Here is a 122,162-nt window from a genome sequence, read left to right on the forward strand (position 1 = left end):
AATGAATGGCTGATTTGGTAATGAACGATGCTGTTTGAATAGAAATGAATCTGAAGTTTACTCTGGCAATATTTTCGTTTATTGTTAAAAAGGCCACCGCGTAGTCAAATAATAAATCCAAAAATATTCAATCCCCGATGTTCTTTGAATATCGAAAAGCATGCTGAAATATGTTTTTATATTATTGAAATATTTCAGGAGCTCTCTCCGTCTGCTCTTAATACTGAGTTTTTAAGGCTAAGTAGATCTGCTGTTCTTTTGGGGATGATTTCGTTTGTTTACTAACTTTAGAGTTCTTTAAGTTTGGGTTTTATTTCAATTATTGTATTGGATATTTTCGTTGCTCACATTACATTTATATGTATTTTATAAAAACTTGCATAAATTCTGAATTTCTTATCTTTTATTTTCCAATAAAAAATATATAAATAAATAAAAATAAAAATGAAGAAATACAACTTTGTTTTCTTAAACAAATTACCATTAAAAAAATGTACTGAGGGGGTGCTTTCGTTTTGGCCGACACTGTATGTACTTGCATACGTGCCTATGCTAAAGAGTCAGAATATACCTAGCATCAAAAGGCGTTAGCCCGGTGTCACATCATAATTAACATCTATTTACATCCACATATACCATGATTTTCTGTAAGCTTTCCTTCTTACACTTCAGTGAAATTTTACGCCACTTTAGGTTGTTCAAAGCGGAATTCATCAATACCACCACCATGTGGGCTATCCGTAAATAAATGTCCAAACTCCATGGAGTTATTGTTTAGATTTGTTATTCTTTTTCTTGACATTGGGAAAAGACCTTCGTGTTCGAAGCTAGCTAAATTGGAGAGTGGCCTTTAAACGTTGCTATTAATCATGTTGTTGTTGTTGTTTTTAATAACTGAACAAACATGACCCTATTGGGGAAAGAGTCTGCTAGTTGGGTTTTACCACACACAGACCAACGTGGCTTGGCCATGAATAATCAGACAGACTGTTGCATTCGTCTGTCTACATGATGTCCATGTGTCACATAGCCATCAGTGTGCGTGCATGTGTGAAAATACATACATACATACATATTTATACATGCTCCAAGTGAAGTTTACCAACGCTTAAACACCACATTTGTCATCCATTACCGTTTTCATTTATTTTTCCAACAAAAGATGCTTTCAGTGCTTGGTGCGTGACAATATTAACGGATCTGGCTGTAAATCTGGTCCCAGATTTACTCGCCTTCATTGGAAACGAGGCTTTTGTTGTTTTTGCACACATTTTTTACAATAACAAAAAGCTTTCCCTTTCAGCGTTTAATAATCAGCGCTTAAGATGCAAAAAACAATGACAAAGCGTGAGTTATTGAAATGAAATGTAAACGGCCTTTATAAATGGCATTTAATTCGTAATATTGCAAAAATTATGATTTTGTATTTTGTTTTTTTTTTTGCGTTAAAACCTAGAGGTGTGAAATTTGGTTGGAGTCGTGTCAATTATTAAGAATTGATACAGGTCAATGTCAGACACAAATACGCTCCTCAATAAAGCAATCTTTTGAAACTGTCTATTGTTTCGAATTCTTTCGGGGGAAAACACATCTAGGTCATTTCAGATAACTTGAAATCTATTTTGAAAAGTCCGTATGCCATTTAGCCTGGGTCGAATGGAATGGTGTTCCGTATTGGTCCTAAGCTGTGATTTAGTATTATTTCTCTAAACAAAGATATAATATCGGGGTTTCAATCAGGAATTTTTTGGCCAAAACTATTTTCTTGAAGTTTCAAAATTTTGATTTGTTTTTGCGTAGAATAATAATAAACACTTCAAATCATCCGAAACTAATTAGTTTTTGTAAATACCGTTTTCTGTATAAAAATAAAACAGATTTGTACTGTAAAATATATATTTTTTGATATGTTGTGTTCTTTCATAAATATACAGAAACTAGCAAAGTGCCCGCTACTTCGTTAGCGGAAAATTTACATCAATAACAAGTAAGAACGGCGTTAAGTTCAGCCGGGCCGAACTTGTTATACCCTCCACCACAAATTGTATTGAAGTAAAATGGAATAATTAGTTTCCTTTCGTGTATGAAGAAGACTTAATACTAAATTTCAGCAATTTCGGTAAAACAATGTGAGGCACCATTCTACGGGGGCTATTTCAAAACGTCGATCTATACCGACAAATTTCTGACGGAAAGTTTTTAGGCTCAAAGAAGACTAAATACCAAATTTCCTATATTTCGGTAAGACAATGTGGCTAAAACTAAAAAAATACCGAAAATCAAGAAGTAAGTTTCTATGGGGATATAGGAAGACGTGGACCTATACTGATAATACTCTTCTGGAATATTTTATAACTCTTGGAAGACGAAATAACGAATTTCAGCCATTTCGGTTGGATATTGACGTCACAATCTTCAGTATTACGAAAATCCGGAGGTACCGTTCTATGGGGGCTATATCGAAACGTGGACCTATACCGACGAATTTTAGTCAGAAATGGGGCAATATGAAAGCGTGGATCTGTACAGACATTTTTCTGGCCAAATTTAAGCCATTTTTGTGGAATATTGAAGACACAACCTTCAAAATACGAAAAATCGGGAGGTTCTTTTCCATGGGGCTATATGAAGGCGTGGACCTACACCGACAAATTTAAAGGGGAAGTTTGAGTACCCCCAACGAAGTCTAAATACCAAGCCATTTCGGTGGAATATTGAGACCACAACTGTCAAAATACCGAAAATCGGGAGGTACCGTTCTATGGGGGCTATATGAAGGTGTGGACCGATACCGACAAAATTCTGGGGGAAAGTTTTATACCCCTAAAGAAGACTACGTACCAAATTTCAGCCATTTTGGTAGGATAATGAAGCTAAAACCTTAAAAATACCGAAAAAAGGGAGGTACCGTTCTATGGGGGCTATATGAAGGTGTGGACCGATACCGACAAAATTCTGGGGGAAAGTTTTATGCCCCTAAAGAAGACTACGTACCAAATTTCAGCCATTTCGGTGGGATAATGAAGCTAAAACCTTAAAAATACCGAAAATAGGGAGGTACCGTTCTATGGGGGCTATATGAAGGTGTGGACCGATACCGAAAAAATTATGGGGGAAAGTTTTATACCCCTAAAGAAGACTACGTACCAAATTTTAGCAATTTTGGTAGGATAATGAAGCTAAAACTCTAAAAATACCGAAAATCCGGAGGTACCGTTCTATGGGGGCTATATGAAGGTGTGGACCGATACCGCCAAAATTTGGGGGGAAAGTTTTATACCCCTAAAGAAGACTACGTACCAAATTTCAGCCATTTTGGTAGGATAATGAAGCTAAAACCTTAAAAATACCGAAAATAGGGAGGTACCGTTCTATGGGGGCTATATGAAGGTGTGGACCGATACCGCCAAAATTTGGGGGGAAAGTTTTATACCCCTAAAGAAGACTACGTACCAAATTTCAGCCATTTTGGTAGGATAATGAAGCTAAAACCTTAAAAATACCGAAAATAGGGAGGTACCGTTCTATGGGGCTATATCAAAACGTGGACAGATATATCCCATTTTCAATACCAACCATCCTGCAAGTAATAAAAACTTCTGTACCAAATTTTGACTCTCTATCTTTAAAATTGCGAGCTGTATCTTGATTTCAACAGACAGACAGACGGACGGACTGACGGACGGACAGACGGACATGGTCAAATCGACATAGAATTTTATGCTGATCAATAATATATATACTTTATAGGGTCTCCGACGAATATTTCGATGTGTTACAAACGGAATGACAAATTTAATTATACCCTCCATATGGTGGAGGGTATAAAAAGGTAATTAATTGCCAAAATAAAAATGGTTGGGTGTGTGTGACTTCGCTAGAATTCACCTTTTCAATACAAACTTCCAAGGTCATGTTAGCTCGATTAATGTGGTTAATTAGAAATCTTTTGTGTATATTTTATGTGTTAAATATTCTTTTTTTCATAATAAAGGTTACAATAGTTAATATAACATGAACAAAAAATTTAAAAGCGTCATCTCATCTGCTTTTCGCACCCTTGTAGGACGAATTTCCAAAAACCTAGCCTTATCGAGCACCTTCGCCCCAAAACTAACCCTCACACAAAATTTCAGGTTTCTAGCTTCAGCCGTTTCGTCTGGGCGTTGATTATTAGGCGGTCAGCCACACAAATGTGACCATTTTTAGTACATTTTAATGCTTTTCGCACCCTTGTAGGAAGAATTTCCAAAAACCCAGCCTTATCGAGCACCTTCGCCCCAAGACTAATCTTCACCCAAAATTTGGGAATTCTAGCTTCAGCCGTTTCGTCTGGGCGTTGATTCTTAGTCGACCCCCCACACAAATGGTATCATTTTTAGTACATTTTAGTACTTTTCGTACCCTTCTAGGACGAATTTCCAAAAACCCAGCCTTATCGAGCACCTTCGCCCCAAGACTAATCCTCACCCAAAATTTGGGAATTCTAGCTTCAGCCGTTTCGTCTGGGCTTTGTAGATCGGTCAGTCATCACTTTACTCTTATATATATATAGATGTCCATATCGTCATCTGAAGTGCCCAAAGACGTAACCCTCAAAGGTTTACGTTGAGGGTTATTTATTTGGGCATTTCTGGTGACGATATACAGAAGTGAGGCCAAAGTTATTATGAATCGGAAAGCTGATAGTGAGTACTTTTATAATATTTATACAAGTAAGAATGTATCAGTCAGCTGTTGACGAAGATATATCCTCAGCCACTGACTAAAAAAAACACGAATTTGCTTTCAAATACGTGGAATCTGTGGGTAACGTAGTGTGGGGCAATGCCAAATCATCGTCGTTTACAAACAATTTTTAGTAAGCAAACTTCTGGTTCATAGATAACTCGAATTAATATTAAATTACGTAAAACTAAGTTTGGAAGAAATTTTTGAAAAAGTTTTAGAGTTATCTTGCACAATAACCATTTTAGAATGTGTTGGCAGGGTTTTTGGAGTTTTTGGGCCATTATCCCAGGAAGTATGGACTTACTCCGGAAAATATTGTACCGTTGTAAGTGGGGTCAATATGACAACCTACTAAAACAAGTAAAAAAGTGTCAGTCGGCTTTGCTGACAGATATATACCCTCAGCCAATGTGAAGCGAAACTTTTACCTCCGGACAGACGGAATGTATTTAAGGTCTCTTCAGAATTTGGACCTTTTTGCACATTTAAACTTGCCGACAACAATGTGCAATAGGAATTAACTGCACTAAGACACAAATGTTGAACTTTTGTAGGGCAGGTACTCTTAGGGAGGACCGATATGGTCCATTTTAGAAGTTAAACTAAATTTTGATAAAATTTTAGGAGATCCAAAGTGATATTTTTTTAAATATTGGGGAGAAGTACCGAATGTTGTGGACCGGTATTGCCCATGTGACTAAGTTTGGATATAATATGACGAAGACCAAATGTTGGACCAAATCGGTTAAACAGTTCGAGAGTTATCGTGTTCTCCGACCGCCACATATGGTGACATAGGTGTTTTTTACACCTTTCGGGCTGTTTTCGCAAGAAATATGGACTTGCCCCTGAAAACACTTTTACCGTCGTAATGGAGGTAGCGAATGCAAATCGCTTCAACAAAAATCAAAGTGATTCGAGAGCAGATCTTAAAGTGGACTTATCCGAAATTTTGTGTGAGTGGTACCAGAAGGAGTAGACAAATTTAGTCCATATTCGAACCTGATCTATATAGATATATTAGGATGTGCAAAGTATGGATTACATCGGCCACTCCCTTCAAGAGTTATCGTGCGCAAAATTTTTTCGAACATTTCTGAAGTTTTGTGAGGGAGGTACCTGAAGGAGTGGACCGATATAGCCCATCTTCGAATTTAAACTATGTTTTGATAAAATATTACGAAGGCCAAATTTTGGACCGAATCGACAGATCTGTTCGAGAGTTATCGTGCGCTCCAGCCAGCCAGACAGACAGACAGATGGACTTGCCCCTGATGAAACTTCTACCGTCGTATGGGGGCAGTGAATACAAGTTGCTAAAACAAAAATCAAAGCGATTCGAGAGTTAGCTCTAAACTGAACTTTTCCGAAATTTTGTGTGGGAAGTACCCGAAGGAGTGGACCGATTGAGTCCATATTGAAACCTTATCTATGTCTGGTACACATTTCACGATGGGAAAAGTATGGACCAAATCGGTTACTCCCTTCAAGAGTTATCGTGGGCACAAATTTTCCAAACATTTGCTAGCTTTTTTGGGGGAGGTACCGGAAGGAGTGGACCGATATAGCCCATCTTCGAACTTAAACTATGTTTAGACTTAAGAGAACCGATGAGTCCAAGTGGCGTTGGACGAAACTAGTCTTCTTTGCCATCCCCTAAAGTAATCCAATTTTTACATTGAGTACCACATTTCGACGTATCCTTTATATAACTGAACCGCACAATGTCTTTTCTATATATTTAACCAGTAAGGAAAAGATCAAACTCGGGCGGGGCCGACTATATGATACCCTACACCACTGTGAATAGGTAAAATATATATGGGAGCTAAATCTAAATGTGAACAGATTACGATATAATTTGGCACATGTATTTCTAGACCAAACACCGTCACACATTCCAAATTTCATTAAAATTAGACATACATAGCGTCTTTGGTGCATCAAATATCTTAAATCGGGCGAAAATACATATGGGAGCTATATCCAAATCCGAACCGATTTCGATAAAATTTGGCACTCCTATTTCTAAACCAAATTCCGTCACACATTCCATATTTCATTGAAATCGGAAACATCCAAATCTGAACCGATTTTGATATAATTTGGCACACTTATTTCTAGACCAAATTCCGTCACATTTTCCAAATTTCATCAAAATTGGACAGATACAGCGTGTTTGGTGCATCAAATACCTCAAATCGGCCGAAAATATATATGGGAGCTATATCCAAATCTGAACCGATTTTCACCAAAAGCACTAGCTTTCTTCATTAGGCTAAAAAAAATGATCTTCCCCATTTTTCAGCAAGGTCGAACAATAAATGCGACCTGTACGTTGCGAACGGTCGGACGGACATGCATAAATCGACTCAGAAAGTGATTCTATGCATATCCCTAGAAGGAACTATGGGTATATCTCTTTTCCTTAGTCATGTTACATACAAATGCACTAACACATAATACCCTTACCACAGGGTGGTGTAGGGTATAAAAAGCTGAAATGTATTGAAAAAAATAACAAAACACCCTGAAAGGTATCCTTAGTATTTTGGAACTTGTTCCAAAGATGCAGCTGATATTTTGAAAACAGAATCATTCGACTACTACTAATCTTATAAAAAAATTTGGTTGGGGGGAAAGATGGGGAACATAGCTAAAACTTTAAATGAAAATTAATTATACTGAATAAATGATATTACAAAAGTCCTTCAGTCAACACACATATTCAATAATGAATCCAAAAAATTAACAATCACAAAACTGCATAAAAATTACGTTAATGCCTTGTTTTTCATTATTCCAATTAAGTTTGATCAACATTCAGTTCAATTAATTTGATACTAATATTTTACTTCAAACTAGCTTTTGCACTGAATTCACCTCGAAATCCAACCTGTTAAATTTTCTCTTTTTTGATGTTATTCTCAAAGAAAACAGTAATAAGTAATCCATAACAAATTTATTTTAGGTAAATTTAACATGTTAGGAGTAGATATGAACACATTTGGTACCAAAAATTAGACTTTAATTTTTTTAATTTTGGCCAATGGCAGCGACCACTCTGCATAGTGCACTTCTTCGGATAGACCTCTATGGCGTAGTATTTGTAAGTTATCACATTTTTGCCGACAATTTAGAGTTGCTTTCACTACATTTGGGGCATCTCCGTTAAAAACTAAGAAATTTAAAAAAAAAAAAAACAGTTCTGCGATTAGTTCTTGCCTCTTTTAATTCTGAAATCGGAGATCGTACCTTAATAAATAGCACTAAAGTTACAAAGTATAGGTCCGAAATTAAATTAAATTGATGTGAACTTTTTTGGAATATCGATACAGTGGTGAAATTGGAGGCTTCATGATGTGCTCTATTGAAGGAACCCTACGAGGGCCCCTTTTAACACTCTAACAGCATCTTCTGGCGACGAAAACCATGTGTGCCAAGCCAGGGCTGTACGACGGATGATCCATTAAAACCGCGTTTTGGTCAGTCAAAAAGACTTTGAGCTAATTTGTCAGAACTCGCATTGTCATGTTGCACAATGATTCGGTTTCTCTTGTTCGTTTTTCGAATTATTACATAGGCTTTAGGCAAACAAATTTTGGTATACTACTCAGAATTGACCGCCTTATTTTGCTCAAGCGGAATAGTCCCCACATGACCAGTTTTTCGAATAAAGAGGCTACCATTTGCGACCAAATGCCTCCTCAAAGAACAAATTTCGTTGGATTTGACTCGTCTTAGAAGACCCACATGCTCGATTGCTGTTTTATTCCGGGCTCATACGCATAGATCCATGATTCGTCACCTGTGACGATATTATAAACGTCTTTTGAAGCGACGCGATCGCATTTTTTAATATCTTTTCTAATCGTTCCAACGAGAACAAACTTTTTTGTCCGCCAGGTGTTCATGTAGAAGAAATGCCCAAGGATGCCTCTATATCGCAGTAGATATGTAACATGGCGATCTTGCCTATTTCCTAAACTTATCTGGTAGCACTCGTACAATTTTTAATTGAAAATTAGTAGAAAATCCATAATATGACCATTTTGGGCTATAATTTAAACGATTGACGCTAAACATTGCTCACTAATGCATGAGTTTGAGTCCATCTCATCCCGATAGCCCATCGTAGCAAAATTAAAAGTTACGTTATGTTAAAAAAGTTACGTTGACGTCGTGAGCAGAAACAAAGGATCAAGTAGAAGGGGATGACAAAGATATTATTAGGAACCTCAAGAGGAGGAGGTAACTTCAAAAAATGGAGTTTTGACTGGTGCCAATGGTTCGGCTTCAACAAGAAATGTTTTGATAAAGTCACCTAAATAGGCATAAATAAACTATCGATGATATTAATGGTAATGACAATATATCAATACTCTTGATAGTGTTATCGATTGTCAGATTTTCATTTCAAACTCCACCATTTGATGTAGAAAACTGAAGTTCCGCACATATTCTCCATACTTTGGGAATAGAAGAACAATTAGATAAACTACCTCTCCGTTATTTGGTTGCTCTTCATTTCGGGCGTTTACTTTAACCTTGAATTATTATTATGTAATTTCAATTGTCATCCTTAACAAATTAATGTTGAATACCCATCAACAAACAATTAACTTAATTGTTCTTAACAATGTTTGCAACTTCAATTAACAAATTATTGTTATTTAAACACACAACGACAACTCAGCACTAACGCATTGCTTGCCGAGTGTTTTTAAGAGTTATTTTGCGGATAGACGATGTTGCCTCATACTAACCATTACGATTGCGGCAAAGTGCCAAATTGTCTCTTTAAATTTGAGTGATTGACTGAAATTACATTGCCACGCATCCATCGTCTTGAAAATTGGTAACTTCCCCATTTATCGTTGTTGTTGTTTGTTTGTTTCTGTATTTTACAAATAATGGGCACATATAATTCGAATAATAACCGCCATTGTCTTTGGTGTGGTTTGAACAAACTTAACGAAGACGGGTAGGTAGGTAGGTAGTCTGAAGTCTTGTGACCTCAACGTTTGTTTTTGTTTACAGTTTGGTTGCAGTCAGCATTGCAACAAAAACAGCTACCATCAATGTGACAACTGTGACAATATTTAATGCAACCTTGATGAAGAATTCCATTCGGGGAGGTTTTAAACTGAATTTCTTTGACAAGATATCACACGACACGCTGAGAGAAATCGCCAGCAGCAGGGATGCTTTCCATTATAAAAGGTATTAGCGCCTTGTAAGCTGAGTGGTTGGATGGCTGGTTGTCATGCATATGATCAAATCAGTCAGTTGTCGTATAATGATGTGACTTAACGTGGCCATATGCCGGGCTTGTTTAGTTCATTTAGTTCAAAGAGCTGCAATAAAAGTGCATCCAGAAATTTCTTCCAATAAATTGTTTTTAATTTTAATGTTATGTGCGACTCTGAAATTTGTTTAACATATAAAACTAAACTTTAGTAATCGACATATTTAGATTTAGGTTTAAACTAAGGTGGTATTTAAGGATTATACACATAATTTAGTCAAAATACACTTCATTTTTTAAATATGCGCTACAACTTTGACCTAAGTCTGAATAATAAAAATGTGGCCAAACCATCTCCGTTTCCTACGTTTAATCTGCTTTAGTATGGGTTCCTGGTCGGTAAGTTCCACAGCTCTATGTTACTTGTGTTGTCATTGTTAACACCATGTTATTGTCGAGAGCTCCATGCAAATTTTCATTCGATCATGCCACGGTCGAATACGTGTATTATACAATAACAAACGGGACATTGTTATCGTACGACTATGTCTATCAAATACAAACAACATCAGTTAATATAATTAATAACTTCTCCACACACACACATTTACGAAACCAGAGTTGCTCCTAGATCTTCAAATCTATCTTACAATATATCAATGCATTTTGTATCTCGGTGTCACAAGGCAGTATCTTTTACCCGCATACCGTAAATATGAAAATTGACTCCCTTTTCTTCAAGTCATCTTCGCTCTTCGTCCATCCATAAAATCCGAATGAACAATAACAAAACCAGTTAAGTTTTTCATAATGGGAATGGCAGGAATGAGGAACGAGGGAGGAATATAACAAAACTTTCGCATTAAAGAGTAGAAAAAGAAACAAAATCTGGAATGCATTCACACGTTAAGAAGTGCACAATCAAGTTGAGAATTTGTAGGAAACTAAATTAGGTCACGCACTGCACACCGTACACCAAAACCACATTGCCAATAATTTGGTTTACAAATACATGTGAATATCTTGTTCACCACGATAAACTACGGTTGTTCACATTCAGTTCGTGTGTCTGTGGTTGGTGCGATTGGCGATTAGTTGGGAACTGTATGGCCGGCCAGCCACTAGCCACATGATGAGGGATTATAAACATGGCAATAAACTGTAATTTAGCACGCTTTTACCAAAAAAAACGTATTTTTTTAATTCGACTGGACTTTAGGTACATAGCTGCAGAAATAAGGTATGGTAAAGCAAACCAAAACAACAGAGCAACACAAAAACATACACAAACGAAGGACTATTAACAGCAGATATTAAAGAAGGTATAAGAAATAAAATCAAAGTCAACGTTAATTATTACAACTTCTTATTATCACCTTACAAAATTTTACACAGAATTTTGATCAGCAGAAATTCCATGTCTATAAGATGTGGCGAAAGTTGTATGGTAGTTTTTTGTTCAATGAAATCAGTTTGGGAGATACATACATCTTAATAGTTTGACAACAAATAATACTGGGCAATAATAATAAAATTTAAAAAAAAATATTTTATAGAAAATATAGTAAAAATTCTATAAATTATCACTAGAAGAAAACAAAAAACAATTTCTGAAAAAAGGCTAAGTACACACCTACTCAAAATAATAGATACATCTTATACTGTTCTTTTGACCTACGGCATAACTGTCCTTCCGGGTTCATAATATTAACTTCATCCACTTTCATCGGCAAAAAGAGTATTTCACCCACCAAGCTTTGATCTTTTTATTTACGCGCAGTGATATTTTTCCTTAAAAACGGTTCAAGAATACGGGTTTTTTGTTTTAGCACCGAACTCAGGTAAGATGCTGTCAAAAAATTTATTTTCCCTGATTGGCAATTTTATTAGATTTCGAATGGTATACATATAACCTTAATCGGTTACTTAAAATCGGTAAAAAATCCGGGTTTTATATCCCTATATCCGGTTTAAAATATTAGATAACCGGATCTATTCTCCAAGAAAATTTGTCATTAACGTGTTCAGCATGTCGGGAGCTATATATGGTAAATATTTCAGATACATCCCAGATGTCAATATAAGCGATAACCATTGGGTATGTCTACCTACCAATACATAACAAATAACGAATATACAGAAAAACAAAACATAGGTTTTTTCTGAACAAAAATCGGGTAAATGTCAAAAAAGACAATGAAAACGTGACAATATCGATTAGTTGTCAATGAGAACCATACCTAAATTTCTCTGAGCAACATTTTTGTGGAATATTTGGATGCTGTAAAATCTCATCTTGTGGTACTTTTACTACGGTTCAAGAAAGAAAGGACGAAAATGACATGAAAGGAATTGAGTTAGAAGAATGAAATGTTCTACAAAAAGATTCGCCATTCGATTTGACTGAAGACATGTAATCTCAGAATGAAGCTACAATAACGGCAAACAGAGATATAAAGCTATTTTCTCAAGCATCACAGGCGAAAATTCAAAAAATTCATCGCGCGATATCTCAGAAACTTGACCTATGGGGAAAATTTCCTTTTGGGTTCTTAATATACTCACTGAGGGCTTTCATCTCCAAAAGGAATTTTCCACCGCACAGACCTTGAGTTCCAATTTGTGGCACAGTGTTATTATAACTCAATGTCATAATATTAAAACAATCAACAACCATCGTACAGTGTCGGCCAAAACTAAAGCACCCCCTTAGTAAATTTTTTTAAAATGGTAATTTTTTTTAGGAAAACAAAGTTGTTATTTTTTTGCACTTTTCTTTTTATTTATTTATATCTTTATTATTGGAAAATACAAACATAAGGAATTCAGAAATTAATAAAAAAAAAATTAAAATTCAAAAAAACATTTTAGGTCGCAAACATAAGCGGACAAAACTAAAGCACAACAAAAACTATTGAAATCAATATTTCGTGACGTTTCCTTTATTCTGGATAACATTTGCACATATTCTATGCATAGAGGATATTAAAGCATTAATTATTGCAGGCTATATTGCTTCCCAGGCCATTTTTGCGGCTTCAAATAAATTTTCTTTTTGGTTGATTTTTGGGTTAACGATCTCCCAGTACCCAGTCGAGAGCTAAGATCAGGGGATTGGACGGCCCAATTGAGAACTTCTGTCGAATTGTTTTGGAATCACTTCTTAACCGTTTTCGATACATGTTGTCTTCGTTATCGTTATCTTCCTGGAATGTCCATCTAAGTGGCATATCTTCTTCAGCATAAGGCAACATCACGTATTTTAATGCATTACAATACTTGAAACGATCGATAATTCCATTTATTTTATGAACTGGTCCAATCATGTTTTACAGTGCCCTTACAATATTTAGGATTTAACCGTTGCCAATTTAATGTCATCCGAATCCTTTAAAATCAACTTAGATTCATCAGAAAACAGTATAGTCCTCCATTTTTGGATACCCCTGTTCAGATGGGCGAATTCAAGTCTCGCTTTTTAATTTTTTTAAGATATGAATTTTTTTGTTGCTTGTCGTCGACTGAATAAGCCGTCCTCTACCGCTCTTCTGTGAATCGTTCTTTCCGTTCCTATTTTTTAAATCTAATCGACTTTGTATTTAGCCAGAAGATGATGTAGCATCATTTTTGGATGAATATGAACAATATCGGCTAATGTTTTGATATAGCCCCTTTATAGCGGTACCTCCTGATTTTCGGTAATTTGATGATTTAAGCAAAATTTTCATACTAAAATAGGTGTAATTTTGTACTTAGGGTTATAAAACTTTTCTAACAAAAATTGTGGACCTGGGTCAACGTTGGGTATAGCCCCCATATAACGGTTCCTCCCGATTTTCTGTATTTTAATGATTTAAGCTAAATTTTCCGAAAATTCATTATTTCGCCTGAAATGTTTCAATAATTTAATATCCTGTATGCCTAAAAGATGCTCGTGTGTCATCCAGATTAAAGGATACGCAACGTAATAATGATTTCAATAGTTTTTATTATACCTCGAAATGGGGGTGCTTTAGTTTTGTCCGCTTATACAGTCTGTCGCAAAAGTTAGTATACACTGTTGAAACCAAAATGTATTAGGGATAAATATCACTATAACTTATTGAAAACATCAAACAATTAGTTTTATTTGATAGACAAGAAGGTTGTCTTCCGTAATAACAATTAAAAGTGCGCAATATTTGCATACATTACCAAATGTAGGGTTCGAATCCAAAAAAGACCAAAATGTATGTCGCAAAAGTTAGTATACAACGGAGAATTCTCGTGGAACTGTGTAAAAAATTCTGGATATTTTTGAACAAAATGAAACTAAATCTGTACTTAAGATCATAAAGAGTGTATTAACTGGTTTAAATGTCAGATATAGTGCTTATAGTGACAAGTCCAACGTACACTGGATCGTAAAATCCAAAAAATTGGTCATCTACAAATACAACAACTGTAGCGACAAAATTCCGGGTGTTATGTCCTGTTTATAGATTCTAAAGCCATGAAATGCTCAGAAAAGCTCTAAAGCTTCAATATGGGTGATCTTGGTCGAGTTTCGGCTTGTCCTGTTGTTGTATTTGTAGATGACCATTTTTTGTGGATTTTACGATCCAGTGTACGTTGGACTTGTCACTATAAGTACTATAACTGCCATTAAAACCAATTAATATACTCTTTATGATCTTAAGTACAGATTTAGTTTCATTTTGTTCAAAAATATCAAGAATTTTTTACACAGTTCCACGAGGATTCTCCGTTGTATACTAACTTTTGCGACATAAATTTTGGTCTTTTTGGGATTCGAACCGTACATTTGGTAATGTATGCAAATATTGCGCACTTTTAATTGTTATCACGTAAGACAACCTTCTTGTCTATCAAATAAAACTAATTGTTTGTTGTTTTCAATAAGTTATAGTGATATTTATCCCTAATACATTTTGGTTTCAACCGTGTATACTAACTTTTGCGACAGACTGTATTTGCGACCTAAAATGTTTTTTTGAATTTTAATTTTTTTTATTAAATTCTGAATTGCTTATTTTTATATTTTCCAATAATAAAGATATAAATAAATAAAAAGAAAAATACAAAAAAAATACAACTTGTTATACCCTCAGGATTTATGCTAACGAGGGTATATCACCAATATTTTTGAAAATTTAACATAGCTGAAGCCAAGGTTTACCCTTTTAGAATACGCGACTTGTGGTTCTATATTATACAAATTAATAATTTTTGGATAAAATGAAATGTTGTTGGACTTGGCAAAAAATATTGGCCTTAAAAGATAATTTGTGTGGAAGCTGTGGCTATATTTATGTTAAAAAATGGGTAGAAATGGGTTGAAGCCACCATGTCTTTTTTTTGTTTTCTCTCGATTTGTGAGTAAACCACACTTCTCTCGATTTTCCTGTCAAAGTAAAAGTAGAAGCAAACTAAATAAGGATCATCTCACTAATGTATTACTTTTCAAAATTTGAACTGCTTCTACCATTAAATGATGCTGGCATTTTGAAGCCAGTTTTACAGTGTTTTTTGACATTTTCTTCTAATTTCATTCCGCAAACAGGTTTTACAAAAAATCGTATATAGGATTGTAGAACTCGCGATTCTGAGTTATTTGATATATGTGTCGTGAATGTAGTTTACACAGCTTCATAGAAATCTGCATCCAAATACGGAAATTTTGTGCGAACATTTTTCTAAAAATCATATTTTTCGGGCCTAATTTTTACAATTGTCATTCGATTTCCTCGTACTTGATTGCACATTTTAGTTTTTTACGTTCCGGATCTAACATGTCATTCCCCGTGAAAATCCATCCACTAAAACGCGAGTAACAAGAAAGTCCAAAGTAGAAAAATCACCTAAAATTGTTTTTGGAAATATCGCGTATTTTATCGCGTTTTCTGCGGTTCGTTTCCACTGCAATGAAACAACTAATACAGCATCTTCGTTTTAGCGGAAACAGAGTTTTGAAAACTTCACTGATAAGGGAGCTACATTCATTTTATCCCAAAAAATAGTGTGTGATGCTACATCCACGGTTCTTAATTGATCGTCTTGAAATAGATATATATCGATGTAGATTTTCATGGTGGACATTGAAATCGGATGCGGACAAAAATTGTATGCACTTTGCGCAAATTAGCGATATTTTATAGGTATTTTAATGTTAAGATGCAGCTGATGCTACATCTTAGCCTCCAAATTAAATTTCGAAAAATATATACAAATTAACAGATATGGTCTTGCTGTACATGAAAATCACAAGCGGACAAAACGATTTTGATAATTACGCGATTTACACGTATTTTAAAATGCATATAAATAAAAATGCGTTATTTGTCCTCTATTTCCATTTCAGAAGCTTTGACATATATCCTCATCAACCCAATTAGCTTCCGTAATGGGAAAGCTTTAATATGAATGTCAATAAAGCAAAATCGGTCTATTTTGTTAGGATATTTAAGCAAAATGAAGGAAGTATTCCTATAAATTTTTACAATATTTTCTACTACATAATGCATGTGAAAAAAATATTTTTTTAAACAAAAAATAAATTTTTGACAAAAATATGTGCTTATTTTGGCTGTAACATCCAAACTATAACACCAATCTGTATGATTGCAGTCTCATTTGATACGCCGTGAAGTTTGGATCCACAACAATTTTATATGTAATTATATGACCACTACATAGGCTTTAATTTTGAAAAAAGTACACTTATATTCAATAATTTAGCAATTTTATGTACATTCCGCGAATTCTGTGTAACATTTTGCAGGTATTATGCAATCTACTCGCTTAAGTCACTTCGAGAGAACTTTTTTGTAACAATTGTGCTCATTAAAATAATTAGCGTTTTTATAATATTTTCTTTCTTAATAAGCGAAATAAAAGCGCCATAAATTTTGTCCGCAACAACCAAAAATTGGCTCGCGACTAGATTCGTACTGGGAATCTTTTTCTTAACCTACATATCAATAATCGTTGATGTAGCGCGAAAAAAATTTATCCTTCTTTTTTTGAAATAGAATATGAAATAATTGACAATATTCCTGATATACACTTTCATACGGGCAAAATGTGCCTCATCGAAATAATGGTTTTAGACCCCAAGTATGTTTGGACGAAATGTGTTTCAGACAATTTGGAGTCGATTGAGCAATGTCCGTCCGTCCGTCTGTCTGTCTTTCTGGCTGGCTGGAGCGCACGATAACTCTCGAACGGATCAACCGATTCGGTCCAAAATTTAGCTTTCGTAATATTTTTTTCCAAACTTAGTTTAAGTTCGAAGATGGGTTATATCGGTCCCCCACAAAAGTTCAAAAATTTTCGGAAAATTTATACGTACGATAACTCTTGAAGGGAGTAACCGATTTGGTCCATACTTTGCAAATCGTGAAATGTCTATCAGACTGAGATGAGTTTCCAATATGGACTCAATCTGTCCACTCCTTCGGGTACCTCCCACACAAAATTTGAGATAAGTTCAGTTTAGGACCTGCTCTCGAATCGCTTTGATTTTTGTCTAAGCAACTTCTATTCACTGCCCCCTATACGACGGTACAAGTTTCATCAGGGGCAAGTCCTTGCTGAGAAAATAGCCCCAAAGTTGAAAAAAAGCCCTATGACACCGTGTGAGGTGGTTGGAGCGCAAGATAACTCTAGAGCGGATCTGACGATTCGGTCCAAAATTTGGCCTTAGTAATATTTTGTCCAAACACAGTTTACGTTTGAAGATATGCCATATCGGTCCACTCCTTCAGGTACCTCCCCAACAAAAGTTCAGAAATTTTCGGAAAATGTGTTCATACGGTAACTCTTGAAGAGAGTGGCCGAATTGATCCATACTTTACACATCCTAATATATCTACTTGATCGGGTTCAAATATGGACTATATTTGTCCACTCCATCCGGTACTTCCCACTCAAAATTTCGGATATGTTCACTTTCAGGCCTGCTATCGAATCACTTTGATTTTTGTTGCAGCAACTTGCATTCGCTGCCTCAATTACGATGGTAAACGTTTTTTCAAGGGCAAGTCCATACCCAAACATCTCGAAGGGTGTAAAAACCCCCTATGGCACCATTCCTTTTAGTATCTCCTCCGCAAAACTTTTGATCTCTAATCCTAATGAACATTTTTGTCGGTTCAAATTCCCAAAATTTTTAAAAACATCTAAATACATACGTTTTTTGGGAAAAAAATGTTTCAATATATATAGGCTGAGGGTATATCTCTGTCGGCAAAGCCGACTGATACTTTTTTACTTGTTGAGTATTATATTTAGTAAAATGTAGTACTTATCATAAAGAAAATATTTCTAAAAGCACCTTCTAATATCCATGCTACGTCTGAAACTTGATTTTCCTTCCAAATTTCAAAATTTTAGTTCAAAATAATAAATATTACCAACTTTTTGTAATTTTCTTTTAGACATTTATAGTTCATTTCAAAATTCAGAATTCTAGCTCTATCCCAAAACAAACTCCTGGTATCTTTATTTTTTTTATTTAAAAGCTATGCTCAGCCTTACGACCTAAGTCCATATTTATATTAGGCAATTTTCCTTGCGGCAATTTTCAGTTTGTAGATGAGAGAAGGTGCTGAGAGGCAAAGGGGTCCCATATACCTCGCCTCTCTCTTCACCGAACTGACAGTTGCCGCAAGGAAAATTGCCTAATGTAAATATGGACTTTGGGCTGTAAACTACAGTTCGAGTATATATAACTACTCAAACAAACATACATTAATATAATAGTATTGTTGTAAATTTTTTTAGATATTAAAAGTTTGAAACCAACCATGAATTGGACCCGAAGATAAAAATTAGGTTCCATCGATACCATTGAGCTCATATGGATCGGGGTGCACTCATTAATGCTAGATAAGTCTCTCCTGTCCCTTCTGGGATGTTAGTAACAAATGTATGCATCAATAGAAAACGTTATGAAGTTTTTTGGGTGGATTTTGAATTTCATCACCAGTGAGTATGAATGTTATTAATTAAAAATATTATAATAACAATTATACGCACTAGGATGCCAACGTTAAGGAAATACAAAATATTAAAAGAAACACAAAAAGTTAAAACACAAAAATTGCACAACTTACTATTTTTTACCCACTTTTGATATTTTCCCCCTTTTCGTAAGATTCCCTTTTCGTTGCAATAAATAACACTGTGATACAAAAGTTGATAAACATTTTTTGCAGGAGTTCTGATGCATAAATTCGGTTTTGTAGGAGTCCATGGAAGACGAAAATACCATTGATTTCTTTGGGTCACTTATATTGTCTTTCGAACAAGCCATAGTTTTTTTTAAATCGATGGCTAAGTTATAGTGGTTTAAGTGTGACAAAAACGCAATAAAAACAGGAAAAGGATTTTTCTTGTGCTCTAGGTTGCGTTGAAGATACCAAACAGCGTAATTATTTACATTTATCAATTTACCCAGCAAAAGTCCTCATTACAAACCTCCTTTCCCACCCATTATTTTAACAAGGGCATGTCGCGCGAAATATCTGGTTATTTTGTAACCACTGAAATAAGTAGATACTGAGTAGATTCTGACTACTTATTTCAGTGGTTACAAAATAACCAGATATTTCGCGCGACATGCCCTTGTTAAAATAATAATAATAATCGATCGTGGATGTAGCATCTGACACTATTTTTGGGATAAATCGGATACAGCTCGCATGCCACTAAATTTTTTAAATCGCTGTTTTCGCACAAACGCGACTGATGTGTCAGTTTCTTCATTTAAAGGGAAACGATCCACAGAAAACATGAGCAAATCCGCGATATTTTCAAAAACACTTTTCGCACATTTTTCTGTTTTTGCATTAGCCTTTTCAGCCGTTCTAGTGGATGGATTTTCACGATCTATGATTTATATGATCCGGACCGCGAAAAAACTAAAATATCTTGGGGTCACAATCAAAACGATATTGTAAATACTGTACCAAAAAAATAGGTTTTTTAGAAAAAATATCGCACAAATTTTTGGACTTTGTCAGTAGATTACAGTGATGATGTATAGACTACATAGTCAATATACACAACAAATTATGCGTAATCGCGAGTTCTTTAATTCTACTATTGGCCTTTTAAAATAACTGAATGCGCGCCGCATTTAGATCAAAAATACAAAAAACACCTAAAATCTGGTTTCAAAATGTCAGCATCCATAAAAGGTGGATGGAGTGGAGATTTTGAAAAGTGATACATTAAAAGTGTAATCTTCATTTTGTATTTTTCTACTTTTTCTTTGGGCAGATAGCAGTTACTTAAACGGTTTAACCAGCAATCGAAAAACAACGTGGTACAGTATAATATTTTGCGTATTATGATAGTGCAAACCTTGGCTTCGTCAATATATTTTTTTTTTTACTTTTACTCATATACACTTTCATACGGGCAAAATGTGCCTTATCGAAATAATGGTTTTAGACCTCAAGTATGTTTGGACGAAATCCGTTTTAGACAATATGGAGTTGATTTAGCCATGTCCGTCCGTCTGTCTGTCTAGCTGGCTGGAGCGCACAATAACTCTGGAGCGGATCACCCGATTCGGTCCAAAATTTGGCTTTCGTAATATTTTGTCCAAACTTAGTTTAAGTTCGAAGATGGGATATATCGGCCCACTCCTTCCGGTACCTTGCCCACAAAAGTTCGAAAATTTGTGCGCACGATAACTTTTGAAGGGAGTAACCGATTTGGTCCATACTTTGCAAATCGTGAAATTTCTACCAGACTTAGATGAGGTTCCAATATGGACTCAGTCGATCCACTCCTTCGGCTATCTCCCACACAAAATTTCGGAAAAGTTCTGTTTATGACCTGCTCTCGAATCGCTTTGATTTTTGTTGTGATAGTTTGTATTCACCGCCCCCTATACAATGGTACAAACTTCATCAGGGGGAAGTCCATACTTCCTGATAAAATAGCCTGATTGCACATTGGGCCCAATGGCAGGTTTCTGAGGCAAAAAGTCTAGTTTTGAAGTCATATATTTGTATAAATTAGTAACGGGATTAGATTCTTAACACTTTGAGCCACTTAGAAACAAAATCATTTCAACCTGGCAACTCTTCGTGGTCACATACCGAGCTGTCAAAGATATTGCATGTTACTTTGTAAAATTTTATAAAAATTTATCCATCGAAGAAAAAAATTTGTTTCGCTCGGCAATTAAAAACCGCTGATTTAATAAACAGTTTTTTTAATGGATAAAACGTGTAAAGGTATATAAATTAATATTCTGATTAAGAAATAAAAGAAGTTAGATTTGATAAGGAATATTTGAAGTAGACTTGTGGTGTATTTTTTGTGTAGTTCATATTGTAGTTTAAATAGTTTTTGGAATAAAACTCGCGGTATTGCGACGTATTGTCGAAACTATATATATCTGATAGAAGGTAATAGTGACTACTATATGTGTAAAAAAATTTCATGTCCGTATGGATCCGAATACTTATAGAAAATTACTTACAGATAGCGTGACACTTAAAAATGTGGATATTTTAATTTATTAGACTGGGTTGGGACTGGACGATGCTCAATATGACACAAGTCGCCAAATTTTATAGTAATCTTATCCGAGTTACACCAAGCATTGAAATCTTCAATATTCTAGATCTTTAAATTTAATAACTGGTACTACAAACACCTACTAAATTTCAAGATCTTAACCTGTAATTATAAAGTTTTCAAATAACGGACGCGATCGCGGTTTTCTACTTCCAAAACATAAATTAATGATAGAGGTCACAATTACTATTGTTTTGTATACCAATGCGTCTAATAATCTCTGAGATTTCGCGTTTGGCTAAAACTTGTTGTGGGGGAGGTCCCCCATCCCCTCCATTTTTCGGTATAAAAAGTACCTTACGATCTATTCTCAGACCTTATGAATCTACAAACAAAATTTTATCAAATTCGGTCCAGCCATTTCAGAAGATTTATATTTCGAACATCATGGTATACCTGAAAAGGTTTCTATATATATGTAGATATATATCTGAACCGATCAGAGCCAAATTTTCAGGACCTGATTCTAACCTGAACAGGATTTACCATATCAAATTTTAAGGCGATCGGATGCAAATTGTGACCTTTGTGGGGCTTAAAAATAAAATCGGATTAAATCGGATGAAACATATACATGAAAACTATATCTATATCTGAACCGATTCTTACCAAATTTTGCAGAAGTACTTTTATGCCCATTAAAAACATTGGAACGAAATTTGGTAGCTCTAGCTGCTTCCAGTGACTTGTTGCCTCAAAAACCTGTCATTGGGCCCAATGTGGATTGGTGCAAAAAACCCCTATGGCACCGTGTGTAGTGGTTGGAGCGCAAGATAACTCTTGAACGGATCTTCCGATTGGATCCAAAATTTGGCCTTAGTAATATCTTGTCCAAACTTGGTTTAAGTTCGAAGATAAGGTATATCCGGGCAACTTTTTCAGGTGCCCCCCCCTATAAAAGTTTAAATTTTTTGGAAAAATTTTACGCACGATATCTCTTGATGGGAGTGGCCGATTTGTTCCATACTTTACACATCCTAATATATCTACCAGATATAGATCAAGTTCGAATGTGGACTGTATTTGTCTACTCCTTCGGGTACTTCCCACACAAAATTTCGGATATGTTTTCTTTGACCTGGTCTCGGATCACTTCGATTTTTGTTGAAGCAACTTGCATTCGCTGCCTCATTTACGACGGTAAAAGTTGTTTCAAGGGGGAGTCCATACTTCTTGAGAAAACAGCCCGAAAGGTGTAAAAACCCCTATGGCAACATATGTAGTGGCTGGAGAGCACGATAACTCTCTAACTGATCAACCGATTTGGTCCAAAATTTGGCCTTCGTCATATTTTGTCCAAACTTCCGGCACTTCCCCCCCAATATTTAAAAAGTGTCACTAAAATGACAAAAGTTCAACATTTGTGTCTAAGTACAGTTTAGGGTATGCGCGAATATTCTTTGGAAATGTATACTGATGCTCTTCGTTGTGGTCCTGTTTAGGGCGATATTATGTTTTCCGTAGACAAGTCCATGATTCCTGGCATATCGGTCCAATAGTTATACGATGACCCACTGAAATGACTAGGGATACGCAGTGAATTGTAATAATCGGTTTTTCGATTATTCGGTTTTCGTGAAAAACTTAAAACTCGATTTTCGGTTAGTCGATTATTTGAGAGTGTTCTAAAAGTCGACTTTCGATTAATCGTTAACCGCCGAAAACCGATTATAATCGAATATAATCGACCATTTTCGTTGATGCGATCCATGATGGTTATATGTATAAAAAAAGTACCGTCAATTATGCGGTTTTAGCACACCCAATAGTCGACCGCGATTAATAGCCGACTACGAATAATAATAGACTACGTCTAATGGTTGAATACGAATAATAGTTGAGTCCGTCTTCCGAAAGTCGACTAAGAATAATCGATTATTCGGTGTTCACACAGTCAATAGTCGACTACGACTTTTGGAAATTTTATGGTTAATAATCGATTAACCGAAATCGATTTTACGTATACCTAGAAATGACTAGTGGGCGCGATATCTATCGATAATATATAATTCTCAAAATAAGATCCACTTCCATAATGGACGAAGTTGGTAAATTCCTTTAAGTACCTGCTCCGCTACACTTTTGACTTTAATCCTAATCCACATTTTTTCGGCAAGCTCTAATGTCCAAAATATATACATATATAATTGTCCCACAAACATCCAAGATGGGACAAGGGAGACTTCTCTCATATCAATGAGTGCACCCCGATTCATATTAGCTCAATGATAAGTTACCTAGTGTTTATTGCCGAGTCCGAACGGCGTATCCTAAGACACCAATTGTAGGGAAGTTTTACATGGCTGAAATGCTCAGGAAATGTCGCCCACATCACTGAGGGGTATTTTGCCACCGTTGAAAATTTGATGTTGCCTGGCCTGGGAATCGAACTCATGACCTTTAGAGTGCAAGGCGGGTGTGCATACCATTTCACCACGGTGGCACCCAAATCTTCAAAAAGGGCCAAAAATTCAGAAAAGATCCGAGATTCATTCGATCTTTCCGTAGATGAAAGTTTAAATACACACAAAGCCGACTGATACTTTTTTACTTGTTCAGACTTCAACTAATATAACACAGGCCTTTGTTAAACGATTTTAAAAATATTTTCCTTGTTTGAAAGAAAGAAATCCGTTTTGAAAAAAGAAGTTATGGCCGTTTATGTTTGAAAATCTAAGAAACCCCGTTTTTCTCTACATTCATTTTAGGAAGCGACCTACAGTCTGTCGCAAAAGTTAGTATACACCGTGGAAACCAAAATGTATTAGGGATAAATATCACCATAACTTATTGAAAACAACAAACAATTCATTTTATTTGATAGACAAGAAGGTTTTCTTCCGTAATAACAATTAAAAGTGCGCAATATTTGCATACATTACCAAACTGTAGCGACAAAATTCCGGGTGTTATGTCCTGTTTATGGATTCTAAAGCCATGGAATGCTCATAAAAGCTCTAAAGTTTCAATACGGGGTGATCTTCATCGAGTTTCGGCTTGTCCTGTTTGAAAAAACGGGAATTTCTTGAAGGAAACCCATACTTTTGAGGCCATTGTCCTTTTGAAACATGTAATAATCCTTAATCCTTACACATAAGGACTTTCCTTTTGAGTTAATTTTCTCACAAATGTTGACCCTTTTCATATTCCCACCAAAAGTAAATAGTAGGAGAACCTCAAGGTCCGTTGTAAGCCCTACAGTTAAACTGTCCTACTGGCCTTTTAGCAGTATCGAACATGCTTCTCGTGTCCCCAGTCTAATGTACGACTAATGTCTAATGAACTACTTCTAACTGATCCATTTAGTTGTATTTTGGTCCTAAGTGAAGCGAACACAGCTTTTCAGAACGTTGTTGCACAATCCATGCGTAATAACAGCAGAGAAAGCTCTGTATTAAAATTTTTAATGAGCTATCATATCCTTCTGTGGTGGTGGAGTATCACTGTAGAACTTACACCCGAACTTGAGGTTCTCCTACTATTTATTTTTGGTGAGAATGTGAAAAGGGACATAATTTGTGAGAAAATTAACTGAAAAGGAAAGTCCTTATGTTTAAGGATTAAGGATTATTACATGTTTCAAAAGGACAACGGCCTCAAAAGTATGGTTTTCCTTCAAGAAATTCCCGTTTTTTCAAACAGGACAAGCCGAAACTCAATCAAGATCACCCCATATTGAAATTTTAGAGATTTTCTGAGCATTTCATGGCTGTAGAATCCATATACAGGACATAACACCCGGAATTTTGTCGCTACAGTTGTTGTATTTGTAGATGACCAATTTTTTTGGATTTTACGATCCAGTGTACGTTGGACTTGTCACTAAAAGTACTATAGCTGCCATTAAAACCAATTAATACACTCTTTATGATCTTAAGTACAGATTTAGTTTCATTTTGTTCAAAAATATCCAGAATTTTTTACACAGTTCTAGGAGGATTCTCCGTTGTATACTAACTTTTGCGACATAAATTTTGGTCCTTTTGGGATACGAACCGTACATTTGCTAATGTATGCAAATATTGCGCACTTTTAATTGTTATTACGGAAGACAACCTTCTTGTCTATCAAATAAAACTAATTGTTTGTTGTTTTCAATAAATTATAGTGATATTTATCCCTAATACATTTTGGTTTCAACAGTGTATACTAACTTTTGCGACAGACTGTATAAACAATGGTATTATCGTCTTATATGGACTCCAACAAAACCGAATTAGTACATCAGAATCCCTGCATAATTATTTTTATGTTTTGTATGATAGTGTTATAGAGAGAAAATAAAAATGTGGCTAGTATTTTGCTGAGCTTGAACCACATCAGAAAAAAGTGATGATCTCGTCATAAGCAATGTTTTGATGCGAACCACGCACAGGTAGGATTCATGGTCGTCCTCGTCCCAACTATAGCCTTTGCTTACAGACTATACATTAATGACCTTCAAAGAAAAACTGCTTAATACGTATCAAAAATATATGGGGTTCATCAAATATACCAACTACAAAATGTGCCGTTACTACTGGACTTAAAGCTATTTTCAAATATATTTATTAGTCATTAATTTGCTTTTGTTCCTGCTGTGAAGTGTGTGTCTATTTTAGTTTACAACTGACAATAGTAGGTCACTGATACAAAACGCCAAATGGAATAGAATCAAATAGAAGCCGCCCGCCCGTCCAACTCAGAATTACTTAAATGTTGGAATTGGACATGGTTGGCGAAATTATGCTTTAAACCATAACATCTGGTATTGCTTATTATTAATTCTATGTTTGCATGTGTCTTCAATGTACAGTGCACAAAAAAAGTCTATGTCTATGAATATGCATATAGATAAAGAATGAAAACATGATATAATAAAAATATACAAACATCATATTTAAGACATTAACTAAGATGTTGAAACAAACATACATATGTATATTTAAATGATCCTCTACTTATTTTGCCAATAACATACATATATGGAAAATTGCTAACCGGACAACATTCGAAAACAAATTGTAGTTAATTGCTGTGACTCAAAACAATTCGTCTGTAGTTATTAATTTAATTAAACATTGACATTATTAGTACGTTTATATATAACGGGATTTAACAAAACCCCTGGGTTTCAAATGTCAATTCCATTGCTTATATTTCAAATAAATCCTCTTAAAGAAGGTTAACCCTGCAAAAGGCTATAATATAAAAATTACTGCCTATGTAAAACCGCACAATTCGAGAGGTGTATGTAGACTTTATTCGTACAATGTACAAACATAAGTATGTATATGCATTTAGATGGTGTAGTACTTGCATCAATGGCGACCGGCTGAGTGTATTTAGCAACTTCTTCCCGACACGCAATATCGGCGCCGGAAAAGATAAACGGATAAGGTTTTCTTTTTTCGCAAAATTGTATTTTTTCTGGCCTGTTTTCGTTTTCGGACTTGTTTCATATTTTGGCAGTAAACTATTTGCAATTACGGTAAATGCCCAAGGCAAAAGCACTGACCAACAATTATTGCAAATAACAGAAAAATTCAATATAGAAAAATATTTATCTAAATATATGTTTAATTAAAATAAAGGTCGAAGTAAATAAGTTAAAATCAGAAACAGCAAAAATTTTTTTTAGAATATAATCCAGACTTAAGCAATCGAATTTAATTACATTAAGTTCCCTATAGACATGATTTATACTTACAAAATTTAATAAAAAAGGTGAACGTCAACAATTATCAATATAAAGACCCCAAAGCTCCAAAAAGCCGATTATTTTTTCATCAATTTCATACTTCCCTAAACGCCACAAAAACCCCCTAAAGAAAATTTTGTTGAAATTTCGATATATACATTAGGGTTATGATTTTTTTGTTTTTGAGTTTCTAACTAAGATTAAATAACATTTTCATTATAAAGTGTAAATAAATGATTCACGTACTAAACCATTTGAACACTTTTATTTCTGAGCATTTGTACACAAGCTTTGGAGCCACATATACATACGTAACATTACATAGAATCATCAAACACACAACGAAGTTAAATATCACTGTCCGACAGCCAAAATTACACTTGAACCGGACTATATACGTTTAAAAATATAGGCAAAATGGAGTAAAATGGCATTTTTAATTTTTCGTTTTCTCATCTTTTTGACCTTTTAGAGGTCAAAAAAATTTCAAAGGTCAACATTTTTCAAAAAAATATTTTAAATACTTGTACTCGTCGTACGATGCTGGTATTGGTGTCATATTAAAGAGGAGAGTATAGGCTTTATATAATAATTATAAATTATTGCATTCCAGGATAAAAAGGACATCAAAAATATCCTTGAAAAATTAAGTCAAAAGTGAGCATTTTGGCAGGCGCATATCTTCTAAACCGCGAAGAATTTTAATTTATTCATGGAGGCAAAGTTGTAGCTCTTGTCATAAAGAATATAAATTCTAGACACATGAAATCCACCAAACCTCATCTTCATCATCTTCTATAACTTTTTCGGTTTAGGAGATATGCGCCTACCAAAATGCTCAATTTTGACTTAATTTTTCAATGATATTTTTGATGTTCTTTTTATCCTGGAATACAATAATTTATAATTATTATATAAAGCCTATACTCTCCTCTTTAATACAACACCAATACAAGCATCGTACGACGATTACAAGTATTTAAAATATTTTTTTGAAAAATGTTGACCTTTGAAATTTATTTGACCTCTAAAAGGTCAAAACGATGAGAAAACGAAAAATTAAAAATACCATTATACTCCATTTTGCCTATATTTTCAAACGTATATAGTCCGGTTCAAGTGTAACAAAATGTTTTGAAAATTTTCGGACGGTGTATTCATTAGAACCTGACTACTAATGGTGACAACATTGCAGATGTTTGGGATCTGCTTTTACCTTACAAAAGCGATGCCACTTCTCTCAGAGAAGAGTCGGAAGACACGAGTGAGGTAGAAGAGAAACTTCATGACGTCTCTGCTTAATCAAAGTTTTGCCATTGCTGAAGGGGATTTCAATTGATCATAAATGCTCATCAAATCCTGCATAAAGAAGTACTCGATATTTGGCGATTTAGTTGACCCATGGATTTCTTTTTCCATGACAAAGCGAAAAAAGTCGTCCAACACATGGTACTGACAACTGATGATCATATTTTGGAAGTATTCACGCTTTTTGTATTCGCAACAATCATCACTATCGTTCCCCGGAGATTGAACTCATCCAATACATTCTGGAGGCCTTTTGCGACTGAGCTTACTTATCTTTCGCCTTAATCTCTTTAGATTCATTTTTGAGGACCACGACGTGTCATTCAAAGCTCTCAAGGTGTTTGCCGTAAAAGTGCATGCTAAACTTTTTCACATAAAGTAGTCCTTCAACCGAGCAGCTTCCTTGTATATAGCCTTGACGATTTCTGACTAGCATGGGGTTGGGATTTCAATGCCTTCAGCGGAAAGTTGTTTTATTAGATGACAGCTTTGAGCCATGTCTGTTGGGTTAAGCTTCCTTTTGCTCATTGATGCTGCATAGTCACCCCCAACGATAAACTGTTCTCCTGTCGAATGAGTCCGAGCTACTTTCGGAACAAGTATCGCTGAGCTGGTATCGCCTTCTATTGTCAGCAGCAGCAGGTTTACCACCGCAATAACCAACGCGGCCTTTGCGCTGAATGTTCAGTTTGTAGAAGTTCTCACCCTCTTGACACACCCATTCGCATTCTACATAGTACAGCTCCTTAATTAAATCAACGTTTCGTTTTTTCTGCAGCGCTCGTAGTCTTCCATAAGTTTAGATACTTTTGCCTGAATTGCTTGGTCCGATATATTAAGGGCGTTCAATATTTTACTCCACAGGGCTTTAAGCTCTATAGCAGTTAGAACTATCGTCTCTGTCCGTTCTTTGGTATTGGACAGATGTGTATCCTCGTGAACATGAGACTCCGTTTACACAGTGGTGCATCAACAATTGCCACGTTGCCTCTTCTTGATGGCAGGACTAGGTTTCCTTGTTCTTCTACGAGTTAGAAGCGCTATTCTTCAATGAAAAATTGTGCTTTCGGCACAAATCACAAAAAAACACAAATCGTCCAATGAAAACCAATTATTTTTTTTCAGAAATGCGAACAATAGTCATAGTTGTTCTTGTCGTATGGATATATGCTATAGGTTACACAACACACACACATTTTTGTTAATTGTTGGCCAGTGTAATCAGAACACTAAGTTTGTTAACTAATCCGCTCCAGTAAACTTAGAATTCTAAATGCATTTCAAGTTTTTTTTTCGGCAAAAAATAATTCCTAATGACTAAAGGCCACTAATTCAGGAATATATTGCAAATGCTAGCAAAAGCCAAATCTGCAGTGTGCAATAACCGCTGCATGACCATCAACAGAAAAAGAGGATAATCACCTTTTAATGAATGTTTGAGTGACGTCAGTGGTTGTTAATGATTCGAAGTTAGCTAAGGTGGTAATCAGATTGCATGATCTTCATAAACTATCCAATTTTATTATCTTTATTTATTATTTGGCTAACGTTTACATAAATAATTCATTTACTTGGATTTAATGGTGGTGATCTGTAACAAATCCATGAAATAATAATAAATAATACAATGGATTGGGTCTTTTGCCATTCATCCATCCATCTGCCATGGAGGATGGATACAGTCATATATGTTTTTTCATATGCTTGCTACTCATTGGATATATAATTTTAGATGCGGGCGTATATTCTGAATTGGAGAAAAATCTTACAAATGCATAAAAAAGCAGCTTAAATATTGGCGACATGCTCTGAAATTATGGATATAATATTTTTAAAATTATTAGCATAACGTATATGGAGACGGTCGTTCTAATTGCTATAGAGCTTAAAGCCTTATGGAGTAAAATATTGTACTTTGATTTAATGAAGGAACAGTACTATGTAAAATGCGAATGGATGTGCAAAGAGAATGAGGACCTCTACAAACTGATAATTGAGAGCTTTGGATATTCCGGTGGCAAACATGATTGTTTCAATACCATCTACCCTTCCAAGCGAAGGAGGGCAATAGAAGCGACTGTGTCCACACTTATCAGCTCAGCGATACTTAATTGTTCCGGAAGCAGTTTGGACTTATTCAACAGCATTACATATAATACTTGGGGGATGACAATACAGCATCAACGAGCAAACGCCAATTTAACCCAAAAGGCATGGCAAGCTCAAAGCTGACGTCCAATAAAGCAGGTTTCCGTTGAAGGCATTGAAATCACAACCCCATGCCAGTCAGGAATCTACAAGGCTAGATACAAGGAAGCACGCAATTTCGTCTTAGGATCGAAAATCTCAATGGTTTGCCTGTTATATGCAAAATTATCCAAAAACGTGGATAGAAAACTTCAAGTCAAAATCGGGAGGCTCGATTTTCACCGTAGACATAGGTTCTGTTGTTGTTGTTGTAACAGTGTTTATTATTATGTTTGTATGTTCGTTCTTCTGTTCAATCTGGCTCTGGGTCTATCTCCAGTTCCAGGAAAGTGGCTGCTTCGATGGGATGTAACCACAGATTCAATGGAATTAGAATTAGGGCAGTTGAAAAGGTGTTTTGTGTCGTGCGGGCCCATGCCACATACTGGAAGATATCTTGCACGGCGCGGTCGATTTCCGCCCAATAAGAATTTAGGCGACTGCAATATCCCGATCGTAGTTGAGCCAAAACTACTCTAGTTTTTCGCTCCTCAGCTGCAATAGATGGGGGATGTATTTCGAGGACTTTATGTACACTATATTTGCTTATGGCCTTAGCAACTGCATCCGTGTGAATACTATTTAAACCTGCTTGATATGTCTGTTGATCTAGGGGTTCTCTCCTATATTGTTGGACCTCCGTCTCTACAAACACACAAAAAAAACAAAACATTGTTCCACAACATCCCATACGGGACAAGGGAGACTTCTCTCATATCAATGAGTGCACCCCGATTCATATTTAGCTCAGTGATATGGGACCTACTGTTTATCGCCGAGTCCGAACGGCGTGTCCTAAGACACCACTTGTGGAGAAGTTTTTTCAAGGCTGAAATACTCAGGAAATGTCGCCAACATTACTGAGGGGTATTTTGCCACCGTTGAAAAATGTTTGATGTTGCCTGGCCGGGGAATCGAACCCCCGACCTTCTGCGTGCAAGGCGGGCGTGCATACCATTGCACCACGGTGGCACCCTCCGTCTCTAGAGTATTAATATCCTTCCTGAAATACCTGAATGTGTCGGGCCTAGCCAGCAGATGGTGATTGGGATGGCTCTCACGGTAACACCCAAGCAACTACTGCAACGAAAGCATCTCATTGTGTTGCTTTACTGAAAGAATCTTTGCCTCCTCATGTAGATGGTCCACTGAAGACTTGAGGAGTCACCATGTTGCTGTTCTCAGGGCGGCATTGACAGTTTTGAATCTTTTTCCAATTCGTATCACATAATCCCGGGGACCAAACTGGCGCCGCATAGCTTCCCACAGACCGACCTATTGCGTTATATGTAGTCAACAAGGTTTCTTTATCTGCACCCCAAGTGCTGCCGGCTAGGGACTTGAGGACCTTGTTCCTACTTTTCAGTTTGTCGCAGATAGCTGTGGCGTGCGAGCACGACCTGAAAGTAGTGTCGAATGTGACCGCCGTTTGGCGCAGTTTGTAGTCGGACTTCTGCTACCGTCGACCACGACATTCAATTCTCTTCCAAACTGCGCTGTCCATGTGGTGAACAGAGTGGCTGTTGATTTTGTGGCGGAAATCTGCATATTCTTCGAATGGAAAAAGGTTAAATAGTTGTTCAGTCTCGCACAGATGTCATCAGGATAGGATAGATATATATGTCATACGTTACGATCTCGACGCAGTCTGGAGGGGCCGGAATACAGGAGAGGTAGAGGTTAAACAGTTCCGGAGATATCACCCCACCTTGGGGAACTCCCTGTTTCACTCTACGGTGTTTGGACTTCTTGTTCCTGAATTCCACGTACGACTGGCGTCCACACATATACTTGACTATCCAACGTTTCGAGCTTGGCCGGAGGGTTGTCCGCTAAATGTCCTCAAACAGCGAGGAGTGCCTGACTGTAACAAAGGCGTTTGATAAGTCAAGCGCCACCATCACTGTTCTACAGCACGGCCGTCTCTGGTTGAGTCCTTGACAATTATGTGGGGTAATGGCGTGCAGCCCAGTTGTCGTGCTATGCTGCTTACGGAATCCATGCTGGTGATCGGCAACTGTATAGCTATTTCTGATACTGAGGAGGACTTAGGCCTCAAGGGTCTTTGCTACTGGCGACAAAAGCGAAATCGGTCTGTAAGATTCACTTTTGCTGGCATCCTTGTCTGGCTTCCGTAGTGGGACCACCCTGCCCATTTTCCAGACTTCGGGAACAATGAGGGTGGATAACGACAAATTGAGAACTTTAGTGAGATACTCCACTCTCGGCTCATCCAGCTGCATCAGCATTACCATGGAGATTCCATCAGGGCCCAACGCTTTGGATGATTTAGCGTTCCTGATGGCATTGGCAACATCATCCATTGTAAACTGTGGTGGTTTCTCCTCGGCAGGAGGAGATCTGATGCGACTTAATACTCTTCTCTTCGCCCTGTCACTCTCGGGGTGCTCGTTAAACTGTCGATTGAAATAACTTGCGCACCTCTTCGGGTCAGTCAACGTAACGTCGCCAAACGTGACTGAGGCCCTATCTTCCCTTCTTCCAGGATTCGAGAGTGACTTAACCGTTGCCCACAATTCACCTATACCGGCTCCAATGTTGCAACTCTTCAGATGATTTAACCACTTGTTCCGCTTATGCTCGCCGACCAGCCTGTTAACTTCCAGTGTCAGCTCCCTGACCGAAACCCGGCCAATCAGCTTTCTTATGATTGACGAATGTGCGGCGTTCAGAGGTATTAAAATCAAGTGGTCTGCTAATGGAGACAATTATGGGGAGATGGTCTGATCCAAGGGGAATGACGGGTTGCCATGTAACGTCATTTGTCAGACAAGGTGACACGATGGTTATGTCTGGCGAGCTGTTACACTCTCCTCTAATTCTGGTCAATGAGGACGCCCCTACCTCATTGACCGTGCAAAACGTAGAGCTGTCAATCTGCTCAGCCAGCGCTGTACCTCTCTGGTCGTTTCCGAGGGCCGAATGCCACATCTCATGATGCGCATTAAATTCCCCCAATACCAGGCGATTATGACCTTCGAAAAGCGGGCTAATTTTAGGCACCTTATCTGAGATACAGCTATTTCTCGGCGGGATGTATACGTTCAGCAACTCTATCTCGGCAGTTTCACACCTGATTGCTACCTCCAGAAATTCCATTCCCGTAGGTCATTAGAGACAGGCTCAAGCGAGATAGGTCTGTATTGGACAGACTGGTGCAATATATGTTTGTACATATGTTCTAGTAGAATTTTGTGCTCAGTACAACCCCAGGTATCAAAAATACGTGTTGTAAAAGTTATGATGCAAAATACCGCTGAAACAACATGAAATAGCCGATACTGACCAGAACTTCAGCAATTATGTAAAATATTCTATATTTTATAGATTTTGATGCCCTAGATGAAGTTTTCCTTATGTGGTCTGTTCAAAAGATAAGTTCTACTATTTAGGGGTAACAATATTGCCAAAGGCAACAAAGCCATATTCCTAATCGTTTCTGAGATAAATCCCCTATAAATGCAAAAACTGTTGTTAAAGCCCGGTTTAGATGAGACCATAAAATTCGAACTGGATCTAACAGGACAAACCCCTACTACGGTTTTTGTAGTTTCCATATATACTTTCAAAAAAATTCATACTAGAATTTGTTTGTATTTTCAGTGTTGCATTGTGTAATGGTTGTCATTTGGTATTTGCTGCCCCAGTCACAAGCAACAATTTAGATAAATAGATTTGGGCAATTGAACGACCTAGTTCACTATCCTATTTCAAAAACGTATAAGTAACATCATACAAACTAACGTGAGATATTAAGTATACGCATTTCGTTCATACACATGACCGGTGTCCATTGAACTAGATTGAGAACTAGGTCGTTCAATTGCCCAACTCTAGTGATAAACCTGTGGTGGGGGCTGTACGAGTACATATTAGATTACTTCATGTAGGAGTATCATCATTACTTTGAAGCTAAAATGACTGCATTAAAAACAGTACTACCTGTTTTCTAAGTTCGAAGTACATTCCAAAAAACTATGCCAATGTAGCGTATACATATGTCGGCCACCTGAACTTTTTTCTTCTTACTTTTTTCTATGTCTTCGTTTGCATTTCTTTGATTTGAGATAATTAATTACGAAATTGCATGAGAATGCGATTAGATTATTTGATGATGGTGGAGAAAATAGTTAATATGTGCAATGTATGATTACACCTGTGAAACATATACATATGTATGTATGTAGATACATATGTACATACACACAAATACATAGACGTAAGTAACACTAATGTAAGATCCAATGTTGGTCATCAATCATCAATGTCTCAGAATGTACAATCAAATCAGTTGATCTTTGTTAAGCATCGGGAATTGTGCTAAGGCATCGCAAGGGACAATGTTTTGGAGCTTGACATTCATTGTGTTAAAAATCGAAACAGTAGCAGTTGTAACTGTCACACATGGTAAACAACAACAGATGGGTGAATTCGATATTTACGGTTCCATCATTCAGTTCAACGATTATCGCAATTCTTTATCTCGATGTATGTATGTATGTATTATAAGTGCGTTTCCATGAGATTTGCACACACACACACACACATAGAGACTCTCACATACGCATGTTGTTACTTATACACTATCAAGTGGCCTAGACAAGATCGTATATGGCGTTATTGGCGGCATGATAGGTAGAGCGTGGTAGGATTTTTCGTACTCTTCAATGTTGCTTACTCTCTTGCTTCGAGCTTTGGCAAAGAAGTTGTTTGTTTTGTTGGTGGACTTACTTGCTACATTGAAACTCCAGTTCATGCTTTCAGTTGTGAGCTGTTGTTGCACAGTTGATGTAAGTTGCAACCTGTTGCAGCACATTTTCATTTGATTGTTTTCTATTTTTCCTTTGCTGTGTTACGTTTCGCTGGACTGCGTTTGCACAAATAAACGGCTAGTGGTGGTATGGACGGGCATTGGTGATGATCATCATTGTCATTACGAGGTTGTAGATGATGTTCATTTAGGTGGTATGCCTGCATATGTTCATGTGTATGTTTCTCAGCTCGTTGCATGGTGATGTTCAGTGTAAATGGATGTCTGTTGTGTATATGTTTGTATGTATATCTGTCCGTCCGTCTGTCTGTCCAATACATGTTAGTCTTTAAATACTAGGCATGCGAGTTTATTTTATTGTTGTTGCTGTTGTACAATGGCTTAGTCCATGGTCCGGTATTCAGTTGAAATGCTCGCGAATGCTGCTAATCAAGTCAGTTTGGTGGAGAACGCGTCTAAGAAAAGTGCAATTATAAGTGTTTAATAAACGAGTGGCTAAACGTATGGTTAATATTCGGTATCCCAATAAATTTCCCAGGAGAAAATAAATACCTTATCATTTAAACGCCAGAACATCATACGTTCGATATCTATCTATCTGGGAAGTGTTCATCACAAAAAAAAAATATACACAAAAAGCAAACGAATTAAAAGAAAATTCATTATTTTTGCCAGTTGTTGCAACATCTTTGTTGTTGTTATTATTTTGTTTATCTCATCTCTAATGTAAACATGGATAATATCCTTTTCCTGTGTGTGCATAGTGAAGTTTCAGTTTTCCAAACATTATTTGGTGAGTTGATGAGTTATACCACAATTAGATCTAAGAAAATTTACATCGAAAAATACGGTTGCTGTGTGTGGATAATTTGTTGGTAAAATAACTCCATTTCACACCAATATCCAGAAAGGGACAAGGGGAGATTCGTTTCAATCAGTATCCAATGGTATGAGATCTATTTCTAGGCGCCTTGTCAAAAATTCGGAAAATTGTACGATACAAATTATAGAAATGTTTAACAGCAGATGTAATAGGGTTGTCCTTGTACTCGATAATTTTTACTAAAAGTTGCTGAAACACTTTTTTAGCAGCGTTTCCATTATACAACTGTCAAAATTCGAAACTTTTGTAATATTTATTAAAAATTATCGAGTACACGGACAGGCATAATGTTTCCGTCTTTTATACACAAACTATTTACTTCTATAGCTAAATGAAACTTAAAACGATGAAGCTTTCTCAACAGAATTATATATTTTATTTTTTCTAAGTCAGTTTTGAAACATCTATTGCAGATCTTTTTTAAATAAAAAATTTTTTTTTTTGAAAAGGCGGCCTTGCCTGGCCTGTCGCAAATTTAATTTTTATAATTGTTTGAGGACTCCAAGTTGAACCAAATGTTTTCTCTGTTTCAATGAAAACCCCAAAAAATTGTTGATCAGCTTGAATTGAAATTATTCGATTTTTAAATTTTTTGTTCATGTTTATTTTTTTCCGCCTGAAATTAAAAAGAAAACTCTTTCCAAATTGCAATCTATCATAAATGCCTAAACAACAAATTGAACATTCACGGTCAAGGGACAACAAAAGCAAGCCTGTTTGCTTTGAAGTAGGAAAACAATCGAATGCTGTTGTCTGTGGTGATTGAAATTGAAGAATCGACCAGACCCCAAAAGTAATGCTGTTGTTTGAAAAAAGTTTTCAATTTTTTTTTCTAAATGTGAAAATGTGTGATCGTATATCAAATATTCCAAGCCTACATACATATTGGTACATACATACATACATATCTATTGCACCAGTCGATGTTGTTTGCTGTTCGTTTTTATTGTTATTGATGGTGACGGTGGTTTCATAACAATCATCTCCAATGCATGTCTCTTCTATTTGAGAGTCTATGTATATGGCCTATCTATTTAAGTTTGTCTGGAAGATTTATTTGTTCGAGTTTTAGAGGACGGATGGATGACTGCCTGGTTGGCTGTTTAAATAGATTGATTGCTTTTTTACTAGTCGGTTGGCTGGCTGGTTGTCTGACTGACTGGCTGTATGTCTGTAGCCATGTTTAACGTACATACATAAATGGATGTATGGATAAAGTGATACGACTGTTCTAGGTTTCGATATTTGTTGGTCTTTTGCCAGAGACATGGACTGTCATATAAGGAAGCCGAAAAACATATGAGAGCAATATGAGTGTGTGTTTTTGTGAGAGGTAAAGACATACACAAATACAAATGAAATGGATTTCAAAATAAAATATATATTAAACTTGATATATACTCCCTTTTCCAATAATCTGTTGATAAAAGAGAAACAAATCTAGTTTTCTTTTCAGGATACCCTAATGTGCATACGTTTGTTATTGTTAAACATTAACATCAATCAGATCATACAAATATACACAAATAGTTGAACTGAATAAATTCTTGCAGACAACAGACAAACGCATAGTCGCGTTACGTATGAAAACAGACAGCGAACTTTGGGATAACTGCGTAAACAATATACATATACACATATACATATATGTTTTAGATATATGTACATATTTGTATGTTGGGAAAATGTGCTTTGGTTCTTTTGTTTTGATTTTGTTTGTTGCTGTTGGTTGTTTTTATTGCCACCACCTAGGAAGTTGATGCAAAGAATATTTATATTGTGTTGTGTGGTTGATTTTCCATAAAAAAAAACAAAAACAAACAATATTACAACGTTACGATGTTACGTTATAACCACGTCTTCGCCGCTGTTTGATGGCCCAAGATCGCTAACAAAATTCCTGGGACTCTCATCACTCAAGGCAAACTGCATAAATTAGCAAAGAAAAGAAAGAATGAAAGAATTAAGTCAAGTTAAGGCAATAATAACGACTACAACAACAACAATAAGAAGCAAGTTTTCATGATATTTTTGTAGAGATAATGAATACCCCACATACAAGCCGCATATCAACCATTTAATGTTGAACTTGAAATAAATCAAAGGCATTAACAACTCGTAGACACACACACACACACACATTGTGTACTTAACACACAAAATAAATGGAATCATTGCTAAAATTGTTTTATCTTGTAATTGTTTCTTAATAATACAAGGAGAAGAATGAAAAATGATTGCCAATAAAAAGAAACTGTAAAAAATATTTTTTTCGAATTTCGAAAGTTCCAAATTCATACCGAATTCAAGTTTGTGCCTTAAGTCTTTTGTTTATAACTAAGAAATCTCTGTGTTTTTCGGAAAGAATAACATAAGACGACTTATGTCAACGTTGAGATAACGTAGTATTACTTTTTAAGAGTTTTCCTTGCGAAAAATCCGTTTTGGGAAAAGTGGAACATAACTGAGATTATTTTTTGGTTGCACTATGCAACACTGAAAATGCAAACAACTTCTAGTATAGATTTTTTGAAAGTATTGGCTAAACTATTGGGAGTTGAACCAAGTAACCTTTTGCAAAAATCTTCCAAATAAAGTTCTCAACAATTCTTTATAACATTCTGAAACTGTAAAATGCGTACTTCATGTTGTTTCAGCGGTATTTTGCATCATATATTTTACAACACGTATTTCAAACACAGTTCACACCAACAGTTTATTCTCGCATTTCGGATTTCACTACATTATTGACATTTTGATTAAATCGTCGTTGAAAAATGTACTGAAAACGACAGCATAGAGGCATTTACAACAATGACATGTTAACATTGTGTACTACATTCCAGGGAATATTTTTCCAAAAGAAAATATTCAGAAAAAATTAACGGTTTTGGAGATACGGTGTGAAATTTATAAAAATTGTGGAATTTTTGCATATATTTTGAAATTTGAGGCAATAAATGTAGTTTTTCGAGTTGATTATTTCTCCAAATATTTTATTCTTGTCCTTATCTACAAATTTGCTTCAGAGGTCAGAAGAAGATTCGCATTGGTTTCAGAGATATAGCCCCGAATTTCTTTAAAAACTCAATATTTAACCATGTTTGGATGGGGCCATAATATCCGAGCTGGATCTAACACAACAAAACCCAACTAGGGTTTCTTGTCGTTTGGGTATGTACTTTCAAAAAATCCTCAGTTCGAATTGTTTGCACAAGATCACCTTAAAAATGTTGCACAGTGTTATATGCGACTTATCGGTGACCTGATCATAGACTGCATAGAGTCGGCGATTGTTTCGTTATACCCTTTGAAGAGGATATATCAAACAAGAATAAGGGATCTGAAGAGCATGTGTGACGACGTTCTAGTAGATCCAAGTAGTTTCTGACGGTTTTTTTGCCTTTTTTGTGATCTTGTTCCCAAAATTCTAAGGACACCTTCCAAGGTGTTTTTGTAATTTTGTTTTTTTTTTCGAATGTGCAGGCAATAGTTGTCAGCTTTTTAAGCATATTGTAGAGAAATCGTGCGGTACTATGTACATTTTCGATAATTCAGTTAGTTTGATTAAATAATATGGCTAGAACCTTCAGAATACTGAAATTCGGATGGTACCGTTTTATGGGGACAATATAAAAGTGTGGAATTACACTGGTCAACACGACTTTTGTTTCAACCGAAGTTGCGGTTGTTTCTAGATGAAATCGGCGAGTTATTTTCAAATCCGGTCCCGGTTTTTCTCCATCAGCTCTTGTTTTTGAGATATAGCTCAAAATCGGTTTTTACGAGTTTAACCCAGACTTTCGTTATTTTCGGATACAAACAAATATTTTTTGTGGGTTTTTCGACATTAATATATTAAGGAGATGTTGTACGCTCGATACAAATCGTTTTTCGGCCGATTCGGCCATAACCTAAAAATCGCCATGAAGACTGCTAAAGGGAAATCATTTACCAGTGATATCATTACCACATAAGCCATTTACTTTCCAGTGGCATTCTTCATGATGGTTTTTAGGTTATGGCGGAATCATGGGCGCTATGAACTTTATATTATACATTTGAATACTGGATTATATAGTAAACACCCTAAGCATATCCGGAGTACCATATAAAGATCCTATGACTTCCCCTGATGACGTAATTACAGCTTAACGTACTCAAAATATGCAATTTTTACAAGGTCCGTCGTATATTTTCTATATTTTTTGATATATACTCACCATAATAATTTCAAAAAGGATTTGTATCGAGCGTAAAACATCTCCTTAATATATATATGTCGAAAAACCCACAAAAAATATTTGTTTGTATCCGAAAATAACGAAAGTCTGGGTAAAACTCGTAAAAACCGATTTTGAGCTATATCTCAAAAACAAGAGCTGATGGAGAAACCCCGGGACCGGATTTGAAAATAACTCGCCGATTTCATCTAGAAACAACTGCAACTTTGTCTGACACATTCAACTTTTTCAATTTTGTTGAGCAGTGTTATATATATTGAAAAAAAAAATTGGAACCTTAAAACTCCGAAAATTGGGTAATACATTTCTATGGGGACCCTATAAAAACGTGGACACATATAGAACATTTTTGCTGGGCTATACGAGTAACCGTGCTCACTATTTTTGCGAAAAAATAATTCCTTTTTGTGGGGAGGTACCCGAGTTTGTGGACCCATATGCTTCATCTTCGAACTTTATTTATGTTTGGACAGAATATTACGAGGTCCAAATTTTGGGCCGAATCGATTGATCCGATGAATATCATTTTCTTTAGATGTGTGACTCTTTATTGACAGTTCGCTCTTTGGTCATATATTTTTCCCTATTCGGACATAAACTGGCAATGTCTTATGTGAAAAATCGTCAATTTTGTACTATGTGTAAAATCGCCATTTATAAAATCGAATCGTCACTTTTGCATTTTTGGTCCAAAAACCGTCAAAATTACGATATATCTTCAAATTCGGCAGCATCGATTGTAATTCGTTTATTCCTTATAACTGTCCCTTTCTCCACAAGTCTGTACATAAGATTGATAATTCGATCAAATGTCCCTACAAAAACAGACTTAGACGTATGGGGGAATATATGTATGTTGATATGTTGTTGACAACCTTATAGACAGTAAATGTGTTGAAAATATAAAATCCACATTCTCGCCGGAAATGCCCTTCGGTGGGGCATTTGGGCCTAATACGGGCAGAATAACGCATGATTTTTTGGCAAACTATTTTTTTTTAAATTATTACCTAGGCCAAATATTACCCAGAAATTTATAGAATTTCAGATAAGTCCTTCACTTGAAAATGATTTGAGCAGCACTGTATGTTTCATGGCGTTTTAAAGAAAAACTTGCAGCCCTATTACAAAGACATGATTGATATTCCAGAAATACACTGTGTCCTCAGTCAAAATGTGGCCAAATGCTTCCAGCTTCTTTGGCTGTCTAATTTAACCTTATTCCATGACGACATTAATTCAAGTTTCACAACATCTGCGCCTATTTGCTTTGCCTCTGAGCCTGTGACATTATCAAATAAATGTTCTTGATGGTTATTTGGGAGAAACCAGTACAACAGAAAATGGGCAGATATGTAGGTTCGCAGCTAGATTAACAACTTCCAAGTGGACAGAGAGAGCCCCGTTCTCATTGGAAAACAAGTTGCTATGCAACTTTGAATTATGTAAAATAAAAACTAAACAAAAAACTTGAAGGAATGGTAATTCATAAAAATTTAGATGTGTTTATTAGGGTGTATGGCAAAAATAACAAACTAATTTCATATGCCATGCGACATCCATTACAAGTCTTAAAACAGAATTTGATTAGACTTCTAGTTTTTTATATATAAATGTTATTTATAGGTGAAGGTTTTTCAGAAAGAGCAAGCTCAAGACTAAATGTTGGATACATTTCTGGGTACTTTCGCTGTGATATCATACTATATGCATTACCTTGTCTTGACTCTCCGTTTACTACTATTGGGCTGCTAATCATTTAAAATTTCAATTTGTTCTTCCATTCTATCCCTTAGAATGCATGCCCAATCAGAATATCCAACAACTTCTATGAACACAAATCAAGTTAATGCAAATCTGACTTGTAAGATTTCTTAAAGTCAGCTACAAACACGGTCAATTTCTTTTCCCAAACCATACATAAACTGTTGCTAATACACACACTTGTATGTATGTATGTTATTGTATGTGTATACAGGTTGTGCGAAATTGAATTGTGGATGAAATGCGAAGAAATGGCCCCAACAGCAGAAGTTGCAGTAAAAACTATTTGTTTAGACAGTCTACAGCCTAACTGACAGACTGACTGACTTTTCAACATTTGCAACAACATATTCAAGAAGTATGTGCCGCACTTAAGCAGCGACATGTGACCACATCCACAACAGCCATCCAAACGACCACAAAGTGAGATAACTGCACTTGTATTTAACGCACTTGACTTAATGCGGTTTCGTGCTCCAGCTTTGCCATTCAAAGAACACAAAACAAAAAAAAAAGAAAAACTTGCAAATGAAGTTACGTGGTTTACAAATAACAGAAAAAAGAACACACAAATAAAGAAGAAACAACCATTTTTCCAAAACACATTCAAAGTGGTTGTCCTCCGCACCCATGAATCTCCATGGAATCCGTTAAACTTGTACAGAATTACTACAAACTTAAGAGGGAATATTATCGCATAGTCGTAAGAGGATTTTTGTGTTACTATGTGTATGTGTATATGTATGTGTTAGTGCTGGCTATTCTAATTATATGAATAACAACAAAATGTTAGGAGTAACACTGCTAAAGTAAATAGAACAACGCTGACTGACCTGAGGGAAGATGATGTGATTCTTTAGAACATACTTAGGTATTCACTCAAATTGCACACTCCTACAATCTACTTGGTTGCTTAGGTAGAGCATTTGTGTTGTAGCCGAAATGGGATATACATCTAAGACTATCGGCAACTTGTGCCACTCCAACTGATGCCAAGTTCGGTGATGTTCTTGTTTATTTCACTGTACCGTGATTTTTTTAACCGAAGGACCTTGCACTTTCTATATCATGACGTAACCAACATGTTTTATTGATGTCGGTTCCCAGGAAGATAAAATCGATCGCTACCCTAAATTTTGTGTTTGCTATCTCCACTTTCTGTTTGATCCTGATTGGAGTTTTCGCCGTTTAAAGCATAGGTGAGTAAGCTAATTCTTATATAGAAAACACCTCTTTAGGTAAGAACTGGTATAGATTACGATATATATTCAATATTCCCGAATAATGGACTATTTTTTCTGCAGTGTTATCCGTGCAAAGTATTCATTATATATGTAGTAGTTCCCACGAACATCTCCTAAGAGAAGAGGAGAAAATATGGGTCCTTCTTTTTATCGCAGAGGTAAGGATACGGATCAAATTCGACTAAAATCGATGTTTGATTATATTTAGAGATTTAATACAATTTGTTGTTAAGTGATTACGCTTAGGTCCTGATTACAACGATATATATTTTTTGTTGTGGAAGTCCATACTACCCCTAATTTAATTTTTTGCTAAGAAAGCCAACCAAGGCTATATTGGTAAAGCTTGTAAGGACTAGATTCAAGTTTTCGTGGATGTTCCGCCTTGGACCGGGATTTTCAGAGTATTACCTATGGACAGAGTCCAACAACGGCTACACGATAAACTTTCCAAAAACACATTATGATGTTTAGAATTTTGTCTTCACATCTTTCCAAATACATAAATTTTGCTTGGGTTGGCTTTCGAGGCAAAATGTGAAATTAGAGGTATGAACATTGAAATCACGGCAGTAAAGGGCTACCAGCAGTACATATGACAAGGTGATCTGCGAGAAGGCCTTAAGCCAAAAATCTACTAATCGAATAATAAAAAGTCGATTTACCTATCCTACCCTGAATGTTGCACTTGTATGGAAAGAGTACCCAAAAATGCTTCCATTGCAGAAATCAATACGAAAATTTCAGTAGTCGTTAGTGCAGCAGTACAAATAATTAAAAAAATACATAGAAGGTAGGTCTAACTTTAGGTACGAGGGCGATTCGGAAACTTCTTAGCCTATCAATGAAAGAGAATAGTTAGTTTTTCAAAAATATTGTTATTTTTCAATATAATCTCCTGAAACTTCAATACACTTAGTCCAAAGCTTTTCTAGCAATTCTATCCCTTGATTAAAATAGTTTTCGTCAAGGTCTTCAAAATAGTGGTTTACAACTGTAATTGCATCTTCATTTGAGGTAAAACGCTTGCCAGCAAGGAATTTTTTTAGATTTGGGAACAAGTAAAAGTCACTGGGAGCTAAATCAGGAGAATAAGGTGGGTGGTCAAGCAACTCGTACTTTAATTCGTTGATTTTAGCCATTGTTAAAACACTCTTGTGCGCTGGTGCGTTGTCTTGATGAAAAATGATTTTTTTGTATTGTAAGCCAGGACGTTTTTCTCGAATTTGTACATTTAATTGATCCAAAAGGTTGCAATAGTACTCTGAATTTATTATTTTACCCTTTTGCAGATAGTCAATCAATAAAATACGTTTGAAGTCCCAAAAAACCGTTGCCATAACCTTACCAGCCGATTGAATTGTTTTTGCCTTCTTTTGGGGCACTTCCTCCAGCTTCAGTCCATTGTTTGGATTGTTCTTTTGTCTCTGGAGTATAGTGGTGGATCCATGTCTCATCAACAGTTATGAAACGACGCTTAAAATCCATTTTATTTCGCTTAAAACGATCCAAACAAGCTTGAGAAATGTTCATTCTTATGCGTTTTTGATCGACTGTTAACAAATGCGGCACCCATCTTGCAGAAAGCTTTTTCATCTGTAGAATATCAATCACTACTAAAATATTGCGCACGGTTACTATAAAAAATTTTAAGAACAATTTTCGGAAAGTGTAGTTTAAGAATTGCTCTAGAATCGTTATATAGAAAAATAAAAAATAAAATGAAAAAATTTCGTAGATGGTGCTTATCTGTCCAATCCGTCCGGTAATACTAGAACCACTTAATCGCATATGACTAATGTGTGCGGTATTTGTTTATTTAACATGTTGTTTATTTATCATAAGTCATAACCACTCACTGATATTTTTAAATATTGGAAAAAAATCAAAACTGTAAATTTACCCAGAAATATGAAATATGTTTTGAGCAACAGTGTAAATGTTCAAGGACAGCTTTATAATAGTAGAGTTGTGCCAAAGGAACTATATGGAACTATCAAGTTCACTTCGCAGTTTAAAAGTCTCACATTTTTTCTTTGAACAAACTGCGTATACTTACTATCACACGTTATATTTCATGATGTTACTCATACGTTTTGGAACTAGTACAAGGATCTAGGAACTAGATTACCCCAACTCTATACAACAGCACCATTGCGATCTCTTTTTGAATTTACGAATCGATGCCCCGATGCGTATGATTGTTATTAATTAGAAAAATTGTGAAATGAATTATACGCATTAGGGTTCCAATGTTAGAAATCACAAAATATTAGCATTCATCAATTTTTTAATCGATTTTATTTTTTTGCCCTTTTTGGAAAACTTAATTTCCTTTTTCGTAATAATAACCACCTATATTATTTGGTATCTTCTTAGCTTCTTAAAGCCCGAAGAAGGACATTTTTTGTTTTTTAATGTAACCGATTTTAAAAATATTTGGTTTGTTTTTAGATTGACTTTGGCAGTTTTGTTGAGATGTGTATTACTTTATTACACTATGCAACATTTTTAAGGTAATCTTGTGCAAACAGTTTGAGCTGAGGATTTTTTGAAAGTACAGACCTAAACGACAAAAACCCTAGTTGGGTTTTGTTGTGTCAGATCCAGGATGGATTTTATGGTCCCATCTATTTATTTATTGAATTTATCATATATTGAATATATAATAAATATGGAAAACAATTATAGCATTAGCAGCTAAGGCCATCAGCTATAGGGCCCCCATCTAAACATGGTTAAATATTGAATTTTTAAAGCAATGTGAATTTTCATCTCACCCCTGACGAATATTTGTAGATATGAGCAAGAATAAAAAATATATGTAGAAATAATGAACTCGAAAAACTACATTTATTGCCTCAAATTTAGTGGCTCAAATTTTAAAAAAATATCAAAAAATTCCATAATTTTATATACATTTATTTCAGACCATATCTCCAAAATCGTTATTTTTTTCGTTAACGTTTTCTTTTGGAAAAATATTTGCTGGAATGTAAAACACACCTCTTCGGAACATGCCATTGTTGTAAAATGCGCCTATCACGTTGTTTTCAGTAAATTTTTAAACGACGATTTAAAAAATATGTCAATAATGTGGTGAAATCCGAAATGTGAGAATAAATTGTTGGTATGAACTGTGTTTGAAATACGTCTTGTGAGAGATATGATGCAAAAATACCGCTGAAACAACATGAAGCAATTTAGAGTTTCAGAATGTTCTGAAGAATTGCTGAGAACTTCATTTGGAAGATTTTCGCAAAGGGTTACTTCCCAGCAAAAATTTTTAGGCACATGTCATTACTTTCTGCATTACCAGGTAATGCGTACTCATTACCCTCCGCATTATCAGACAGTACATATATAACAGGTAACATATAACTAGTTACATCCTTACTTATTACTTACCTACAAAGGAATAAGTACGGTGGCACAGGGCTAGTGTGTCTGACTACAAATCATAAGTTTGTGTGTTCAAAGCTCACCGTCAGCATGGGAGTTTTTTGTTGACAAAATTACGAAGAAATGTTGACGTAAATGGATGTTTTTAAACAACCCTTACTATTTGTACGAGTGGCCTAGTGTGTAGTGTGTTTGGCTAGAAATCAGAAGTTCATGTGTTCGACACCGGCAGGAAGCGGAATAAAAGAAAAAAGAGAAATAAAAACAAAAAATAATTGGAATGTTGAATTTGAATATAATTTCACCACATTTGTTCTAAAAATAGAACATATGCTTTTTAGCTTTTTATTTGACTACTGGTAAGTGGTTAAATATGTACTTAAAACACACATTTAAGGAAGTACTTCCTCCCTATGACATCCCCATGTTAAAATAATGACTTTTACGGTCATTTAGTAAGTAGTTACAACTGCAAAAATTTACTGAATAAAGTCATTATTTGGTAATGACATTTTTTGCTGGGTTGGTTCTAATCCCAATAGTTTAGTTGATACTGACCACAAGTTCAGCAAGAATGTAAAATCTTCTATATTTTATGGATTTTGATGCCCTAGATGGAGTTTTTCTTATGTGTTCTTTCCAAAATATAAGTTCTACTAGTTTAGGGCTACAATATTGCCAAAGACAGCAAGGCTAAATTCCTGTTCGTTTCTGAGATAAAGGCCCGATAAATGCAAGAAACTGTAGTTTAAGCCCGGTTTGTATTGAGACAAAGAACTCTTTCCCAATTTTATGACTAATGAGAATTGCACAGAAAACATTTAAAAACTCTTGTGGCCGCTGTTATGCGTCTAAGGTTTGTTTGAAAGATAATATTCGGCCCTTCAAAAGAAATATATCCGTTTTGAAAAAATGCCCGTTTAAAGTTGGAAATCGAAGAAAACTCTCTACATTTACCGTTATAAAAAGACTTTATGAGGTAAAAAGCCAAAGGTATTTTCGTATTCCATGGACCCCAACAAAACCGAGTTGGTACATCAGAACCCCTGCATAATTTTTTTGATGTTTTGTATGATAGTGTAATTCAAAAGATTAAATTGTTTCCTCATACATAGTGACTTCTTTTACTTTTCTTACAATCGGCCAATTCGTGTCAATAATAATCTGGGCAAAAATAAATAAATGATCTTTTTATTCATTCACAACAAGTCGACCGAATAGCCCAAAATAGCAGATAATAATCTGTGGGCGTTAGAATATTGAAAAGAGTAAAACAACTATTTTTCAAAATTTTATGAATCTTCATTTGCCGTTGCAATGGCCACTTATGGCACACAAGTTTTGACAGCCAGGAATGTCACGCACCGTTTATGACATAGACTTGTTAGCGATTACCCTGGTCTTAAACTGATGCTTACATTGCGGCTTCTGCTACTAATGAAGTGGCGGACGAGTTGCAAGTCAAAGTATCCTCAAGTGAGCATGGACACTTTTGACATTCGTTGCGAGCCAACCAACTTAGCTACATAGCCATCCAACCAGCCGGTCGGTCGCTCGGTCGAGGTAAACAAAGCAAGAATTTGACATCCACATGGTCATTGAATGAGCGGAGAAGGTAGGGTGGGGGAGCTGTGAACAACAAATCAACAAGGGGACATCATTTGGTGTTTGTTTTTTTTGTTTGCTGTTTTTTGGTTTCGCAATGCGATTGCTTCATCTTGGCTCCCAATCCGCAGTTTGTACCATTCCATTCCGTACTGGATATCTTGGTGGACTTGTTTAGATGATGATTTCGTGTTCATTTAGGCCCAGTTACGTGATACAACACAAGTAACGGTGAAAAATGCCAGTTTTTCCTCTTTTTACTCCAAGATTCTACTTTTGATAGCGGCTATGATCCGGCTGATGTTGATGTTGTGGTTGCTTCTGCGTTTCTTTCTAAAGAGAAGATGCTTAGGTTTGCCTTGACTCGATGCTCAGCGAAATCCATATGGATACTTGTTTCGTTTGTTCGTCCGTTCGTTCGTTTGTTTGTCTGTCTGTATGTCTGATCGCTTTGTTTTGTTTGCTTCTGATGCACTTCTCATGAGAATTGTAGCAAAACATGTGTACCATTATTATTGTTGTTGTTGTTTACTTTGTTTAAATCTTATTACAAATGGCCAATTCGGAAACGGGTTGCAGAAAATGAAAATAATTCCTTACTGGTTTTTCTAGTGGCTTTTTTTCTTTTTCTGTTACTGTTATATGTGTGAATACACATTAGTATATACATATGTATGTATGTATATGCACGCATGTGTGTTCATGCGTGTATGTACTGCGCGACACCATTATTAAAAGTTAATGGATTTTCATTATCAAATTGAATTGAACAAATTTTAGTGTGACCAGCAACGGCAGCAGCAGCAACACCCATCGACACCAACAACCTCCAGCACACATCATTTTCCTTTTCATTAAGAGTGTTAATAGATAAACTCTACATGAGACCATCCATATGTGCCGATTACATACAAAGCGACAAAACCCAACAACAATCCACCAGCTAGTCAGCCAGCCATCGTAGCCGGTGCAATTGCATGCAAATTGTGGCGTTTTACCTCCATCGTCATACAAGTGGGATGTACCTGCAGTCAGCGAACAAACAAAGTACGAAATAACATATCTTCAGTTTGCACACATTCATCTCCCTCACCCTCCTCCATCAACAGACGAACCATGATCCATTACCGAGTTTTTGTTGTGACCAACAATGTTTATGTTGGTCATCTACTGTTATTGCTTTTGCCTGTATGTTGGTTGCTCTGGTGCTTTTGCGCAACAACACCACCATGCCGCCGCTAAGGCAACAAACACACCACTCGTGCCGAAAACGTGACCCAGCCAATATCAACTTCAACCGTGTACACTTGCACCTTTACATTGGCTGCCTACTCAGCCAGTCAGCCAGCCAGTCACACTGGCATCCATTGAATCCATCGTTTTAGGCTATTTGCCACTGCGACCAGCGAGCGCATGATACCATGGCCACCATATCACCGCCACCCGCGTTTTAAGGCTTTCGTGTGAAGGTTACAACCATTACATGGTGTAGAGGTAGAGTGATGTGTACACACACATGCACGCTAGCTATAAAACGTGTAGCAGTGGGCCTATGGGGATTTCTGCTCCGCCACAACTATTTACCAACTTTTGCAAATTGTTTATTTAAATACATCCTGACTGTAGGTTACAATGTTTTCATGTTGATGTTAATGTTATTCTACCCGTTGTTGTTGGCTGGCTTTCGTTGTTATTTGTGGCCTCCAGAGTGATAAATTGAGATTACAGCCGGCGTGTTAAGCGATGCGGGAGGAATCGATGTTACTACTGCTGTAACTGCTGTTGTTATTTCTCACTTAGTTAATGTAACCGAATTAATCTCAATTTGGTCATGCTTGTCTTTGCTGCAGGCAATCGTGTCCAATGCATATGAATATGTTACCATGTGGACGAGTGGCAGGAAACGAAATATCAGCGGAGAGAGAGAGTGGAGGGGAATTGTGGAATATTTTAAATATTTCGTATATTGATTGTTGGCAACAAAATGATTCTCTTTTCTGTGTCGTTTTGGGGAAGTTGAATTTATTGGATTTTGAGTTTTATAAGGCCTTTGGTAATATCATTATTTGGAAAGAAATTGTAATCGGTTCAAATGTAACAAACAACGACGCACAATTATTCAGAATTTGATTTTACTGACCAATACCTCCACTTCCTGTCATCACCGATTCCTAAGTGTGATTTTTAGTATAGTCCCCATATAACGCTACCACCCGATGTTACGATTTTTTTAATTTAGTGATACTTTTCAAGAAAAAGCTCCCCAAACTTAGCCCCATGTATGAGGGTTGATTTTTAAATGCTAACACTTAATTTTAAGGTATGGCAAAAGCCTTCAAAATACCTGAAATTGGCAAGTGCCATGATATACATATGTATGTAATTACCAATATTAAATGCGATTTCTACATCGACCAATAAAATATTTCCATTCACCTTTTTGATTCAATTATAAAATGTATTGGACATTTAATTTACTTAAAAGCACAATTTCTTTAAGAAAATACAAAACACTGATTTATTCTCTCACTTTACCGTTTTACTCAACGATGTTCACTACAACACTGATGAAAAAAGACCAACATAACCCTGTCGGACTTTTATAAAACAGTTGATAAAATGTTTGATAATAAATCGATTATTTGTAGACTGACTATAAAGTGGTTGAAAAGTCATCAGGAGATCAACCACTTTGAACACAGAGAACAGAGAGAGATAAAGAGAGGGAGAGAGAATATGAAAAGGCAAAGTTAAACAAGTGAGCAAAGGCTACAGTCGGGACGGGGCCGACCATGTGATACCCTACACCACTACCCCATGTGCATAAGCTTTTCACTGGTAAACATTTCTTTTAGGGAATATAAACCGACTACCACCAAAAATAATAGGCCTCTTTGTCTCTGGGACCCCCATAAGCAACCAAAATTTCGTGACCATCCAATCAAAATTACGACCTGCAGCTTGATTGCAAAAAATGGAAGAATTGGATACATTACCTACTATTGTGGTATCTCCCTTGTTTGACCACCTTCGCCAACCTGCTTTACACCAATGTAAAAGTAATATTTTCTTCTTCCATTGACAGGCTTTGCCGTTGGAATACCCCTACTAGAAGCCGATATATTCACAAAGGATAAAACTTTGAATTTGTCTCCAAATGAGTTTTTCCCCATTCCGACCCCTACATATTATCCGACTATCACCAAAATCAATAGGCTTCTTCCTCTGTGGGGCCCCCATCTACCGCCAAAAATTTCGTCACTATCCGATCAAAATTCCAACTTGTAACGTGATTACAAAAAATGGAAATATTTTGTATATTACTGAATTTTGCAATATCTCGGTTTGCTCACATACGCCAACATACTTTGCATCAATATAAACGAGATCTTTTCTTCTTCCATTGACGGGTATTCCTTTTGGAATACTCCAACCAGAAGCGGAGATATTCGCATAAAAAAACGTTGACTTTTCTCCACATAAGCTTTTCGCTTAGTCCGACTCCTGAATATTATCCGACCATCACCAAACTAAATAGGCTTCTTCCTGTGCGCGACCCGCATCAACTCTCAAAAAATTCGTGACGATCCGATCAAACTTGCGACCTGTAGCGTGATTAAAAAAAATCGGAAAATGGGATGCATTATCTACTATTGCCATATCTCTGCTATTTGACCACCTACGACAACCTGTTGTAAAGGTGATATTTTCTACTTTCCTTGCCAGGTTTTGCTTTAGATATACCTCTTAAAGAAACAGAGATATTGGCTTTGAAATAAAACGTTGACCTTTCCCCAAATAAGTGTTTGCCCATTCAGACCCCTGAATATTATCCGACCATCATCAAAATCAATAGGCTTCTTTCGCTTTGGGACCCCAGTTAACCCCCAAAATTTCGTGACGATCCGATCAAAATTGCGACCTGTAGCGTGATTACAAAAAAATCGGAAAATGGGATGCATTATCGACTATTGCCATATCTCTGCTATTTGACCACCTGCGACAACCTACTTTACATCGTTGTAAAGGTGATATTTTCTACTTTCCTTGCCAGGTCTTGCTTTTGATGTACCTCTTAAAGAAACAGAGATATTGGCTTTAAAATAAAATGTTGACTTTTCTCCAAATAAGTGTTTGCCCAGTCCGACCCCTAATAATTATCCGACCATCACCAAAATCAATAGGCTTCTTCATCTATGAGACCTCCATTAACCCTCAAACTTTCGTGACGATTCGATCAAAATTGCGACCTGTAGCGTGATTTCCAAAAAAATTGAAAAATGGGATGTATTACCGACTATTGCGATAACTGCGTTATTTGGTTACCTACACCTACGGAAAGTCCCCAACCAAAGCTGTGATATTCGTCAATATAATTAAAATCGCAAAAATGAAAATTGGGGTTTTATTTGCTACTATTGTAATATCTTCGTTGTTTGATCACCTACGAGCACCTGCTTTACATCATTAGAAAGGTGATATTTTCTACTTTCATTTTCGGGGTTTGCTTTTGGTATACCCCATATAGAAGCTGAGATATTCGCTTTGGAAAAAAACGTTGTCATTTTATCCACCTAAGTTTTTTGCCCTTTCCGACCCCTAAATATTATCCGACCATCACCAAAATCAATAGGCTTCTTCCCCTCCGGGACCCCCATCAACATGCAAAATTTCGTGACGATCCAATCAAAATTGCGACCTGTAGCGTGATTACAAGGTTTAGATGGACAGACGGACAGACGGACGGACGGACTGACGGACGGACACACATAGCCAGATCGACTCAGCTCGTCGAGACATTCATTTTGGTATATATAAGTATGGGTCTGCGACCATTATTTCGATGCGTTACAAACTTTTTGGCCAAAACCAACTTATAATACCCTCCCCACTTAGTGGTGTAGGGTATAAAAACACACAAAAACAAAAATTGTGTATTTTCACATTATTATTTAAACTGACTACAAATAGGCAAAAAAGTTAGTTTATAATCAGTCGAAAAGTAATCTAGCGATGGACAATACTGACTACTTAGGCGCTCATCGCCTTGTAAAAGTAGTCAGTTGGCATAAGGGAAAATAATCGATAAAAATTCACTTATGTTTACAAAAAAAGCTAGTTTTAAGTTAACATTAAATCAGCGTCAGTCCCTACAGGGAATTGATACCATTTTTTGTTCTTTTCCTCTTCGCTTGCTACGTTGGTTAATAACAACAAAGCATGAAGCACACGTGTTTTACGCATACACATCACAAAAGGTCTGTGTCTACTATTACACCAGGCACACAGCTCTATTATAAACCAGCATGTTGGTACCCAAACATATAAAATTGAGATATGATACAAAATGTTGCAAACATATATTTGTTTGGACACAAACAAATTATGTTTTGCATTCAGTCTCAATCAGATATTTGTTTTGATTCAAACATATTTCTATCATATATTTTTCTGCGTGTACCTAAAAATTGTATTATTAGAATATGATAGAGGTTACCATATATCTATAATATATATTATTCTTCCAAAATATAGTGGCATGAATCATATTTTTTCTCTGCGTGTAGAATTTTAAAAACACCAAAACGGGTGGTACATTTATTCAGAAGCCAATATCCTAGGAGTAATAAAAACTTCTGTGCCAAATTATAAACCTCCATCTTCAATATTGCGAGCTGCATCTTGATTTCGAAAGACAGACGGACATCGTTATATCGATTTAAAATCTTATGCTGATCAAGAATATGTATCGTCTGCTCGCAGGAAAAGGGCATATGTCCATTTTTTTAACAATTTTTCAGGAAGAAAAAGTATCATTACGGTGCATTCTGCTTTAAATATGTTATTGTGGTATCCTTCGTTTATTTATTCCGCATCAATACCTGTAATTTGTTTGATTAAATTCAATCTCGTTTGGGAAATAATTGGATGTTTTTAGACTTACGATATTTTCCTTCAATGAGGACTTTTTAAAATAAAATATTTATATAATAAACTAGCGGACCCGGCGAACTTCGTCTCGCTATTAAGGAATAAAATTTCATACAAAAACTCAATTTTCGATTTTTCCAATCTTCCGACTTTTCCAGAGAGATTTTCCAAAATTTTCTTCCGTAAAGACCTTCTCCTCGAAAATACGAATAACTGACAAAAAATTTTCCAGAAATCGGCCTAGCCGTTCTCATTTTATGAATTACTATACATTTTTTACACCATTTTTATATATATAGATAATTATACATAGAGACAGGAAAATTGCAGCCAAAACATATTTCGAAATATAATGACAAAAATTAGAGAATCATTAAATTTTTCAACTTTACCACCATTTTATTCCTGATGATCTCTTTGCAATGATTGCTTTAATCGAAAAAAATATTGTTTTTCAAAATAGTCAGGCTTAATCCCATAGTCGTTGTTTTAATATTTTATTAAAACAACTTTAATTTATAATTTAATTTAATTTAATAAAATATTAAAACAACGACTATGGGATTAAGCCTGACTATTTTGAAAAACAAAATAGAAGTCGTCATCCCAAACAAAAAACTCCAACCCTCCGAAAAAAATATTTTCATATTTGTACGGGTGTATATATTTTTTGTTTGCAACAACATGTACCTTTATTATTATTCAGTGAAAACGGCACATGGAACCTGTGTCATCAATCACAATTAGTTTGAGCTACCTACGAAACCTGCCATAACAAGGAAAGGCGGAAACATATCGATAGTGATATGTTAACCGATGAACGAGTAACACGCCTTTAAAGTTTCATCAATTACATAGTTGGAACGGTTGCAAGATAAACAACTACACAGGGCGCACAGTGGCGCGAGAGTTTAAAATGAAGATTATGCAGCAAAGTACCAAATATCGGTTAATTTCAAATTGAAGTTAGAACTATTTAAATCATTAGTATCAATCATTTATCATTTTCCCCTCGTAATCTTTCCAGCGAGTTTCCATGGATCAGATTTGATGAAACACATTTAGACATACTAACACGCCCATATAGTCAGGCCAGTCTGTTGACATATTGAAACAATTCGTTAATGATTTGTTCGATAAAAAAGAAGTCGGTGGTGGTGGGCATACTTTCGGATGAAGCAGGGACATGGTCACAGCTGGTTAAGTCCACCATTCGTTGATGTTTGCTTGGATTTGTACACGGTTCCAGCTAGTGGATTGTGGCATATCCGCTCTAGTTAATATGGTCTAAACGAGACGCATTGCGTATTGCAATTTCACACAGAGGTTTTCCAGCTGGTATTTTGTTGCTTTGCCACAAATGATCGGCCTGAGCCAAACAACATCATTGGCATCGACGACGACAACGACTGCATCAACGTACATTAATGTCATGCCTTAGATAGACAAAATACACAGTACTGAACAAGTCTTACTTTGGACACAGAGCAGACTCATTGATGGTTTGGTATGTTAAGGCCAAGATTCTTCGACCACCGCCATAGAATATGCCACCCCACATCAACAACAATAACAACAACAACAACAAACCGACGTATGAAAAATATGTAACAGGGGGGGCATATTTAGGCATCGCCGAACACTGGCCTAAACGGAAAAAAGAAAGTTTTTTATTATTCGCATTATCAAGTGGTGATACTCGTATTAAGGCGATTAATTTTATGCAATTTATCTAAAGTTAATGCAACAGAGCCCAAACTAGAGCTCATGCAGCTCCACTTGTCCATTGCCACACACAAGCACAGAAACTAACTCATACATTCATCCAACCAGCTATCCAACAAAACAATCGTCCATCCTTCGATATGTCTGTACCTAGCAGCCACCACGTATGTGGACGAACGGACCAACAGATCGTCCGACAGACAGCCAGACCTGAACATTACTTAACTCGAATTCTCCAAGAGCAGCAACAAACTAAACAAAAAACCCAAGACGAAGTGCAAGGCAAAACAGGTTCAATACCTCCTCCTTTGGGACAAGAGTGGCTGGAGGAGAGAAGACAGACGACAGCAAACTTTTAAATGTAATTAAATTGATTGCATTGAAAAGCCTTAGGTGGTGGCATTTGTCATCGCCATGCAAAAACTAAAATCTCTTTTTAAGGCCGGTCCCGTCCACTGCAATGAGGTTGCAGGTTGCGCTAAGCTACACAATGTGTGAGTGACGAATTGCGATGTTGTTGTTGCTGTTGTTCGACTGACTCTTGACTGCGCGAGTTCAAGTGGTACTTTACACTATTAGCCGGTAATTCGTCTTGTCGTTCCTTCTCTTGTGTTGTTTGTGGTGCCCCAATAAAAGGTAAATTTTCACTTATCAACATTTTCTGGAAAATATCTTTACAGCGGCCGGCAGATTAATAAACCATTTCTGTAACTGTTTATCTCGGCCGTTCATATTCTAAATTGGAATGAAATTAAACTTTTAGGAACACATAAAGTTATGGCAGTTTTCTCTTTTTTCCAGTCATTGACCTACTCCAGCGTCGGCCACAGGAGTATCGAACATAAATGGCCATAAATCTTCGTTTTTTTCGCTTCTTATTTTCGTTTCATTTCAACATTTCAACTTAATTGTTATCTGCAGTGATTGCATGCCTGAAATCGCTGTAATTACTTGTCCAACACACGCACACAGCCAACAAATAAACCAACACACATCCACACATACGAAGTGGACGATGACCACTTTTTGAGATGGCCTCATTTTGGCTGTGAAGGAATTTTCCCTTTCCACTCTCGAATTCCAAAGGTAACTGTTAAATTGCAAAGGATTAACAAAATGGATTGGATTCAAGAATAAAAAGAAATCAGTTTTCCAAAATGTTGAGACAAAATAACAGCAACAACAACAATTTGTGACGGACATCAGGTCACTCACCCAAACCATCCATCAACGTGAAACACCTACCATTCCAGATGATAAAATCATAATTGTAGTCATAACATTAATACGACGACGACGACGATGTGTACTGCCGAAGTAATGGATATTCGCTAACTTTGCCCCCACACACAACCGTACATTATTCATAAATACTAGTAATAATTACATAAGAGAACATACGCGTGATGTTTTTTTTTGTTGTTTTTTGTAAAATCACAAGAATTAGGATTTGGCTTGTCAAACAAGCATGAAATAAAACGTCTTTAAATATTTCACACAAACCTGCTGTGCTGATACGTATGTATGTATGTATTATATTTTTTGTCTAACATATACAGTAAAGTACAAAAATATGGGTACTTGGTAGCGCCTTGGCTCATTCTTAGGACACTGTGATCTTGAACCAACTTTAAATGAAATGAGCTTACGCCTGGGAAGTTTTTGCGGATTCCGAAACTATAAAGTTTATAGGTGAGAAAAATAAAAAAATAAAAAAATCGCCGGAGCGCTTTTTAAATAAATCGCGGTCAAAGTTCAAATTTTTAGGGGTTTTTTAGGTTTTCACGATTTTGGTTGGAAACCGCAAGCCCTATCAAAATGGAACTAAAGAAAGTGTTGTAGCAGTGAAAATTCTCTACAAGATTGGCCTTTCCAATAATTTACAATCGTATTTTCATGAGCTCATTTGAACATATTCCTCATGGTTCCCTAGAACCAACTTTAAATGAAAGGAGTTTACACAAGGGAAGTTTTTGCGGATTCTGAAACTACAATGTTCATAGATGAGAAAAATCAAAAAACAAATGAATAGTATAAAATGAATGGATGATTTACTAGATGACATTCCAGATCACTTGCACTAGATGACATTCCAGATCACCTTGGCGTGGAATATATTGTTGATAAAGTTTATTGTGATTAGGTTTCACCCAAGCCAGGATTAGGGTGGTTTTATAAAATCGATGTGGGTTTTTTTATGCGGACCCCCACTAAAGTGTTTAGTTTTGTTAGATTTTAAGATTCTTAGCGGTGGGAAATTACCCCTCAGTGTAATGTTGGCGACATTTCCTAAGTATTTCAGCCATGTTAAAGTTCTCTACAAGTGGTGTCTTAAGACACGCCGTTCGGACTCGGCGATAAACAGTTGGTCCCATATCTTAGAGCTAATATGAATCGAGGTGCACTCATATGATGGAAGTCTCATTAGTCTTTTGTAGACAAAATCCCTACAAAAAATAATCCATATATGTCCAGGTTTTGTTATAGCCCCATACAATGGCACCGTCCGATTTTATGTTTTTCAAGGGGTATTCTCATTTTCGGGCCGAAATTGCTGTAGTGGTGGAAAACATCGATGTCACATTGATACTTTTTTTTTTTTTTTAAATAAATTACGAACCAAACAATTGAACTTCTGATGCCTATTGGAATATAATATAATATTTAAATGTAAGCTTTAATAAGAATTTTACAGACAAACACGTCTATAATGAACGCTGGATATAACGAACAGACTTTGTTGTTCCTACCCACTATTCTTTATACCCTCAGCATTTATGCTAACGAGGGTATATACACTTTCATACGAGCAAAATGTGCCTCATCGAAATAATGGTGTTAGACCCCAAGTATGTTTGGACCAAATGTGTTTCAGACAATTTGGAGTCGGTCCGTCTGTCTGTCCGGCTGGCTGAAACGCACGATAACTCTCCAACGGATCAACCGATTCGATCCAAAATTTGGCTTTCGTAATATTTTGTCCAAACTTAGTTTAAGTTCGAAGATGGGCTATATCGGTCCACTACTTCCGGTACCTCACTCACAAAAGTTCGAAAATGTTATGAAAATTTGTGTGCACGATAACTCTTGAGGGAAGTAACCGATTTCACCTATACTTTTCATTTGGCCCTTCAAAATTTTCGACATTTTTAAAATCCAGGAAAACTGTACGTTTTAGAGAAAAAAGTTATATCACTTTCAAACAAAATTTTAAGTTTTCTCGCAAACAAATTCTCGATGCTAAGTTTGTTAAAGGCTTCTCTTTCATACGATGAATATTTCCCTCTGGGTTCTTAAAATTGCCTACAAGGAGTGTTTTCAGTCCATAATTTGACATCTGGAGTTTTATTTGATAATAATATGAGCTATTTTGCCTGTTACTATATCTACAGCACATATTTGCCTCAGTTGTACATACATACGTACATATGTTTGTTAGAAGTATTCGTGTTTTTTGTCTTTTTTTTTTTTTTTTGCTTTTAAAGAGAATGACAACAACTGTAAATGGCAATGTAATAAAGAACAAATTAAATTAGTTTAGTTAATCTCCTCTAACAAAAGTACACAACAGCCAGCCATCCATCCAGTAAGCCACACTACACCATTACCATTAACAACAGCAGCACCCATCAACCGCCAACAGCTGTGTGTGGCGGCACACGAACACGAAAAGAACGGTGAACCTAAAGCAGCGAAGCGAAGCTTTAGTCAAGTAGCTATCAACTAGGAGCAACTTAGTAGGTAGGTAGGCAACATAAAGGTGTCTTTAGTCTGTCACACTATGGGAATATTTGTAGAAAACCTTTGTGGCAATGTTGTGATCCACAAACTAATGGGGTGGGGAGAGAGACAATCGGTAGAATATACTCCAGCCGGTATAAATACACACATAACTAATGTTCTTTCCAGGCAATAACGCCAAAAGTGATTTAATAACTTGGTAACTAAGTAAGTACATACATACATATACACAGACCAAGGTAGGTAAGGTAAGCTAAGGTAAGTAGTGGTAGTACAAGTAGTAATTTCTTTAGCTGCTGTTCTTGTTGCTGTATTTACCTTAGAACATTGACAAGGAAACCAAAGCCACATCGGAGCATGTGGCTTTAACCATATGTGTGTGTGTGTGACGGGAGCTAACATGGCCTTCATGGTGGCACAGCTCAGCGTACTGAAAATCTATGTCTGGAGGATGGAAATATGTTTTGTGTTTGTTTGTATGTTCATATCGGGGAAACTCAAATATATGTACATACATATACATATGTGTACTATATTGACACATGAAAGTTTGCATGCAAAAAGCAATACAGGTTCGTCACTGCTTGCTGCTTGTTTTGGTAAAACACAACAAACAACAACAAAAGCTACACTTAACAGTTGATTATGTAATTTCTATGAATACATTAGAAGTTGCGATGGAATGAGTGTGACATAATGTGGAACTAATAGTACAAACATTTTAATTTTTAATCCACAACATCAATGTTAGCAAACATCTATTCCATGCTGATATGCTGTCCCGCAGCAAGTTGTTTTAGGGATTACTGTGGTCAGAAAGAACTAAAGGATATTTTTATCTTCTTATAAACTCTCATCATTTGAATATTAACATAAACGAAAAAAAAATCGCAGCCCGGTTTAGTTTACAGAGTTTTTTTTTTTTGGAATTTCTCATGAATAATAGCAATAGCTCTACACTAAACGCCTACTTAGCCAGCATCAGCTGAAAGGGAAAGATGAATCAGACCAAATGAAGCAACTGATCCACAATCGAAACATAACAACAAACACCCATTGCGTTGCTATTGAGGCTGTAATATTCGATTGAAATGCCATTACTCATTGATTAGCATGATGTTTGGCGGCAGAATAACTAGTCGCGCACACCGAGGGCAATCTGCCAAAGAGAAATATCGTCTTCTCTTAGACCAGACCATGCACATCTCTTTTTTTTTTTGGCATCAGCTGACGGCTAATTCCCTCATTGATCGAAAGAGGTGATTTGATACAAACTAAAGTTAATTAAGTTCAGCAACACTGCAACACCTGTACTCAAGTAACTATGCTCTGCTCTGGTTTGGTTTGCTTTGCCGGTGGCTAAATGAGCGCGTGCGCAGCATCTTCATACACAAAGCTCTCTTTGGTTCGATTATGTGCACACACATATCATCCAACTGCTCTCGCTCGGTACGTATGTTTGGCTAATGCGCTCCACACAACCATGACGTACGGTATGTTATGGCTGTTTTGTCGGCCTGCTGATGGGTTCGTTTTTAGAGGTTTTGTGCTGGAGTTAAACACAATTACTGCACAGTTCCGTCATAAGCCTCCATTAGAGCAGTTCGTCGGCGCGGCTGGATAAGTGATTCGTTAACAAAAGACACGGTCGTTTGCTCATTCCCAACCAAACAAAACCAAAATATTTGCTTATCTTCAAGAAATAACTAAATAAGTGAGTGAATGACTGAATGCGGTTAGTTTGAACAAGTAACGGAAGAAAACAAATCCCATCCCCCCTCCGGTAATAAGACCAAGTACTCGATTCGATTAGTGCTTCCACTTGTGTGTCTGTCGAATAAAAGCCGCCACAACAACAAAAAATGAATTGCAAATTGACACCGAGGGCCTATCAATAACAGATCAGTGAAATATCAATTTAAAAATAGACATAAAAGTTGGTCGAAATTAAGAAAATAATAAAAGAAACCCAATTAACCTGACTAAATTCCTTTAGTGTGCGGATTTTGTGTTGAAAACAAAAAAAGAAAGAAAACAAAATAAATAAACAAAAGAAATCACAATTGTCGGACAAAGTGACAAGGTAATTTATTGATACTCAGCAAATTGTTATTATTGCATACATATCAGAGCGAGGGTGGGGGCGGGAGATGTTTCATAAGTGGCCTACGCTTGCCAAAATAGCCATGAGGGAAAAATGCGTGATAAAAATCTTCCCAACCACCAACACCGTTTTACTATCCCAGCAACACTTGATGCTGCGACTGAGTGACTGACTGTTGCCTATGGATATTGTGTTTGTGTCAACAACAATGCCCAGAGCCGCTTTTTGCAAATGAACATCTTTGCCACCTCTGTGTTTGGTATTCCAATGGGCGGGTTTCTTTCGAAAGTGAGAGTTTTTGTGTCCATATATTGATGCTTTTCATTTTCATTATGATCGATGGATGGATGTCTGTCTGTGTGGATTGATGGCTGGATTGATGGTCTCAACTCGGGACATTTGTGTACAACTCTGGGTGCGGGTGAGTGGAGTTTTGCAAAATACAAACATATTATTGGTGCTGCGGCGACCTCAATGGCATTGACGGCGTACGGATAAAGTACCAATTAAAATCTAAGGCACGTAAAATCTATTACAAAATCCTCAAGAAATTGCGGCAGCAATAACAGCCATCGAACCCTCTAATAGTGGCAGACCATCCATCCAATCGTACGTACGACCGACCAGGCCGATACGCGTAAAGGCAGACGACCGAACGAACGTCCAAGACAGCACATAGGCTTTTAAGTACGTCCATTAGTTTTTGTACAAGTGCAGCGTTAAGCAATCGCTTCATTGTTACTGTCGTCTGTCTGTCCATTCTCAACCACTTCACACATCTATCTGCTCGGCTGCTTTGGCTTGAAGAAGCCGCATTGGCAGCTCTTAATATGCGTGTCACGCAGTCGTGTATCAAGTTCAAACTACAGTGCACTGTCAACGCGAAATGCAGCAGTGTGCTCCCGTACTTATCATCCCATCCATTAAACCAAAATGGTATCACAAATAAGACGGACGGACGGATGGACGAGGAATACAATAAGTGCAAGATGTTGGCAATGGCTAACGATGTTAGTGATGTAGTTGTTTTTGGGACAGCTGCTGTCGGTGAGGAAGACGACGACAAAGATGATGATGGGATGGCATATTTTTGCAAGAATCTCAAAACCTTTATTTTTCCAACGACAAGTAAACTTCAGTCTGTATGTATGTGTGTATGAATGTGTTGGAAAATTGTAGCAGCAAATATGCAGATTTGGACCAGGTGAGCTGGCAGGACATTTAAGTTTATAGCATGACATTAAGTTGAAGTATTGAATTTGCTGCAATGGAAACCAGTGTTGAAACATTTAAATTAACACCCAGAGCCGCCACTTTAGAAAATTAAGCAATAAATAATAATACCGAGGGCCATTATTCCATGTTGCATTGGTTGCATTTTAACAGAGAAATTCACCGTTTAACTTATTAATCGTCAAGATAAAATCCAACCAATAACAAAAGATAATTTTCAATAAAGATCATCAATGTTTGTCGTGTTCAGAAAGGTTAAATATTTTCTAGGAATTTCCAGATCCGAATTCGAATTTGGGATAGATGATATTTCGATTTGGAGTCGAAGTCGACAGATTATATGTGCATATATTCGTATGTCAGAATTTGTCAAAGACCAGCAGTGCGATTCTCTAAAGGGGAGTACACACTATCATTCAAAACTGACAGTCAACGTACTTTTAGGACGATTTTCCGGCAAATAAAAACTTTTATTTGGGTAAAAACGTTTGAAATACAATATTTACGGTATTATTTAGAGATTACAAAAGACATTTTTCAGTTAGGCTTTGATATTCACGAAATGGACCTCGATGACTGTCAGTTTTGCTTGTCAATGTGTACTATACTTAACTCATTTGTTGAGTTACCGACAATTATCGGTAAAATTTAAACGCAAAATTATGAATGAAAAATTCAAATTAAAGTTGACAATACTCTCGCTATCGGTAGAACTTTGTCCATATTTACATTAGGCGATTTTTCTTGCGGCAATTGTCAGTTTGTGTGTAAGAGAGGGTGTTGAGAGGGAAAGGGTTCCCATATGCCTCACCTCTCTCTCCTACAAATTGACAATTGCCGCAAGGAAAATTGCCTAATGTAAATATGGACTTTACGACTGCTTTTTATTCGTCGCTATCTTACCGAAAAACATCGGTAATTACTGAAATTTTAAGCATTTTAATTTTACCGACAATTGTCGGTAACTCAAAGCATGAGTTAGAGAATCGCACTACAGGGGCTCAATTCTGTTTCTATATCCATATTTAGATTAGGCAATTTTCTTTGCGGCAATTGTAAGTTTGTCGGTGAGAGAGGGTGTTGAGAGGCAAAGGGTTACCATATACCTCACCTCTCTCTCCAAGAAACTGACAGTTGCCGCAAGGAAAATTGCCTAATGTAAATATGGACTATGAAAATGTGAAATAAAAACTTTTATAAAGGAAAAAACTGTCAAATGAAAAAATATATAAAGGAAATATTTTTCATTCAAAATTTTCATAGAACAAGAATCCAGTGACAGCTCTTATGGTTCTAATCCGGTATAAATTTTGCCAACTGGAAGACGATACAATTCATACAGGGAAAAAATCGATTGTATGAGTATAAGTGTACGTATAGAAAATGATTCTAGAAGACAGACACTAGCTTGACATGATTGAAACAAATTTTGAAATATTATTTATTTACTTCATTGTATGAAATTTAAGCCTATGGGCCGTTAGTTAGTTAGTCAGTAAGTTCATTTTAGAAAATTGAATACTCTCTGTGCTCTCTTGTTTTCTTATGCTTCCTTCTCATCATAATGTTTGTTTGAAATGTCCTTGGAGTGGATGTTAGACATAGTATGTCAAACGCCTGGAATATTTTGGTTATACAGCATTTCAGGTTTTGGTATAGAGAATAAAAGTTACAAAATAAATTAAATAATATTATACCTAGAAAGCTTGTGCCGCATAAGTTAGGAGTGCCAGACTTTATGCTTTCGGTTTTAATTGTAAACCTATGTACACAGAAACATATACTGATTGGCGTCTAAACGTCGGGTGTCAGTATTGAAATATTTCAATTAACACCCATCTGCTACCTCAGTTAATGAAGCCGTAATACAATGATTTTCCGGCGTGCACCACCGACTCATAAAGCAGGCGTTGGTGTGGTGCCCTTTTTTATTCCACTGGAACAAATGAAATTAAGTCATCTGACACTCACACACCAACATACATGCATTGGACTGGGTGACTGAATAGTTCAATTTAACAAAATGGTAACACAAATAATCTTCAATCTTTGATCGGCTTCGTCAACATCAAAAACAAAAGCAACAGAAAATCTGAAAAGAACAAAAACAAAAATACTCTTTCATGTCTTTGTGGCATCGCGCAAATGTCAGAAAGCAAAAACTCTGCATACTTTGGAGCCATGTATGGATCCAAAGATAACAATAAAAGTGCTTTCAGTTCAAGTCAAACATTGCCGCATTGCAATGCTGCAATTCTAACAGCTCTTCCACCACTTGAAAGGCTCGAATATCAGCACACACACTCTTTGCCCCCGATTGATGGTGGCCAGCGAACTTTGCGCAAACATTGGCAAAGGAAAAATTAATTAAACGGCACATGTGTTTGCCCCAACCAGCACACACACCGATGAGATGAGAGCTGGGCCCCGAGTAACCAAATCGCAGTCACCAGCAACCACCATCATCATCATTTTAGCCTCGACAACTTGAAAGCTATTATCGCATTGGCTGAACGAACGGCACACAAACGCTCGCTTATGAAAATAAAATGGCAAAAAGAATGTGGCTTGAAAACCTACCTAGTTTCCAACCCTCCCAGCCGCCTAATATATAAAATATTTATATCTGCTGAAGAAATTCTACACATACACACATACATATGTATATATGTATGTGGTTCACCATTTCCTTTTTGGTATATTGGCCGCTATAATGCATTCCATAGGAGATGGACATTGTTCATTTTAAGTTCTGGCCACTTGTAATGACACTTGAACGTACCTCCTGACAATTACCTTTGAAATGCATTTCAAACATGCCTTAAGACAAATGTGGTTCTGTTTAAAGGCTAAAGAATTAAAGGTAACCTTTAAACAAATTATAAAAAATTCAGAATTTTTGTTTTGAATATTATCAGAATCCTTTCACTTTTACTTCAGTTTGTCTAACAAATATTCCATGACAAAACATTTTTTGTTTTTGTAGTCCTAAATTCTGGCTCCAAAACCTAATTGTCCTAAAATGCAACGTAAAGAGTTTGGCATACTAAATGGCCGCATTACTATTATATGAGAAAATCCTATATACATTTATTTTGATTGCTCACTGTTATCAGGCTAAGACGAAGGAGTTTCTATTAGTCCTCGACTTCTTCGTATTTGATATTCTCAGCTCTGGAGTCAAACGTACAATGTATGCATTCTGAAAGGTGACTTTGCTATGGCTTTGTTCTTAAGAAGACATTTTGTATAATATTGGGATGGATTTTTTGTTTAGAGAATCGGGACAGTCTTCGATGGAGTTAAGAATTTTCAGTGTTTTCCATGGGAAACTGTGTAGTTAGTGAAGCATGTGAATGTCCCTGCTGCTGGCTCAATGCTTTTGAAGACTTTTCTTGTTATTGTTGTTTTTCTTTTTTTTCATGCTGAAAACGACAGAGATTCCATAGGCGAAAATTACTTATTGTCTGAACATGGAATCGTTCGGCAGTTGTTGTTCATTCGTTATTTGTGTTGTTGCAATACTGTGGCGATTTTCTTTTTGTCGTTGTTTTTGTTGGTGTTGCTTTCTTTCTTTCTCCTTCAAAATGTTTGATAACTGGCTGGCTGGTTGGTTGGTGGGGAACATGCTTTAAATGTCGACTAATTAGTATACGTGTTTTGTTACAGTTATCATCTGCAGCAATGAGCAACAGTTGCAGTTGCAGCAGCAACAGTAACAAACATCAACCCAAACCGAGGACCGTAATATGCAGTCTTGTCGGCTGCAGTTTCGCTGGGTATGCCTTGACGGCGGTACTGGTCTTAGAAAACGACAAATATCGACAGCTTTGTTTTAACAACAGTAGTGGCAACAGCAGCAGCAGCAGCGGAATCAGCATCTGCCGTATTGGCTTAAAGAATAAACAAATAAAATTGAGAAGAAAAAAAACACAAAAAGACAATTTTATGCCATTTGTCTATTACATTTACCAGCGAATGCGGAAATTGTTTTCCTATGTGTCGTTGCTAGAGCAGAGCTAAAGCTCCACTGTATCCAAAAGCAACACCAACACACTCATAAAAGTTGATTGTAGCTTTATGCTGCTTTTTGCTCGCTAGTTCTAATTAATAAAGTAATTGTTTTTATTTACTTTATTCTTAAATGAATTGAATATGTCACGGTTTTTTGAGAGAGAGAGAGAGAGAGAGACCGAGTGAGAGAGACACGAAAACAAACTAATAAATTTGTATGTGCATATGTAAGGTTACATATCAAAACGTTTGTGTCTTAAGTCTTTTGTTTTGTTACATACCGGGCTCTTTCGTTTGTGAAAAATTTTCTATGCAAGGCAGAAAGTATTTTCCTGGAAAACTTTCAGATATCACATTAAAGCTTGCCTTTTGATAGTATGTGGAAAAGGCTAGCATAAAGGACCATCATTTTAAATTTTCCTATGAAGATAGAATCGACTTTTTTTTAAATGGAGCAACTGACATTTGTCATGCACCTGAATGGACCAAAACAATATAATTTATATGATATGACCGTCTTAATGGTTGCTAATTGTTTCTGAATGCTTGCGGTACTAAAATATTTTCACGAGTGCAAGTGACATCACTTTTCTTTATGTGTGTGTGACCCACATTGATATGCAATGGCCTTTTGGACATTTACAAAAATTATACCCCTAGTGTATTGCAGACAATGTAATTCCGGTGGGAAATATAATTTCGGATGGTCTTCGTAATGAAATTAACAAGTAAAAAAGTATCAGTCGGCTTTGCCGACAGAGATATACCCTCAGCCTGTGTGGAGAGAAATACTTTTTTTCCAAAAAAAAAAAAACTTATGTATTTAGGGGGGTTTTCAAAAATTTTGGCCGTATGCACCGACAAAAGTATATATAGGATAAAAGATAAAAGATTTTTTATCACACTAGCCTGCGAAAAACATAATACAGCTATATTCGGTTCGAGCCCTCCAGCCACTACATATGGTTCCGTAGGGGTTTTTTAAAACGTTCGGGCCGTTTTCTCAAGAAGTATGGACTTCCCCCTGAAAAACTTTTACTGCCGTAATTGAGGCAGCGAATGCAAGTTGCTTCAACAAAAATCAAAGTGATTCGAGAGGAGGTCTTAAAGTGAACATATCCGAAATTTGTGTGGGAGGTATCCGAATCCTATATATATATATATATATATATATATATATTAGGATGTGTAAAGTATGGACCAAGTCGGTCACTCCCTTCAAGAGTTATCGTGTGCACAACATTTTGGAACTTTTGTGGGATATGTACATAAAGGAGTGGACCGATATGGCTTATCTTCGAACTCAAACTATGTTCGTCCAAATTTTAGACCCAGTCGGCAGATCCGTTCGAGTGTTATCATAGGGCTTTTTTGCACCTTTCAGGCTATTTTATCAGGAAGTATGGTTTTCTTCCTGAAGAAATTTGTACCGTTGTATGGGGGCAGTGAATACAAGTTGTTACAACAAAAATCAAAGCGATTCGAGAGCAGGTCCTAAACTGAAGTTTTCCGAAATTTTGTGAGAGAGGTACACGAAGGAGTGGACCGATTGAGTCCATATTAAAACCTTATTTAAGTCTGGTACACATTTCACGATGGGCAAAGTATGGACTAAATCGGTTACTCCCTTTAAGAGTTATCGTGCGCACAAATTTTCCGAACATTTCCGAACTTTTGTGGGGGAGGTACCGGAAGGAGCGGACGATACAACCAATCTTCGAACTTAAACTTAGTTTTGACAAAATATTGCGAAAGCCAAATTTTGGACCAAATCGGTACATCCCACTGTGGGCGAAATCCAAATCTAGCGGGGAAAGATTAATAACTCCAAAACTAATTGAGAGGTAAGCGGTTATAATTTGGTACAGATGTTACTTATTTGTGTAGGTATGATTACACTGAGTATGGCGAATATAGCTCACCGTTAAAGCATATCGTCCTCGTAACGGTACCTCCGCATATAAGGTATTTTGGGTATGTGGACCACATTTCACTGTTAATTTTGTTGTATTTTGGTATTTAGGATCCTCAGGGGGTATACAACATTAGTTCTAATGGTGGGGGTCTTAGGTCCACGTTTTGGTCTATCCCTGCGATTTTCGTTATTTTGAATATACTCTTCACATTTTCCAATCAAATTGACTGTACTTTGGTATTTCGGGTTCTAAGTACACACAAAACCTCCGTACCAAAAATGTTCGACCTAGATCAACGTTTTGATATAGTGCCCATATATAGGTATGTATCTCCCGATATCCAGAATTAAGAAGGTTTTAGCAACATTTTCCAACGGAAATGGCTGCAAATTTTGTTTTCGGGTTTTTAATAGACAAAACATCTATACACCAAACATTATTCACTTAGGTTCACGTTTTGGTATATCCCCCATACAAATGTCCTACTTTCTATTACGTATTTTCATGTAAAAATGGGTTTATAAAATTGTTGATAACATGAAAAAAGGCAAAAAAAGGCAGACGAAATTTTGGGAGTAGATACCTCGGAGTATGTAATTTAATATTAAAAAAGTCCTGTAGTGTTTCCGTGTGTTTCTGATAAGTTGCACTTTACTCAAAATGGTCTAAGTAGAAAAAATCTCATACAAATGTTTAACGATTTTTTTTCAAAATATTTACAACATCAAATAATGCTACAATTATTTTTTTAATAAGCACTACTTCCAAACTATATGAAAAAATTAAATTACGGTCATATTTATTTTTATTTGTCCATATTACTTGTCAATATACAAGTCATCAAATAAAGTCGATTTTATCACTTGCAACAAAACTCCTAGTAAATGTACCGTTATAACGGCCAATAACCATTAAATGCAATACTGATTGTTATTTTTAGGTCTACCAGTATGTTTGAAAAAATACTGCATTAATGATTTTTACCTAGCTCTAGGTCAGTTTTCGGACTTTTTCCCCGCTAGATTTGAATTTCGCCCACAGTGCATCCGTTCGAGAGTTATCGTGTGCACCAGCCAGCCAGCCAGACAGACGGACGGACATTGCTAAATCGACTCCAAATTGTCTGAAACACATTTCGTCCAAACATACTTGGGGTCTAAAACCATTATTTCGATGAGGCACATTTTGCTCGTTAGCATAAATGCTGAGGGTATAAAAATGCATATTTGAATGAACATTTGTTTATTGTTATCAGTTATTGTGGACTTTAATGCATAAATCTAGCGGATATGATGTCGTACTGCAGTCGTTCAGTGGATCTGTCAGTAACTTACAACATAGTATAGTTGTGCTATTGGTATATATGGTCTCATCTAAACATGGCTAAATATTAATTTTTTAGATCCTATCGGGGCTGTATCTTTGAAACCATTTCGAATCATGTGTTTACATCTGCAGCAAACTTTTAGATACAAATATTTGAAGAAATAATCAACACGGAAATTTGCATTTTTTGCCTCAAAAGTCCCCAATTTAAGACTAGAAGACTAACTTTTTCACGATTCCGAAAACAAAATGAATAGGATGTTGGGTTTTTGTAATGTGTGAAAGAAATGACACAAGCCTCCATTGCACATTTGTATACATTGTATACCCTCCCCGTGAGGCAACCTTTGATACATTTAAAACTATAAAAACTTGGAAATATTGGCAATTTTCTTCAAAGACGTTCTTTGCCCATTAGGAAACCATTGGACTGGATAAAAATTCTTTGCCAAATTTCAAAGTACTTCCTTAAAGCTCTATCTTGATTTCAACAGACAATGTGAAATGACTAAATCGACATAGAAATTAGTACATCCCCCATCACCACCTCCATGATGAAAGAACATTTTCCTTCCCTGCACTATACCCTCAGCCTTTAGGCTATCGACGATATAAACACTTTCATGCGATAAGAATGTGCCTCATTAATGTTGAAAGCTTTCTGACAAAAGACGCTTTAATAGTCCTCCAAAATTCCTGTATAGGAATTCGTTAACTTTTATCGATTGAAAAGTTGTTTAAAAGTCTTTGTTTTTTTTAACAATTACAAAACAAACAAATGGAATTAAAAAATTAGTGAATACGCCCCCTGATCTCGACCAATACCTTTTTTCATAGTATACGAATAGGGTTTCTCATATAGAAGACGCTAGCTTTTCTCATAGAAATTCAGCACGAAGTCCAGAAGGTTTCCTCAAAACAGATCAATATCACTTATATAAAAGACCAGTTGGACTTCTTATTAAAGGTCAGTAGGATTGATATTAAAACACCACAAGGTATTTCATTGAAATCCAATAGGTTTTGTCATAGAAGACAGAAATGACCCCCTATGAGAAATGTTTAGGTGACGGAGGGGAAATCCATAGGTTAGACAAACCATAGCTAAAGTTTACCGATTGATGAGCAGTGGAGGGAGAAATGTACAAGAAAATAAAACACAAACAGTATCAGTTTATAATATTAAATGATATGTTGATTTATTGGTGTATTTTCTTTTCTTACAACAACAAAGATTTACTTGTAATCTTGGATGACGACAGAGGCCTGTTAGTAATAACGCGTAGACGTTATGGCGCGACAAGTTAGCTCTTTAAATGTTGATCGACAAATGTGTAATGAACGCAGAAGTTCATTTGGATCGCTATGAAAGGGCCGGGAGCAAGTTCGATTTAAACATATTTACACATTTTATTATGTGCTACACAAATTGTTATATAAGTCTGAAACTGATTATTTGCAACAAGTATTGTTATTAAATCAACACATAATAGGTTTAAGTTATCTTTATATATTGTACTTATTCAAACTTCGTATGATTTTAAAATGAAGACTCAATAAATTTTGAATTAAATTGAAAAAATTCATTTGGATCGCAGAGGATCTTCTTTAATTCATACTACTACATTTACATATTCCAATGAGAGCAAATGTAAAGCAATTAGAGCAAACTCAATAACCGTCGCTCGTTTGGCATTTGCGTTCTATGGTGTCCGCAGAAAGAACGTGCAGAGGAGATGCCCGATCGTAATCGACTGAGCTCTGGAAGCTGAGTTAAAACTATCAAACTTCAACAATTCTTCTTGTTCATTCTAAGAGAAGACTAGTAGGCATATTAAGAGATTTTTGACATGAATATGTGGAATCTGAAACTATGATTCTAAAGTGTTATCTAAACAGTCAATTCGATCAACAATGTTTTCGATAATCATTTAGTAATCAAAACAGAGATTAAAATGGTAGTGTTTGGCATAAATACAGTCCTTTAAGTGATTTAAAGAGTAATATAGAATTTGCTTACATGGTTTCTTATAGTTTTCTTATCACACATTTACTACCAAAATTTTATATTCATATTAAGTTTGACAACAAATGTATTGCAAATACCAAAATTGTAAACAAATTAATAATAATTGTTCGTTTATGGCAACAAATTATGTAAAAACGAAACGGTTTATTTATTCATTTTTCAATAGAAATTCCTTAGGCCATGTTAGCTCTATTAATTCAATTAATTAATTAAAAACTTTCACAAAGAATGGCCTTCGTCCTAAAAAGACAATAATAAATAAGAACTCACAGCAGAGCCCGGCTGCCCCGGCTGAGGTTTGAACCTGGCCTCCTCTCCAACAAACAGACAATGTTGTCGAGGTCTTAGCGTTCTAAACCACTGCCAACTTATCATATCAACACTTCTTGATATGATATCAACAAAAACTTCCGAAATGGAGGGTATTACAATTCATGAAGGAAACCCCCCTTCGATTGTATATGTGTGTGTATTGAGAAAATGATTCCTAGACAAGACACTAGGGTGACTTAATATAGAAAAAGACTTCAAAAATACTTCATATCTACAAATTTGTAAAGATGGTTGTATAAATAGAAGTTATCAAAATCAGCCTTTGTCTTCTAGCCATTTACATTCAAAATATGCCTGATGAGCAGGCTTAAACCACCAGCGAAACGATCCTAGCATAGTGGTTGAGTGTGTGGTACTTCGCTAGAATTCATTTTTCAATACAAATTCCTTAGGCCATGTTAGCTCGATTAATTCAATTAATTAATTAAAAACTTTCACAAAGAACGGCCTTCGTCCTAAAAAGACAATAATAAATAAAAGAAACGGTTTATTATACCCTCAGCATTTATGCTAACTTTCATACGGGCAAAATGTGCCTCATCGAAATAATGGGTTTAGACCCCAAGTATGTTTGGACGAAATGTGTTTCAGACAATTTGGAGTCTGTCTGGCTGGATGAACCGATTCGGTCCAAAATTTTGCTTTCGTAATATTTTGTCCAAACTTAGTTTAAGTTCGAAGATGGGTTACATCGGTCCACTCCTTCCGGTAACTCTCCCACAAAAGTTCGAAAATGTTCGGAAAATTTGTACGTACGATAACTCTTGAAGTAAGTAACCGATTTGGTCCATACTTTGCAAATCGTGAAATGTCTACCAGACTTAGGTGAGGTTCAAATATGGACGCAATTGGTCCACTCCTTCGGATACCTTCCACACAAAATGTCGGATAAGTTCAGTTTAGGACCTGCTCTCGAATCGCTTTGATATTTGGTTTAGCAACTTGTATTCACTGCCCTCCATACGACGGTACAAGTTTCATCACGGGCAAGTCCATACTTCCTGAGAAAATAGCCTGAAAGTTGCAAAAAAACTATGACACCGTGTGAGGTGGTTGGAGCGCAAGATAACTTTCGAACGGATCTGCCAATTTGGTCCAAAATTTGGCCTTACTAATATGTTGTCCAAACATAGTTTAAGTTTGAAGATAAGCCATATCGGTCCACTCCTTCAGGTACCTCCCCCACAAAAGTTCAAAAATGTTCGGAAAAAAATTTCGTGCGGTAACTCTTGAAGGGAGTGCCCGAATTGGTCTATACTTTACACATTCTAATATATTTACCAGATAAGATCAGGTTCAAATATGGACTATATTTGTCCACTCCATCTGGTACCTCCCACACAAAATTTCGGAAAAGTTCACTTTATGACCTGATATCGAATCACTTTGATTTTTGTTGAAGCAACTTTCATTCACTGCCTCAATTACGATGGTAAAAGTTTTTTTAGGTGCAAGTCCATACTTCTTGAGCAAACAGCCCGAAGAGTGTAAAAACCCCCTATGGCACCATATGTTGTGGCTGGAGAACCACTTCCATAACGGTCAATTTCGATCCATTCCTTTTAGTATATCCTCCGCAAAACTTTTGATCTTTAATACTAATCAACATTTGTGTCGGTTCAAACGCCCAAAATTTTTAAACCCCCCTAAATACATACGTATTTTGGGTAAAAATTGTTTCAATATACACAGGCTGAGGGTATGTCTCTGTCGGCAAAGCCGACTGATACTTTTTTACTTGTTTTAATTCATTTTACATAAAAATCTGTACCCATTATTTGCCTAAAATGTGCTGGAAATTACATTTTTTAAAATACTTTTTTTAGTAGATTTGTTTGCAAGATTGGAAGTCTTTGATTTTGAAGTTGAGTTTTACTAACTAGGTCATCCTAGGCCACTCTAAATATTTTTTGGAGAATCTTCGAAATAGTGTCAAGATTACAAAAAAAAAGTGGTTCCAGCTGCATATATTTGTATTTCCGTGTGTGACATCAAAAATACTAATGATGTCTCTAGCCGTTTCAGTAAATATGCCGCATTATTGTGTTTTCTGTTTCTTCTTTGTTTAGTGTTTTAATTGTTTATTTTGTTTTTTGTTAAAGATGTAGACATTTTTGTTATGGGATCTACTTATGAGTTTATTTTTTCACATTTGTATATTTTTGATATATGATGCTACATATAATATGAAAAACAAGTAAAAATATTAACTTCGGCCGGACCGAACTTTATTATACCCCCCCACCATGAAATATTCTGGCCTCAAATGGAATAATTTGTTTCCCCTCCTGTCCACAATACCAGGCGTTTTTTGACCACTGAGAACTCCAAATAGAAAGTTAAAACCAATTCAGGTGGAAAATGTAGATAAAAACTTCAAAATACCTGAAATCGGGTGATACCGCTATATGGGGGCTATAGGAAAATCTGGACCCATATTGATGATTTTTTTTTGCTAAAGTATTTTTTACTTATAATATCAGATCGATCCTACGATTAGAAATATTTTTGTCACACCTTCCCACACAAGTGGGACCACTGTGCAATCTTACTGAAGACTGCAAAGCAACATGCCCACATGTTTCCGAGATAAGTCCCAATCAGTGCAAAAAAGGGTAGTTTTAGATGAAGCCATAAAATTCAAACTCGATCTGACAAAACAAAACCCAATCAAGGTTTTTATGCCACAAATGCCTACTAGAAGTTGTTTGTATTTTTAGTGTTGCACAGTCCGAATCAGATTATATTAGATTAGATTATATACAATATATTGTGCCAACTCTCGTTCCTAACACTGTAATTGCTAAAGGAACTTAACCTAACAATTTGTATGATTCCCCGGAGATATTGATTAACATTATTAGTTTTGGCTTTGCTTTGGGTCTTAATTTCCACTTTGGCTATTGTTCATTAAAAAATCTAAATCCATTTATGAATAACATATATCACATATAATATTTGAGTCCAATGGTGGTTTTCCTACCCCATTTTTAAAACCACTCAGGCCAATGACATTTGACATCGGGAAGAGATTTTGTACCATATGCCCAATTGAGCTAATCTTATTTATTGGAAAGAATTGTAATCTTTCGAACTGCTTTCGGTTCCAAAAATTTGTTTATTAATTATTTTTATTATTTTATTTATTTTTATTGTTAAAGTGTAAACTGACATTTGTAATAAATTGGAATTCATTCATAAAATGCAGTGCCTCGTAATTGAACAAAAATACAAATCGGGAAAAATATACAAACATTTTAGTCAACTACTTATTAATATATTGCTTAGGTTTGGGTGTGCGAGGCCATTGATATACAAATTTCACCAATTTGTTTTAATTTCTTAAAAATATAGATTTCTTTTTTTTTTTGTTTTGGTTTGAATGTTTTCACGCAAACAAAGTCTGCGTCAATGGGATCGTGTGGGAGGAAGTTTCAATTTCCTAAATCGGTAACAAATGATGGCTGTGTGTGCGTTCGCGACCCCCTTTCATAAGAAGAAGCATCATCTATTGTTCTAAATCATAGGTGTTTTTGTTTTAATTTTGTTCCAAATAGCTGTGTATAGGGGAAACAGTTTATGATTTATGAAAACCAATTAAAATCATTTCGAATTAGCTCTTTCAGTCGCGTGTAAATAAAACAAGCGTATAAATTTAAATGAATAAAGATTTGCATAACTAATATCTGAGCCAAACGACACCTTTTTCAATTTAAACTAAAAACATCTGCTCTCAAAGTAATGCCCAAAGACATATTCAACAATTTCCCATCACCTTTTTATCATTAACTCCTAACTTCGGGAGCTTATAAGAAATATGAACAAGTATTTAAATTTTGATTTGAAATTGAATTGTAGGTTGTAGCAGCTACTCAATCCATAAAATAGTGACCATATAACGCGGTAACATCCCAAAGTAGTTAAAGTTTATTGCACTACTTACTATGTGTCCCCATAGAATACATACATATGAGCATACATACTTGGATTTTGTTAGAATGGTTTTTCAGAAATTAATTTTGTGTCCACTCTATTTGGGCTAATGTTAACGGCGTATATAAACCCAAAGAGACCATACTATAAATGAAAGGGTTAATTAAATGTGTTAATAAAGTTTTTTTTCTATAGCATAACTCTTACTTAACTTTTTTTTTGCCTTTTCTATTACAGATGTTGTGCTGAAATAAACGCCCGTTTGTGATTTATTTGGGGAGGATGTAAATGGCCAAAGGGCATGCGTAACTCATTGACTATCATATAAAAAAACGCGCGCGAGCGCAAATGTAACCAAAAGACTGATTAATGGTTATAAAGTTTAAAACAACAACAAAAACAACAACAACAATTAAACCAACAAAAAAACGGTAGCCCACCAAAGTGAAAGAATTTAAAATCGAATATTAAAAAGTGCAATAAAAAAAATAGTAAACAATCATTTTTGCTTTTGTCTTAAATGAGCGCAAAAAACGCCAACATTTTCGGTGTAAAACAAAACAGCAGCAACAACGTGAAAGACAATAACATTTACAAACCAATTGAAAGAAAGGAGTTAATGATATTTTTTTATGAATTATGGTGAAATAATTTTGTGCGGCTTTTAAGTAGATTTCAATGAGGATAAGTTTGTATGTCTGTGTGTTTGTATATTAGTGATTATAATGAGTATGAATGGGCATGTTTGTGCAAGTGAGTGTGTGTATACATATGTCAGTTAGCGAGTGCCACAGCAGCTATTAAACAATAACATTTAGAGTAATTAAAATGAAAACATTTCGTTGCTTTCTTAACGCAACTCCTAAAAAGTCTATTCGTTTCTAAAAACAACACACAACACGATCGACAACAACGGCATTAGCAATAAAACTCACATAAAAAATAGCTCAACTGTAAGATATACCGAAAACAGCAATTGCCTCAGCAAACAGCAAAGAGAGAAATTGCATTCCACGCACACACAAACAGGCGAAAACGTAAAGAAAATAAGCAGCATCAGCCGCTGCAGCATCACCACCAATAGATCACCGATTATGATGGCATTTTCACGTTCAGTGTCAATTATTTAAAGTTTACTACCGTCCAGAAAACAAACCAAGCAGCCATCCATCCATACATCTATTCATTCAAGCATCGGATGTTGCATCCAACACAGCACAACACAACACCTCAGCAAGAGTTCAGTTCATCTCAACGGCAGCCATCATCATTTTATCTAAAACTGACTGACAAGGCCAACTAACAGCTTTGGAAAACAAACACAACAGCAAGAACTGCGAGGCAGTTGCAACAGTGGCAACGAGGGTGGCGGCAATCACAATCACTTCTTCTGTATTGCAGTGGCATCCATGACTTAATGAGATTGCCGATTTTCGCGTACAAAGTACAACGGCAACAAAAGTGGCAACAAATTGGTAAGTCAATAATGCGCAAAAAAAAAAACTTAATTTTTGAACTTCCTTGTTTTGTAGTTGGCGGTGTATGTGTATGTGTGCGAGTGTATTGAAGGTGTTTTTGTCTCTTAGTTTTGCTTACTGCCTATGAAATTTGTTCAATTTTACGAAAAATGCCAACATTACCTAAAGCCATCAAGCAGAATAATTACGGAGCAACACGTAACATTTCAATGCTACACTTCTTCAGCACCAACACTTCCACACACACACGCATATGCAGCCTGGCAAGCACATAGGGTCTTGTTGAATATGACATAAGACTAAATACAATTAAACTTCCCCACCTCCACCACGTCCTCACCTTCTAACAGTTATATTACTTACTCTTATAAAGAGTGTGATAGTAATGACGTTTACCGAACGCTGCTGCCGCTGCTAAATACCAAGAAATACATTAAAACCTCGGAAAAATCCCCAACCTAGATATGCATGCTGGCCGTTTTCATACCACACATGTTCATATACTGTATATCAGCAAAGCATAATCTGTGGTAGCAATGCATCCATTAAATGCATTTCATCATAATTTCTTTGGTTATTCGACGAAAGACGCCGCCTGCTTGCCTGCCTTTGTTTACATTCGACAAAAATTATAAATGAAACAATCACCGACACCACCAGAAACGCCACCATTATCATTATTAACATCATCGCCAACTGTTGCCGCCGCTCCAGCTTTTTGGTTTCTGGTGACGTGTGCCGGCATGCGTTGAAGATGATTGCCCCACCACCACCACCAGCCCAGCACCACCATTAAAAAGCGTAAAAACAGAACAACAGCAGCAGCAAACGGGATGGCGTGACGCACTTGTTAATTTTAATTGGTAGTTGATTATATTCCAATTGCGGCACTTATATTCCGTCATTAGCACGATCATTAAGTGAGAGGCTCCCCACATTGAAGTTTTTTGGGATAGTTTTCTTTGAAATGTATTTACAATGACAAGGAAGACAAGAAGATTTTAGAATTATTTAAATAATCCATTGTTTACCTTGGGAAATTATTGCCTGCTATTGGCTGCATTCGATTTGAGTATAGATTACTTTAAAGAAACATTCAAACTGGAACAATCCACATAACTAACTATCCATAAACCTCGAACATTGAACACAACTGCAACAAAATGACATTTGTTAAGTGTAACTCCAAGGTCCAAGATTTTCTCTTATAATAGTTATGGGGTTTCAAAAATATTAATAAAATATGTTTCAGTTATCAAAATTGTACATATCGCTCATTTACTCAAAGAGTGACACATCTCAACAAATCCTGTTGCGAAAAAACCCATTTTAAGTTGGAGATTGAAATTTGACTTCCCAGCTTAAAACAATTATTACACAAAAACTAAAATAACTACTTGAACCTTATTTTGTAAACAGCTAACACTGCTAAATTTCTGTGCAAGATCAAGCATGATTTGAAGTGTTTTAGTGTTTCAAAAACTCAAAAAACATTTTTGATGCCAAACTCGTAGTAAAGGAGTTGTAACTCGCTGAGTTTTAGGGATATCGACATGAAAATTTGACACATTGCTAACTAGGAAACGCATTTTTTTACTTATGCCAGTCTTTGAGAATATTAGCGATATGTATATTTAAATTTCCAGTTGTACAAGAAAAAAACTTCGTGAAGAAAAAAATCTTTAAAAATTTAAACCATGACCTACGAGATAGGAATCTATTGTGTCTCATTTTATATGTTTCTTACTGACCCTTTATTTCAACAAGGGCATGTCGCGAGGAATATGTCTTTCTCCTAGCTGGTGCACACGATAACTATCAAACGGATGAACCAATTTGGTCCTCGTAATATTTTGTACAAACTTAGATCAAGGGTCATATCGGTCCACTACTTCCGCACTTTCCACACAAAAGATCGAATGTGCTTTTGCCAAAATGGTTCGCCCGACAAATCTCCAACGGATTTTTCAGACAAAGATCAGGTTCGAATATGGATTATATCGGTCGACTCCTCCAGCCACACAAAATTCAACCTTTAAAACAATACAATTTTTGTCGGGAGCAAGTCCATACTTGCTATATACATATGTAATATAATGGCACAAAAGTTCTAAAAATCCTGCCGGCACATATGAATTGAAAATAAGATTAGGCTGAAAATTTGCTCATAGTTACATCTAGTTCCAAAAAGGGCTATATCGGGCAACACCTTCGCTTTAGTGTAATTTAAATTTTTCAAATATTTACCAAAGGTACTCCTTGTGGTTTACCGTAATATTTCCCTCAAAACTACATCCAAGAAGTTCTATATCACGCAGTTTAAGAGGTGTTCGAATATTGTTTTGATCCAGTTCCAAGATATTACAATTTTATTATTTTATCTTCTCTAGACCGTGCTGACTGGATGTGTCAGAGGAAAAACAAGTAAGAAAGTATCAGTCGGCTTTAACGACAGAGATATACCCTGAAGTGAAACGTTTATCCATGGACAGATCGAATACGAGCTACACAACTAAAACACGTATGACCCTTTTTATAGGCTCCACCATAATATGAAGGGTATAATTAAATTTGTCATTCCGTTTGCAACACATCGAAATATTTGTTGGATACCCTATAAAGTATATACATTTTTGATCAGCATAAAATTCTAAATCGAACTATGTCCATCTGTCCACCCGTAGTACTCCTAGAATCCCAGCAAACCAAATGTCTGATGTCCGACACGTCTGAACAATTTCGGAAGCAAAGTCGTTCAGATTTCGTTCCGATTTCTAAACGATTTTTCGGAGAGTTAATAGTTCAGATTTTGTACCGATTTCGTTCAGATTTCGGAACGAATGTCGGATAGAAATTTCCTTTCCGAATTTCTTAAGAATTTTCTTCAGATTTCGTTACGAAATCGGACCGAAATCGATCCGACATTTCGTTCCGAAATTATGTCAACCACTTCATACAACTTTCGTTAAGATATCGTTACGATTTCGGATCAGATATCGGACGTATCGTCGTATTGGTTTGCTGGGATGTTTGGTATTGAAAATGGGCTATATCGGTCTACATTTTCATATAGCCACCATAGAACTTACGTCCCGATTTTCGGTATTTTGAAGGTTTTAGCCTCATTGCTCCACCGAAATGGCTGAAATTTGGTATTTAGTCTTCGTTGGGGGTAAACATGTTTCCACAAGAAATCTTATTTTAGAGTCATATTTTTTTGATAGATATCGCACCCACTGGTCATTTCAGTGGGTCATCGTATAACTGTTGGACCAGTATGCCAGGAAGCATGGACTTGTCCGCGAAAAACATAATATCGCTGTAAACAAGACCACAACGAACAGCATCAGTATACATTTCCAAAGGATCTTCGAACAGATCTTAAACTGCACTTAGACACAAACGCTGAACTTTTGTGGCGGAGGTACCCTAAGGAGTGGACCGATATGGACCATTTTAAAAATTAAGCCAAATTTGGACAAAATATTAGGAGATCCAAACTTTGGACCAAATTGGTTTGCCCCGTTCAAGAGATATCGGGCATAACATGTTAGTGACATTTTTTTTTAAATGGGGGGGTAAGTACCGGAAGGTCTGGACCAGTATTGCCCATCTTCGAACTGAGCCAAAGTTTGGACAAAATATGACGAAAGCCAAATTTTGGACCAAATCGGTTGATTAGTTCCAGATTAGGGATACGCAGTGAATTGCAATAATCGGTTTTTCGATTATTCGGTTTTCGTGAAAAACTTAAAACTCAATTTTCGGTTAGTCGATTATTTGAGAGTGTTCAAAAAGTCGACTTTCGATTAATCATTAACCACCGAAAACCGATTATAATCGACCATTTTCATTGATGCGATCCGTGATGGTTATATGTATAGAAAAAGTACCGTCAATTATGCGGTTTAATAACACTGTGCAACATTTTTGAGCCAATCGCGTGCAAACAACTTCTGTCCAGAATTTTATGAAAGTAGATGACCAATAGGCAAAAACCATATTTGGGTTTTGTTTTCTTAGATCGGTTTCGGTTTTTATGGCCTCATCTAAACATGGTTAAATATCGAATTTTTAAAACAAATCGGGACTGTATCTCTGAAACCAATACGAATCATGTTTTGACATCTGCAGCAAACTTGTAGATAAGAGCAAGAAGAAAATATTTGGAGGAATAGTGAACTCGAAAAACTGCATTTATTGCCTCAAATTTTATAATATATCTAAAAATTCTATAATTAGTTAATATTTCGCACCGTATCTCCCCAAATATTAAATTCTTCTTAATGTTACCGTTTCGGAAAATATTCTCTGGAATGTAATACACAACTCTTCAGAACATTATATTGTTGTAAAATGCCTCTATCGCCTTGTTTATAACAAACTTTTCAACAACAATTTGGTAAATATTTCAATAATTAATTGAAATCCCCAACATGAGAATAAACAGCCTGTATGAACATTGTTTGAAATAAGTTTTGTAAAAGGTATGTTATGAAATACCCCTTAAACAACGTGAAATAACAATTTTAGAGTTTCAGAATGTTCTGAAGAATTGATGGTCACATTATTTGGAAGATTTTTAGAATGGCTACTTGTTTCAACTTCCAACAATTTTGTTGTTACTGACCAGAATTTCAGAAATGATGTAAACTTTTCTATATTTTAACGAGTTTTATGCGCTAGATGCAGCTTTTCCTAGTTGATCTGTTTGACACATAAGTTCTACTACTATTGGGCTACAATATTGCTGAAGACTGCAAAGCAAAATTCTTATTAGTTTCGGAGATAAAGGTCCGATCACTGGAAAAAAGGTTCATTTTAGGTCGGTTTAGATGAGGCCATAAAATCTAAACCCGATCTAAGAACACAAAACCCAATTAGGGTTTTTGTAGTCTCAACATGTACTTTCTGAAAATGCCCATTAGAAGTTGTTTGCATTTCCAGTGTTGCACAGTGTAATAGACTACGACTAATGGTTGACTACGAATAATAATTGACTCCGTCTTCCGAAAGTCGACTAAGAATAATCGATTATTCGGTTTTCGCAAAGTCAATAGTCGACTACGATTTTTGGAAATTTTACGGTTAATAATCGATTAATCGATTAACCGAAATCGATTTTACGTATCCCTATTCCAGATTTATCCTGTTTCGGGCTGCTTTCTCAACAAGTATTGCCCCTGAAAAAGTCTTACCGTCGTAATTGAAGCAGCGAATGCAAGTTGCTTCAACAATAATCAAAGTGATTCGAGTGATTCTTAAAGTGAACCTTTCGGAAATTTTGTGTGGGAGGTACCCGAAGGAGTGGACAAATATATTCGAAACTGATTTATATCTGGTAGATCAAGAGTTATCGTGCGCACAATTTTTCCGAACATCTTTGAACTTTTGTGGGGGAGGTACCTGAAGGAGTGGACCGATATGGCTTATCTTCGAACTTATACTAAGTTTGGACAAATTATTACTAAGGCCAAATTTTGGACCGAATCGGCAGATCCGTTCAAGATTTATCTTGCGCTCCAACCACTTCACAGGGTGTCATAGGGGTTTTTTGCACTTTACCGGCTATTTGCTCAGGAAGTATGGACTTGCCCCTGATGAAACTTGTACCGTCGTATGGACGGCGGTGAATACAAGTTGTTACAACAAAAACCAAATCGATTCTAGAGTAGGTCCTAAACTGAACTTTTCCGAACTTTTGTGTGGGAGGTGTGGGCCGATTGTGTCCATAATGGAATCTGGTTGAAATTTCGCGACGTGCAAAGTATAGACCAAATCGGTTATTCCCTTCATGAGTTTCGGTAAGCACCTTCCATTTAAAGTTTGTTCAGGCGCACCGTGTCTGGAACATCCCCCAATGGCTTACAATATTGCTAACGCAAAAAGTAGCAATTTCTCAAAAATACTACACATAGTCCCGTTCCACACTATAGTGATTTCAATGAAATAATTTCATGAAATTATGTGTTCTTAGATCGAGTTCCTTACTAAAGTAATTTTATGATTTTTCTGTAGTGGGGAACTCGATCTAAGAACGCCTAATTTCATGAAATTACTCTAGTATGGACGGGGACATACGACAAATCCTTTTATATTTAAACCTCTATTAAATGAAATAAATCGATAAGAAAAAAAAAATAAAGTACAAAATTACAACTTGTTATTGTGTTTCTAGTTGTTTATAAGTAGCTTTTTTTTCTAACAATTAATCTCTTTGTTACGTTTATTAAAATTCCATAAAATATTTACATTTTTCACCTTAAAACGTTAACGAAATTTATTGACCCAAATTGTAGCAAAAAAAAAACTGCAAACAATACCTTCTTTAGGTCGACAAATTTAGGCCAAACTGTATTGTGGCTTGTCTTGCGGTTTGGCACAACATTCGCATCGCATCGCATTTATTTATCAACAGACACTTCATCCGGAGAGTGAACGCTTTTTAATTGTTATGATAAACAATGGCAACAACAATGGCATTTTATTGCCGATTTATTTGCCCGAACATGCTGTTTAGGTATGAATAAAAAAAAGTGAACAACTCTGTCTTGTCTGGATAATTTATTTTTATTCATACGTTTTTTACGCATGCGTGACTTATTTGTGTCACTTTAAGCGCAAACCGAATTATGCAATTCTCATTTTTAAAGCGTTTAACAGCAATCTACACAAACTCGCACACACTCACAAATCTACATGCCGACGACATTGGTGCGCGCAAGTAAGTGCCTGTTCAACAGCAATTGCTGCTCGACTGCCTAGCCTACTTGCATTCGAACGAGAATCGTGAGTTGAAAATTTGCTTGTCGTGGAAAATACTTCAAAAGCCATGCACTCGCGTTACCGTTTATATAACAAAGGTCTATGACGACACACATACGCACTTACTCACTTATCCACTTCTTGGCCAAGTTGTACGATTGGTTTATAATTGTTCTGATGAAACGTTTAGAGCGGTGTTAATTGACTATCTCGGACGGAAATCTTAGTAAATTTCAACATTTAGTGGCACTTGGTGTGACTTAAAGAAAGTGAATGACTGACTTTTTGTCTACATTAGCCCAGCCAGCAGACACCCGCCCTGCTTTTCGTTTACATGTTTTATAACCTCAATTTCAGACACACAATTGCTGGGAAGATAAGCTGAGCGCGATGTAGTTTTCATACTCGGAAACATCAGCAACGAGACACATAACTCAAAATAAAAAAAAAAGTTTTTCCGTTTTGTTGGCTTTTAAATGCAGATGTTATCAGGTCAAGTGTTAAAGTGAATGTACAACAGACATAAAATATGAAGTAATAAAAGCTTAACTTGCTTTCTTGCTTACCTACCGGCGCGGCTGTGCTGGAGCCATTTGAGGATTATTTATGTGCGAGCATGAGATTCAGTTTCAATTTAATTCGTATAAAATGTAGGTATAATCACATCAAGTGTAATGGGCTTCGGTCAGGGAATGGCGAATTTATGTTGCGTTTCTGTTTAGTCCACTAACGCTTCTCAGCGAATGTAGGTATGGCGTGGGATTTCAAAATGTATGATTGTGTCTTAAGTCTTTTGTTTGAAGCTTTATTCCAAATAGAATATTTTTAGAATGCTCTTCAGAATTTGATATGTCAATTCACAGAACTCCAAAAGATCTCATTCAGTAAAAAGTCAACTGTTTTGCCATTATTAACGATTATAGATTCGAACATCCTTCAAACAAAAAAGAGAGAGATTTTGATGAGAGTAATTTCCCGATAAGCTAACAAAGATTATTTTATTTAAAAAAAGCGTGCCATGTCCTTTAGCTTAAAACAAAATCGGTCTGCACTCACTGAGAAAAGTATTTGCTTGGTCCTTCCTGAATGTCCGCGGAACACTTTTTTTAATAGATTGAACATAGTTATACCCTCAGCATTTATGCTAACGAGGGTATATGAGGAAAAGTCAAAAATGGCTAATATTATGTTTGAAAAAATTATTTTTTTTTTTGAAGCTACATGAAAGGTTTTTGGTACATGGATTGAGAAAAAAAACCCATTCTCAAATCTGTTCGAGATACTAATGTTGGTTATTGCCGCCGAAAGTTATGACGGTGTCAATTCTGATTTTAAGAAAAAAATTATAAAAACGCTATTCATTATATTGAGAAACATTGTTAATTTATGCCTTGCTACATATTATATGCTTAACATAATTTTAACATAACTTAGTGAAAAAGTTGTACATTTTCGGGGAAATTAAGAAAGAGTTCAAAAATGTTGGTAGTTGGCAACTTGGTTTAATAAAATTCAAGCTGTTTATGCATCTGAAAATATTTAAAAAATATGTGCGTAGTTTAAACATCGTGAAGATTAAAATGAAACCAAGAATATACAAATCTGTTTAGCTGTTTCCTTATTATAGCAAAAACAAAGAAATATATTGAGGAAATTTATACAATTTTTGTAAGAGAAATTATTTTGCGAGTTAGTTAAAGAAAATGTAGGAAAATTAGGCCAGAGTTATTCTCTTACTTTAGTTAAGTTTCACGCAAACAAGTAAAAAAGCATCAGCCAGCTTTGCCGACAGAGGTATACCCTTAGCCTATGTGAACTTAAACTTTCATATACGGACAGATCGAACGAGAGTGTTGTGTCTTTTCAGAATTGCCGAAAAACTGAAGATTAGTTCAAAAGTGTTGCGGAGGAGGCTGGCTGGAGCGCACGATAACTCTCGAACGGATTAAACGAATTGGTTAAAAATTTGGCCTTCGTAATATTTTGACCAAACTTAGTTTAAGTTCGAAGATGGGCCATATTGGTCCCCTCTTTCCGGTACCTCCCACACAAAACTTCGGAAATTTTGTGCGCACTATAACTCTTGAAGGGAGTAAGCAATATGGTCCACACTTTGCACATAGTGAAATTTCTACCAGGCGTAGATGAGGTTCCAATATGGACTCAATCGGTCCACTTCTTCGGTTCAGGAGCAAGTTCTCTCTCGAATCGCTTTGATTTATGTTGTAACAACTTGTATTAACTGCAAACCCCCCTCCCCATACGACGGTACAAGTTTCATTAGGGGCAAGTCCATACTTTCTAAGAAAATAGACAGAAAGGTGCAAAAAACCCTATGACACCGTGTGTAGTTGTTGGAGCTCAAGATAACTGTTGAACAGATTTGCCGATTCGGTCCAAAATTTGGCATTCGTATTACTTCGTATTACCACTCTTTCAGGTACTTCTCACACAATTGTTCAACAATGTTCGGAAAAATTGTGCGCACAATAACATTTGAAGGGAGTGACCGATTTGGTCCATACTTTATACTTCCTAATGTATTTACCTGATATAGATCAGGTTTTATCTTCTAAAATTACCCATGCCGATCCTTTCCTTAGGGTACCTACCCCACAAAAGTTCAACATTTTTGCCTAAGTGCAGTTTAGGGTCTATTCGAAGATCATTTGGAAATGTATACCGATGCTGTTCGTTGTGGTCCTGTTTACAGCGATATTATGTTTCCCGTTCACAAGTTCATGCTTCCTAGCATACTGGCCCAAAAGTTATACGATGACCCACTGAAATGACTAGTGGACGCGATGTCTATTGAAAAGATATGGCTCCCAAAATAAGATTCACCTTCATAATGTAAAAATTCGGATCCGTTAGTCATTATGTAACTCATTACAAAGTAATGTAAACAAAAATAACTACTTAAAATACTCCTTACTAAGTTATGGGTACGGTGGCACAGAGCGTGTGTTTCCGACTACAAATCAGAAGATTGTGTGTTCAACACTCACCGCCGGCAGGGTGCTTTTTGTTAAAAAAAAGAACAGTTGGTGGTACACATGTAAGCGCTTAAGCAACCCTTAATGATCGTGTACGTGGCCTAGTGTGTAATGTGTTCGGCTACAAATCAGAAGTTCGCAAGATCAAATTCAGCAGGGAGCGAAATAAAAAAAATTAAAAACAAATTCCACCTCAACTGTTCTAAAAATAGAAAATATATATATTTTTGCTTATAGCTTATTTTTCAACATGCAGTGGCCATAGAATAACTAGTTATTCTAGTGGTCATAGAATAACTAGTAATTTTGTGCGACATGTCCTTGTTAAAATAATGGGTTAGTAGGGGGATTGTAAGTAGTCACGACTGCCAAAAATCCCTTATAAAACCCATTATTTTGGGAGATTTTTTTTTTGCTGGGCTGATACTCAATGATTGTGACAAACATTTCTGTAATTTAACTTATTTTATTTGCATGATTTTCTCTTCTGGCAACGCAACTACAGTTGAGTTGCTATTCATAATCGACCCCTTGAAGATGCAAATCACGTATAAACATTCCAAATTTTTCAAAACTCAACTTATTTTTGCTATTTTTCGCTGTTTTTGAGGAGGAAAATTACCAATTTTGGAAAGGAGAAAAATGTTAATAATATAAGCGAGTTTCTGAAACAAAGGACTATTATTCAAGCCCTAACTTAAGTTGTATGATTTAGTAAATTCCTTAAGCTTCGTTTTCCTTCTTATAAAAATGCCTCTAAATTGCAAGGGTTGTCAAAAATGTTGGTCTTAATATTGGGCAAAATGAAAAAATTAAATATAGATGTATGGATTTCCTCAAGGTTTAAGTTACTTTCCATATGCACGAATAGCAATTAGTACCAAATTTAAGTAAAAGGCCTGTAGGTTTCAGAACTGTTTAGACTTTTTTCGGACATTTTTAAGTGCTAAATATATATTTTCTAGGATATTTTTAAGTAAATTTATTATCCTTTCTTATATGTATGTTCAATATATTATTTTTTGTGCTATTAGCGGTTTTATTCCCATGATAACTAGGAGGCGCAGTGAAAGAAAATGTTTAGGGATATTCACTTTAATAAATAATTTTTCATTTTTTTGGGACAACCTAATCTTGGACCACGCCAAAACTTGGAGATTTTCTCCTCACTGAGAACAAAAAATACATATTACAGGTAATTCTGCGGAAAATGTGCTTATATCTTATAAAGTACCGAGAAATGGATGGTAAACCTATATGGAGGATGTGGTCAAAAGTGAACCAATATCACATTTCTTTATAAGGTGGTGTTCAGAAATCTGAGTTCATTATTAAATCCCACTCAGTTTGAATATTTGGTTAACATCTCCCGAAATAAATCGAGATATAATTCATATACCAAATCATGGACCTATACTGACAATTTTCCGGGGGGACGTTAACTATGCAATATGAACTCCTGGTACCGGATTACAGCAAATTTGCTTCAACAATGTGCTTGTGGTAACAGTAAAATACTTCAATTCAGGTTGATTCGTTACATGGCAACAACGCGAAAACATGGGTCTAGGACTTCAATATCTTTGTTAGAGTATTTTAAGGTCACTAGGGCCCTTTGACGTAGGGGATGGAAGATACCAAGGAACGGTCCTGACCGGTTTTAACATGGCAAAGCCCAGGATTTATCTTGGTCCCTCTTTCATCCCAAGTGGACACTGACCTCCCCGTGGTGTCACCTGGGGAACTGCCTTTAACACCCGTTAAAGGTAGTGAGCTAACATGTGCCGCGCGTTCACCCATAAGAACGTTAAAAACTTGGGTTTGGGCGTCGGGTTAGTAACCCTCCCCTAGAAAAAACAGCCTACTATGAAAAAACGAAAGAAAAGAAAAACAAACCCCTCTAAAGTTGACGAACCCCGCAAACGTTTTAAGGACCATGATCTGCGAATCTGCACCTGGAATGTTCGCACTCTTTATAGAGAAGGTGCAGTCTTCGCATTGGCAGACGTACTTGAAAAGTACAAGACCGATATTACTGCCATACAGGAAATACGATGGATTGGGAAAGGCGTCACAACAACACCTAAAGGTGACGCACTGTATTATAGCTGCCATGACGTAAAGCATGAGTTTGGTTGTGGATTCGTAGTTAGTCGGAGACTAAAACATCTTGTATCCAGCTTCACTCCAGTGAATGAAAGACTTGCTGCAATTCGAATAAAAGCTAAATTCTTCAACATCAGCTTTATTTGCGCTCATGGTCCCACTGAAGAAAAGGACGAACAGACCAAAGATAAATTTTACGAGCGCTTAGAAGAAACATATGACCGTTGCCCTGCCCATGACATTAAAATCATTCTAGGCGATTTTAATGCCAAAATTGGAAAGGAGAATATCTTTGGCCCAACAGTCGGGAAATTCAGTCTCCACAGTGAAACATCTGACAATGGTATGAGACTGATAGACTTTGCAGCTGCAAAAAACATGGTAGTTAGCAGTACCAGATTTAATCATCTCGATATTCATAAGGGCACCTGGCTGTCTCCAGATCAGAAAACAAGAAACCAAATTGATCATGTTGTGATAGATGGAAGACATTCATCGAGCGTGTTGGATGTACGATCGTTCCGAGGCGCAAACATTGATTCGGACCACTACCTTGTTGCAGCAACGGTACGCACCCGCTTAAACGTAGCAAACAAAGTACGAACAGACACAACACGAAAGTTAGACATCGGTAAGCTGCAATCACAACAGATAGCCACAGCATATTCCACTCAACTAGCCCAATTGCTTAATCAAAGCCCTCCTCATCCCGATAACATATCAGCGCAATGGCAAAGCATTGCCCACTCCATGCAAACAGCCGCAAAATCCATACTTGGATACCAGAGACCTCCACCAAGGAATCCATGGTATGATGAGGAGTGTCGTGCTGCCACCGAAGAGAAAAATGCGGCATATAAGGCTACTTTACAATCCGTAGCAACGCGTAGCGCACGAGAGAGATACAGGGAGAAAAGGAGAGAGGAGAAACGTCTTTTCCGCAGGAAAAAGAGAGAGATGGAAAAGCGGGAGTGTGAAAAAATCGAGATGTACAGGAGCCAGAATGAAGTCCGAAAATTCTACCAAAGAGTCAAGCATCAAACTGATGGCTTTGGTACAGGCACATCCTCCTGTAGAGACCAGCAAGGTAATTTGGTAACTGATACAGATAGTGTACTCAGGATATGGAAAGAACATTTTTCAAATCTGTTGGTATCCAATAGCAGCGAAGACGACGAAGATACCACAGTCCCAATCCCAGAAGATGGTATTGAATGTATACCGCCCAGCCAAGATGAGGTAAAGACAGCAATAAATCGGCTGAAGAATAATAAGGCAGCAGGGGCCGATGGCTTACCAGCCGAGCTGTTCAAAACCGGAGGCGACACGCTGATAAGGTGTATTCATCAGCTAGTTAGCACCATCTGGCAGGAAGAACGAGTACCCGACGATTGGAACCTGAGTATCCTGTGCCCCGTCCACAAGAAGGGAGATAAGACTGTATGCTCTAACTATAGGGGCATAAGTCTACTCCCTATTGCCTACAAGATCGTGTCAGGGATATTGTGCGAACGACTAAAGCCAATGGTCAACGAGATTATTGGACCATACCAATGCGGCTTTAGACCTGGCAAGTCCACCATTGACCAGATATTTACCCTGCGGCAAATCCTGGAGAAGACCCAAGAGATGCAGATCGACACCTACCACCTTTTTGTCGATTATAAAGCAGCCTTCGACAGTCCGCTGCGCTCAAAGGTATTCCAAGCCATGTCTGAATTTGGTATTCCCGCAAAGCTCATCCGGCTTTGTAAAATGACTTTAACTGACACGAGGTCCTCAGTTAAAATAGGAAAGAACCTCTCCGAAGAGTTAGGTACCAAAAGAGGTTTCAGACAAGGAGACAGCCTTTCGTGTGACCTCTTCAACATCCTGCTAGAAAAGGTTATACGAGAGGCAAACGTCAAAAGAAGTGGCACAATCTACACCAATAGTCACATGTTACTTGCTTATGCTGATGATATAGACATCATGGGTCGATCAGTAAAAGAAGTAACTGATACCTTTATAAAAGTCGAAGGAGAATCTGCTAAAGTGGGTCTGGCGGTAAACGGTGAGAAGACCAAGTTGATGGTGTCGACGCGCAATGCGTCCATTGAGCTCGGACCGACTGTGGAAGTTGGTTCCTATAATATTGAGGTAGTAAAAGACTTCGTCTACCTCGGCACCTCCGTCAACACAACAAACGACATCAGTTGTGAAATAAAAAGAAGAATTGTATTGGCCAACAGATGCTACTTTGGATTAAGTAAGCAGTTTAAAAACAAAGCCACATCTCGTCAAACAAAAATAACGCTCTACAAAACACTGATACTACCCGTGCTGATGTATGGCTCCGAAGCCTGGGTACTTGCGCAAGCAGACATGGCAGTGCTTGGTGTGTTTGAGAGAAAAATTCTTCGAAAGATCTACGGACCAATCTGCGTTGACGGTGAATATCGACGTCGCATGAACCACGAGCTGTATCTGCTATACAACGACATCAATATTGTTAAACGTATCGAGATGCAGCGATTGCGTTGGCTAGGCCATATCAAAAGAATGAGCGATGATGAACCCACTAAAAAGGCGTATGAATACATGCCACATGGCGGTGCACGCAGAATTGGCAGGCCAAGGAATAGATGGCGCAAACAAGTGGATGATGAGATGACAAGGCGCGGTATTCCAGAGAGCAAAGCAACAAATAGAGAGGAATGGAGATCTCTTCTTAGTTCGGCCTATAGAACAAATGTTCTGTAATGGGCCAGCTAAGTAAGTAAGTAAGGGCCCTTTGATAAAAATTTCAGTTCGATATATTATCTAGAAGTATTTTTGTCACACCTTTTCTTGAAAGTGCCTCCACTGTGCATAGGCCGATGAATTTAATATACAACAGGATTAAATATCAATTATTATACAGTGCGTCACAACTACAGGCAAATATGGAACAATAAAATACAAAGGCACGTGTTATATAACCCAACACAAAGATACACATAATTGATTTTCAAATTGAATGCTGATTTCCTCCCCAATAAAATAACAGAACGATTGATTCACCACGCATTTTATACCATAAACAATTTATGGCCGATCTTCTGTTACTGCTGCCACTATGAAAGCTACAGCTCGCGTTAAAAGCCACAGTTTGCTTAGAAAGCATAATTCACATACATATCTATGCTAATGTACAAATAAGGAACCTCGACAGCGGGAGAATACAAGACCAAAATTGGAAAATGTCCGCATCTAAAAGCGTTTTTGATAACTTGGTGAAAACAACGCGCATTTACGCGTGGTGGATCAATAGAAATGTTCACTGATTCCATTAACAACAAGACTCGACTCACTTAAAGCACATCCCCCAACCAATCAACGATCCATCTATCCATGCATGGAAGCAATGGTTATGGCCATTATGGTCATCGATTATATTCATCACATCTATTGATGATGACTGATGTACTATGTGAACGAACACACACATGCAAACAATAAGCCCAGACACACTTTGTTAACACGAGTACCTACATATAGCTTAAGTGAATTCCGACATGACACCGTTTTCGGTTAATGGCTATGGGATGAAGTTAAAACTCCCACCCCCTCAATTTAAATGACGTTTATCACTTTACAGATTTATTGGTTTTTTATGTTTTTTCTAAAATGTCAAAATGGAATGGAACAATTTACGTTTTTTGGTTTAGCTTTCAACTAAATGATAACATTGTTGAAAAACTAAATATAACGGGAAGATCTCCAAATGTGATTTAAATTAAAATTATGAACACGATGTCAGACCTGGCAGAAGATAATAAACTAGCTGTGGTAATGTTCCCCAAAGAAACACAACATACCATACCAGAACTCTTTTTTTAAATCTCAATTGGATTAAAAGCCACATTATGCTTTTGAATCATAATAGACATATTCGGTATTTTGTAAACACTAAAGTTGCGGCACTCTCCTCTTGTGACAGTTGTTTTTGTATTGTACCAAACCACATTGAAGTGGCTACTATTTTTTAAAGACCAGAGCATTTAGAATTCATAATGGTGGTCATTAGAGGGGCATTACAACACTGAACAGAGGAATAACAATTTAAATTATCACAAAAGAACAACCTGCTACCGCAACATCTTCAGCGCCATTACGACAATCGACAGAAAACCGGACAGACATACAGAATTATATTTACTACCGCACAGAGTAAATGTGAATAGGTAAACAGAAAATGGGGCACCACAGATATGCCCATATAAAGATTTCAGATGTGAGTTTTCGCCGCAACAAAACAATTATGCTGATGATGGTTAAGCACTAATTACAAGTGCTGGTTAAAACAAACAACAATTGGCCTACAACCTACAACAGTAACAAAGAAATCCGCAACGAAAACTTATCCACGCACAAATCATTTTGATGGCAGAGGAAAGGGAGTCTCTAGCAACTACAACATATGAACTTTGCACAGTAATGCCTCAATAGGCACAACTTTGCACATACACTCTAAAATATTTCTAATGAACTTTACAATGATACTGACAGGCAACAAGATGCGTCACAAAAATCCAAAAGCAACAGAATCCAATCTAATGCTCTATTGTAAAACGTTACATAATAATACGTATATAGAAATCATATATGGGGATTCTAAGTGAAATCGGAAACTTTTGCCAAAAGGGTTTGTGATTTCCTTTATTTTTTGCTCTGTTGATTGATGCTGCTCCTCAGCAAAACATTTCAGTATATTTTCAGATTTTTTTTGACTAACGGTTCCAGAGACATCGCGCCTTGAAAAAGTCGAATTCTGTAAAAACAAAGAAATACACATAATATTGGTCCAATGATATCAATGATATCAATGAGTGCACGCCGATTCATATTGGCTCAATGATATGGGACCTACTTTTTATTGCCGAGTCCGAACGGCGTGTCTTACGACACCACTTGCAGAGAAGTTTTTCATGGCTTAAATACTCATGAAATGTCGCCGGCATTACTGAGGGGGAATTTTGACACCGTTGAAAATTTGATGCTGCTTGGCCTGGGATTCGAACCGCAGACCTTCTGAGTGCAAGGCGGACGTTCTAACCATTGCACCACGGTGGCCCCATCAATGATTTTACTTTTCGATTTTCTTAATATTTTTTTGTAATAAACTATGATTAATTATAAAGTTTTAAGGCTTATTTGGTAGTGAAATTCGAATAATTGCTATTTCTTCTATTTTTTTACTGTGTGATTTTTTGTTTGTTTTTTGTTAGGAATTTATTTTAAACATCTTAAAAACTTCTTCATTTTTCGATTTGAAAAAATGTTTTAACAATTATAGTACCAGTCGAACAATGAACTAACTAAATTGATAATCAAATAACCCAGCTAGGGAATTATATGAATTGGCATCCAAGCCGAATAATAATCTACAAAATATTAAAGTGGTATTTTCTCCAGAACATGATTATTATCGCGGCCACAAACAACTTCATTCAGTACTAGCCACTAATGCTAGTGCAATAATTGCTAATTCATTTTCAAAATTGGAAATTGAAGAAGTTTTTAAGATGTTTAACATAAATTTCTAAACTCATAACTTCCAAAGACTACTCTAAGCGTTTGTCATGGAAACCATGTAATGAATGGACAAGTATCCATCATATTAAAAAACAAATTGCATTTGAAAGAGGAAAAGTTAGATGGTAGCGAAGCCGATCCACATCGGATATGTCTGAAAAGCCTCTACCAAAGGCGAAACATGACACATAATGGTGGTTGTGTGGGTTCGAATATTCGCCTTTCCTTTTTCACTTGCAAAAATCATCGACTCCAACGAGAAATTATTTAAAAAAATGAATGTTAAAAATGTAATTTTTTTTTATTTTTTGGTATTGTTATGTTTCAAAAAAATCAAGAAAAGCGAAGAGATCATTGATTAAAATTGATTTTAAATATTAAATCGCAAATATTTCACCCAAGCCCACTGTGCAAAATTTTGTTCTAGCTTTTATTAGAGAGCTGATAAGAAAATAAAAAATACAAACTAAAATTGTTTCTATTTGGTCCAATATTAAAGAAGTTACGAGTATTTCTTTGCATATAGGTTTTACAAAGTTCGACTTTTTCAAGGTGCGATATCTCTGAAACATTTTGCTGAGGAGTAGAATCAAATCAACAAAAAATAAAGAAAATCTAAAACCACTTGTGTCCCATTTCAATCAGAATTCCCAACTTATACGTTTATAAAGTCAACACTGCCTACACAAAATGAAAATTATAACATTGTAACAAAGAGTAATAAAAACTTTAGTTTGGACGATGAGCAAAGTTATAACATTTTGTGAGGGAGGTACCCGAAGGTGTTGTCCGACATATACCTCTCTTATATGTAGGTTTATAGAAAATATTACGATTTGCAAAGGTTGGACGAATGTCAGTCACTACTAACGTCATTTATATTAGTCACCGCAGGATTTTTTAAAGTTTTTGGACCAATATGTTTTGAAGCATAGGCATGCCCACGAAACACATTGGGGGTTATCATTAGACAGCGGAATCCTATGCAAATCCATATATGAAATCTGATTAGACAGAAACTCGTTTTATCACAAAATAAAACGAATTAGGTCCAGAAATTTTTGCATATTTTGCATATCGTGCATATTTTGACATATTTTTACATATTTGCATAAAATGAGCATATGCAAAACCACATGCAAAAATATATACAAGGATTTGTGGTCTAAGTCTTTGTTAGGGGTATGAAACTTTACACCTGAAATTTGTCCGCATGGGTTCACGTCTTCATATAGCCCCCACAGAACGGTACCTCCCGATTTCCGATATTTTGAAGGTTGTGGCCTCAACATCACACTTAAATGGCTGAAATTTTGTGTAAAGTCTTCGTTGGGAGTATACAACTTTCCACCTGAAATTTGCCAGTATAGGTCCACATCTTCATATATCCCCCATAGAACGGTACCTCCCGATTTTCGGTATTTTGAAAGTTTTAGCCTCAATATCCCACCGAAATGACTGAAATTTGGTATTAAGTCTTCGTTGGGGGTATAAAACTTTTCTCCTGAAATTTCTCGGTATAGGTTAACGTCTTCATATAGCCCCCATAGAACGGTACCTTCGGATTTCTGGTATTTTGAAGGTTGTGGATTCAATATCTTTCCGAAATGGCTGAAATTTGGTATTAAGTCTTCCTTGGAGGTATAAAACTTTCCACCTGAAATTTGTCGGTATAGGTGTACGTCTTCATATAGCCCCCACAGAACGGTACCTCCCGATTTCCGATATTTTAAAGGTTGTGGCCTCAACATCACACTTAAATGGCTGAAATTTTGTGTAAAGTCTTCGTTGGGAGTATACAACTTTCCACCTGAAATTTGCCAGTATAGGTCCACATCTTCATATATCCCCCATAGAACGGTACCTCCCGATTTTCGGTATTTTGAAAGTTTTAGCCTCAATATCCCACCGAAATGACTGAAATTTGGTATTAAGTCTTCGTTGGGGGTATAAAACTTTTCTCCTGAAATTTCTCGGTATAGGTTAACGTCTTCATATAGCCCCCATAGAACGGTACCTTCGGATTTCTGGTATTTTGAAGGTTGTGGATTCAATATCCCTCCGAAATGGCTGAAATTTGGTATTAAGTCTTCCTTGGGGCTATAAAACTTCCACCTGAAATTTGTCGGTTTATGTTCAGGCGTTCATATAGCCCCCATAGAACGATACCTCCCGATTTTCGGTATTTTGAAGGTTGAGGCTGTGGTTATACATTTCTCTATTTTATTGACTTGTCTGAAAAGAATTTTAAACAGAAGAATTGTATATAGCATTTCCAAATTAAATGAAACCTTTTCCAAATTGAATGAAACTTTTTCCAAATCAAATGAAACCTTTGCCAAATTGAATGAAGCCTTTATATTTATTAAAAGAAAAAAGCCAGAATATTTTGAATAGAGAATGATATAAAAAATTATATGGAGTTTCAACAATTTTTTACTTAAATTCTAATCATATGTAATGACATAAAAGTGCAACTCGCTTCATATTTTGCTTCCTAGAACTTAAACATTTCATCATTTTTGGGGCATCAATTAAAGTTATAACGAAATAATCCTAAAGGGAGAATTTAGGATTACAATTTCCTAATAACACTGTGACAAGAAATGGAGGTGAAAATCTGGGGCATATATAATTCCTTTTGGGGATAAAATCCCTTGGTGAGTATATTAAGAATCCCGCAGGACAGATCCGCGGTGAGTTGAAGTTCCGAGTTATGACGTGATAAATTTTTTGCGAGAGACCCTATAATCCATCAGAAATTAGCGTTATATCTTTGTTCGCTGTTGTGTTACCTTATTTATGAAATAACTTATCTTCAGTCAAATCGAATGAGTATTATTTTCGTAGAGGATTTTGACCTTCTAACTCACTTCCTTCAATGACCTTTTCGTCTCTTATTTTAAGAACCGCTATAAAAGTACCACATAATGACGTTTTGCAGCTTCGAAATGTTCTTCAAAAATGTCGCTCAGAAAATTTTAGGTACGACCCTCATTGACAACTAATCGATTTTGTCGCGTTTTCATGGTCCATCATCTCATAAATAAGCTAAAACAACAGTTAACAAAGATATCAGGCTAATTTTAGATGCCTTACAGGGTCTCTCGGAAGTTCGACTCACGGCGGATCTGTCCTTCGGGATTCTTAATATACACACCAAAGGCTTTCTTTCCCAAAAGGAATTATCTCTGCCCCAAAATTTCGGTTCACAGTGTAATAACATGGGCTTATTGTAGTACCTAATGAAGTGGTTTACGATTCGCTGCTTAGGGAATTCTCAATGGACATGGTTCTTACATAATTGGAGCAGTCTTGTTGATTAATCGGTTCGATACAATGCTCAATCACATCAACGGTATAACGATCTATTCTCCGATCGCGTAGTACTACTCCGGCGCACTATTTTATTTTTTAAAGTTTTTTTTTGCAAGATAATTTTTATGCAATAACTTAATAAGTAAACGAATACACATAATGATAGAATTAAATCGGTGAAATTTGAAGTTTTTAATGTCATACTTAGCAATGTTGAACCCAAAAGTAAAGGCATTTTCATAAATAAAACTGTGTACCAGAGTGGTACTACGCGATCAGACAATAGGTCGTAATATCGTTGGCGTGATTGAGCATAGTAACCAACAGCTCAATAAACAGGACTGCTTAAATTATGTAATGAGTATGTCCGTTGAAAATTCCACAAGCAGCAAATCGTGAACCACTTCATTAGGTAATACAATTAGCCCCTGTTATTATTTCGCTATAACCTTAATTGATGCCCAAAAATTATCAAATATTTAAGTTCAAGGAAGCAAAACATGCAGCGAGTTGCACTTTTATGTTTTTATGTCATTACTTAAGATTAGAATTTAAGTAAAGAATTGTTGAAAACCCATATAATTTTTTATTTCTTTCTCTTTTCAAAGTATTCTGGCTTTTTTTCTTTCAATAAAAATAAAGGTTTCATTCAAATTGGAAAAAGTTTCATTTAATTTGGAAAAAGTTTCATTCAATTTGGAAAAAGTTTCATTTAATTTGGAAATGCTATATACAAATATTTTTGTACCTATTACTGAAATATTTGTTGTATAAGAAAATATCTGTAAAATGCATAAATTTTGCATATGCAAAATTGCAATTCCGCGTGAATTTTTTCACTTTGTCCCTTAAGTTGCAACGGCGGAAAGACAAAACTAAAGGAAATTTCATTGATGATAACCCCCATTATGTCGCTGTAAACTGGACCACAAGGAGAACCTTTGGTAAAGATTTCAAGACAATCCTCGGATAATCCTTAAGCTAAAATTTTGAACTTTTGAGAAATAGGTATCCGAAGCTTTTTTACGATTAAACTTGATGTACACATTGGAGATATTCTACGATATGCGAAGTTTCAGCCAAATTGATTCAATTCGTAAGTAACCGCAGGCACCAATAAAATGTCTGATAAGCATTTTATTGGTGCCTGCAGGTTTATTTAGAGCTTTTAGGCATTATCTCAGCAAGTAAGGACTAGCCCCCGAAAAAAGTAACATTACGCCACGAAGACAATCTAATGCAAAAACTTTCAAAACGATCCGAGACATGTCGTTAAACTCACTATACTAAACTTATTCTAAACAAAACGATTTGTTCTATAAGTCAAACTATGAATAGATTACCAAAGGCACAGTTCTTTTGCTTTACATCTCCAGTTTTGGATGTTTTTCGATATCTTCAATTTGAGGCTCGTATGCATATGCCTTTGTGGCGAGGTCATTTTCATCTATCCTGCTGACATGACCCAGGCAATGAAATTGTTGTAGCTCGATACGTTTTACTATATAGATGTCGGTCGTGGTTTATATGACGCATAAATCTTTCATACATTTTTTCTCTCTCAAACACACAATTTTCTGCTACATCTGCTATCGCAAGAATCAATGCTTCGGATCCATACATAAGCACGGTTAGTATCAGTGTCTGGTAGAGTGTAATTTTTGTTTGACTTGAGGTGGTTTTGCCTTTAAACTGTTCGCTTAGACCAGAGTGCATCTGTTGTCCAATAGTATTCTTCGCTATATTTCAAAACTAATGATGTTTCTTTATGGCTGTGCCGAAGTAAAGAAAGTCATTGATTATCTCAAAATTGTATTCTTCAACGTCCACAGTTGTCCTAAACGTTTTGTGTGTTGATACCATAAAATTGTTCACCGTTTACTGCCAGACCAACTCTTTTTTACATTTTTTTATATAGGCGGCTGTTACGGCTCATTTTGATCGACCTATGATATGATTTGCGCACACCAGTAAAATTTTTCTTTATGATCGTACCGTTTTTCGTATGACCTATTCAAGCAAGACGTTGAATAGGTCACACGATAGACTGTCACCTTGTCTAAAATCTAGTTTGGTATTGAAAGTCTCGGGAAGGTTTTTTTTATTTTAACTGCAGATCTTGTGCCAGTTAATTTTATTCTGCATAATCGTATTAATTTTGAAGAAATACAAAACTCAGACATGGCTTGGAACACCTCTGATCTTACTGGGCTGTCGAAGGTGGCTTTATAGTCGACGAATAGGTGCTATGTGTCGATCTGTTTTTCGTGGGTCTTCTCTAGGATTTGGCGTAGAGTAAAGATTTGGTCTACTGTAGATTTCCCAGGTCTAAAATAATCCAATTATTCCATTGACCATAGGTTTTACCCGCTCACTCAACACTCCGACAGCACTTTATATGCGATAGGTAGGTGACTTATGTCTCTGTAGTTTTCACAAATCATTCTTGTGCAAGGGACATAGCAGACTGAGGTTCCAATCGTTGGGCATGCACTCGCCCAGCCGAATTTTGCAAATCAACTGCTGCATTCTCCTTATTAGTATGTTTCCATAGGTCTTGAACACTTCGACAGGTAGCCCATCAGCTACTGCTGCTTTGTTGTTCTTCAGCCAATTAATAGTTTTAAGCTCACTTTGGCTAAGTGGTGAACAACCTATTCCGTCATTTGGGTTTAGTTCTTCATTGCCGCCCATAGTCGATACCAAAATCTATCTATCAGTGTCTGACTCCTGAGCATCTCGAGTTTCTCACTCTCACGTTTTTTCTTTCTCTTACGCTTCTCCTCGTCTCCCGATATTTTTCTTGGTGCTACTGACAGCAGGGTTGCTCTGTATGCAGCCTTACGGAACTCCTGATTTTTAAGTGGTGGTTTTTGGTACCCAAGTATAGATTTTTCGGCAGTTTGAAGAAAGTGGACTATTCTATTCCACGTATCTTCCACTATATCGGGACCAGGATTGCCGTGTTCCATCATGTGGATCAGTTGAACGTAGTATTAGGCTTGCGCTATCTATCTCGATGTCCAGCTTTCGTCTATCACAACATGATAGATATGGTTTTCCCATCAGGGGACATCTACATGGCCTTGTGTACGTGGTGGTGTTCACTACCATGTTTTTGCCGCTGCAAAATCGATCAGCCTCATTCCGTTGTCGGATGCTACAGGTTAAACTTGCCGACAGTGGGGCCAACGATATTTTCACTTCCAATTTTAGTCCAGGACAGTGGTCATATGCAATCTATCTCGTAGAATACATCCTTGATCTTTTCGTCTTTCTCTTAGGTCGGGGCATGACCGCAGATGAAACTGATGTAGGAGAACTTTGATTTTATATGGATTGTGGCAATGCTCTCATCAATCGGAGTGAATCCGGAGACCAGGTTTTTAAGCCTCTGTTGTTGTTCTTGATTTCGTTTGTTTCGTTTCATGACAGCTATACAAGGGTCATTAGAAAACTTTCTTTTACAGCATCTTCTGGCGATTGCTGCTATTTGTCGGGTTCATACGCATAGTTCCATGATTCGTCACCTGGATCCATCTTATAAACGTCTTTTGAAGCACCACGATCGTATCGTATTTTTTTTATCGAAATTTCTTGTACCTATCAACACGGCATCCGACGAGAAAACCCACATTTTTGCCGACAAGTATTCATGCAATATCAAATGTTAGTTGGTGGAATAAATGTGGAAGGATGCCTCTATCTCACGGTATATAACATGGCGAATGCAAGATCGCACATGTCTTATTTTTTGGCACAACGGCCGTTTTTGGACGACCCTCACGAACTTCGTTTTTTATTTGGCGAATGTCGGCCACGATTGAATTCATTAAACGAGTTTTTCATAGTGCTATAGGATGATCCTTTATCGACATACAATGATTTAATTTGATCGATGCACTCTTGCCGTGATTATCCACATCGAAAGTTGTGAAAAATTATCGAACGAATATGTTACAAGTAAATTCCATTTTTTTGCTGAGTGATTTTTCCAATTCGCTGTAAACAACCCAACACGTGATTGTATGTCAAACTGTTCTGAGTGCGCTTAGGCTAAAAACTGTCAAAGTTTCCAAAACAAAAGAATGTCAAATGACGCCTGGCGACATTGCGTGTTGCCTAGGCCGGAAAGATTAGAAAACGGACCCTCGTAACACATTGCGAAATCGTTTGTGATCATAACGTCTACCCGATTCCTTCGCACTTTATGTAAGGCGATAATATCAACTTTTCACTTACAAATTACACCCGACAGTGCGCTGACTGCACCCACTCTGTAGGAGTCCGGACATTCCAGGTGCAGTATCGCAGCTCATGGTCCTTAAAACGTCTGCGGGAGTCGTCACATTCAGAAATGTTTGTTTTTGCAGGGCTGGTTACTAGCCCAAAGCCCAACCCAAGTTTTGATCGTTCTAATGGGGGAACGTGCGGTACATGTTAGCTCACAACCTTTAACGGGTGTTAAAGGCAGCTCAACGACTCCCCAATAAAAAAGTCATAACAAAAATAATTTTTCCCTGGGGAATGGTGACGTTACAAGATGTTGGTTGCTATGTTTTTTTAAGAGCCCATCTATTAGTTTTTTAATACATATTGCATAGTTTTGTGACAAATTTCATATTACAAAGCCCCTTCCCTCGCTCATAACAATAATTGTCTCATAAGCACCTCAGAAGGGACAACGAAAACAAATATTCAGCTCAATGATATTGGACTTATTGTTTATCGCTGATTCCGAACGGTGTGCCTTACGACACCACATTACCCTATGGGTATTTTGTACCACCGTTGAATCGAACCCGGACATTAAGCATGCATGACGGTGACACCCAACGATCATGTCTCAGTCAATTTTGTTCCGACCAACTTGATATTTTTACTATTTATATGTACTTCAAAAAAGGGTCATTAACAATTTTTGGTTATTTGAAATTTAGACGTGGTGGCAAACCTCTTAAAGAACTAACCTTTACGATATCGATTTCAAAATATTATTAGAAAGAAAAACTCGTATTAGAGAAGTTGTGACATTTTTAAAACCACCTAAGAAACTTCATTCCGAAGCATAAAAAGACAACATAAATCGATTTGGGTTCCGCTCAAAACTCTAAATTTTTTCTTACAACTTCCCAAATCATGAAAACCAAAAATGTTTCGATAGTTTCAACTTTGTTGTGGTGCTGCTAATGAAGACATTTAAATGCGAAAATAAAAAAAAAATTAAATGATTGATTACTTTCTGAAGTAACTTTTTCTATTCGTTAACATCGGCAAAAGATAAATTGATCACAGAGTCATTAGGGGTGGTGTACTTGTTTGAAAGAGAAATTACCATGAGAACAAGATTTATTTTCGAAACAAAAGATAGAAATGGCAAAACGAAAAGTTAGCAAAATTTGTCCTTGAAAAAAAAAATAGAAAAATGTTCAAAGTTCCACTTTCATTAAAAAACGCATTGAAGTTTGTACTACACGGTTATGTGGCAATCACAGAAAACAACATAAGTCGATATTTATAATTGTTTTATATACAAATGGAGGGCAATTTGACCGTAGTACATTGGTCAGAAGGTCTGCGGTTCAATCTCTGATAAGAACATCACCATTCATTTATATTAGAGAAGTCTCTCTTGCCGCTTAGGGAAGGTTGTGGGAACATATGCATGTAATTTGTTCCATTATTTTTAACGCGTCTTTTTGTTGCGCGGTATATCTGATTCTGAAAACTGATATTTCGGCAGTGGAATCTGACAAAAAGTCAAAAATATTCGAAAAACGTATTTTAGACAGAGGTTACTTTTTCCTCTGTCTACATCTACATACATACATACATATGTACATCTATCAATAACATACCAAACCCACCAATAATACAGTGAAAGGGAAAAGAACAACCTGTTTGCCTCTGAAAATTATGTTTTTTTTTCTCTTTTCCTTCCAAAAATTACGATTTCCCACGAATTTTCTATTATTACACATTCGACCAAATACCTTGGGAAAAAGTGGGGTAGGGGGTATAGATTTTTGTTAGGCTGCGCTGTGAATCAAAAGTGAAAAGTTGCAATTATGGCAACACCATTACGTGCAGCAGATGCTGCAGCAAAATACAATTTGTTGTTGTATGTGGACAAACAATAAAGTGCCTTCGAAAACAACAACAGCAGCAGCAAGCGATTCAAGTACTGAACTAAGGCGAACATTCCAACATATCAGGAGCAAAATCTCGGGCTTGAGTCAAAAAAAGAAGAAGAGATACGATTTATTAATCGTAGACACAACTGCACGAGAAATGACTTGATTACGGTCGTCATTAAATTGCCGTTGATAAACGTTTCCACATCCACAGTGGCACGTTGCAGAAAAAATTATAGCGATGCCGTAGTCCGTACTGCCAACGAATGCAGCGGTAGTTGGTGGCAACATAAAAAACAACTATGTATGAACAATGGAACCAATAATGTGCGGCCTCACGCAATAGTCTCGTGTTCAATTTGAAAGATGTGGCTTAGACAACTGACAGTGTGGATGTGTCTGTGTGTGTGTGAGCCTGTGCATTTTGTCCAATAGTGTGGATAATGAATTTAACAACTTTCGAAAAATCTGTTTTTTTTTAATATTTTGTTACCTTTTATCGTTTCAGATTAAAAACGCTTAGAAGATGAGGAGGAATCAGTATAGTCGACAATGGCTAGTCAATCAAAATTATGAGAGTAGTCTCAAAGACCAGAGAGGTGTACCCTGTCAGTATGCCGGATCTGCACCAGCCCCTGACCACGTGCATGGCATTCAGGTAGTTCATGTCACAGGGCGAAGTAAAAATGAACACCAGAGGCATGCAACGCACAGAAAAAGAAGTTACCTCCGATTATCGGAAAGATCAGGAGATCGTTATTACCAAATACTAGAAGTATTATTAGCTGTAGTATTAGTCAATTTTCTAGCATGTAGGCTATCAGACTTCCCCTCGGCCGTCGCCGCATTTGGCTTTGCAGCACCGGGAAGCTCTTCCCGAAGTCGTTTTGAGGAAAGGGAACGATTATTTCTAGATTCAGAGGAAATTGAAGATCCATATTATCGTCAGGCACACAGCATAGGTGGATCGGCATTTGGCTATAATGGACTACAGCTGCAGCATAACTTGGATGACAGTTTGCTGCGAAGTCAAAATTTTAAGATTAGCCCCAAGCCGTGTTCGGTAGGGCGGATCGAGGGCACCTGTATGTTTGTGTGGGAGTGTATAAAATCGGAAGGCCGCCATGTGGGCATGTGTGTGGACTCATTTATGTTTGGCTCATGTTGCGCCCATAATTATACAGACAATATCGTCTTGCCGAATACATTTTCATATACCAGACCAACAAAGCCCATCGGTATGGGAAGTATGAATCATCGACCCAGACCGCCACAGCATCCACATAAGCCAAGTATAACGTATGTCATAACACTATCACATATTTTACATTACTCTTCCTTATATTTCATATTATTTCATTTCAGTGGTATGACCACCATCGAAAGGCCACACGGAGCTGGAACATTAGTTATACGACCATCTGGTCCCCATCATCAAGGTCCATTAATGAAACCACAACAGTCGAAGCCTTCGTACAGTACTACGACAGCACCTGTGACATCAACTACTACTGATAATCCAACACTTCTTTGGACTTCGAATACCGTACTGGGAGACTTGCAATCATCGGCCAGTATATCTTCAGCGACCGCAGGTAAGTAATTTAACGCATAATTTTGAGACGTAGATATAACATCCCTCTTATTCGCTACCTCAAAGTTAATCATCAGCAGCATTGGCACTTGACAACGGAACCGAACTTTATTACCAAACCTAGACCCCCTGCCTGGGATAAGCCTGGAACCTTCAGACCTAAACCGCCGAAACCAAGTAAAAAGCCCACAATACCTACTCAGCCGGATTGGCATACAACCCAGTCACAACAGGCTTACATTTCACCCTCCTACGGACCGTATTCCACCAGGAAACCAACAACGAATTCTCCCACATTGTCATCTACTACCACATGGAAGACCACCACGACTAGCACAACCACAACAGCTTTAACGCCACCATCATCAACAACAACAACGTCGACAACAACAACCAAAACAAAGCCGCAGGTAATATTGTCTGTTTCATAGTTACTGTCTTGATTCCCTTTGCCCTTTTGCATGATGATGATGATGATAATGAGGAAGAGAGGGAGAGAGTCACACATAAGACCAGCCTGTTGCAGCGTTGGGCATAATGAATCTGCAGCCTAGAGGGACATTTTATTGTTTGAAAATACCTGATGAAAGATTGGCTTACATTGGGAGTGGCATTACCAGAAGACCAAAGCCATTCTTTGCAAATCCGCATGGGCAGCATTGAATAAGAAAATTCATCCGTGATTTTAGTTCTGCCAGTTAACATTAATTTTTCTCATTTCCATGTCTGCTGCCTGACTGGTGATGGTCGTCAGTCAGTGCCGCCGAAGCGCCAATGCCCTTGATTTAAATTGATGCCGATGATCAAGCATAACTCAATGCATATACATAGAGACATACATATGTTCATATGTTTGTATATGGGTCTGTCCACACAGATTGGGCAAGCAGAATTCAAATTATTAATACGTATTTCCAATAATTTAATTGGATCAGGTCGTATAGCTAAAAAAACTCCTCAGTCTTTTTTTTGAAAATTATATCTAGCAAAGTCTTAGTATCTCAAGCATATTAGATGTGGCTGAACTATTTTCGACATTGGAACTTCTATTTATACGGACAGTATTGTATATTTGTATGTCCTAAATTTAGATTTGATTAATTAAAATCACATCACATTTACAACGGTGGACACATGTCCCTCAACGTAATGTAGGAAACACTTCCTTGAGTATTATAGTCTAAAAATAGGATCTTAAGACATGCCGTTCGAACTCGGCGATAAAAATTAGATTCCATATCCATTGATCTAGTATGAACCAACCAGGGTGCAATCATTGATAAAGGAGAAGCCCATGTCCCTTGGTGATGTTTGTGGTACATTTGTATGGTAACAATTATTGATGCAACGCTAGCATGTAAACATTGCATTGGGGGAATATCATGGGTTCAAACCCTGGCAAGAAGATCATATAATTTTAGCGGGGGTTGGTCGCCATTTGTAGGCGTTCAGCGTAGGCAATACAATAATCTTTATTGAGCAAAAATAAAATGAATTTTTCTCCTTGATATGGGTGCTACCCTCTATTCTTTCCGGAAAGTTCGCTGGAAATAAGTTTGAAATGGGTAATTTTCAAGTTCCCACAAATCCCATGTGTGAAAAAAAGTTATTCGGGGTCAAAGGTCAAATTTTAAGGGGGTTTAGGTTGCAAGCTGAATAATTATCCACAAGTTTGGTCCTTATGATTTTTGTTTTCCTAGAACGAACCGTTCTAATAAACACATCATTATATACATATATAAGAGGAGAATAAATATATACATAAAAGGGGACTAAGTACATTCAGACGAACCGGCAAAATAACAAGGGTGACCCGGTTAACTTTAAACATATGACTTACAGCAAAGAACGCAATTATAGCTACCTTAAAACAATTCAACAAAATCGGAGGGGTTATCCCTAGTTGTGCAGACCAAAAAACTAATTTTTCATACATTTTTTTTTCAAAGAAACTGCCAACATCTTTAAGTCCTTCTTTCTTTCATCTGAAAGAGCACATCTAATACAAATTCTGGAATTTTTGTTGTTGAAAAATATTGCATAGTCTTGTGGTAAATGGCTACCTGCGAAACCCTTTTTCTGTAAAAGCATTTTGCGGTGCCAACGATAGCTCTAAAACGGATGGGCCGATCTTGGTATATTTTTGTGGGCGTCTTGTCTTTAAGCGAAACAGTATTTTACAAAATCGATTTAAAATCGATTTGTGAGCTGTCAATGTCAAGATTTGGTTTTTAACGAAAAAAATGACAATTTTTTTCTCAAAATATCGGGTAAACGATTTAAAAAAATCTGTCTCGCTTGAAGACAAGCTTTTTATGTATTTAATAAGCTCACCAAACCATATGAAGATCGGTCCATTCCTTTCCCCTTCCAATGGTCATATCTAAGCCAATTTTTCTCCGATTGACTTGAAATGTTTGTTGTACATACTACCTACATATAATTCTAAATAAGCCAATAACATTTTTTCGATTTTTAGAAGGTGACAAGTAGAGTAAACCCCTTAAGCCACGTGTGTACACATAAGACCAATTGGAACGACTCCAACGAAAAATCTCCGATTTTTTTAATTTTACCAAAGGTAGGGTTTATTTCGCTGATTATGGAAATGGAAATTTTCATCGGACGCAAAAGGCCTAATTCAAAAAGCGGCATAGAACCGGTTCTCCTGGATCGATTACTACAAAGTCAGTATAGATCGAAAGCTTATGGAAATACATATCACATTGTGTGTGTATTTTAACCGGTTCGCTTCATAATGTATTTACGTTATTTATTTTTTCATATGTGTTATTTGACTCTTCGATCGCGATACCTCAAGAATGGTGACTTCTTTTTAAATATAATAAAGATCATTTCCACCTTGGTGCAATGGTATGCACGCCCGCCTTGCACGCTGAAGGTCGTGGGTTCGATTCCCCGGTCAGACAACATCAAACATTTTTCAGCGGTGGCAAAATACCCCTCAGTAATGTTGGCGACATTTCCTGAGTATTTCAGCCATGTAAAACTTCTCTACAAGTGGTGTCTTAGGACACGCCGTTCGGACTCGACGATAAACAGTAGGTCCCATATCATTGAATCGGGGTGCAGTCATTGATATGAGAGAAGTCTCCCTTGTCCCTTCAGGGATGTTTGTGGAACAATTATAAAGATCATTCTTGTAGACACGTTTTAAACCTACAACTTTCATTTTAGCCGGTTTTTGATAAGTGTTACCATTTTTAGGAAAAAAAAAAAACGAAACAAAAAATTGATTATGTCCTCCAAAAATAATCTTTGACCACGAATTTCTCCATTTGCACACATGCAATCGATGGGGACTTTTAGAACTTTACTTCTAAGGACAAACCTTATTCCCCTTTATGCGCATATCTATTTTGACTGGGCTACCAGCATTCTTTGGAGTTATATTTGTTTTCTTATTTACCTATTCCAAGGAAAGACCCATGCATTAGGCGGAGAATGACCAAATGAAAAATTGATTCTTTGCATGGCCAAGCACATTTACAAACAGTGCAATTGTTGGGCGGGAGTCATTAGACTACATCATTATGCCCAAATAACATCAATACTGATGTTCATATTTTCGGTCTGTCTTCTTTTCATTTTTTCAACATCTTTTTTTGCATTTTCTATTCCCCGGGGCAGTTTGTGGGACAAAATAGCAAACCGACAACAGTACCAGCATCTAGTTTCACCTATGCCAAACCAACAACGAGTAGTTCGTCTACGACGACAGCGGTAACAACACCCATCAGCACATCATCCTCGAGGCCTCCATCAACAACGTTCAATACTAAGAAACCAGTGACGACAACGACGGCTACGTCAGCAGGTGTTTTACCCACAAAAACAACACAACGACCAACATCATCTTCCCGACCATACACAACAACGACCATGATGAGCTCCTCCGTTATTGCATCGTCAACATCTTCACCGTCCTCAGCGTTGCATACACTGCCATCCAACAATATTAGCGCCATTGAAACAAATGAAATCGGTGATAATTCCGTTGATGATGGCGACGTCATAAAAACCGTATCGGCAGCACGAAGTGGTAAGTTGAATTGGTGACTTGTCTCTAATGCAGCAATATGTTGTCTATAATCACCATCATCTATCCCTTTATTGTAGAATGCGGAATACCTGTTTTAACACGACCGGAAACGCGTATTGTTGGAGGTAAAAGTGCTGCTTTTGGCCGATGGCCTTGGCAGGTTTCGGTACGTCGCACCTCTTTCTTTGGCTTCTCAAGTACGCACCGTTGCGGTGGTGCTCTGATCAACGAGAATTGGATTGCCACAGCTGGTCATTGTGTCGATGAGTAAGTACATTTTCTGGTCCATATCATATTCGAGAAAACATGAAATCAATTGAAGGAGAATAAATGTCAAGTCATTGCCGAGTGATTAGTAATCAAAGTGCGCGTGTGTGGCGCTTATTTCTTTCAGCCTATTGATCTCGCAGATACGCATACGGGTGGGAGAATATGACTTTGCACATGTCCAGGAACAATTGCCCTACATTGAGAGAGGTGTGTCGAAGAAAATAGTCCATCCGCAGTATAACTTTTTTACATACGAATATGACTTGGCCTTGGTAAAGATGGAACAACCATTGGAATTTGCTCCACATGTCAGTCCCATTTGTTTGCCAGAGACGGATAGTTTGCTGATCGGCATGAATGCTACTGTAACAGGATGGGGACGGTTAAGCGAGGGTGGGACTTTGCCATCCGTTCTACAAGAGGTAAAATATAATTCGACATATAATTTATTTTGTTTCAAATCCTACCATAAAATAAATGTGCTAATGCGAATACGGTGACTTTTCTTTAAAATATACAGGTCTCTGTACCCATTGTTAGTAATGACAATTGTAAGAGCATGTTCTTAAGGGCTGGTCGCCAGGAATTCATACCGGAAATTTTCCTGTGTGCAGGTTATGAGAACGGTGGCCAAGACTCCTGTCAAGGTGATTCTGGTGGCCCTTTACAGGTATGATTAACCAAAATTGGGACTCATAGCATTGCTGACTTTTTTTAACACAAACCCTTTTCGCATTCAGGTAAAATCACAAAATGGTCATTACTTCTTGGCCGGTATCATATCGTGGGGCATTGGTTGTGCCGAAGCAAACTTACCCGGTGTATGTACAAGAATTTCGAAATTTGTGCCTTGGATTATGGAGAATGTAACGTGATTGATAACCATACCTAGAGGCACAGGGCCTGTTTCATATCTTCCTTTCGCTTTATTCACTAAACCCATTAATGTAAATATTTAATGTTCGATACGTTTGTTAATTATTTGTTTTTGTAGTTGTATGTAAATCTCTTTTGATAAGCTTTTTTATCCTTATTTTATAATTATGTATTTTTCTCTAATTTATTTTCTATTTTGTGATTTTATTTATTATTTAATATTTTATAAGCTGTAGTTAGCCTCAATTACAACAGAAAAAAAAAAACACTCATAAGCGTCCATTAAGTAGCATGCATACAGACAGACATACATACATACATACTTGTATGTATATTTGCGTACACATAGCATGTGTAGAATTTTTGTGGAGGCGAGTGTGTTGGCGCGTGATGCCCGAAAACCATACTGTAAATAAATATTTATTATAGAAAAAAGTCATATCTAATTTAAATATTAACAAAAACAAAGTGAAGATACCCCGTACGAAATAATTCAAATAATACAAATAATAAATAAATATTGTCTTGCCCAAAGAAAATACATTTTTTCTTTAAAAAAAAACGGATTAGTTGATAGTTCGTAAAAGAAGGACCAACAGATTATGTTGAATCTTGAACTTTCTTCATACCGGGAGTTGAAAACTTCGATAAAGGCGTTGCTACAGGTTTGTATAAGACATACTCTGTTACAGAAAATACTGAAGTTGTATTGGAAATTTTCAGAAGATATTACCTCAAAATATGTTGAAGGTAGAGCGTAGGACCGGTGCTTAATAAAAAAAACATAAATTATGGCCTTGGGGAATATTTTTTACCACCATTATTTCTGCCAACGATACTGGAACATATTGTCGAACAAAAATAATTTAAAGCTGATTATGAGCAAACCTTTGTGCATACACTTGTCGCAAAATTTTTCATTATGTCTGTCCCAGAACCTGCAAGAATCTACTAATTTTTACTACGCTTTGTTATCTGGAAAAAATAGTAAAAATTAGTAGATTCTTGCAATTCTGGAACAGACCAATATTAATATAAAATAATTCTTCTTTATTTGCGGATCGAATATTCGGATGTAAAGCAATCATACATATTCCAAAGTATATTTCAAATATAGATATTATCTAGTTGTAGACAAGCTCTCGAATTTTTGCGGCGTATAGTAAGTTGGTTGCATCTCTGTATCCCGTCCAGTCTTGAATGTTTTTAACGAGTATACCTTTATCCTTAATTAAAAAAATAAAAAACCTTTTACCTTTACAACAAAATAAGTTATTTTGGCGGAGGTGCCAATTATGTTACCGACACTGTTGGCCACAATTGAAAGGACACATTGACAGGGCTAAATAGACTCAGTAGTGAGATGCTGTAATTAGTTAAGGACAGAACCAAATCGGTTTAGTTTATTCATTCGAAAGTTATCGTGATATTCAGCCAGCCCACGATGGGGCCAATAGCAGGTTTTCGAGGCAAAAAGTCAATTTTTGAAGTGAACAATTTGCAAAAACTAATAACGGATTTCGATTGCCAACACTCTGAATCACTAAAAATAAAAAATAAATCAATCTGGTAACATCACATTGCGACATACTGATCTGGTAATGGTGACATATTTTCTTATGAATAATTTTCCGACATTCATTATAAATAAGTAGTGAAAGCATTTTAGGCGCCAAAAATAACATTTCAACATTTTTATATTTTTTAAACATGGAAAGCTCTTCAATGGGTATGTAAAATAAGATAGTGTTAACAAATAAAAAAAATGTTATGTGTAGTAAATGTATTTTTGAGTTAAGATGTTATATCATTTTTGGAGTATTTTGCTTTGTTATCCATGTGTTCTCTGGAGTATAACTTTTGAGATCTAGGTAGATCTAGAATATTATATATATGTGGTGAAAGGTATTAATGTGTACTATCATTTTGTGAAAAAATTAGCTGCGCCCAGCTGCGCCTTTTCATAAAAATCTGATTTCAGATGTCGTAATACTTAAAAATATGGACATTTTTATGTTTTGGTTGGAGAATAATCGGAAACCCATTAATGTTATCAATTGGATTTCGGAAAAATTTAATAGACGTATATAATAATAATATATAATTTCAAAGATATCGCAGACAAACTTGGCTTTTGTGGCGGAATCTTAGCCGATTTTTACTAAATTTGGAACCTTTTTTATTAGCATATAACAGACCACAGACAAAACCATGAAATTTGAACATATGTATATAAGGGAGCTATTTCTATATCTGAACCGATTTCAATATAACTTAACAAACTTATTTGTAGTCCGAATTCCGTAACATTTTCCAAATTTTATTGTAATTTGCCTGAAATCGGTCGAACATATATATGGGAGCTATATCCAATTCTGAACCGATTTCAATATCATTGGCAATAATGTTTCTAGACCAAAATCCTTTACACATTTCAAATTTCATCAAGATTGGACATACATAGCGGGATTGGTGCCCAAATACCTAAAATCGGGAGAAAATATATAGGAGCAATATCAAAATCTGAACCGATATCAATATAACTTGGCAAACTTATTTGTAGTCCTGATTCCGTGGTATTTTCCAAATCGCATAAAAATTGGGAAGAATTTGCGTGTTTGGTCCGTCAATTGCTTGAAATCGGGCGAACATATATACGGGAGCTATATGTATATATGAACCGATATGAACCAAATTTGGCATATTAGTTTCTAAGCCTATTATAAACATCTGTACAAAATTTGGAAGGTCTGGCTTGCCCCAGTGATTTGTTGCCTCGCAAACATGTCATTGGCCCCATCGTGCAGCCGGACGGACAGGACCAAATCGACTCCTGAAACGAATTTCGTCCAAATATACTTGGGGTCTTTAACCATTATATCGATGAGGCACATTTTGTCCGTATGAAAGTGAATATACCCTAGTTAATCTAAAGACTGAGGGTATAATAATTAGTAAGAGATTCCAGCGAAGAAGATATGGATGAAGTTATGTTTGGATAAATCTTATAATGTGACAAGTGTCACATACAAACAACGACACCTAAGATCTGCCCACAGCATTGTAACAGCAAATCAAAATGCACTCAACACCATCTCCTTGCTATCCGCCAAGGTAATCCTGGGTGAGAGGTTGTTTTTACAAATTTTGGAAAGACTACCCATTGCGGCGGTCATATTAATACATTGTCACAGATACTTCAGTCTTCTGTCCCGTACAGAGATATTCGTTGATAAACCAGTACTTTATTGTCGTCAATCAACACGTTCCTGACCATCGTTAAATCGTTGAATTCCATTTGTCAATTGCCACATTCACACCCGATCGCCTAAAGGGAGAAAAGTAGTCTTTCAGTTCGTAAGGTTTAATGGGTCCGATGAGAAAACAACGTTGCAATGCCTTGATTATTCTTGAATTAAGAACGAAGAAACAAATGGATTGTGCAAATTATAAATATACTAGCTGACCCGGCCCGCGTTGCTCGCCCGTTTTTGAGGTCCCGGTATAAACATTTACAACTACAACTTTTTTCTACAACGGATTTCTACTACCAACACACCAACTATTGATGTAGACCACAATTACCAATGTCATGTTTACCAATAATAATATCTGAAATTTCACGTTTTGGTCAAAACAGCTCTGGGGGGGAAGTCATCCGAGACCACTTCTTCCCGTTATACTATGAGAATTTGCATTGAAAGCTGTTATTTCGATATTTTGAAGAACTTTGGCTGATTTCCCAATCGATTGTTTTGGAATTTTGGTCAAGTGCCATTTCCAATTATCGGAATTTTACTGTGAAAATTGTGAAGTTGACCGCAATGTCTAACTTATTGAAGCCAGTTTTTATAGCGCTTTTAAAGACACGCGTACTAACATTACGGATGTTATCTGCAATTATACATTTTTGAAAAAAAAAAAATTGTGGACCGCGATATTTCACTTCCGCGATGATCATTCAGGGTCAGGGTAATAATTACCATAGCATTGCAAACAATTTTTAAACAATAGGTTGAAAAATACCTTCGATTTCACGTTTTGTTAAAAAAATTTGTGTGGGAGGTACCCTGGTCACTCCATTGACCACTATAAAAAGTAGTTAAAAACCTATTCTCAGACCTACAAACTCCACATACAAAATTTCATCAAATTCGGTCCAGCCGTTTCGGAGGAGTTCAAAGCCGAACACCGTGACAGGAGAATTTTATATATATATAGATATAACATTTTTTTCCGAATTCGGACAGAATTTCTGAAAAAATATTCTGATGCCGAATTCGTACCGAATTCGGTACGAAAGTTGTATGGACGTAGTCACCGAATTCGGAAAGAATTTTCTAAGGAAATTCTTAAAAAATATTAGAGTTTCTGGAAAATTCGATGAAAAATTTAGATTTTCTTAAGAAAATCCGTCCGAATTCGGAAAAAAAAATCTGGAAAAATTCGGAGAAAAGTTCAGATTTTCTGAAAAAATCGGAAACAATTCTGACGCTGACGCCACGTGTCGTACTGTACAGAACAAACCCCACTCAGAGACAATTTTCTTTCAATGTGTTATTTACGGAAGATTCTAATTTCAAACTTTCTAATGATTTTGCCTGTTGTTATCATTTTATGATTAACAGTAGAACAATATACAGAAGTATACTTCTACATATGTATATGTTGAAGCTATCACCACTAGCTTGAATTATTATATGTAGCATTTATACTAAAAAAATTAAAAATTGTATAAGCGAATTTTATGACCAGTCATTTTGTTCTTCGACATCAAACGAAGAAAAAATTCCCTTAGAAAATCCATTAGAAATCGGAACGAATTCGGAATGACGATTCTTAAGATTCTTTAGAAAATGTGCAGAGATTCTTAAAATAAACTTATAGAAAATTGGTCAAATTTCTAGGAAAATATTAGAGAAATCGGCCAATTCTAAAAAATATTCCGAAAATCTCAGAAAAAATCTGATATCAGAGCCCTCGGAAAAAATTGTTAGCTGGGTACAAACATATGTAGAGATGGACAAATATTGGTACCGATGTTTTATATTCACTAAGAATGGCAGTAGAATATTATAATTAATTCGTATGAAAACTGCGGCTTTAATATTCAGTATAATTGAAATTGAAAAGTATCTTGTTGGCATACACAATTAGAAATAAGAACACAAGACACGTTTAACACTTTGATAGTTTATTCAAAACTGACAATTCTACAATGGGTACAGGTACTTATATGTGTACAGATAACTATTCATTTCTTACGTACTACGGACTATCAATTACCAATATATCTTTACATGGAGGCTGTTTCAAAACTTCGACATATTTTGACGAATCTTGGCATTTTTACCTATTGAAATGTGGATTTTAGTTCCGAAAAAACTTAAATCTTGAAGTGTCGATATATGGAGTTATTTCAAAACGTGGATCCATATTTTTCACTGCCAAAAGTCCCTCAGATATAAAGCAAAATTCTTGACTTCATCACATTGGTCGTATAAAATAGCGAAATGTTTTCCATTGCATCGATTGTAGATACTCTGCTGACTAAAATTTTGTTTTTATTTTGTTTTTACTCTATTGTTGTTGTAAATATTCTCTTAGATATTTGTTTTAAGAAAATTGTTGAAAAATATCTGACAACATATTTGTTTAATTGTTAAATAAATTCTTAATAAAACTAAATAAATTAATTTCTCGTTAGAGACGAGCTTACTGACCAAGATGCTTTTTGAAAAAGGAAAGCCGACGATACGAACCCACACAACCACCACTGTGTGACATGACATGTTTCGCCTTTGGTTTAGGAAGGCTCCTCAGACACATCGATTGTGTGGCGGCTTCGCTATCATCTAACTTTTTTCCTATTTCAAATGCAAATTGTTTTTTTACAAAGTTGAATTTTTTGTTCAAATCTTTGTATGGCTTTCATGACAAACGCTTAGCGTAGCCTTTGAAAGTTATGAGATTGGTTCTGAACACTAACACGCCGTGACAACACTTTTTTCCATGTGTTTTTCAAGGACGTGGGTTCGAACCCCAGCCTGGCTCAAGCTGATTTTAGTTTTATTTGAAAATGTTGCCTATTAGGCGAAGGTAATTTTTTTTATTAATTTTTAATTAATTTCTCGTTATATTATTTTTAATGAATAGGGAAGGGTGTAAATTAAATTAAAAAAAATTGTTTGGAATGCTGCAACAAGCCGTAAATCTGCATGGAAAATGTAGCTTAAATCCCCAAAATACAAAAAATCGGGCGGCACAGTTAAAAGGGGGCTATATCAAAACGTAGACCTATTTTCAAAATTTTTGGTGGAGAAGATGTATACCCAACGAGAACCTTCAATGTCAAAATTCAGCTTATTTGGTCTGAAAATGTGGACAAAATCCTTAAAATACCGTATATTGGGAGGTACCTTTATATGGGGGCAATACCAAAACGTAAACCTATGTCCACAATATTTGTGCAGAATCTTTGTGATTACTGGGAACCCCAAATACCAAATTACACCTTATTTGGTCGGAAAATGTAGTTTAAATACCCCAAAATACAAAAAATCAAGAGGTACCTCAAAAGGGGCCTTGACTTAAATGACATAGGTCTAGTCCACAACTTTTGGTGGAAAAGTTTAGTAAGAACTAGGAACCCCAAGTACCAAATGACAAATAATTTGGAAGGAAAATGTGGCTCAAATCATCAAAAACCCGAATATCGGGAAGTACCGTTATATGGGGGCTATGCCAAAATAATAGCCGATGTTGTTCATGTTCAGTCTGTTATTACCCATGAACCCAGACTGAGTTTGTGCAAAATTTCAGAAACATTTATCCATTCGTTTGGAAGTTATTAATTTAAATGCTGAATTTAAATCGGAAGCTTAATACCCTACATTTGAGTAAATACTCGGGGGTATTTTTACCCAGCAATTTCAAGCCCCTTACACTAAGGGCATATAGAATTTGGGCGAAATCCGGTCTGGCTGACTGTAGCACACGATAACTCTCGAACAGATGACCTGATTTGATGCTCCGGTTCACAACTTCCGGTATCTCCCCAAAAAAGTTCAATTTTTGCTAAAAATAAAAATAGGTAAAAAACTTAAGTTAAACGGTTTTATGTTAAACATACATTGCAATGTTTAAGATAAATGTACTAAAAACCAAAAAATAATAAAATAGATACAGTCGTGGGAATTATAAACATATGCATAGACTAGACTAAAATAAAACCGTGGGACACGTCAATTGTCTACAATCGTTGATTAAAATGTTTGTTTTGTAATGTTACACTATAATTAGGCAGTTGTTCAACCGACAACGATGGACGTGTGATAAGTAGGACTAGAATGTGGAAACAAGCTAGCAAGCTCGATTATAAGCGAGTTTTAGGGTTTCATAGTGGTGAGCGAGTAGTACTTTGTCGATTAAAGACAAACTACTAGCAGTGAAACGATTCCTCGCCAGGCAGCAAGCAGTGTGAATGTCCAACGATAAACTAGTTGAAACATCTCTTTTATTTACATGGAGTGTATAACTATTGGAATTTCCATGAGCAAGAAATAGTAAGTAATTTCCTCACCGTCTGCGGGCTAACTGCCTAACGACGAATTAAACGATGCTTCTATCGCACATTAAGTCGATAATTTGTAGACAATTGACGTGCCCCACGGTTTTATTTTAGTCTAGTCTTTAACCTGCGCAACAAGACAGTGTCTTATAAATTACAGTACAGGTTTCAGTTGTAGATAATTATCCATCTTATAATAAATACTACATGAGAAATACATATTGTTTAAGGAATCGAAAACAAGATAATTTGTAAATGAAATATTAAAATAAAAATTTATAAAGAAAAAAATTATTGTTCTAAAGAGCGAAAATATGCATTTAGTTTATTTTTAAAGGTAAATACGTTGCTGATGCCCTGTAAGTTATATGGAAGAGTGTTCCAAAGACGTATACTTTCGATATAGAATTGCCACTCAGAGACCAGACTACGTCGCCTCAGTGGTTTTATAGTCCTTCTTCTTCTGAATGTACCGAATTTAATTCGTTGATACAAATATTTGGGCTTTTGTTTAGTGATAATTTTATGTAGGCATTGCAATGTTTTCATATTAAGAAGGGCTTTAAAACTTAGTCCATAAAGGGAACTACTATATCGGGAGACATGATGAGATCTTCGCAAACTATACACGTACCGAATAATGCTATTAAAAGCAACTGTTAATTTACGTAGACTCAATGCATCACAATGCGAAAAAAAGTTCGCTACCATAAATCAATCCAGGAACCAGAAAGGTTTTGGCTATAAGACATCTTATGTTGAGTGGTGTATATGGGTGTGTTAACCAAAGTGCACGCAATTTAGCAAAAGTCTGTCCAACGACCAAATTGACATGATTTTCCCAGCTTAGAGATTTGTTGAAAACCACACCTAAATTTTTAGCACTGGAAACTATTTCTACCCTTTCATTGTTAACATATATATTAATGTTTTGCAAATGGAATTTCTTATTTCTATGTATAATCAAGCATTTGGATTTGCTGGGGTTTAATAACAAACCGTTTGCCCTGGCCCATTCGTTTACACGCTGTAGATCGTAGTTAAGTTTTTGTATGGACTGATTGATATTATCTAGATGACTACTTAAGTAGATCTGCACATCGTCTGCATACATATGGACCCGACTGTGAACTAATTGAGTAGGAAGATCATTCGCATACATCGAAAATAAAAGGGGTCCAATAATAGAACCTTGAGGGACTCCTTTTTCCACTGCTAGAGGTAGGGATTTCGAGATTCCTGTGTATACGGATTGTGACCGACCGGTAAGATATGATATTATAAGTTTTGTAGATGAGGCAGAAAAATTGAAAAAACGCCGAAGTTTAAAACACAAGTTTTGGTGATCCACAGTATCGAATGCTTTCGAATGGTCAAGAAGAGCTAGAAAGCATACCTTATTATCATCAATTTCTGTCCTAATCGACTCGGAAACATCTATCAGGGCAGTAATACAGCTGTGGCCCGCACGAAAACCAGACTGCACATCAGTCAGCAGAGACTTTTGGTGAAGAAATTCGGTAATTTGTTTATGAAGAATCTTCTCAAAGATTTTGGAAAGGTAACACAAGATCGCAATTGGGCGAAATTCTTTATTAGATTTGGCGACAGGAATAATCTTGGCGTGTTTCCATATCGTTGGGAAAGTACTTGTGGTCAATATATTATTGAAGAAGAAGGTAAGGTATGGTATTAAATGAGGAAGAAGTATCCGTATAAACTTGGGATCAATCCCATCAGGACCAACCGCGTTCGATTTAACTTCATCAAAACATTTAAGAGCTTCATTGCAAGAAACACAGCGGAATCCAAAATTGCCCTCGCGAAATGGTGGGTCATAATAATTAGCATAGAACGAGTTATCGGCCGGAACCGTTGGAATATTGACAAATGTTTTGTTGAGTTCATCAGATATATATATATCAGGTCCGAATATTTACTATATCGGTCCACTCCTTCGGGTACCACCCGAATCGATAATTTGGTATATGTGTTTCCTAGCGATATCTCTCCACCAAAAATTGACAACATAAATCCAGGATTTGGTAGAGCCTCCACATAACGGTAAGTACCGATTTTCGGTAGTTTGAGCTACATTTTTGGACCGAACTGAATGCAATTTGACGTTCGAGGTTCCCAGTGGTCACAAAACATCTCCACCAAAAATTGTTAACATGTATCCATGTTTTGGTATATCCCCAATATGACGGTACCTCACTATTTTAGGTGTTTTCAGGATTTTAGCTACATTTGTTGACAGAACTATCTTTAATTTCACATTTGAGGTTGAAAAAATTCTCCGCCAAAATTTTTCAACATAGGTCCACCCTTTGATATAGCCCCTATATAAAGATGCCGCCAGCTTGAAGACATTTTCAGATACATTTGCTAACCTTATTTAGGCA

General features: G+C 36.4%; 1 protein-coding gene across 5 annotated transcripts; it reads left to right on the forward strand.

Annotated features, from left to right (window-relative positions):
* Positions 1-35,963: 35,963 nt before the first annotated feature.
* On the forward strand, positions 35,964-112,726 carry Sb (serine proteinase stubble). Of its 5 annotated transcripts, none has more exons than XM_073959864.1 (10): positions 35,964-36,397; positions 77,269-78,506; positions 105,893-106,683; positions 106,750-106,979; positions 107,045-107,388; positions 110,630-111,041; positions 111,119-111,308; positions 111,436-111,733; positions 111,832-111,981; positions 112,052-112,726. In XM_073959864.1, exons 3-10 carry the CDS (start codon positions 105,911-105,913, stop codon positions 112,184-112,186), a joined length of 2,532 nt encoding a protein of 843 aa, XP_073815965.1. In that variant the 5' UTR covers positions 35,964-36,397; positions 77,269-78,506; positions 105,893-105,910; the 3' UTR covers positions 112,187-112,726. The 5 variants fall into 5 exon arrangements, with proteins under 5 accessions (XP_073815965.1, XP_073815987.1, XP_073815976.1 ...); XM_073959886.1 differs by lacking the exon at positions 35,964-36,397 and adding an exon at positions 61,714-61,857; XM_073959875.1 differs by lacking the exon at positions 35,964-36,397 and adding an exon at positions 61,716-62,226.
* The last annotated feature ends 9,436 nt before the right edge of the window (positions 112,727-122,162 follow it).

The sequence above is a fragment of the Musca autumnalis genome, unplaced genomic scaffold (genome assembly GCF_047663935.1).
Source record: "Musca autumnalis isolate F117 unplaced genomic scaffold, ASM4766393v1 scaffold_1, whole genome shotgun sequence".
Taxonomy (NCBI): domain Eukaryota; kingdom Metazoa; phylum Arthropoda; class Insecta; order Diptera; family Muscidae; genus Musca; species Musca autumnalis.

What these genes read in the sequence shown, in the direction of transcription:
- Sb (XM_073959864.1), top strand. Translation starts at nt 105,911, where the DNA reads ATGAGGAGGAATCAGTATAGTCGACAATGGCTAGTCAATCAAAATTAT. An exon ending in TATATCTTCAGCGACCGCAG is followed by an intron (nt 106,980 to 107,044) that starts GTAAGTAATTTA and finishes GCTACCTCAAAG; the next exon opens with TTAATCATCAGCAGCATTGG. An exon ending in ATTCTGGTGGCCCTTTACAG is followed by an intron (nt 111,982 to 112,051) that starts GTATGATTAACC and finishes TTTCGCATTCAG; the next exon opens with GTAAAATCACAAAATGGTCA.